Source organism: Enhydra lutris, unplaced genomic scaffold (genome assembly GCF_002288905.1).
Source record: "Enhydra lutris kenyoni isolate GAN:26980312 unplaced genomic scaffold, ASM228890v2 scaffoldscaffold23, whole genome shotgun sequence".
Taxonomy (NCBI): domain Eukaryota; kingdom Metazoa; phylum Chordata; class Mammalia; order Carnivora; family Mustelidae; genus Enhydra; species Enhydra lutris.
In genome coordinates, this window is record NW_019154107.1 from 438,270 (window position 1) to 571,982 (window position 133,713).

Sequence of the window (133,713 nt, forward strand, 5' to 3'; positions counted from 1 at the left end):
GTGAGGAAATTGAGGCTCAGAAGAGTTTTCTGTTTTCAGTTTTTAAGCATCAACAACTTAAAAAATATGTACTTTGCAATGATTCTTAAATATTGGGTTTGAAGCCCAATGAATCCACAGGAATTTGGAACCTTTGCAAGCAAAAACCAGTATGAATTAGTGACGAGTCTGAATTACAGATTTTTTTTCAATTATTTTTGAAACCATTCCAATTAACTGGAATGCCCAGAGCACTCGGTACAATTATAAAGGGGAGATTTCAAGCTGAAAGGTGGCAATGCCAGGCCTTTAAACCCCACACTCTAAAGCTGCTAAGCTGAAAACTTTAACAGCAGGGAAAAAAGCGTTAGAGGTCATTCTGGCCAACTTTACTCCTCATTAAATAAAAAAGGCAATTTTCCAGAACAGCTCACTACCACCAGGTCAAATAACTGACCTCCCACATCAGCGAAACAAAATAGGGTGTATTTGAGGTCCTGAGGGTGCCATTTTAATAAATTGGTATTTATTTTAATTAACGTATTGGTTGATTTTATAGTAAGTAGCATATATGAGTGCGGGAAAGAACTAGTTCCAAACCATTGCAAATAATCCATCTGCAGCTGTTATGAGACCAGGGGATTTCTAAGCAAAGTGAGATTGTAGCAATGCCCTGCCGAAATTGCACGAACAAGGAACAAGTTCAAGTTAAAGGAGATGAGCTCTTGAGGTTTACTGTATTAACCCAACTTGTAGGTTATCTTCTGTCCAGCTAGGTTCTAGATATACACTCAAAAGTGCTCACTCTGCTTGATAAAGATGGCAGGTCACCTGGAAATGGTCCTCCCCCTGCTAAATAATTTTTTTAACTCTAAGGTTTGATAACCCAGTCAATTAGTAAGAATGTGATGAACCCTTTTACATCAGTAGTCCCCATGCTCTCAGTCCCCAGTGGTACTGGGAATTCAGTTTTATATATAATCGTTTCAAATAAGGAATTTGGAGAGTTTCTGTAAATGCAGAAATTTTCATTAGGTCACACTTCAAGCCATATTAAGAAACACTACAATGATCAGACTTAATTCTTTGAAAACAGGGACCGAACCCTATTTCTTGACCTCAAGGTTTCTCCACTTTGGCTGGATGATTCTCTGTTGTAGGGTGCTATCCTGGGCACTGTACAATGTTTAGCAGCACCTCTGGTCTTTCCCATGAGATGCTAGCAGCATCCCTCCCGCCTGCCCCCCATGACCCCGCTGGGACAATAAAAATGTCCACAGGCTTTGCCAAGAGCCCCCTGGGGAGCAAAGTCACCCCTGGTTGAGAACCACTGCTTTATTCCCGGGGGTTGTCTTCCTATACCTGTTCCCCAGCAAGAGCTCAAAAACTCTGAAGAATGAATTAAATCAAGAGACAGGAAGAGAGAGCTGTAGCTGTGGTCTCTGGAACCCCACTCATACTTTCTGGCTTATCACCACGTGCTTGATCTGACCGGGAAACTATCATTTGGAAACTTCATTCATCCGTCCAAAGGGCCATCACTCATCTAGCATGTAACAGGGCCCTCTAGAAACTTCTCCCAAGAAAACCAGGTTCAGCAAACCTAGTCCACCTCACAGAAAGGGCAGGCACTCAGCCAGTTCTGAAGGGATGCCTCATATTTTACCAGCACCATGAAGCTGGAAGGACCCGTTACTCAAACCCTGCCCCCACCCATGATGGCATTCATCAGCCTTATTTGCAAGGGCAGCATAACCCAGGAGTTTACAAATATTGCCAGGAAGTTGGGTGTGGTTTTTCTTCCTTGTGTTTTACCTCAGTCCTTCTTGATGTGCTTGAGCCTAGTTTTTTAGTTGGTCCTTAATGGAAACAAAGGCCAAATCTCCTCCTCCTAGCAGTTCCCTGTTTAAATACCAGATCTTTCCACAGCCTCCTTCCCTTGGACTCAAGAGTCCCATCTCCTCTCGTGCTCTCTGAGCTCCAACTTTGTAGTCCTTTTGTCATCTTGGTTGCTCTTCTCCCAGTTTCTCCATCTACTTTGTAGAGTCAGTAGCTCCAGGTAGGTGATGGAAATATTGTGAAATCGACTGTGGCGGTGATGATTGTCCAACCCTGTGACCATACTTTAAAAAAAAAAAGTAATTACAGTATATGGATTTTATCTCATTTATTGAGCTTTATGCTGTTATCTTTTTTTTAAAAAAATAGTGGAAGAACTCCAGATAGAAATTGGGAACCAACTGTGGGTTCCAGCAAAGCGTCCTAGAACTCAATAGTTCCTTCCCATCTTTGGTCAGTTATATATCTCTGGTAACATATCTCCAATTCCCAATGGGGCCTGAGATCTTTGATTCGTTATTTCCTTTTTATACATCCTCACTTCCCTTTGGACCCGACCTATCTGACTCTCCCAAGTTTTTCTTTACGGTCAGAATTTTCCTTGGAGCCTCATCAACCCATGTCTCATTTCTTTGAATCCGGAATCCCTTCTTCCGAGTGATTTGCCCTGAATAGGCCTCCCCAGGCCTTTGGCTTGGTCCTCACCAATTCTCTCCCAAATTATATTTGGCCACAGCCTCTTAATTCTCACAAAATCAGACAAAGAGGACCAGAGTGTGTGTGTGTGCGCGCGTGTGTGTGTGTGTATAAAATCACACGACAGCAGCCGCTCTGCTCTGGACTCTCACCCTCCTGCCCCCGGCCCTGCACAATTGAGAAAAAGCTGCTCCACGGTGGTGGCGCTGGACTGACCCAAGCACTGTTGCTGTTGCCGCCCGACCACCACCACCACCACCACTGCCAAGTCTTCTCCACCAGATCTCTGAATGACAGGGCAGTGTGCCTTCTACTATCTCATCTTAATCTTCTCCATGAGTAGAGGGGACATTCAGGGCACACGTGGTCCAATGAATGACCTGTGAGCTCAGAATTAGGAGACCAGGTTCCTGATGATGGTTCCCTCCTCCAGGAGTGGGGCAGGGTACCAGTGCCAGAGAAGCAGTCAAGGACCCAACCACTGTCTTCTCAAAGCAAACACTCATCCCCTGATTACAGGTTGTCCTCAGGTATCAGTCCCTGAGGCAGCCATAATGGCAATGAAGACAATGGAAATGCCCTCGGGAATTCAGTCTTCCTTGAGGCGAGGCCAGAGTACAGAGTGCAAAGTTGGTTGTTAACAAGTGATGTTTGTTTGAATGCGGCTCCATGATTTCAAGCACCAGACCAATGCAAACCAGCTAACCAGGCCTTACCTGGCAGAAGTCCTTGGGGGAATCTTGTTAATACTGGGATAGCATTATTGGTAAGAGCGATTTGTAAGTGAATGGGTACTTCTGAGGTCCTTGAGGGTGGATGAGAACAGTGTGTTTTCTTTGTGTGGCTGGGGAATGAGCCTAGGCAGGCAGTGAAATCGAGGGCTCATTCTTTAAGCTCTGAGACCTTTTTACTGCCACTGTTTTCAATGGGAATCTTTTCAAAATGCATCAAGCACCCGGCAGGGGAAACCCCTCCTTGACTCTGTCATTGTTCCAGCCATGGGTGACTGGCCTGAGCTGGAATGACATGATGCCTTGCAGGGTGCCCAAGGTCAAGGGCTGGCTTTGGCTGTCCTGTCCCCAGTACCCACTCCACACTGGTGACTTTCTTCTTCATTTTCTTGAAAATCTCTTCCAGTCATGTCCCTTCTTTTCTTCCATGACAGAAGGTCATGCCTGCACGGCCATTACTGGCCAGCAGCCTCTCGCCCAGAACCTGGCCCACAGCATGAAGTGGTCCCCTCTTCCCCCGCAAGGGCCTTCGGTCCATGGCCCACAGTGCAGAGGAGCTCAGAAAGCTTCAACAGTTGCTTATCAACATGAAACACAGCGTGCTGTCTTTACTTCCTCATTTATCACCTCTTGGCTGTGCTGGGCCCTGCCCTGGATTCGGCCACTGATGGGCCCTACTGCTTTAGGCCGGTTCCAGACCCCAGTCTCAAGTGACCCGTGCAAGCATCAGATGAACCTGACACTGTAGCTTAGAATCTTCATGTGGGGCCCGCCCATCCTATTTAGTTACCCTTTAGACCCCCTGTTGCCACCATGAAGGTTAAAATTCAGCAGAATCCATTTGAACCATTGCAAATTTCCAGAGTAATGAAATTCTAATCGACGTTTTATTGAAGTAAGTTCCTTCCTTCCTCCCTCCCCCCCCCCCCCCCCTCCCCCCCCCCCTCCCTGTCTTTCTTTCTTTTTTTTTCTTTTTTTGTAACATCTAGAAGTTCTGCTACTGTTTCATGTTCCAAGTGACAGTAATTCCCTGGGGAGCCATGACACCTCTCAACCCCATGTTGCTGACCTCGCGGGGTGCTTTTACCCCCCGCCCTTCTCAGCTTTCCTGGCACGCCTCTCGCCGCGTTCTTCCATCTCCTGACTGTGGCATCCTTTGCCCTTCCTGGACAAGGATGCTGATGTTCCACTGCTCACCCACACACCCTAAAACTTCACACAACATCCTCCTTCCTCACCCCGGCCCCAGATCCAACTGTGTCGCACCCTCTCTACAGCTGCCTCCTTCCCCATCGCCCAAGCTAGAAATGTGAGGCTGTTGTCCATGACTCCGCCCCCTCCTTCACCTCCCACATCCCATCTTGTTCATTTCGCCTCCTTGATACTCCCCAAATCCTCCATTCCTTTCCTCCACACTTACTGTTCGTCACCCAAGCCACATCATCCTTTGCCTAGACGTTTAAAATGGGCTCAGAGCTGGCTGGGGACCATGCCTCCCTTTGTAGCCACCCCCTCCATCTCCTTTCTAGTCTTCCACCAGAATAGTTTTGGTAAAAGTCAAGCCTTACCATGTTCTGCTGCTGCACAAAAGCTCCCAGTGTTGGCTATATCCTTATACCCTGAAGAGGCATTCTGTCTCTGGCCTTCTGAGATCAGAGTGTGGACCACCTCTGTGACTGGAGCTGCCCCCTTCACCCCCATATGTAAGCTCCGGGAATAGAGAAGGTTAACAGTTCCCAGCATAAGCTTCTGTGGGTCAACTCTTCAGGGCCCTGACACCCCCTCCCCACCTTCTTACTCTGGCTAATGCTTCAAGATTTAGCTTAAAATAACATTGCCTCCAGAAAGGTTTCTGTGATGAGCCCAACATAAGCTGAAGAGTTCTGCGTCCGGCCCTCCCATGACAGTGTGCACACCTATGTCATTTTGTCAACCTCCTTCGTTTGCAAGTATGTCTCTGTCCATCCTACCATACCATAAATTGCTCTAGGGCCAAGGTTAAGGTCATTGTATCTCTCACATCCAGCATACTGTATGGCATTTAGGGAGCCCTCGGGGTGGCTAGGGACTCTTTAGAGCTTCAGAGTCTGGATTCAGGCAAGTCACTTCCATCTCTCTGCTCCCATTTCCTCACCTGGAAAATGGGAGTAATAAGACATCTGTGAGAACACGACACGACGCGTTTGGGGCACCAAGGATGGAGCACTCAATAAATTTGTTTGTGTTATACTTTGTTTATGGCTAGTGATAGAGACCAAGGCCACCAAAGCTCACTGAAATTCCTGATTTTATAAAGCTTTTCACGGTAGCTGGCATATTTTGGGGTTCTGCTTTGTTCCACAAAGGGAGGTTTCAAGCCAAGACCCATGAGGACCTCCTGCAGACTACTGACTAATAGTTGAAGTGGCTTACGTGTCCTCTCATTCTCCGTCCTAGCCTGAGACAGGATCGATCGCTTGGCCATCAACAGGAAAAGGGACTCGTTAGAAAAGGAGACAAAGAGTCCCAGGTGGGGAGAAAAAAACCTCAAAGGCAAGATTGGCCATGGAATCAGAGCGGTGCACATTCTTAAACTTCACTCTCCCTGAGTTTTCTCATCTGGGGAACCATGACTCAGCTGCCTTGCTGTGGGGATTGATGACATAAGGCATATGCCCAGGGGCCTGCCAGGACGAAGCACGCACAGGCCACCATTCCCTTCCTCTCCTGGGGCAGATAGGCTCCCCCTGTCCAGAGGCCACTGCTCAGCCCCATGGCCCATTGAAGGCAAGGGCCCAGGAGAGGCTCTAGAGTGGCCCTGGGGGCCGTGCAGCCCCAGAAGCCTGTTGTCTGGTGGATAGGGCCATGGGGTCTTCCTCTGAGGTAAACATGTAGAGCCGTTCTCCCGTTTATCAAACCCTTCTCATGTCTTAGAGAAGCTAAACCTTTATTTGAATTAGAAATATAAATTCATGAGGTGCCTGGGTAACTCAGTCAGTTAAGCATCTGCCTTTGGCCCAGGTCACGGTCCCAGGGTCCCGGGATCAAGCCCTGCATGGGGTTCCCTGCTCAACGGGGAGCCTGCTTCTCACTCTCCCTTGGCCTGCCGCTCCCCCTGGCTGTGCTCTCTCTTTCTTGCAAATAAGTAAATAAAATCTTGCAAATAAAATATGTATATATATATATATATATATACATATATATATACATATATTTTTTCGCTGTTCGAGAGATAAAGCAATTTCTTTTTCCAGTAAGAGAGCTTTCTTGGGTACCCTTTAAACCAGCTCTAGAGTGTGGGCGGCCTCCCAGGAACACAGCTACTAGACAAATTGAGGGCAACTGTATTTGAAAGAACTACAGAAGAGGGTTGGTGAGGTTAGTGCTGAAAAGGAATCCCTCGCTCCTCCTGTGTAAGAGCTGCTGACCCCTCCACCACGGAAACTGGAGCCTTTGCAGTTAATGGGTTTTCAAAAAGTCAGAACAGCCAGTGTTTCTCTGCAGTCCCGCTGGAGAGAAAGCACCACATCCCCACGGCCCCACTCTGTCTGCGCCCGGAGGACAGCGCCGCCTGCTGGCAGCCACCGCCACAACCACAGGGCTCGCGCCCGCAGTGGTCCTAACACCCGCACCTGGCTAGTGACGTTGTTCTGGAAGCAGCTACTCTGTGAGCATCCTAGGACATCCGGGGGAAGGATCCACATGGAAAATCCCCAGGACCCCAAGTTCTCAGGAAGGCGCCTCCTCACCCTTTAGTAAGGGATGGAAAACGTCATTTGGGCAAAGTGGGGGAGAGAGGCTGAACTGCAAGCTAGGAGGACCGCACGGGCTCGGAGCGCATGGAGTCCAAGCGACAACCCCACCTTCGAAGGGAGGAGAGAAATCCAGCAGGTGCGGGGCGGTGGGGCTCTCAGAAGGCAACAGGGAAGGGCAGAAGGTGAGGTCTCCAAGAGAGCACAGGCCCCAGACTCGAGCCACTGCGCTCGAGGGAAGGGGACAAGGAAGCCACCCATGTCACAGCTGTCACAGGTCGCTCCTCTGAGTGCCCCTTCATCGCCCTGCCCGCATGCGGATCCACCAGGGGAGCTGTGCAAACGGCTGGGGCCCAGGCCCGGGCCCTGGACGTTTCCCCAGCACTGGTCAGGGGAAGTGGGGTGCTGAGCTCCACAGGGCCGGGGCGTCTCACGGGCATCAGGCCGAGGGGCGCTGCTCTGTACGCTTTGTGGAGCCGGTCCCGGGATCGTGGCACTCGACTCTCGCATCTCCCGGGCAGGCTCACGTCCCAGGCCTGGTTTCTAGGCAGCAGGAGAGGGCAGGCCATGGCCACGGCATAGGAAGAGGGTGTGAAGTGACCGTAAACGTGACCTACGGGACCATGACCCACTCTGCCCGCGAGACAGAAGGGGTGCGACACTCACAGAGCAGCACGGCCCCGCGTGCTACGCAGGACATTCTGCCGGTTTCATTCAGCTCTGGGAAAAGTGCTGCCACGGGTTGGACTCACAAGGCGCGACGGATGACGGGTTGCCACTCCAAGGGGGGTGCGCACGGACGTGTCTGTGTGTGCGAGTGAGGGGGGGGCGAGGTAAAGAATGTGTGAGAGACACAGGGAGACACACAGAGATGGAGGGGGAAGTGGGGCTTTGGTGGCGGCAGAGACTAGGAAAGAGACGTGCCAGGGGTCCGTAAATACAAGGGGACACGACCCCACTGCTGTGGGAGTCTGACCACGGCCAGTCTGCCTTCCAGGCTGAGTCTGGCCCTCAGAGCCCTGGGAGGCTCCCACCAGGGAGCACTGGGGACAGCAGGCTGGCCCCGCTCTGGGGAACACCATGGCCACAACCTCCCCACACCACCCTGCTCCGGGCTGACACCTTGTCCTAACCAGAGGCCACATGGTGGCCACCGGCTGCAGAAGTCAGAACCTCTCCTCCCTTGCCTTTTCTCCGGTGCTGACGCCAGCCCCACGTTGTCGCCTGGCTGTGGTCGCAGACCTCGAGCAACATGAAACGTGATGCCGCCTCCCATTCTAAAGACAGAGGTGGTTGTGCCTGACCGTTCGTGGCTATCACGAACCCAACGACTCTGGCCATCCTCAGAGGGACACCTCCTCCTCTGACAACAGCCCAGGAAAAGGTTACAGTGAAATTGTTGGAATCGCCGCCCAAAAGCATACCTAAGAATGGGATTCCGTCAAGGACACTGGGCACGCTGGAGGATGGATTCTGTTCACTGAGAGCTCGCCCCGACCCCCAGCAGCTGCCAGAACGCTCTGTCCAGAATGCCCACAATGCTGGTCTGCTGTGTGACACCCACCCCCGTTCAGAACTCCTTAACTGCTTCCCTCGGACCTTAAGACGCCATCTGGAGGTGACCCAAGGGCCTTCCTGTCCAGGCCTCGTTCAGCTCTCCAAGTTCGTAATGACTCCCCAGTGTCCAGCCCATGCCGCGGTCTCTCTCAACACTCGTGGTTTACCAGATGCCTCGGGATCACACAGCCTGGCGATGACCCGGGCGGAATAAGGGACTCTGTCCTCCTTCACGTGTGGCCCCAAGTGCCCCTGTGGCCGGCTGAGCAGGGATTGTGGTCCACATGGAGGATGTAACGGGAACCCAGGTGGACAGCGAGAATGAATGCTCACAGGCAGAGCCAAGATTCTTCTTAGAAATGCGGGGTCAGCTGTACCTCCCAGAGGAGTGGAGGGCTGGCCGCGCGAGATCCCACGCTCTGAGACCAAAGGGCTGACATTCTACACTGACAACACGGAGGTCACGTCAGGCCCGCATCATACACATTTCATCTGGCCTGGGTTTTCGTGTACTTAAGCGTCCGTCTTACAATTGGGAGATTTCCCATGAAAATCTGTATTTCTACTTGCTTTGGAAAAACTGGAAGGTCTGTGGCGTGAGACTCAAAAGTTTGCATGTCCACAACTTCCAGGACGACTACTCTCCTTGGGGGCAACAGGCGGGCTCCAGCCAGACTCAGCCCCCCGGTCACCTGTCCACACATCGGCACTGCACCCCTAGCTTCTCAGTGAGGCCGCCAACGCGGCCCAGCTGCAACGCCATCTGCCATCACCCTCTCCTAGAAACACAGGATGCTCAGCCTCGGATAAACGATGCTACGTGTTGTCCAAGCCTTCCGTTTCCCTCTTCTTGGGAAAACCACTCTCTCCCTTGAGCAGGGCCACGTGCTCGTCTTACCAGTGAGCCCCGAGGAGAACTACCACGGGTCACCTCCGGGCTGGGGCGATGAAAAGATCCTTGCAGGGGTGCCTGGGTGGCTCAGTGGGTTAAGCCTCTGCTTTTGGCTCAGGTCATGATCCCAGGGTCCTGGGATCGAGCCCTGCGTTGGGCTCTCTGCTCAGCAGGGAGCCTGCTTCCCCCTCTCTCTCTGCCTGCCTCTCTGCCCACTTGTGATCTCTCGCTCTCAAATAAATAAATAAAAATCTTTAAAAAAAAAAAAAAAAAGATCCTGCAGGCTACGCGTTCCGGGAGCGGCGCCAGAGGAAAGATGCGGCGGCAAGGGAGCATCAGACCTCGCCTGGGAGAAGGGGAGGAAAAGCAAAGGCACGGAGGTGTCGGGGTCTGTTTGTTACTGCAGCGGAGCATGGGGTACTCGGACCAATCCGAGCACAGTGACCAAAACCACATCTGCCTCAGGCAGTTTGCTTAGTATGACGTAATAACACAGCTGACGATCCTCAGCACTGTTGTCATCAGTATGTCCAGTTAGCAGGCAGTCCAGACATCTGGAAGCGTCCACAGTGGAACGCAGGGCTGATTGCCAACCCTCCCCGCCCTGACCAGTGTCTCTCCATAGTCCGCTGACACTTTCAGGAAGGGGGTGCATTGGAGCACTTTCCTGACCAGAATCGTGTCTTGTGTACCTGCACTTTTCCTAACGGCACTATTGCTTTTGCTTTTGCCAGCTTCCATGCTAACTTCTGAAATATATTAGTACATAAATTAATACAGAAAGGTGCAGCGACTCCTGGGTGGCTCATTCGGTTGTGCGTCTGACTTCTCAGGTCGTGATTCCAGGGTCCTGGATCGAGCCCCTTGTCAGGCTCTCTGTTCAGCGAGGAGTCTGCTTCTCCCTCTACCTCAACCCCTGCTCCTGCTCTCTCTCTCTCTCTCTCACTCTCTCAAAGAAATAAATCTTCTTAAAAGACGCTGCAAATTAGAAGCAAGGAATTCTCACTCGGTGACTATTTCCAAATGGCGACAGTCATATGCTGATTATCCGTTCTAAATACATCTCCCATATAGAAATGACATACAGACTCCTTGTTTTTCATGACCCTGCACACCGTCCTCTTCGGAAGGAAGTCTCTGCATGGCCCACACTAGGGTGTGGGCAGCGGGGCTCCACCCCCTGGAGTGAGAATCTGCATGACTTGGGGTTCTTCTGCACAGGTGTGTCTACTGTCCCCCATCTCTTCATTCCTTCCGTCACTTGCTCACAGCAGTATGCTCTCATGGGGGGTTATTTTATGCTTTGGGGTCTGATCCAATACTACTTTACTTACTGTTCAAATTGTTCCAGGCTGAAGCACTGGGAGCCCTTCTGGTCGGCTCCTGTGTCCCTGTGAATTGCCCCATCCTTGTGCTTTTTAGAGCACATCCTTCTGATACGACAAGATGCTCCAGACTCATCTGGAATTTTCCCTGCCCTGGTCCTAGAATGAGACATTTCTCCAAGGAGCCCTGGTTCCTGTCATTAGAGAACAGTGTCAGAGATGAACTATTCGAGCGTGACAGCAGTTCCTTTAAAAAAAAAAGTTTCTTTATCTTTTTGATATGCATACTGACCTATTTAGGTTAAACGATCAGTCGTATTTGCTTCAAAACAACATGGAAATGGGGGGTGTGGGTGCGTGTATGGACGCAACAAGAGTGGCCGTGAGTTCATAATGACTGAAGCTGGGTGATGGGTCCGGGCTTCCTTTCACAAGTCTGTTTTTGCAGGAACAAATGTACTATCACAGAGCTTTTTAAAAAAACATTGTCACCTGTGACCAACAGAGAATAACCAGCCCCTAAAAAGGAAGTAAGTCACTGAAGGTGTTATCAGTAGAGACGTGAAAGGGACTGGTTAGCTTCCTGTAAGAGACCAACCCTAGAGGCCCTCGTTGACAGCCCTGTCGGGACCCCCTCACTCTTGAGACCTTTTTCTGTGTCTTCACTGAATAAACTTCAATCGCTTTACTCAAAAAATAAATAAATAAACGAATTAATTAATTAATCTTACAAAAGAAGGGAACATTTGACAGAGCCAATGGAAACAGGTGTTTTATGGGAAATACGGACAGCAAGAACAACTTTGACCTTCTATGTATTTTTAAATTATTTTTTAAGATTTACTTATTTATTTATTTGAGAGAGAGCGAGAACAAGTCAGAGGAGCAGCAGGCAGAGGGAGAGGAAGAAGCAGGCCCCCCGCTGTGCAGGGAGCCCAGTGCGGGACTCGATCCCATGACACTGAGATCATGACCTGAGCCAAAGGTAGATGCTTAACCGACTGAGCCCCCCAGGTGCCCGTATACTTTTATTTTTAAATACCAATTCCAAAGCATGAAAAATGTACCCTCTAAATTGTGGAGAAAAGTATTAGCCTGACTCAAGAAAAAAACGGCATCAGCCAGCATTTGGTTTGGAGATACAAGATATAAATTGTAGGGTATAGGACAAAAGTTCATTGTTTAGAGGCCATAGTTAGATCTCCAAATCCTAGTTACACACGCACACACACACTTGCGCTCACACATGTGCACCCAAAACACCAAGCCATTTTTTTTAACGCACTTGGTTTGTGTCTTAGACAAATCTTTCCGTACGTGCATACAAGGTCAGGACTTCAGTTCTCCTGCAAGCACTGCCTACCTTTGCCACAAGAATCCCTGGGATCACTCGTCCTTCATCACTATTCAAACACCTATGAGATGTGTCATGGTGGTGGGGGGAACTGCGTGGATTAGTCAGGTACAAACATCCATAAAAATGAGTTTTTTTAAACTGGCAGATGTACTGGAAATGGATATGTTTTTCAGAAGAAAGTCTGCTTTTGTTTATTCAACCAACGTTTATGTATCTCTTACGCAGGCGATACTGAGCTAACCCCAGAGAACCCAAAATAAAATGTCAGCCGTGGAAGTGCTCCTGGGGCAGAAATTTAACTGACATGACCTCTGGCAGTGAGCTCAGGGAATGACAGACCGGGGGACCCAGATGACCAGAGGGCTGTGGGAGGCGGGATGTGCGGGAGCTGGTGACCTCAAGGCTGGTGGACAGTGGCTGCCACCCCATCAGGGGCCTGGCTGCGAGGGCAGGTGACATGTTGTCAAGAATGCAGGACTGCAGAGGGCTAGATTGGCAAAGAGGAGACGGGAAAAGATTTAGGTGTGACGAGTAGGAGATGGGCCTGGGGGCTAGCAGGTGCAGGCACCATGGGCCAAGAGGATACACAGCAGTCCCCCTTATCCACGGCGGATACTTTCCGGGACACCCAACGGGCGCCTGAAACTGCAGAGAAGACCCAACACTACATGCACCATGATTTTCCTGTACATACATGTCCCTGATACCGTTTCATGCATGAATGAGGCACAGTAAGAGATGAACAATGATAACTAACGAGAAAATAGAACAATGACAGCAGAGTACTGTAATGACGGTTCTGTGAACGTGGTCTCTCTCTCGAATATCTTAGTGAACTGTATTGACCTTCTCCTTCCTGTGATGACGTGAGCTGGCCACGTGCTGAGATTAGGGCAGTGAAAGACGTAGGCGTCGTGAAGCAGCATCAGACTACTCTGGATGTGATGATGCGTCAGGAGGATCATCTGCTTCCAGAGCTGGGCTGACCTCAGGGAACCGAAGTTCATGGATGAGGGGAGACGACTAGATAGGCCTAGTACTCAAGGAGAATGTTCAGGAAAGAAGCTGTACCTAGAAAGGTGGGGACGATTATTGTTTTCATTGTTAGTGTTTCGGAACCGTCCCCTTAACCTCTAATTTTATGTCTCAGCCTGTAGCCTCTACTAACTTTGCTTTGTGTAATTCCGAGGGTACTTTGTACCTTAGGATGGACTCGATTTTGTGAAAGTTCCATAGATTCCTGAATTCTCTTTCCAATCTGATGTCTGTCGCTAACACTTTTTTCATTATATCATATCTGCCCTTAATTTTGCTTACTTATGTCAAAGGCTAAAAGATACAGTGAAGTCTTTTTTTTTCTATTGCATTTCTAGTAGATCATCTGTATGGTCTATCAGATGTGGCTTTTTACTTGTTGATTCTGTGTCATTGGTCATCTGTGCCAGTCCACGATCTCTCTCCCCTGTACTCAAACCTCTCACCATATAAGGACTCCTGATGCGTTGACTGCTTTTTGCGTGTAATTCTATGGTGCAGGGATCGATAGATTCACTGGGTCCTACTTTTGGTTCATCTGCAGATCCCTTTCTCTCTAGCCCTTTATTTTTAAAGTTGAAAGCAAGTGACAAGGTAGGTAAAAGCATATAATTGTTTTTAGAATCCATCTTTGAATTTTTGAAAATATGGATGTTTAATCTGTTTTGACATGCCATTACCTTAAGGTGGCCTTCTGACACAGGTTATGCATTTTTCTTACGGTTTGGCTGCTTCTGCCTCCCGCTACGTGGCAATGTGTTATTTCCTTTTATCTTCCACCAGTGATTTGAACATGCTATGGCCTGTGTTTTTGTAATTAAACAATCATTATAAAAGCAATACACTGTAGCAAGATCAGAAAGTAAATACAAGCAAAATGAAATGAAACAGACCCGGAATCCCACCTACCCAGAGACGCCCACTGTAAGCATATTTGTATCTATCTTCCGTAATGTCTTCTAGATATGTAAACACATCTGTGTATAAACACACAATAGAATCTGCCGGGATGTTAGGCTACATGTCTGCTTCCGTGACCTACTTGGATCGACATATAACACATGCCTTCNTCGGATGCATATTTGTATCTATCTTCCGTAATGTCTTCTAGATATGTAACACATCTGTGTATAAACACACAATAGAATCTGCCGGGATGTTAGGCTACATGTCTGCTTCCGTGACCTACTTGGATCGACATATAACACATGCCTTCCCATGTGAATAAATCTCTACTTAATTTTGAAAATCCCCTTGTCGTGGACCCAGTCAGGCTTCTTACAGATATTTTCAAACTGCCCTTTGGATATGTTTGTACCAAATTTGCTTCTCATCAGCATGAATAATTAATTCTGTTTTTCATCTTCGCCGGTTTGATAAAAGGGGAGGAATAACACGCATCCTGTTTTCATTCGGGCTAGTTTCATCCCTAGGCAAGCTGCGCGTTTCCAGGTTTTCTTAGCATTTCTTCATCAGGATTTAATAGAGGGTGAAGGTGATTTTTGGGAACCCATTGGGAAGGGAAGCAGTGTTCAGCAAATGATGTGGGAACCACTGATTTACCATGAGGACAAAAGCTAAAGGTCCTTGATAAAATGCTCACCAGATATATTTATGATGTCTTCAAAAGAGCCACAGATCTCCTAGAAGAGACATGGGTGTGCTTCTAGCAGTTTACCCCTGCTCGCTGTCCCTGGCCTAAAAAGCCCACTGCCCTGCACCCCTCCTCACCACCCCACCCTGCCCCTCCTTCATCCTTCTGGGCTGGGCTACAGCGACCCTTCCTCCGGCAGGGGCTCATCCTCCACCCAGCAGGTAAACATCATCTGGTGCATCTCCTGCCTACTTGAGCTTTGCCACATGTTGTATGTTTCTAAGGGACCCAAGTCTCTGGAGCTTTCTCATGCTCTCTTCCCACATAGGCGGGAAGGTGCCTCAGGTCAGGGATCTCGCCTCTTACCTTCACTCTTGCACGCCCAGGAGCCTGCCTGTCGTTTACCCCCTTTCTGGGGGTGCTTCCTCCCACCTCCGCTTTTTAAAAGACTCATTAGAATTTACCAGAAATTGCCAGGGCTCTTCCTGTTTTGGCTTCCACCTGCAGTGCTTGGCCTATGGGGTTTTCCGCCCCCTCCAAAGAGCGCCGCTCCCCTCCGCCTCCTTCCTGACCACGGTGCACTGGCTGTTTGGGAATGGATGTAAGTGAAGGGAAAAGCAAGGGTAGAGTGTGGTAGAGCTCGAAGGCCCGTGCTCAGTGAGATCTGCAGCTGCCCTGGGTTGTAATGTGCGCCCAGAAGCCAGACATGTGCACGTGTCTGGGCCGGGGGATGAAGGATGTGTGGAAATGGAAGTCACAGGAATTTTCTTACGGACCTTAGAGTGAGTAGGAATACTTCCCAAACCCCAGCAGGTGCAAGCCTACCCATCTTTGTTTTCAGGGCCAGCGTGCGTTTTCCTCATTTTCATTTCCTTACAGATATTTAGTAGGAAGGCAAGCACGAGGGACTCAGGGCTGCTAGAGTAATGCCATGTTAAATTAGATAACTGCTTGGGAATTTCAGTGTTTCACTCTCTTCAGAGACACACTGTTCTCCAATAACTCACTCTTTCTCCCTGGTCTTCCAGTGCTTGGCACTAGGTATGTAGAACCAACCGGAAAATGATTTAAAGGCCAAATGGCAGTTTATAGTACTAACTACCTGGGGAAAAGGCTCGGAGTGAATTTGGTGCCAAGAAAACTCAAGCCAAACTTGATTCTCCAGGGGGAGGAGTCAGTCCACAAACAGCAGGGCCGTACTTCGGGTCAGGGGCCCTTGAGGACGGACACTGCTGGCGCGCGAAACGCAGAGCTCCTTCCGGTGGGGAAGACAGCCAGGGTACAAATAAACAAGATGTCAGCAAGGGCCTTGGCTACATTCAACCCTATTTTTGAGCTGCAATATTGAGTCCCCCAGACCCAGGACACTGTGCACATTGACTTCTTAGGGACACTCTCTACAGGAGGCACGGGATGGCCTGGCCCCACCCCACAGGCCTTCTTGCTCCAGAAGCTGGTCTGAAGACGCAGCCCCTGGGTGGCACACGCTGGGCTTGCAGCTGAGGGGAATGAGAGAGACAGATGACCAAGAAGCCACCGGAGGCTTCTGCTGGGGCTTGATGTGCCTTTGGGCCACTTACGTTTCAGCCAGAGCAAGGTTCAGGGCCAACAGGGGCACAGACAGTAGGTTTTGCCTGTAAGAAGGAACCGTAAGCCCATGCCGATGGAGGCAACGCAAGATCCTCTTACAGGGAAAGGTGGACGCAAGGACTAAGAACGATAATATAACCAACCGCACGTGTAAGGGCTACGGAGAAGTCAGAGGAGCCAGGTGCGTGAGTGGAATGCGGGGAGGGGAGGATCCAGGAAGACCAAGACCAAGGAGTGTCTTAGGTTTTGCCATTAGGATCACGATATATGGTTGAGACTGCTGGCTATTTATCAAAGATCCAACTTTGGGTCTTCATGGGCACAGACATTTCTGGTCACCATCAGTCAGCTGTGACCACATTGTCCTAAAGGAAAAACTCTTTACACTCATCTAATATCCACTGGATACCTGCCTTTCCCGGACTGACTCATACACGCCTTTTTACTGTTGGCTTCTCTTAGGCCGGATCTAAACAGGATCCATGCATGACATATGGATGACATGTCTAAGACTGTGTTAATCTACGATCGTGGCAACTTCCTCTTTCTTTTCTTTGGTGGGTGCAAGGAAATTGTTAAATGACCTGCTAAATGTGACGGCTTCTGTCTGGCATCAGCTGATGCCTAAAGACAAAACAGACGCTCGTGGCAAGAGCTTCTGCTTATGCTGTTGGCTACACTTTCACATTTCGGAGTCTCGAGAATTGCGAATTTCCGGCAGATCTGATTAGGTTGCTCCGTTTTCATTTGTGCTGTGGTTGTTACTGAGCTCAGACCAGGGCTGCCCTTTCCTGCTGGGCACTGGGCTCACGTGATCAGTCTTGAGTTCTCTGCTTCTTTGCTTTATCCTTTTCAAATAACCTGTTCAGCTTTTGAGAGCTAAAGTTTTATGCCTTAACCCACTCACTTCTCCCCACCTCCTAACATCTATGGCATCTGATTGAATAGGCCACCTTCTTCTCACCCATTTGGTCCATTAAATGACGGCGGGTCTTATAGCCAAAGGAGGCTCAGATCTGATTACATAAGGCCCTTCACTGTGGAACTTCTACTCCTCCCTCCCAACAGTGGGCAGCTTCTCTGGGGCAACCCGCTGAAGGAGGTAGACAAGTCCGGGTTTGAGAGGGTATATGCAACGTCCTACGTCTTCAGAACGGAAGTGGTGGGGTACAGAACCAGAAGCTTCTGCAGTCACTGGAGGGCAGGGGGCCAGGGCAATGGACGTGGCTCCCAGAGATCCAGACGGGCAAGGCTTGCCAGGAAGCACCCCCCGTGGTTTCAGCCTCCTGTGTGCCTGACATGGGGAGGTCTCCAGATGACATCTGGTGGCCACTGGCCAAATGCACACCTGCCTTCTGCTGTGCCAAAGGCCTGTCCTGAGCAGCCACCAGAGGAAAACTGCTTCTGTTTACTGTCTGCCTTCTCCCTTGTGGGGGACTCTAACCCCCACTGCTGGCAAGGCGGCCTGGGAAATGCGGCCTCCAGGCCACAAAGGGGAGAACCCAGCAAGGCCGGGGGTGTGGGGCGTGGCAACACCAGCTAGCGCTCCAGAACACTGCATGTTGGTCAGTCCGTACGTTCAACGTGAAGGAGCTTCATTTCTCTCACCTTCTCCAAACATAAAAAAGGTGTAATATATTCTTCCCTCTCTCACTGGACTGACTGCTGTGCCTTACGGAGTCTACAGACCCCAGCCCCTGACATCGGTGAACTTGAGCACCACAGGCCCACCAAAGGCAAGTGCAACAGTGAGGCCAAAGGTGGGGTGGGGCTCCCTAGGACCGTAGCCTACCTTGCCTGCCCCTTGCCCCTGAGGGGTTAGTTCTGCGAACAAACAAGCTTAGGTAAGTGCTTTGGTTCTTTAGCTGAAGAGCAGGACAGAGTCACTGGAGTGTTAGGACACTGAGCCCTCACAGTCGCCAGGAACTGGCTCACGTGCGCTATCATGAGCTTCCTGAGGCTCCTTTCCACGAACGCTGGGTCACCAACGTATGATGGAAGCAGCGTGGGGCGAGGAGTAGGTCTCTTATTCCTTATGGCTCACCCCTCGGGTTGCCAGTGCCCCTGGAGCCGAAGCAGGTGGTCCCGCGTGTCCGAAGTTGCTTCTAGAAGAGTAAGGAGAGTGGGGACGCTCGGGCTGAGGACTCTCCGTGGAGAGCTGCTTTCAAGGTTCAGTTTCATCAACCTTCAGGACAAAACGGGAAACGTCAGGAGGTCGAGGACGGAACCCCGTCTGCCATGCACTCTGAACGTAGGCCCCGGGCCGCACGTCCCCCGTGCCCGAGAGCCCTCCCTGGCTCCCTCCCTCGTTCCCTGGATCAGCCTCAGAGGACTGCGAAATACAAGCGAGTCCCAGCATCTCAGCGAAGCAGCAGCCCCGGAAGGTCAAACGTACTTCACTCGCTCAGCCGACTGTGAACGCGATCCCTTCGCAGCTCGGAAGGCGGGGCTTTTCCTCCCAACTACATCGTTCCTCTTCATGAGGTTCAGTTCTTTTCTAGTCGTATTACAGAAGGGCTTGGGTTTTTCATGCCTACAGTGGGGGCCTGGGTTTAAGTCTGGGAAGTCCCACCCTGGACACACACTCCGGGGCCGCCGCAACGATCAGAAATCACGCAAAGACGGAAGCAAACGCTCCACGCGCGCAGAGGGCCGCCGCGGTCAGCTTGCAGAATTCCGCCCGCTGGTGCTGGAAGGACGGCCTGAGAGGCAGAACCGAGGAAAGATCATTTTAAAAGCCCGGAGAGTTCCCGAGAGCCTAACGCGTTAGACCGTCTCTGGACTACAAGTCAACAAACCGGACGGCCGAGAGCAAGCGGGTCTGAATCACCCAAGTCCCAGACAAGCACAGTGACGCCCCGTTCCCGCCACTAGAGCATCAGCCCTGGAGGCTCGGTGGGGACCGCGTCAACCGGCAGACGTGCTGCCGCAGTGGGAGGAGTTTGTGGGCTTGAAGGCGTGGAGCAGAAGCTCCTGGCGTAGCCGACAGGGGCAAGGAGTCAGGTGCCGAAGGCGACACAGCCCCCGTCCTGAGCCTCTAAGGCTTTTGCACCCTGTAAGCTGGGAGAGCTGAAGGCAGAAAGGAAGTGTGGCTCCTGGCCCCCGGTGACAGAAGAGCAGCCAGAACCGCAGGCAGACGTAGGAGCTCGGGGACGGGGACAAGATTTGTGGGGGCCCTGGCCTCTTCTAGTGCACTCGCATCCTCAGTACCACGGCGAGCGGCAAGTGCTGAGCACAGACACAGCTCATGGATGGAACTTCGTGCTGCTCCCCGGGGGGCTCATTTAAGGTCCTACAGGACATCAGCCCTTCGCTGCTAATGATCTGCTTATCTGTAGAATGAGGGCAAGTGTTAACACTCGACTATCTGGACGTGCACGCAGACAACCACAAGCTTAGTAGTGCTTTTTTAAAAGATTTTATTTATTTGTGAGAGAGGAAGAGAGAGAGAGAACGTGAGCACTCAAGCAGAGGGAGAAACGGGCTTCCCGCTGAGTGGGGGGGCCCGACGTGGGGCTCCGTCCCAGGACCCTAGGATCATGACCTGAGCCCAAGGCTGACACTTAACCGACTGAGCCACCCAGGTGTCCTAGTAGAGCATTTATCAACTCTAATAAATTTGCATATTAATATCATGCAGTGAAAGCAAACAAAATCAAATCTGAGGCTTTGACATTATTGTGGTTTTAAAACTTTATTATATTTTAAAATCTGAAAACTGTAAAACATAGTATTCATACAAACACCTGAGGACTGCTCAACTGGGCACAGCATCTTTACGCAAACAATTTGAAAAACGATTAGGTTTAAATTACGATTTTGTCTCCTAACACAAAAGGAATAACATAGATAAAACCATCCTTTAAATAGTTGCATTCTTATATAAAGTACATTTGGTTTTCTGAAAAAGAAAATGTACATTCATGCCCCTGGTGTATATTTTATTGGCATTTACAACAAATGGCTAAGACTTTTAGCACAGATTCTCATAGCTTATCAACATTACCAAACTTAGACAAAGCAATTACTATAAACATATAGCACCATTTCCCCTTGAAAGTTCTAACTTTAAAAATAAAGCCCCAAATGATAAGTCAGATTTAATGCATCTTCCAAAATTTAGCAGAATAAATGGCTCAGAGCTAAGCAAAGTAAGTAGAAACATTGCATAGGACAGAGAGCTTCCCTGTATGAAAACCAACCTACGGATTGTTTCTTATCCCCTGAAGACAAAGCTGAGAGGTAATAGTAATAGCAAATGATGCACATATTTTTTTACAGAATAAAAACCTCTAACTATATAAATAGTTCACCATTACCTCTGTGGCAGTACAAAGTGCCATATTAAATTCAAAAAGAACAGATTTACTTGTTTATATACCTACAGGTATGGAATATATAAATAGGGTATAGTATCCATGTGAGGAATAAGCACAGACAATAAAATATTTATCTTTTAAAAATTTGGGCACAGGTGTCTTCATATAGAGATGTGAGAAATGACTGCCCAGTTAAATGTTTACACTTAGCGAAAATATGTAATGTTTTAAAATAATAGGTATATTATTGAAAAAATTTAATCGGACTCCATCCAAACCACCCTTGTAGTATAATATCTCCTGCATAAACAACCATTCTATTTATCGTACAATTGTTCAAAAGTTATTAAAAACTGATTAAGAACACTTTATGAAAGTTTATAAGCTTGCTTTTTTTCTTTAAATATGAACAAATATAACATACAGAGAAATAATAACAAAAGGATAATAATTTATATGGCTTTCCCTTTCTAGAAACTGGCAGAACAGAAACAGAACTTGCAGTAACAGACACAAAATATTTGGAGAAAGAGATCGTATCTACAGTTGCATCTTTAAATTTTCTTCTAAAGAAAACTTCTCACAGATTTCATTAGAGAACTTGTCAGTCCCTGATACTTCCCCCTTTGGGATTTAGCTGTTTTGGTTCTATATATATATACATTAACTGAAATCAAAGGTGTTTCTCTGTTTCCAGCATGAAAATACATTTGTAAACTGTATAATAAAATGATAAATTATAAACTGTAAAACAATAGACATAAAGAACTCCCAATTTGAATATGCTAATACTAACATGTAAATGGTTTTTAAAGAAGTAGATTGGACTATCATGTTGTTCTGCAATTCTGGATATAACAAATTTTAGAGGAACTGTCTACCAAACAAAAGCTTCTAAGAGAGTTAAAATATTTTTAAATTAAAAGTCACTAGGACAATTAAGAATTCTGTCCAGTCTAAACTTACACATTTTTTTCAATTGTATTTTCCTTCTTTAAGTTTTTCAATGTAGTAACATAACTTTAATGCCGGCCCCAGCTTCAGCCCCATGTACTTCATCATCACATCACTTTTGAGTAGTAGCAGAGCCTTCCCATCAATTTCCTACAGAGAGAAAGAAATTATAATTAATAATGCATTCATATTTTATCAAATTATATATAAAAACATGTAAAATCGAGAGCAGTTGTACATTCTCGATATATATTCTCTGAATATGTATTTATTTCCTGAAAACTATTAAAAGTATAATTCATACAGTAAGACATCATTTGATAGTTTTTAAATTCACTTCAAATTTTAAGAAAAAGGAAATTTAATCCAGTATCTTTCAAAATTGGCCTAAGCACCAAACTATCTGGTTTTAAATACTGTGTGTTGAATAAAATACTACATTATCTATGACAAAGTTTAGAAAGTTATGAATTGTAGAAACAAATTTCAGACGGTCACTAACTTTATTTAAAAAGGCTGGGAATATGAGGATGTCAGCATCAATGCAAACTGTAAATGTGTTACACAGTGTTGTCTTTATGTCGAAAGCTTATCGGTTAGTTGTCTGAAGCTAAACTAATTAAATGCTAAAACTAATTACTGACTTTCTTTAGAATACTGAAAAGGACAGAAGACATTTGGTCACCGATTTGTTAGAAAAGACTATAAACATTACTTAATAGACACAAGGCATCCTCCTAAAATTTTTTATTTCCTTAATTAACCAATTTATGTCGGAGAAGCATAGTAATTGGTATTCATGAGCTCCTATTTAAAATAAAACTACACTTAATCTTACACAGTTGCTGGATTCATTGGGCATCATTAACAGGGAGGACACCCTGTCACAGCTTGTGGTTACCCCCTCCTACTCACGGTCCTGGGGCCGAGCAGGGAGCAGGTGGGGAGGAGGATCCTTGTGGGAGAAGACATCTGAGAGTGGCCATGCTGAATCATCTTCTCTTGAGAACTTGAAGACTTGTAGTATTTTAGGTACTCGGGTACCAATTTAAAGCACAGATCCAGCCTCTACCATTTAAGAATCTAACTTTGGGTCAAGTAACCTTTCTCACATATGGAAAAATCAGTTGATAGGGTTCCCCCACCATCCACACCAATCAGCATCCATCCAACTGAAGGGCCTGCACAGAGGTCATTGAAAGGCATTACGGCAGGAAAACCGGATCAAAAGATACATTACATGTTGCCTGAAGAGGTCGGCGAGGGGGCCTGATATGTGAGGATCTTTATGTTTCATAAACTGTATCACTTCATCCACAGACCAGGTTGAAGGGTCCTTAGAGAAGCCTTGTTTCAGGACACTGGGGTCAGGTACAGCTATATAACTTGGAGCTTCAATGGGGGGAAAAAAGACAAATCATACTTGACCTGATCATTATCCTGAAAGAAGAGATGTTAGGTAGGGAGAATTGGTCCCATTCCTGGAACCTTCTGTTAAGCACCCCGGCAAGGACTCAGGTCTCCGAGCGAAGAATCCAGTGGAAGCGTAGATTAGGATGACCTGAGGATGGCTACCCAAGAGCACCCCATCTGACCTCCCCCAAACAACAAAAGTAGCTTCAGAGTTTACATTAAAGCTTCAAAAATCATAAGGCAGACTGATCAAATCTGAGGCCTTGTTGGCCACAGGCAAAGACAGCAAAAGATCTGTTGCTTGGGTTAAACTAGGTTAATCTAAGCTAACCTATTACTCTTTAAGTATTTCAGTGAATTTCTCTCTCTCTCTCTTATCTTGGTCTGTTGGATTAGGTTTCTTTTACTAGCTAAATACAATGGAAAGTCTCCAGATTTAGTTTTATAGTTACTTAAATTTATTCACTTTAATCAAGGAATTTCAATAACCCCATTATCGTTGAAAACCAAATTAGTTCTACCGAATCTCTCCCATGTATTCAATATGGATATTTTTAGTACCACTTTACTCTTTAAATTCCTGTCTCTTAAGGCTCAAATGCCTATCTGAATTTTGAAGAAAACAGAATTATTTTCTGCTTGGCTAGGTCAGAAGTAATTTTAACATTATACTGAATACCTCTCTCAAGCTTAATTGCATACTAATAGATATTCTGGTTGAATGTTTATAGGTAAAAAAATAATAATAATTTGAGACATAGAATAAAGTAAGTACTGATACCTCAAAAAGTTTTAGCTGTGCTATTCACCAAGTTGTGCTGTAATTTCTTTGTGTCCAGACAAGTATTTGTTTTACTCAAACAGATTGCTTGTCTCACAAAAGTCAGTATGTAATAAGATTGTAATTGCCAGGAAGATCTGTTTTTTTAAACCAGGACCGTCAACACAAATTTGGTCTTTTCTGGTGTGAATTAACCAAATATATACTTTTTCTTTCCTATCATCTGGGCTCTAGCCATTTTAGGGGCATTTTGAGTATTTACCCAGGTAAAGGGCAAAGAAAAACAAGATAAAGGAACTCAGAATGGTAAGTTTTTTTGTGTGTAGCTCAAAAGTGTACTTATTTTCTCTTTCAATGTCACAACTTTGATGTAAAACAAAAACTCTTTACTAAGACATACCCTTCCTTTCTCTTGTCAGAGATAAAAATGTTGGTCATATCTACTAAGAAATGTTACTGCATTGTTTCAACCCAAATGAAAATGATGATGGTATAGATCATGCCATGCTGAAGGCATTCTAACAATTTAGACAGAAAGTCTTCTCTAGTTCTAAGAAAGACTTAATTTAAGATGAAAAAATTATTGGCAAAGCTAATCAAGCTAATCATACCTCTAATTAACTTTTTTGTGGGATTTCTGGTTTATGTCATCAGAATCTGGTATAGTTATGTCTTAAATAACATGTAGATTTTATAGATTACTACAGATCTATAGATTACTACAGAAAAACTATATGCAAAAATATACTTTATGGTATAAAATTATAATTTTATCTTAAAAATAAAAACTGTAAGACATCTATTTTTAATTCATTATGGAAAAATCATTTAATTGGGCCCATATCTTTAAAACAATCAGAGAAGTTGCAAACATTAGTGTTATTCAAATAATTATATGTGAAAAACAATCAAAGTCCAGTCGTGCTTTTCTCCTGAATGGCTCTGTCTTATATACACTAGAATATCAGTTAAGTGTTTCTGAAATAAAGAAACGTGATTTGATTTTATCCACAACGTTACTGGATTTCTTTCCTATAATAAAAATGAACAGTTTATTTCATTAAAATAATGGGGCAGGACAAGAGGTTGTAAGAGTATCACCAGCAATCAGGGGCGGACTCAGCTTTAAGTCACAGTTCCAATACCTTGTAATGACACCTCGAGACAGTTTCCAAGTGAAATGCTTACCTATTCTCTGGAGATGGAAGCATCCCAGCAGTTAAGCATACAGCCTGGAATCAGAGTGCCTGGATTCAAGGACTGACCCAGCCACTTTCTAGCTGGGGACCTTAGTCAAGTGACTTCTCAGATTTCTCACATGGAAGTGTTTACCAGCATCTACATCTTAAGGAATTACTGTAAAGATGTACTGTATAAGGCTATATAAAATATTACATGCCTGGCACATGTCAGATAGTGATGAGGATGATGCTGATTTCCATTACTAATAAGTAAATTATCAGTAAGTAATATTATTACTATTAGTCTTTCCACTCCTGGAAAGACCAAAATCTTGGCTTCTCAAGCCCAAGTACAGGCTACTTTGGCATAGCAGTGTTAGTCATACATTTGAAAGTGAGACATTCAGTATCAGGGATAACCTTTTATAGCCTTTTACTGAGAAGACCTGTCTTCAGAGCTTATTTTGTGAAAATACCTAAAAATTCTGGACACGCTACCCCTTGATGAGATAAGCATCTACCATCAGACTCCTCGCACACATCACTCTGAAAGTGGAGACGATCTACATGAGGTGGGAGATGGGGGGATGACATTAAATATGTCGGAGCATGTATGCAGCGCAGTTGCCCATAGAAAACATCCATGAAGAAAAGCAATCAAGTTGGATGGTTCCTACTGCCTTCAATACTCACCTTGCCTAGATGCCTACCAGGAAAAAAGGGACAAAACATATTCCCACCCTTACCCCACCTTGCCCCACCCCTACCCCCCCCCTTCATCCTTAAAAGGGTACAGGGTAGCTATTTTTGCACATGGAAAACTAATCTGGCTTTTTCCAGATGGCAACAGGATGCTGCCCTGTGTACACATACTGTGTACTCCTGGTGGGTCGGAGGGAATAACTGAAGGTATGGAGAATGGGGAAACAGCTATAGCAACAGAGTACCAGAGCCAGAGCTGGGAGCCACACGCAAGCTGGAGTCAGGAAAAGTCTCAAAAGAGACAAGGAAGAGAGTACATCAGAGAGGAGAGGAAGTGCATCTTTCCAGGCCTCAGAGTCATAGGAGGTTTCTGAGTCCAGACGGTATCCAGTGAAATGATCAATTACAATGGAACCATTAATCAGAACAACTGATCTACGAAGTCTCTATGAGAGACATGGCTGGTGACCCAGATCCCCAGGGACAGTTCTATGCGGCCATGAGGATCAGAGCATCTATAGTGGCTTGAACCTGACAGCAATGTAAACAGGGAGGACTCAAAACTCCTCAATCTTGGCACTTTCTCCAATGTGATACACTCTCAGAGGATGCTGTTAGGCAAAGAAACCTTAAGGAGAAAGAAACACATTGGTTGAGAATCACTGTTTTTAAATATACCTTCACTTTTCTTCTGCATTTGGAATTTAACTTCATGGTGACTGCTCTTGGTAGATTTGGTCCCCACTAGTGCTGAACTTGAGGTGCTTGGCATGCTCGGAGAAAAACTCCTGGAGACTGCAGCATGAGTGCTTACAGGATTTCTGCTGGTAGGGCTTAAAGCATTTGCTGGATTTGGTGGTGAGTTTTTGGAATCTTCAGAAAGCTTTTCCTCTTTAGGCATGCCACTTCCCTCACAAGACAGTTGTTCTTCTACAAGAAAAAAAGACAAAGACAATGATCTTCAGTAGACTTATAGCTTAAATACTATTAAAAGTTCAAAACATCTCCAAAGCTTCAAGTCAAGCTATACTGAACCACAAACCTCTCACATAAAGTACATGGCCGCCTCCATTTCTTGGCATTTACAGTAATGGATACTGTCTCAAAATCCAAATTGATTCCACTATGTCTCCTGTATTTCTCATGGCAATTGTCCCTTCCCCGTCTTGCTACCTAAGGCTGTAAACACTTCACTAAAGCATTCATTTTTAGGAAGGCAGTTCTTCACAACTATTATAATATGATCATACAGTTGGCTTCTACCATTTGCTTACTACTTGGACACTCAAAAATTCCAGTGGGAAAAGGCACTAGTTTTTCTGTTCACTGTTTTATCAGCTTTTAGTAATACAGAGCTGAATGGAAAATGTTACTGTAACTGTTTCATTTTTATCTAAGGAGAAATGACCATTGTGTACTTCTGAAGGGAATGAAATGCTCAAGAAAACTGATGAAGTAGTAGTAGCCTAAATACTCAACTGATTTGGGCAAATACACACCCCCACCCAAAAGCATATAGTTAAATGGGAGTAGAGAGACTTTTCTTCCCATTCCAGGACCATGTAAATACTATTTACCTTTAGAAGCATACACCTTTGTTTTGGGGAGTTTAGGTGACACAGGAACAACATAAGGTGGAGGTTCCTGAGAAGGCCGTTTGGGGCTTTTTTGTGTTACATCTTCTTTAACTGTTTAAAAAAAAGGTGTTTGTTATAACTAACATTCTTTGAGCATTTTCAGATCATCAGCATATAACAATTCTGTTTCTAACGCATTTGCCTACTGTAACTTCATCAACAATTTATCAATTATTTGATTATTTATGACTAATATTTGTTGATTTCATCCCATTAAATATTCCAGTGACATCACATTCAGGAGCTAAAAGCATTATATCCAGGCATCATTTATTCTAGGGTCATCACATATCTCTATATCTCAGGAAGCAGTGAGGCGATCAATTATAATGTGTCTAAAAAGGCCTGGGAAAACTGTTCCCATGAAAAAAATAAAGTTAAGAATTCAGAGAAGGAGGAGGCAGTGTACAGTGGACATCTCGCTTTATAGGCAATAGTCCTGGCCCAGAGCTAGCTACCCTTACTATAACTAACTCTACAGCTTACTTATTATTAAAGCAAATGCATTTTTACCTAAAGGACCACTCTTTAAGGCATGATCCTGAAAGTAATCACATCTCAAATTACTAATTAGATTCTAAATATCTGTCAGTATCTTGATTTAACCTCCAACTAAAAGGAAAAATTAAGTGTAACAGAAATATAAAAAATCTGATAACAGAACCTGAGTGAGAAGAAAGAGTGCAATGAGAAAGTACCAAAGTCAAACTTCATCTGGTTCAAAATAGCTGGGGGCCAGGCGTAGGTGTGCTTCTTAAGATCCTCTGCTATCTGGTTACTGGCTGATTACTAAAGAGTCTAAGAGAGCTCTTACCACTTGGTTTTATTTTTAATCATGGACTACAAAAACCAATAGGCAAAACATATTTCAGTGAATGGCAAATATTTCTACAATTAGGATATTTAAATTCCTATAAAGAAAAAAATTGACTTTTTTCATACTCATTTAATGGTACAGAAAATTCAAATCCTAATGTATAGTTTTCTATAGATACATGTTACCTCAGAACCTTAGCAAGATCAGAAAATGTTTTCTTTTACTTATAATATTCTAATGCTTTCTTACAAAGTTAATGAAGCTGGTGTATGATCCACTATCTGGGGCTGATAAAACATAAAAATGACTCTTGACTTCTGCTTCTGGGTATTTTAGGAAGCTCAGGCACAAAACTTTTCCTGCAGAGATAACTAGAAAAAAGCCAAATAATTTGCAAAATACTTTAAGAGTCATCATAGAGAGGCACTTCCAGGATGACTGACTAAAGACCTCCAAAAATCCACTTCTTTATAAAAATAACAAAGAGACCAGCAAAATTAATTTTTTCAAAAACTCTGGACATTATGTAAAGGCTTACAACAATCCAAAAGGCATTTGTTCCAGAAAAAAGAGGCAGAACCTCCAAAAGAACAGCAAACTCTGTGGCATTTTATCTTCCCTACCATCATCCCCTTCACTGTTTTTGCAGCAGCTTTGCAAACCAACAGGTTCATAATTACTGTGGCTCTGAAAACCCCCACATCGTAGCAGTCACTGGAGGGAACACAATGGGTTTGGAGCTCTCAAAAGGCCCTATCCCCAAAGAACCATCACAATTTGACCAACCTTGAAGCTCAATAGAAAGCTCTGCTCTCAGGGCTTGTTTTATTGGACCTAAATCAGAGCGTCCTCGGTGTGAACGGTCCTATCTCTAAGGCATTGCTCAAACAAGCAAACAAACTGAATAAAATCCACAGTAGTAATTGTTTAACACTATAGTTGCCCAGTTGGCGCTGACAGGAAACCGACCCAAAAGCTTTAAAAACAAACCTGGAGAATAAAATGTCCATTAGGAGACATTGAAAACCACAGATATACTCCTGGGAATCTAGAAGGCCATATGCATGCATAAGGCTGTATCCATGCCCAGGAAAGACCTAAGACCTTAACTTAGGTCTTTCATTTCTTGCTGACCTTGAGGCTCTGCACAAAGCAGACTCGTAAACTGCCTCCCGGAATGTTCAAGGTAAAGTCCAACATATACATAAACTCTGTGGCAAAGGATGGGAGACATACTGGTTGCACACATTTATGGAAATCCCTGTCCAATCATTTGCTGAACACTAAGCTAAATGAGCAGACTTCAGTGGCCATATACAATAAATGAGCCCAGGAAGTCATTAGGTTTGTCCAGGAAAGTCACTATACCAAAGCACCAGCAAGGGAAGGGGTAAAATCTGATCTTCAGAGTTACTGCTTTACACTCTTATGTCCAGTTTTCAATTAAAAATTAGGAGACATGCAAGAAACATCAAAGTATGGCCCATAAAAAGGGGGGAAAACAGTCAATAGAAACTGCCTCTGAGAAAGTGCAGATACTAGAGTTAGCAGACAAGGTCTTTAAATCAGCCGTTTATGTTCAGAGATCTAGAAAAATAATAATCATGTCTAAGGAACTAAAGGAAAGTATGAGAACAAAGTCTCACCAAATAGAGACTATCGATAAAATGATAAAAATAACAAAAAAGAACAAAATCAAAATTTAGGACTTGAAAAGTAGTATAAATGAAATGAAACATTCACTAGAAGGGCTCCACAGCAGATTTGAACTAGCAGAAGAAAAAAATCAGCAAATTTAAAGAAAGGTCAACTGAGATGATAAAGTCTAAGGAACAGAAAGAAAAAAGAATGAGGGCAAATGAACAGGCCCCCGAGACCTGTGGGGTGCCATCAAGGACACCAAAATACACATAATGTTAGATTTCCAGAAGGAGAGGTGACAGAGAGAAAGGGACAGAAAGAATATTTGAAAAAGTAATGGCTAAATGTTTCCCAGATTTGATGAAAAGCATTAATCTGAACATCCAAAAAATTCAACTATCTCCAACGAGGATAAATTAAAAGATATCCACACCTAGAAAAAACACAGTCAAACTATCAAAAGCAAAAGACAATCTTGAAATTAGCAAGAGAAAAGCAAATCATCATACAAGGGATCTTCAATAAGATTAACAACTGACTTCTCATCAGAAACTACAGAGGCTAACAGGAAGTAGTATGATATATTCAAACTGCTAAAAAAAAAAGACAGTCAAATAAGAATTCTACCTCCAACAAAACTAGAGTTTAAAAAATGAAGGAGAGGGTGCCTGGGTGGCTCAGTGGGTTAAAGCCTCTGCCTTCGGCTCCGATCATCCTGGGGTCCTGTGATCGAGCCTCGCATCAGGTTCTCTGCTCGGCAAGGAGCCTGCTGCCCCCTCTCTCTCTTTACCTGCCTCTCTGCCTACCTGTGATCTCTGTCAAATAAATAAATAAAAATCTTTTTTAAAAAAATGAAGGAGAAATAAATTCTTCACAAATAAAAAGTGAGGGGCCCCTGGATGGCTCAACTGGATAAGCATCTGACTGTTGATTTTGGCTCACATCATGACCTCAGGGTGGTGGGATCAAGCCCCGTGTCAGGCTCTGCCCTGAGGGAAGTCTGCTTGAGATTCTCTCTCCTTCTCTTTCTGCCCCTCCCCCTGTTCTCTCTCTCCCTAAAATACTTTTTTTTTTTAAGTGAGAAAATTTGGGGCACCTGGGTGGCTCAGTCAGTTGACCATCTCCCTTTGGCACAGGTCATGATACTGGGGTACTGGGATTGAGTCCCAAGTAGGGCTCTCTGCTCTGCAGGGAGCCTGCTTGTCCCTTTCCCTCTGCCTGCTGCTCCTCCTGCTTGGCCTTGCTCTCTGTCAAATAAATAAACTCTTCAAAAAAATAATTTTTTTTTAAAAAGTGAGAAAATTCCTCACTTGAACAGCTTACCTACAAGAAATGAAATGACATTCAACAGTGACTCAAATCCACATAAAAAGTTAAAGAATACTGGGGCATCTGGGTGGCTCAGTCATTAAGCATCTGCCTTTGGCTCAGGTCATGATCTCCAGGTCCTGAGACAGAGCCCCATGTTGGGCTCCCAGTTCAGTAGGGAGTCTGCTTCTCCCTCTCCCTCTGCCTCTCCCCCTGCTTGTGCTCTCTTTGTCTCTCAAATGAATAAATTAAATCTTTAAAGAATAATAAAATGTTTAGGGATGAATTTAGCAAAAGAAGTGCCAGATGTGCTTTTTGAAAACTACAAAATAGTACTGAAATAAAGGAAGACCTAAATACATTGACATCCCATATTCATGAACTAGAAGATGTGATATTAATTTTTAAGAGATTTTATTTATTTATTTACTTACTCACTTATTTGAGTTGGGAGGGAGACTAAACACTCAAGCAAGGGAGGAGTACAGGGAGAGGGACAAGCAGACTCCATGCTGAGCATGGAACTGGATGCAAGGCTCAATTCTAAGACCCTGAGATCATAACCTGAGCTGAAATCAAGAGCCACCCAGGCACCCCAAAGACTCAATATTATTAGATGGCAATAATCCCCGAATTGATCCACAGATGGAACATAATTTCTACTAAAATCCCAGCAGAAATTGACAAGTGGAACTTAAAAATCATATGGAAACCCAGAACTGCCAAAACAATCTTGAAAAAAGGAAAACGAAGTTGGAAAACTCACACTTCCCAATTTCAAAACTTACTACAAAAAGCTATAGTGATCAAGATCATGGGGTACGGGGGTGCCTGAGTGGCTCAGTTGGTTAAGTGTCTGCCTTTGGCTCAGGTCATGATCTCAGGGTCCCATACCCCTGCTTGTGCGCTCTCTGTCAAATAAATAAAATCTTTAAAAAAAAAAAAGGGTAGTATGATACTGCCATGAGGATTGACATACAGATCAATGAAAAATAAAATCCAGGAATAAATCCACATATTTACAGCCAACTGATTTTTCACAAGACAAGTCAATAGGGAAAGAGTAGTCTTTGCAACAAATGGTGCTGGGACAATTAGATATTCACATGTGAAAGAATGAAATTAGACCCTATTTCACTGTATATAGAAAAATCAATTCAAAATAGATCAATAACTATATCAGCTAAAACTATAAAATCTTAGGAGTAAACATAGGAGTAATCTTTGTGAAATTGTACTAAGGAATATTTTCTTAGGTATAACACCAAAAGTACAAGAAATAAAAGGAAAAAAATAGATAAATTGGACTTCATGAAATTAAAAATTTTTGTGCTTCAAAGGACACCATCAAGAAAGTGAACAGACAACCTACGGAACAAAGAAAATATATGCAAAGGATATTTCTGATATGGAACTTTATCCAGAATATATACAGAATATAACTATAACAGATATAAGAGGCACAAATATATTTTATTTCTATGTAGTAAAAAGACAAAGAACCCAATTAAAAATAGAGAAAGGGTTTAAATAGACATTTCTGCAAAGAAGATCTACAAATAGCCAATAAGCACATGAAAAGATGCTTAACCTCAGCCATTAGGGAAATGCAAGTCAAACCACAGGATACTTTTCACGTTTTGAGTCTCAACTTCATTATGAATATAAGAAACTATTTGTCCACTTTGAATGAACAAAAACAACTATATATTATACATGTCTAATTAGTTCATGGTGGCTAAAACGTTTACTTTGAGGAGGACACTAAATTATACAAGATTCTCGTATTAATTATAAAATAGAAGCACAGTATAAAATTTTACATTTTCTCTCACCTGATTTTTTATCATGCTCTGCAGGACTACAAGTATTACCTCTGTAAGAGCTAAAAGGCTGGCTACTCAAAAGGTTATCACACTGTAAGCTGTGGCATAAAGTCTCAAGAAAGCGAAGAGCAAATGATGCACTATTCACTGGAGGGAGCTGGACAGAGTGGGTTTCCCCATCAAAGGAAGCTATTGGGGGGAAAAGAGATGTCAGAATTACCTCATAGAAAGATAAAACTACAACATCAAAAAAGCCATCAATTTTGGAAATATATTATTAATCTAACTTGCGGTTTTTGTAATTTGTAAAGGAATATTCTTAAATTACAAAGGCCCTTCTCATTCAAACACAATAGCCTATATTGGTAAAAGCATTCTCATTTAAAAAATATTCGTAAGGCAAACAACATCAAGGGCAGCAGCAGCAACCCAGTGATCTATAGCACTTCCGGCAACTCTAAGCATTCTGTGGGCATAAATGTAGTATCTGATCAATCATGAAAGGCAGTTGTATCTTATCTCACAAGCACTTCTTGAGTCACATTTTCACTTATAGCTTCTTACAGATCAGTCTGTTTTCTAAAAACATTAAAATATATTATCAACCAAGGTATTTTGCCTATAGTGAACTTAATAAAGCATGTAAAAAAAAAATCTTCTACCTCCATTTACAGTATGACTCTGACCATTGTCTACTTTGAACGTAAAGTTAAACTTTCCCAGAGTTAAAAGTCTATCAACAGGCATTTATTATAAATATTCTATTATATCAATGTAAGTATGCCAATATTATAAATAGTTAGTAAACTATAAGTATTATAAGATAATCTATATATTATAAAATCCTTGCCTTTTTAAAACCTAAAATCAATTCATAAGTAAAGCTGAATAAAGGATTAGTTGAGCATACCAGTTATCACTTCTCCTCCACGATGATCTGGCTTAAGAAATCCAAAAACAGTCTTACTTTCAATGGCACAATCGACACAAGCCTGCACGGTCCGCCGGAGCACCACATTCACGGGGCCCGGGCCAAAGTGGTCAGGCAGCTGCTGGATTTTCTTCTGATCCAAAAGAGGACCAGAGTTTCCATGTTTGTTTACATAGACACAGACTTCAGAAAACATGTGTATATAAATACAACAAAGAGATTGGTTAAAAGCAACATAAACACTACATAATTATTTACTATATCCCACTAGCCACACTTCACTCAAAGAGAACCCAAATATAAACTATCAACAATCATTTCTGCTACCTAAAAGTATATATGTAATTAATTTTTACATTTGTATAAAGATATTAAATCTAGAAATAATCCAAACACCTATTCAATTTTCTAGAATTTTGCCTAAAATAATTATAATAAAACCTATCCAACTTTTAGTAGCATCATAAAATAATTTAAGATTTTTTTTAAATTTATTTGAGAGAGAGAAAGAGAGATAGAGAGGGAACACAAGCAGGGAGAGTGGGGGAGGGTTGAGCAGGGAGCTGGATGCAGGACTCAATCCCAGGACCCTGGGATCATGACCTGAGCCTAAGGTAGATGCTTACCAACTGAGCCACCCAGGAGCCCCTCACAAAACAATTCTTCACACATTCCCACATCATGTAAAATGGTATAAAGATAAATACTTTCACCTTTTAACTGTATACACAGTACAAGAATTTTGTCAAAACTGGTCATGTTAATGTACTCTTTGGACTGAATTTATTTTAAATCACCAACATTGCACCTTCAGTGTATTTTCTAAAGTAACCGAATAATTTAAGATACATGTCACACAGTAAGTTCTAATGACCTAGAATAATTTTTTTCATTAACCTAAGGAAAATAAAAATGGCCTTTATATACCTGCCAAGGTTCACTAAAGAAAATTTAAAAATAACGCTTTCCTATGTATAATAAAAGCATATGACTTAGAAGCAAATCGTCTATAATCACACAAATGTCACATTTCCATATTTCTTCACTGAGAATCAATAAATATAAATCAACATACAATGTAACAATATGAGTACATTATTACCAAACATAAAATATACTGTCCCCCTAAATCAGGAAGCATGTGATTTTTATCCATTACCTAATTCATATTGCCAAATTTTACATTTACATGGTCTATATTCAGTACAATAATCTCAATTTCACTATGTTGAAATACATGATAATTTAACCTTGGGGCAATAGCCAAAGGAAGGATGGACTGCGTCACAGAAATGAAAGGGCTATTAAAAACTTAACCAGGGGGTGCCTGGGTGGCATAGTTGGTTGGGCGTCCGACTCTTGGTTTTGGCTCAGGTTGTAATTTTGGGATTGTGGGATCAAGCCTGGAGTTGGGATCCACACTAAGTGCAGAGTCTGCTTGAGAATCTCTCTCTCTCTTCCTCTACCCCTCCAGCTCATGCTCTCTCTCTCTCTCTCTCTTTCTCTCTAAAATAAGTAATAAATCTTTTTTAAAAAAATAAAAACCCATGTGCTGATGGGATGGACAAAGTCCTACTGAACACAAGTGACGCTAAACAAAGATTTCAATGTTTTATCTCCTTTGTGTTATACTTATTTAGCTAGTCTCTCCTGCCAACAGACAAAAAATCAGAAATAATAAACTGACAAAATGAGGTATGTTACAATAATCTGTAAGTGATTTCTATTTCAAAAAAATAATTTCTTTTTAATCAGGAAAGAAAAATTGGGGAGAAGGGTCCAAGGAACAGAAGAGTGTAAGAAAGACAAAGAACTAGGAGAAAAAGCAGTGGTACATGCTTTAAAAAAATAGGAAGGGAACAAGAAAACATAGAAGAGATGACAAATAAAAGGGGGATCTGTTCAGTCTAGGTTAGTGTCATTTCATGCTCTTCACATAACTGAGAATAATTTAAAGTCATCACGCCCCTTGACAGGTATGTCAAAATTTTAAAAGGCATTTTAAAAACATTGGAAGTAGCTTTAAAAGTACATACAAGACAAAAAGACACTGTGAAATAAGACAAAGGGAAAAGAAAAATAGATTTGACAATGCTGTAAATTTTGTAAATCTTACCAAGCTAAATAAAATACTTTAAGAGTAGTGAATTTTCAAGTGACTTGTGTATTTAAACAGTTTTCCTTAACATCAAAATGAACTAGAATATCAAAATACTTTAATACGAAAAATGCTAAGAAAAAACCCAAAAACATATCTTATCATCTTTTTTCCTCTTATTTTATTCCTCAAATTCAAAGACACTAAAATAACACAGAGTAAAAGATTAGTAATTTTATACCTTTTAAAAAATACTAATTTACCTGTTGACATCACTATTTTAGATGTACCAGGAGTGGCATCTTTATCATATGAAACACGACGGTCTCTGGCCAGGGATTTAATAGAAGCCGAAGACGTAGAACACAAAACAGGAAAATATTTTTCCTGTTTAAAAAAAAAGCACAAGCATAGATTATACATTTTTTAAAGATTCTTAGATAAGGAGGTCAGAAAATTATCAGCATCACTGGTCACAAATGATCAGCTGTCAGAAGTCCTTATGGTTGGAAACCCCTGTGTGTGTCACAAATTATAGTACTTTCCAAACTCTGCTCCTCAGAGAGGCCTATGAGCTGGTCAGGCAGGAGAAGAGACCAAGAGTATGGGATTCCCAGCATTACCCCTCCTCCAACTGGTCACACCTTAGCCAAATAGCTCACTCTACAAAACTTGTTATTTTCTGAGGTTCCCTGTTCGGCAAGTTTTTTTCACACTGCTAAAGTAAAGTCTGCAAATCCAATTCGGCAACACACCAAAATGGGGGTGGGGAACCTTAACAAGGCAGAGGACGGACTTTGTCTTTACAAAGCAGTCACTCATCTGGTTTTTACTGCATCTGGCCTGCATTTCTCCATATTATGTATGATAATTTTGACAAAATTACAAATGGTTTCCTAAAGTCCATATAAAATTATGCCTATTGTATATAAGAAACAGATGTCTTCTGGACATTCTTAAATATCATTAGTGTTTTTATTTATTTTATATCAACTTTGGGGTTTTCTTGGAGCTACCTTCAAACACGGCTCTCCAATGTCAGAGAAGGGGGTCTTGTACCTAGAAAAGGTAATAATAGAGGATATTTTAAAAGCAGGGACAAAGGAGGATAAAATAGGATAACATTCAATGTTGTATTTTCCTTGTTTAAATTAATGACTGTCATTTGGGTTCACTGTATTCTAGTAAATCATGTTTTTTTTTAAAGATTTTTATTTGTCAGAGAGAAAGAGAGCACAAGCAGGGGGAGAGGGAGGGTGAGAACCAGGCTCCCTGCTGAGCAGGAAGTCTGCCGCAGGACTCAATCCCAGGACCCTGGGATCATGACCTGAGCTAAAGGTAGATGCTTAACCAACTGAGCCACCCAGGCATCCCAAAATCATGTTATTTTTTAAGAACTGAATTATAATTATAGTGTTGATACATTCTCATCCTTTCAGTATGTTAAAAATCTGAATCTTTTGACTTAAGACATACCAAGACAGTTTGCTTCTATTAACACTGCAAATTGAATAAAGGGGCATTTATTTGAAAAATGTGCTTCTGTACTTCTAGAATCCTTAAAGAGGGGGTGTACGTAGACAGTTGACAAAGAGTCTACTGCAAGAATTATTTGTACTCTAGTTCAAAGACTTCCTAAATAATTAAATTATGGGGACACCTGGGTGGCTCAGTCAGGTAAGCATCTACCTTCAGCTCAGGTCATGACCCCGGGGACCGGGGATCAAGCCCCATGTCAGGCTCCCTGCTTCTCCCTCTCCCTCTTCCTTTTCCCACTCCATGCCTCCTCTGCTCCTGCTCACTCTCTCGCCCTCTCTTTCATATAAATAAATAAAAGTTTTTTAAAAAATCATTAAACTATGGTGTGACAGTACTGAAAAAGGGATATCGATAAATCCATGAGACTCTTCATCTTTTCATGATGAAATAATAAAGCTAAGAAGATGGTGAACTAAAATTCTTCCTTCGAAACAAAAAACAATTATCAAAAAAAATTATAGAGGAAAAAAAACACAAAAAATTATAGAATCTGTCTCGTGCCCCACCCTACCACCTTATAAACAATATTTCTTTAAAAGACTTTATTTATTCATTTGACAGAGAGAGACAACACAAGCAGGGGAAGTGGGAGAGGGAGAAGCAGGCTCCCTGCAGAGCAAGGAGCCCAATGTCAGGCTCAATCCCAGGACGCTGAGATCATGACCTGAGTCGAAGTCAGACACTTAATGACTGAGCCACCCAGGCACCTCTAAACAATATTTTCAAAAACACCTTTTTAAAATTGTCAAATTAAAAAAAAATAAAAATAAAAAAATAATAAAATTGTCAAATTAGCACTGGAATTATTTAAAAATAAAGGAGTGAAAAGAAACTTTATGGACTTAAATCTTCATCATTCTACCAACTAATCACAAAGACCCTTTTCAGCAAAATAAACATTAAAAGTATGCATCAAGGGCACCTGGGTGGCAGAGTCAGTTGAGCCTCTGACTCTTGGCTTCAGCTCAGGTTGTGAGCTCAGGGTCATAAGATCAAGCCCCAAGTCCTGCTCCATGCTCAGGGCAGAGTCTGCTTGGGACTCTCTCTCCCTCTCCCTCTGCCCCTCCCTACTGTGCTCTCTCTCCCTCTCAAATAAACAAACCTTTAAAAAATGCATCAATGACATCCTCAATACATTCCAGTTTTCAAAATGCATTTAAAATAAAGCATTATTTCCTTTTAAGTATCACAACCTTCCTTAATTTTATGCAATTTATTTTGAATTTGAAAACTTTAATCTGCTAATGATTTACATTAGAATAACCTGCTTATTTGATTTTTTAATGCTTATGATTTTATATTTGTAATATATCCACTGTTACTTTTAATTTTTATTTAAAAAATTTTAATGCTTTTTGAAATAAAAATACCAGTATTAATTTAAGCATTTTAAAATCAAGGGCGCCTGGGTGACTCAGTCGGTGAGTGTCTGCCTTCGGCTCGGGTTGTGATCCCGGGGTCCTGGGATTGAGCCCAGCATCAGGCTCCCTGCTCAGGGAGCCTGCTTCTCCTTCTCCCTCTGCTGCTCCCTTTGCCGCTCCCTCTGCCACTTCCCCTGCTTGTGCTTTCTCGCTCTCTTTCTTAAAGAAAAGAATAAATAGAATAAAATAAAATAAAAATGGCATTGTCATTTTGCTCCATACTATAAACATTAGTTGAAACAAAACAGAAATGTCATATATATTGATATCAGATGGCTGAACTCAGAAATGTTTATTACTGCTGAAATTTAATTTAGTTCTAATAAGATCTAGGAAGATTCTGTGTCCTTCTATTAAGAATATATCTCTTGTGGGGCCCCTGGGTGGTGCAGTTGGTTAAGCATCTGACACTTGGTTTCAGCTCAGGTCCTGATCTCAGGGTTGGGCTCCAAGTTCAGTGAGGAGTCTGCTGAAGTTTCTCTCTCTTCCTCTCCCTCTGCCCCTCCCCCTGCTTGCTCACTCATTCTCTGTTTCTTTCTCTGTCTCTAAATAAATAAATCTTAAAATATATATATTATGTAAAAAAAGGAAAAAATACATCTCTTGTAGAACACATATATTTGGGTCTTTTTAAAATCTATTTTTATAATCTCTTATCTTTTAATTGGAAAATTTAGTCCACTAACTTTTGAAGTAATTATTAATATTTTTGGGTTTGGGTATACCCTCATTATTTTCTTTTATCCCTCCCTAACCCCCCTTTATTATTTCCTTTCTATTTGTCTCCTCTGTGTTTTATTTCTCTATTCCTTCTTTCCTTTTTTTTTTAAGTACTTGTTGAATATTCCTTGGAATTCCATTTTAGTTTTCCTACTGGCTTTTTTAACTAGACTTCTTTGCATTTGTGTTTTTACAATATGCCCTGGGGATTACACTGTATAACCCACGTAGTTAATATTCTACTACTTAACATAAAATGTCGAAACCTTCCAATGACAGAAATCCATATCCCTACTCAAAGCCTTTATACTGTTATATGTATTACATCATATTATGTATTGATGTTATGTAATGATGTATTATATCATGCCATATATATTACATTGCCCCACAAGACCATATTATAATTATTGCTTTAGTCACATTAGTATAAAGAAATTAAGAGGAAAAAAAGCAAAAAACAAATCATTCACATTTACCCAGACGTAAACTTCCTTCAGGATTTCTTATAGTGCTTATCTGCCAGTGTGGAATTCTCTAAGTATGCTTTTATCGAAAATATCTTTAGTTTACCCTCACTCTTGAAGAGTATTTTTGCCAGATACAGAATTCTGTGTAACACCCCTACCTCCTGTGCATACTCCCCCCAACCACAGTGTGTCTGCTTCCATTCACTCTCCAGTATCTTCAAGTAGCTGTTTTTTTCTATTATTTCTAGGTTTTAAAGTTGTTTTCTTTGGAGGAGTCAGTTAGGTGGCCAGCACCATTGAATTTATTGCTTTGATTCCCCTTTCTAACCTGCTTTATTGAGGTATAATTTATGTACAGTAAAACTCAATTCAAAGTATACTGACTTTTAAATAGATTGGCCTAAACACAAATATACCCACATAGTATTTCCAATGTGGTTTTGAGAAAGTTGAACACTATTCAAAATTCGAAGATTACCCAAGAAAAGAAATACCAATCTTGATAGCTAGCTATGTGGGCTTTAAAAAGCGTTATATATGCTCTTCGTACAGTACATTGCTCAAGGACCTCATCATACTCTTAGTAAAACCTAAACCCTATGTTATAAAAAAGGCACTGCAGAGACCTATAATACAAATTAGGTGGAGATTAACTCACCTTTTTTGGGCCTTTTTTCCTTGGTGTGAGATTTTTAACAGCACTTCCCTTCTTAGGGACTGAAGTCTGCCCAGGTGGTTTAATGCGACCTGATTTCCTGATCTGCTGTGTTGGTAGTATTACAGCAGTTTTCTGTGGAGACTGCATTGAATGCTGGGTTGCTTTGGAAAGAGAAGACTGTGTTTTTGCTATATTCTTTGTAACGGGCACTGAGAAAAACAAAAAACACAACATAAAAATAAAACTAAAGTAAATGACACATGTATTGCCTTCTTAGGACTCTAAAGAAATTTAACTTAACCTTTAAAAATATTCCAAAGGTTATTCATTAAAAACCACTTAAAAGTACCATTTAAAGTGAAGTTTCAGGGGGCGCCTGAGTGGGTCAGTCAGTTAAGTGTCTGACTCTTGATTTCAGCTCAGATCGTGATCTGAGGGGTCATGAGATCAAGCCCCACATGGAGTTCCACACTCAGCAAGAGTCTGCTTGAGATTCTCTCCCTCTGCCCCTCCTCCCACTCACACATGTGTGCCTTCTCTCTCTCCCACTAAAGAAATAAAATCTAAATAAATAAATACATACATACATAAAATGAAATTTTAGGTATTTAAGATTTCAGATTATCAGCAAGTAGTCAAATTCTCCAGGAAAAAAAAAATGAAGAGGCTTTTATAAGACAAACCAGTAACCTCCAAACTTAGCATAGTGAAAATTTCCAGCAATTTACATTGTCTGCTTCTCCTATTTTTAGTTCTTAGCCAGAAAAGAGTTTTCCCTTCAGAAAATACCATGCCAAAATATCTAACCACAACGTATGCAGGAATCACTCTTCTCATCAATATAGAAAAACAGAGCAACCACTATCAACTTGTAGTTCGTCTTTCAGAGGCCAGAGGAATTCCCTACACTTGATTTTTAATGGCTCAAGCACATTATGTTCCTATATGTATGTCTAGTAATAAAGCTTCATATACCACAATATAGACTCTACATTAACATTGTCATGGAAGGACCACTATCACGAGCAAGTAAGCCCTATCCAGTCTGAGCATGTCAAATTAACATCTGCCAGGTCACTTTTGCCGATGTTCACAGTCAAGTAAAAAGAGATGTTATTAGTATTAATCTCCTAATAATTTTATTATTATAAAAAACATGAATTTTATATAGTAAGAAGTACTAATGTCAAAAATTCTTTACAGGAAGAATGTGTAAGTACAACATTTATACATTTATGCAAAATTCAACTACTTTTATTTTGAGGGCTCCATTTTACAACTTGAAACTAAACAATTCAACTATGTATGAATCTGACCTTCAACGGAGAATACCACATCTTCCCCGTAGCCTTTTTAATAGAGGTTGTTACTTGCCAAACCAAGAGGAGGAACAGTCTTCTCCCAGCTGCCAGGGCAAAGGGAAGAAAACTTAACTGCCACCACTTTCTCCCCTTATTTACAGTAATTCATGTACCTACCCCAGTCTTCTTACCTCTTTACCATCATCCACCTCATACTCCACACTCACTTCTGCTTTCTTCAGTAATCTCAGTGACCTAATTCACACTATTTCTTCTTACACAGTTTCCTTGTCATCATCTTCAGGAATTTAAACATCATAATTCAATGCTTCATCATTCTGACCTCATCACCAACAGTTCAACCCCTCCCTAAAATGGTTATACTTAGCTATTCTGGAACTCTTCTATCTCCAAAACAACCACTGTGCTACCTTTCTTTACCTCCAATTTTCTTACCTGTCATCTTTGCTTCATACCAATTGACCATGCTTTTTTGCTCATTATGAGATCTAGCCATAAACCCTCTCCATTTCCATTCAATCTATTAACTTTCTTCTGGCTTTACTTTACTCCTTATCAACCTCCTATCCACTTCTAGCAATATCCGTCTAACTAGTATCCCTTACTTTATCACCCCTTGGTCTCTGCTCATGTCTAGCACGCCGGCTCCCACCTCTGAGGCACACTGTCATTTGCTTTCCCTGGCCTTGAGCTGTAGAACATGGGTCAGCAATCTTTTTCTATAAGGAGCTAGATAGTAAATATTTCAGGCTTTCAAGGCCACATACAGTCTCCACCACACATTCTTCTTTGTTTCTTTGTTCTCTTAAATCCTTTAGGAATATAGGGGCGCCTGGGTGGCTCAGTGGGTTAAACCGCTGCCTTCGGCTCAGGTCATGATCTCAGGGTCCTGGGATCGAGCCCCAAATCGGGCTCTCTGCTCAGCAGGGAGCCTGCTTCCTCCTCTCTCTCTGCCTGCCTCTCTGCCTGCTTGTGATCTCTCTCTGTCAAATAAATAAATAAAATCTTTAAAAAAAATCCTTTAGGAATATAAAAACCATTCTTAGCTCACAGGCTACATGGGCTGGATGTGGCTTAGCCCTTGGGTTGCAGTTTGCCAACTCTTGCTTTGGAACATAAGAATATTATTGCTATAAAATCCACACTGACCTCAAATGGGGTGTCACTGCTGCAACTCACTAATTTCCAAGGATGCTCCACAACAGAATGCTTTTCCCTGTTAAAGGTTCCATCTCCTTCTCACTCTATTCCATTCAGCAAATGACCCTACCTTCTACTTTATGGGAAGATTAAAGGGTATCTTTGGGAGTGATCATAACCATCTCACTTCTCCATTTTAAAATGCTTTTATTTTCATTCATTCTCACCTCTTCTTCTTGCATCAAATGAAAAGTCTTGTCTCTACTCTTCTAAGTCCAGTCAATCCCCTTTACTTATCACCTAATAATTATCTTATTTGGTTCCCATGGGACATTATGGTTTCTATGTCCTCCTCTTTCTTCACGGTATTTAATCACTTGATCCCCAACTATTCTTACAACACTCATAAATCCTTTATTTTGAAGTTAGTTCTCCTAGTTTCTGGTATACTTTCAAGCCCTTGCATGAATCGCCTTCTAGTCACTACCAAAATACCAAGAAACAGCACCTATACTAAATACTCCAATTTCCTTATTATTCTGAGTCTTCTTAGCCTCCTGCAATTAGCTTTCCTTCTTACAAACATATTTTATTTTATTTATTTTTTTTTTACAAACATATTTTAAAGAAATTCTTTCCCAGGTCATTAATGACACTTCCCTAGTTACTAAATCCAAATAAATCCTTACTGTCTTGACTAATCTGTTCATCTCCACAGTTCTGGTCTCCACCTCTGAATACACGGCATGAAGAAAAGGAAACAGATTGGGCTTTGGACCTAAGTTTAAATTCTTGCACCAGGTTGGTTTAAGACAGAACCTAAGATAATAGAAGGTCCTCAAAAAATACTGAATGAACAAAAACTATTTTCAACCTGCAAGCCAATGTTATTCCTTTAAAACCAGTATATTCTATATATAATATGTAATTAAGTTGTAATGAATAAAACAGTAACTTGTTGGAACATGGCAACTATAATGAAATCATTATTTGATCTAAGAATTTTGGTGTTTTAAAATTTGAAATTTGGCATTTGAAATTAATAAATGTTAGGACACAAATACTTTAGCTACAGCTTCAAATATTCCCCTAAAATGTAATATTCTATATGAGCCCCTTAATTCATGGTATATACACATGTATGAGCAAAATAAGAAAAAAGCATTATAAAAAATTTCGTGTATAAAAAGAAATTTTCATTTTGTTGATTTTTTAAGATTTTATTTATTTATTTGACAGAGAGAGACACAGCGAGAGAAGGAACACAAGCAAGCGGAGTGAGAGAGAGAGAGAAGCAGGCTTCCCGCTGAGCAGGGAGCCCAATGTGGGGCTCGATCCCAGGACCCTGTGATCAGGACCCGAGCTGAAGGCAGATGCCCAATGACTGACATACCCAGGTGCCCCAAGAAATTTTCACTTTAGAAAGCAAGCTTTTCAAAGGCAAATACTCAGTTTCATTTACTGTCATGTCCTCAGCACCTAGAACAAAATACTTTTTCAAATATTTTAACTAAAGAGGAAAGAGTAATCATCCAATATATTAGACATCAAAATTAAACTATACATTATACATGTATTTATCTCCAAAAAGCAATCCTATAACATATACACTATGCTGAAACTCTATTAAGTATTAATTAAATTATTTCCAATACAAAATAAATTTGTTTAAATGATAAGGTTCAAATTATATCTAGCACTATAACCGTGTGTTCATAGTGGCCACAAAGTGAGTAAAAACCTTTTTTGACAAAAGTATGTGAAATATATAGAAGGATATACTAACCATCTTTAATAAAATTTTTATGTGAATACCTAACACAAAACCTACCTGGTTCTTCAGCTTATCTTCAGATAGAACAGAGAATGTTCAGCTAAGAAAAATATCCAGGAGATGAGAAGTTAGTGAATTGTGGAAATGCAAAAGAAATTAAAAGTCAAGAGGAGGCCTGGAAGCCTGGAACAGGGGGAACTCCAGAAAGGAAACAGATGCCAGTATTTTTTGGCTACCCATTACATGCTAGGCATTTCTATATCTGCTATCCCACGTCATCCACCCAAACATCCTATGAGGTAGGTATCGTTTCCCCACTTTCTACATGAGGAGACTTGGGCTCTGTGGGGTTAGATAATGTAGCCAAGATCACTCATTTGGCTAAGAGAGTTTGGTCTCCTAAGTGCATACTTTTTCTTATATGCTGCCTTGCTTTCAGCAAAACAGGCTATTAAATTCACTCCCCTGAGTCACAGTGCACATGTTTACAAAAAGGAGGAGGAGGGACAAAAGACAACCTTGTGAATTCCTACGTGATCCTTCACTAGAGTCCACAGGTACTCTCTGACAGAGGGAGTCTTCGGGTTTTAAAAAAACAGATGTAGAGGCATACAAAGAGAAAACATTAACAAGTACAGAAAAAACAGGCTGGTAAAACTTTTCATGTCTGGGTATTTAACCTTATTTAGTGTTTATTTCCAAATAACACTCATTAAATATACATTTCTGCTAACATATGAAGAAGTTTTATTATTGAAAGACAGTGCTTGCCTTCTTTGAATTGTGAAAAGACACCTGTACATACAATTACCACAGAAAAGGAAATACACTTAGAAATGAACAGCAACTTCCTATTTTCAGCTACTGTTACATATGTGCTGGTTTAGCTTAAACAAGGCTGAGTTGAACCTAAACAAAAATGGATTGGAGATATAAATTAATATGTATCTTGCTTTTGATCTAAAAAGACTTAAGAGGTATGGTTGCTTAGTGTTCTCCAGATTTTTCATCCACTATTTACTCAATACTTAGTGTGTACTTTTTACCAGTCTAGGCAACCTAGGAAATCCGGAAGAAATGAATATGGTCCCAGTCATATAACTCATGTCTCCTGTGAATATATTTGTGGATCCATAAAATTCCTATTTCCTTAAGTAGATAGATGATATATGATTTCCTTTTTCTCAAACAGACTGAATGCTACATATGTAGCCATATGACAAGAAGAGCAGAAATTACTATAAAAATAGATTCCTTGAATTTGAGGCAAGAAATAAACAAAATCAAATTCTGAATAGCCAAAACAGAAAAGTAAGATATGGTCTGGAGAAACCAAAACTCTTTTAAAAAAATCTGTCATTATAAACATTTGATTTTGGAACTTTTTTCGTGTTTAGAAATATTTTGCAAGTCATCTTCCTTGTTCTTAAAACTGTATGTACAATTTAACTATCATTTATACTAAAATCTTCCGTGCTAACTACAAACCCAAAGAAACAATATAAACCTCAACAGTGAAAAATACAGAGATACCAACAGAGATGGTTACACTTACATGATCATTATCCAACATTGAGGCCTGGTATTCACAAAAGCTTGGCTGAAGTGCCCAATACCTTTATCTGGAAATTTGGCCCCCTGACTCACTGAGCTCATAATGCCACAAACTGACTAGTCCTGGGTCACAATAAGAGCAAAGGGGATGTAAGTCAGGTGTAAACCCCTGATCTTCCTTCATTCACTCCTGCTGCCACCCCATGCCATCACACTGGCTTCCTTAACAGGTGTTTTCAAATTCTGTCCCATTTGTTCTCTCTTCTCTCCCAACCTGTATCAGAGGAGCCACCATCCTATCCCAGAAGCCTAACCTTGCTTCAGAAACTAAATGTTCATAATAGCCAGAGTCTGCTTTTCCTCTGAAATTAGCCTTTTAGAATCCCCAAGGACTCTTCTTGTCACATAAGAGTTATTTTCCCTTTCCATAATAAGCAAGCTGATAGTCTTCTATTTTTTTTAAACATTTAACATCAAATGGGTCTTTTGTTGTTTGTTTTTTAAAGATTTTGCTCATTTATTTCGGAGAGAGGGAGAGAACATGAGTAGGGACAGGGGAGAGGGGCAGAGGTGGAGGGAGAGGGACAGGGAGGGAGTCCCAAGTAGACTCCATGCCAAATGCGGAGCCTGACACGGGCTTGATCCCACAACCTGGAGATCATGACCTGAGCAGAAACCAAGAGTCTGATGCTTAACCGACTGAGCCACCCAGGCATCCCTGAGAGTCTTTTAAATGCATGTTTATAAAACAAAGAGGCAACCCACAGAATGGGAGAAGATATTTGCAAATGACAGTAGAGGCAAAAGGTTGATATCCAGGATCTATAAAGAACTTCTCAAACTCAACACACACAAAACTGATAATCATATCAAAAAATGGGCAGAAGATATGAACAGACACTTCTCCAATGAAGACATACAAATGGCTATCAGACACACGAAAAAATGTTCATCATCACTAGCCATTAGGGAGATTCAAATTAAAACCACATTGAGATACCACCTTACACCAGTTAGAATGGCCAAAATTAGCAAGACAGGAAACAACGTGTGTTGGAGAGGATGTAGAGAAAGGGGAACCCTCTTACACTGTTGGTGGGGATGCAAGTTGGTGCAGCCACTTTGGAGAACAGTGTGGAGATTCCTCAAGAAATTAAAAATAGAGCTTCCCTATGACCCTGCAATTGCACTACTGGGTATTTACCCCAAAGATACAGATGTAGTGAAAAGAAGGGCCATCTGTACCCCAATGTTTATAGCAGCAATGGCCATGGTCACCAAACTATGGAAAGAACCAAGATGCCCTTCAACGGACGAATGGATAAGGAAGATGTGGTCCATATACACTATGGAATATTGTGCCTCCATCAGAAAGGATGAATACCCAACTTTTGTAGCAACATGGACCGGACTGGAAGAGATTATGCTGAGTGAAATAAGTCAAGCAGAGAGAGGCAATTATCATATGGTTTCACTTATTTGTGGAGCATAACAAATAACATGGAGGACATGGGAAGATGGAGAGGAGAAGGGAGTTGAGGGAAATTGGAAGGGGAGGAGAACCATGAGAGACTGTGGACACTGAAAAACAACCTGAGGGTTTTGAAGGGGCGGGGGATGGGAGGTTGGGGGAACCAGGTGGTGGGTATTGGGGAGGGCACGTATTGCATGGAACACTGGGTGTGGTGCAAAAACAATGAATACTGTTACACTGAAAAGAAATTTTTAAAAAAAATGCATGTTTATTTCCTGATTTTTAGCGATAAAAAAAATCATTTTAGAAAACCTCAAATAAGCTAAGAAAAAATCTTAAAGGAAACCACAGGGGGGTAGTAACTAGTAGAAAGGCACCACAGCAGGCATGTGGAAGCCAGAAGCCAGCTGAGGACTATGAATTCTCAGAAGAAGCAGGGTAAATATCAGATGGACATGGGACTCTGGTACCAACCACTTGTTATACCTATTCCTTTCTCTGCTTCTCATTATCTAGAGCAGTGACACTGCTTTTAGATTAATTAGGTTGAAGTCCAGATTTACCACATAATAACTATGAGACCTTGGGCAAATTATTTAAATTCAGCATGTGGCACATGGTAGATATATTCAATAAATGTTAACTATTAAGTCACAGCAGCAGCATCGCCACCACCATCAGCCCTGTCGCTATTCTCACTCACCCTTCCCAGGGCATTACCATGCTCCTGGCCCTCTTCTATCAATGGATAGGGTATCAGGGAAATCTTGTTGTCAACCCCTAACAAATGCAAGAAAAAAGCTTTCTCCAAAGAAGGAATTCCTACTTACCTACTTCTCTCCAGCTAATACCTTTACTCCTTCCTTTCACAGCCAAGCTTCTTGAAAGACTAGCCCACATTCACTATTACTGCCATTTTCTTATTTTCAACCATCTGCAATTACACTTCTAGACAACTCTTTTTAGGGAACCTCTGGGTGCTAAGGTAACCCACAACCCCCTAACAGCACTAAGCACTTTTGATAGTGTTTTCTTTTTTAAACTCTTCATTGGATCTCACACAGCCAGCCACGCTCTCCTGGTCTTCCTTCTACTTGTCACTTTTCCTGTGGTGTTCCCCAGGATTAGCCACCTTCTCCCTACCCCCACTTCAGTTTTGAGTGCTTTAAGTTTACTCCCTTGACTTCAGCTACTGCCTACATATAATAATGACTGCCAAACTGCTTGCTCTTATATTCTCCTGCCCACCCCCATCCATCATAAGCCTCTCTCAAGTTCCAGAGCTGTGTTTTCAAGACCCAACTAGATAATCTGAATAAGCATCTCTTGGGGAGCCTGGGTTGTTTAGGCATCTGACTCTTGGTTCTGGCTCAGGTCATGATCTCATGGGTTGGGGGACCGAGCCCTGCGTTGAACTCTGTCTGCACTCATGGGGAGTCTGCTTCAAGATTCTTTCCCTCTGCCCCTCTCCCAACTCATGGGCACATGTTCTCCTTCTCTCAAATATATAAATAAATCTTTTAATAGGCATCTCTCACTCAACATGTCCAAAACCAGAACATACCATGCTTATCCGATATGCTCTATCTTGAATGACATTACCGTTTACACCCAACTATCAAAAGTCAGAAATCTTGAAGACATCTTAGTACTCTTCCTCCATCCACATGTTTAACCAAGCCTACCTAAGTATTTCCTAATTGTATTCTTCTTTATGCCCATGAAATGACTTGGTTCAGATTCTCGTGACTTCTCCCGTAAGCTATAACATTAGCCTCTAAATTGGCATTCCTGGCTGCCCTTTCCAATCCACACTCAATAGCACATTATCATGATCTTTCTGAAATACAAACCATGTGGGGCACCTGGCAGGCTCAGTCTGAAAAGCATGTGACTCTTGATCTCAGGGTTGTGAGTCTGAGCCCCATGTGCTATGTAGTTATTACTTAAATAAATAAAAAACTTAAAAAATAAAATGAAGTCCAAACTGTGATATGTCACTTTTCCTCTTAAAAATCTTCAGGGATGCCTAGGTAGCTCAGTCAGTTAAGCATCCAACCCTTCGTTTTGGTTCAGGTCATGATCTCATGAGTTCTGAGACTGAGCCCCACATCAGGTTTCATGCTCAGTGGGGAGTCTGCTTGAAAATTCTCTCACTCTGCCCCTCCTTCCACTTGCACATGGTTTCTCTCTTCTCTCTCAAATAAATAAATCTTCAGTGATGCCACATTATCCATAGGCTAAAATCTAAACTCCTTGGCCTGGTTCCAAGGCCCTCTACATATCTTCACAGCCTCATCTCCTCTATTCTCCAACTATCATTATGGATTCAGCCATAATCATCATTTCAGGTCCCCAAATAGGTCCCCCTTACTGCCTTTGAAGAAGTTGATCTAAGAAAGGCCTTCCCTCCCCTGTCAATGGCTTACCTATTATACATTCGAAACTCTGCTCAATTATCAGCCCTGCAAAATTCTAGCACTAAATTCCCAGGCACGCCATAGGACCTAATGCTCATAAACCGCATTTACTGCATGCATCTCTGGCAGCACAGATATTACAACATCTTATCTTTACTTACATCTCTGTCTGTCCCACCACACTGAATTCCTTTAGGGTAAGGAACTATGTAAGTTCGAACCATCATTATACCTCTAACATCTGGTCTGAGGCCTGCCACATAATGGGCATCCAATAAATGTTTGTTAAATGAATAAATGTTTAATATCCAAGTTTTGTCTCTGGTCATATATTCCCATAGAAACAATGCAGGTAGTTTACGCATCAAATTGACCACCATGGCTTGATCTCAACATTTTACAATTTTCTTGGAAAAATACACTTCACTTCAACAAAGTAGGTTACAGAGGGAACATACCTCAACTTAATGAAGGCCATATATGAAAAACCCAGAGCTAACATACACAATGATGAAAAACTGAGAGCTTTTCCCCTAAGGTCAGGAATAAGACAAGGATGTCCACTCTCACCACTTTTATTCCACATAGTACTGGTAGTCCTATCCACAGCTTATCAGACAACAACAAAAAATAAATAAAAGGCATCCAAATTGATAAGGAAGTAGTAAAACTTTCACTACTTGCATGTGACATGATAGTATATATAAAAACCCTAACGATTCCACCAAAAAACTACTAGAACTGACAAATGAATGCAGTAAGTATATATAATCAATATACAGTAAATATACAATCAATGTACAGAGATCCATTGCATTTCTACACACTAATAATGAAGTAGCAAAAAGAGAAATTAAGAAAACGATCCCATTTACAATTGCATCAAAAATAATAAATTCCTAGGAATAAACTTAACCAAGGAGGTGAAAAACCTGTACTCTGGAAACTATAAAATACTGATGGAAGAAACTGAAGATGACACAAACAAATGGAAAGATAGTCCATGCTCAGGGACTGGGAGAACCAATATTGTTAAAATATCCATACAACCCAAAGCAATCCACAGGTTTAATACAATCCGAATGAAAATACCAACAGCATTTTTCACAAAACTAAACGAAATAATCCTAAAATTTGTATGGAACCACAAAAGACCCCGAACAGTCAAAACAATTTTGAAAAAGAAGAACAGAACTAACTGGAGGTATGATTTCAAGATATACTACAAAGCCATAGCAATCAAAATAGTATGGTACTGGCAAAAAAAATAAACACGGGGCGCCTGGGTGGCTCAGTGGGTTAGGGCCTCTGCTTTCGGTTCAGGTCATGATCCCAGAGTCCTGGGATCAAGCCCCGCATCTGGCTCTCTGCTCAGCAGGAAGCCTGCTTTCCTTCCTCTCTCTCTGCCTGCCTCTCTGCCTACTTGTGATCTCTGTCTGTCAAATAAATTTTTAAAAAAATTAAAAAAAAAATAAAATAAACACATAAATCAATGGAACAGAATAGGGCACCCAGAAATAAACCCACAATTAATGTGGTCAATTAATCTTCAGCAAAGGAGGCAAAAATATGCAATGGGAGAAAGACAAATGGTGCTGGGGAAACTGGACAGCTACACGCAAAATAATGAAACAAACAAAAAAGAATGAAACTAGACCACTTTCTTATACGATACACAAAAATTAACTCAAAATGGCTTGAAGATCTAAATCTGACATCTAAAACCATAAAAATCCCAGAGGAGAGCACAGGCAGTAATTTCACCGATACTGCCCGTAGCAAATTTTTCTAGATTTGTCTCCTGGGGCAAGGAAAACTAAAGCAAAAATAAACTATTGGGACTACATCAAAATAAAAAGCTCTACACAGCAGAGGAAAGAATCAGCAAAACAAAAGGCAACCTATGGAATGGGAGAAGATACTTGCAAATGACATATCTGACTCCACCCCAGAACCCTGGGATCATGACCTGAGCTGAAAGCAGACGCTTAACCGACAGAGCCACCCAGGCACCCTAAATAAATAAAATCTTTAAAAAATAAAGAAATGGGATTCAAATTCAGGACTGTCTGACCCAAAAGCCCATGCTCTTTGCTGAAACTGAATACTATTTTTAATTAGTGAGGGGAAATAATGAAAAGACATGTCTTCCAATTAAAATATTTTCTTCTCTAAACTTAGCAAAACAAGATACAGAATTAAATAGTTGGTTAAACATTTCTTCAGGTTCAAATTTGAAGGAGCTTATGTGTAAACCACAAATAAAAATTTCTGAAGTAGTACTACAAAGTATCAACATGCCTTTAATAATCCAATGTTTAGGGGCTTTACTTTTTTTTCAATTCTCTTGGCTAAATAAACCCTTAAGAAAAAAAAATCGCATCAAATAATGGAGGAACACCTTCTTTACTCTAAATTTTCTTGTGAGAGGCGCCTGGGTGGCTCAGTGGGTTAAATTTTCTTGTGAATTTTCTCAAAATCAAACATCTAATAACCTGAACACATTTCATGTCTATTAATTACTAGAATAACACAGTAAGAATACTTAAGTAGCTGGGACCAAAGCAATATAATTCTGTATACACGGAACAGAATACAACATATGCATCTGAAGACATCATCAGTTGGTCTCAATGACAACTGGCAATTAACATTTGATTTTTTAATTAAAATATTCTGAGGTTTATATAACAAAATATTAGCAGATGGCAAGAATACAAGCAATTTTTAGATTTTACTCTTATCACTTATCTTTGTTTTCTAAATATTCTACAATATCAATTTTGTCATTAAAAATATAAAAATGCCCCAACAAAGATAAACCTAGCCACTTTTTTGAATAACAGAACAAGTCATGTCCCTAAAGAAAGCAATTATTCAACATAAGCATTATAATATTTTATTTTTATAAAAAGCCATACAACTTGTACAGGCATACATGAATCCACTAAAAATAACAGTAGAGATACCCATGCAGCCTCCCTGCATACTGGCAGTGATCTTTAGAATCTGCACCTGTCTCCAGCAGTTTCAGAATTAAAGAGTAAACCCCCTCAGTAGCACAGGCTGACACAGCAGAATATAACTGTAAAAGCATCTCTATTGCCCAAGCAGTTGACCAGCAGAGACACGTGGTCTGTATTTCTTTTCATAGTAGCAGGGGTACTCTTGGTCTTGGTCAGACACCTCCCACGGGTGTCAGTTTATCACTCTTCCTTTTATCATTACTTAAAGACCTCTAAGATACTTTTCACTTTTCTCACTTTCTATTATGCCTAAAACAAGTGTAAAAGTTCTTTTTGAGACCCTCCCTACCATTTCATTTTCAGAGTTTGTTTTACAACGAATCATTACATGGAAAAAGGATGGCAAACACTGGAAAAGTTACAAAGGAAAAAAAAAGGTCTCTAATTTTTAGTGGTAGCTGTCCCCAGTTTTAACGACAATGGCACTGTCTTTTCATATTTTAACCGCTGTTGGACCTATTCTAACTTGAATGTTCTATCCAGTTCCTTGCTCATTTACCAAAAAGAGATGGTTTAGTTGGCATGGCTGGCATCCAATAGTGTGAACAAGCCCAATCCTGTTGCCTTGGCTCCTCCATTGTCCTTTCTGAGTTTTGGTGGTGACCCAAGTAGGTTTCCCTCTCAAAACCAAGAGCCAGGGGCACCTGAGTGGCTCAGTGGGTTAAAGCCTCTGCCTTCGGCTCAGGTCATGATCCCAGGGTCCTGGGATCGAGCCCCGCATCAGGCTCTCTGCTCAGCAGGGAGCCTGCTTCCTCCTCTCTCTCTGCCTGCCTCTCTGCCTTCTTGTGATCTCTGTCTGTCAAATAAATAAATAAAATCTTAAAAAAAAAAAAAAGACCAAGAGCCACAGTTTTACAGTATTAAAAAATGCTTTAGGGGCACCTTGATGGCTTAGTTGGTTAAGCGTCTGCCTTTGCCTCGGGTCATGATTTCAGGGTCCTAGGATGGAGCCCCACATCCGGCTCCCTGCTCATCAGGGAGTCTGCTTCTCCCTCTCCCTCTGCTCCTCCCCTGCTGCTCATGCTCACGCTCTCTCTCTCTCTAATAAATAAATAAATCTTTTTTAAAAATAAAAATGCTTTAAACATACAATAAAAGGTAATTCCCACATATAAAAAACAAACCACTCACTCACAAAAGTAGAGATCTCATTTAAAAGAGTTTGTTTTGGGGGTCTGACAGAGCATCCCCATTTTGGAAATGCTGCTATGTCTTTTCTAGGAGCTTTTAAAAATTACATCTGGATAACTGAACCAAAACCAATATACCAATATACTGAGAGGCTTTGTAGCTTTGATTTGCTCTTGTCTCCCCCGTTTAAATACAGGGCTTGGAGATCTAAGACAAACAGATTCAAGAAGAGAGAAGAAAAACTTCGTACACCTTACAAAATATATCTTAATCTGCATAGAATACTCAATCTAGAATACTGCATAGAATACTCAATCAAAGGTTATTGAAAACTTATAAAAATGCTATTGGGAAAAATACCCCAAATGCAATTAAAAGGTCAAAGTATAGCTTGCTACCTTAAACAAAATACAAAAGTCCAGTCAAAGTTACTTATCTCCGTACCTAAATGACACTGCCTTTTTTCTTGGCATACATGCTAAATTAAAATAAAATCTAATTTACTGGCATTTATAAGGTTCTCCTAACCTGTTATGTAATTATGTAAGTATTCAGCCTAGAAAGGAAATTTTTAAAAGGCAAGAAGCAGCTAGAAATCACAGTTAAAATTTAGAAGGGTTTTAAGAGTGTTCTTCTAACAATACTTGCTGATCACAGATGCTTTGTGAACTACTCCCTACAGCTTCATGGGGGGTGCTTCCCATGAAGACCATTATATTTCACAATCTCTACTCCTATCTGTTAACTTCAAAAGAAACCAAGGTTTTGGTCACAATGACATTAAAGAAGATGACAATTTCCAAAACCTTTAATAGTTTCAGAAGAAAGTTCACATGAAAAGAAGCAACTTCAGTTGTTTGGGGCCAATTCACAACTCATCTAACAATTCTGAGCTTTTAAAAGCCACTCAATTTTTAAATCATAGCATCTTTTTTCTTACCAAACTACTTCTCTAGAGTGACTTCCATTATACTGTTAAAAAAAAAAATCATAGCAGTCACTGCTATAATTTCCACAAAATATATTAAATGTATTGACACAATATTTAATTAGCAAAATGTTATCTACATTTCTGTATCATAAAAATACTTCTAATAAGTCTCATATAACACTAGTGAAAAATCATGTCATATTCCTCAAGGTTATAGAAAAATACTTGACAATGCTCCTCATCACAAACTGGAGATTTAAATCATCAAGTTTGACTTACAATAGGGTTGTTCCTTTTTATTTTAAACCATTTTTATGCTAGAAATAACCAAAGACTAACTTTTCTCTTGTCCTATATAACAGTTTTTAGAAATGACTGATCAAATAATAGTACTAATAATTTCAAAAATTAATATTTAGAACAAAAAAGAATTTTTTTGAGATAATTTGGAATATTTAGTATACAAAAGCTAACAAAGCAGACAATGAATTTCCTTAACCATACTTTAACTACAATATAAAGAAACTTTTGGGGTAATTCCTACCTTTAGAAATATTCCAGAGGAACGAGCTGTTGCTAGATTTACCATTAAGGTATCTTGGGTTCCGCTTGATAGCCTTTCTCCTTTACCAGAAATAAAACTGCCTTTCTGGAGAAAGCGAGTTAACAACAAAGCCCATGTTGCCAGAGCAAGCCTGGATTTCTAGCAAATGGGGCTGAAGCTATTTGCATTTGTTGGTTTAAGGGGAGGAGGTGTGGGAGGAGGGACTAAGAAGACTGTTAAAGTAATTCCCATATTGTCTGTGGGCTGTATGGACAGTGATCATCAGTCACCTACTCAAACTCCCTTCACTCCTGCCTTCAGAGAAGAACCAAAGGTTACCCTGGGTCAGAGAATCTGGAAAGAAATGAGAAGACATGCAAAATCTAACTGCTAACCCATTGCGTCTGTAGACAAAGTTATCCCCGTTGGACTACATGTCCTAAAAATCAAGACGTTTCAAAAGTCTCAAGAGAATTTGTTAAAATATATCACAGAACAGAAACAAGAAAGAAGCTCCAGGCTCTGCTTGCAATTATTGCAATATAATTTAGCTGAAATACTCGAAACAGAGAAAGGACAATTGCTGGGTTTCTTTTTTCTCCAAGATACTTTTTTGCATCACAATAGCCATCTCATTTGCACAAGCAAAACATTTGTTCCAAGCTGTTAGTACCAAAAAGAAAATATCAGCTGTTTTAAATTTCATGGCTTTTGAGTAAGTAATTTGGGTTGATAGCATTTCTATTTCATTTATACCAAACAAGAAGAATACTAAATAAACTAAGTATATTAGTCTGTATTTTACCATAAGCTACTTTAAGGGCAAAAATCTAAACAAATGCTTAAGTGTTCATTCAGAAGCCAGTGGGATTGACATCCCTTGAACTTTTTACAGCCTTAATTATTTGTATCTCTTGTTACTTTTGGCCCACTATAACATAAAGGAAAAATGCAATTTTATGTGGTTTTTACTAAATATAACAATCCTATAAAAAGAGAGGAAAAGTTGGTAAAGATACGTCTTAAAAACTATAAAATCTTAATTTTAAAACTTAGAGAAAGGTGAAGCCCAAGTTACAGAAACCACATACAACTCTATGCACATCTGCACTAAAAGCAAAAGCAGCCATAATTTCTTTTGTTTCTTAAAAAAAAAATGAGAATGAGGTGGGGGTGGGGAATACAGCACTTGTTTGTTCAATGGAAGCTTTGAAATGCTTCTCAAAAGACTAACTTTAAAACGGTACGATAGGAAAATGCTCCATAGGAAGGACTTTACGAAATACGGCCACCATGTAAAATGACTAGTTTCAATTTTTAAAAAGATCGAAAGAGAAATTTTAGATTTTAAAACCCACACCCCTAAAATTTTAATAAAAAAAACCCTAAGCCATATATATACACCACACACACACACACACACACCACAAAATAAACCCACATTCAAAGCAGCAGCTAACAGTGCCCAAGATTTAAAAATCTGTTTGAAACATCTCACTTGAATCTTCAGAAGAAAGTTCCTATTCACACAAATTTTGTCTCAATTACCAACAAAGAAAATCTAATATGCCAGTTTTATCAAACATCATCTAAAGTGTTTTACAAAGTTGTGAAAGAAATGCCACGTTACCTCTGAGTTCCACCTAGAAATTAAAGCTTTTTCTGTGAGAGATGGGGGGCAGGAAACCCAGTAGTTGAAGGATTTTATCAAGAAATTAGTTAAGATAGTCACTGATGGGCTATAGTACCACTAGACAGGAATGCTTCTTGATTCTAGGTTTTCCCCTCCTCCACAGTTCCCTTTGGACCAGAGGAATTCCTCTAAACCCTTGGGATCCTGCAACTTTATACTCAAAGCATCTGGAAGTTTGCTGCCCTCCTTCCTGGTCTGTGTGGTCACAATTGCTTAAAAAATTAGGCTACAAGATGACACTTCGCACCAATGTAGGTCATTAATTTATAATCAGTGATGCATGAAGCTAAGTTAAATAAAACTAATTCATTAATTTTAGGAATTATGTAACTTCAATTTACATAGTTAACTTTAAAAGTATTTAAGTACCTCTAAAGCCAGGTAGAATGGTTTACAACATAGCAATTTATAAACAAAACTTTTTTTTTTAAGATTTTATTTATTTATTTGGCACAGAGAGATCACAAGTAGGCAGAGAGGCAGAAACAGAGGGGGAAGCTGACTCCCTGCCGAGCAGAGAGCCCCATGTGGGTCTCGATCCCAGGACCCTGAAATCATGACCTGAGCCGAAGGCAGAGGCTTAACCCACTGAGTCACCCAGACGCCCTAAACAACAACTTTGAATATCCCACAATATGAGAAAAAAGTTAATATTAGGGCAAATTTTTCTAAGAATCCTCTGCTTCTGGGAGCACCTCAGTGGCTCGGTCAGTTAAGCATCTGCCTTTGGCTCAGGTCATGATCTCAGAGCTCCAAAGGGGGTTCGAGCTCCACAGGGGGTTTGTAGGGAGCAGGGTTGTCCCTCTCCCTCTGGTTCCCCACCCCCACCCTCACCCCCCATGCTCTCTCTTAAATAAATAAAATCTAAAAAAAAAAAAAAAAAAAGAATCCTCTGCTTCTGAGTATTTCTATTTCTAATTTCTCAAGACTAGAAACCTACATTTCTTGTGTTTATAAATAAAATTAAAGAAACAAAATAGTAATCTATTTGTCTAGAAGCATTCCCAAATAAAGGAAAAATTTAAATATTAAATTTTTTAAAAACCCACACATCACCTTTAAAATAATGGTAATTCCAGTTCTGATTCTAAGTTGCTGGATTCCAGGTATTGCTCTTTCATGTATTTAATATGTGGACTTTAATGAGATGACTGGCTATAAATCCTGTAACTATATGTGCCAGAGACAAAACAAGGGCAATGTGAGAAAAAATCAAGAGCTTAGAGAGCATTCTTAAATTTCTATCATTTTTTCAGAGAGAACAAAGATATAAAATACAAAGGAGGTAGGGAACAAGTTGAAACAGAAAACAGCAAGATCAGATAAATTCTTCAAGAAGAAAAAAATCTACAATGGGCCTTGTTTTAGTTTACTTGACTCAGCCTTCTTTAAGTTGTCAAGGACATAGTAGCACACATACTTCTTTCCTCTTTCTCACCAGATATCCTATACAGGTCTCCAGAATAAATCTGATGAGCAGTGACAGCACCAACCAGAGGTGAAGGGCTTTGAAAGATTGTAGGGTCATAACAAGGGCCAAGAAAGGAAAACCTAAATAAACAGGAGGAAAAAAAGACACATAGCTTGCTGAATTTTCTACCTAAGTTAAGTTTCCCAGTGAATTTTTCTACCAATGATAAGCATAAAAAGAACTTGGCTGTTTCTGATTATAGAAGTGTTAACACAGGGAGAAAAAAAAATCGACAGCCTAAGTTTTAAAGTGTAATAAACTTTACTACTATTCTTGAAAAACAAAAAAGCCAGTCAAGCTTTAATAAGTAGTTTTTTTTTTAATGTAAAGTCAAATCAAGTGGCATTCATGGATGCCTCATTACATTTCTTTAAGAAGCTATGCAAGTGAATTATATTTAGTCATTAAGTATTTGAAAAAGCTTTAAGTGTTATATCCGTAAAAAATGCTGGAAAAGCAGTTATATAAACATTGAACACCAAACATTTCCAGTGTGTTTAAGAAATATTCAAAATGGAAAAAAAAAGAAATATTCAAAATGGACAAAAACAATACAGATTTTTAAAAATTTATTAAATTCAATTCATTAACCATTATTTGTGTGCCTTTTGAAATTATTTAGCTAAGAACCTTATTTTAGACCCTTATACTATATAATATTCAAGTCAATAAAATTAATATTTCTGCACATTTTTAAAGACCATACATAACATTAAAAAGCAAATGACTGAGGGGGGCCTGGGTGGCTCAGTGGGTTAAAGCCTCTGCCTTTGGCTCGGGTCATGGTCCCAGGGTCCTGGGATCGAGCCCCGCATCAGGCTCCTCACTCAGTAGGAAGGCAGTTTGTCCCTCTCCCTCTGCTCCTCCCCCCTCATGTTTTGTTTCTCTCAAACAAATAAAATCTTTAAAATAAAAAAATAAATTAGAAAAGAGTACACCTATCATGATAAGCACTGAATAATGTACAGATTTATTGGATCACTATATTATACACCTAAAACCAATATAACACTTTATGTTAACTATACTGTAATTTGAAAAAAAGCAAATGATTAACTTATTTTTTTTTTACTTTTTGACATTTATTGCTATGTGCAATAAATGAAGCACTCAAAACAAATCAACAAGAAAGGAAACGATAAGAAAAAAGGGGGAAATGTAATTCATAGGAATATTATAAAGAGATATTAAAGGCCAAGGGACACATGGAAAAAAAAAGATCAAACCTAACAATTTAAGAAATGAAAATTTTAAAAACATTTTTTTAAAGATTTTATTTGTCAGAGAGAGAGAAAGAGCACACATAAGCAAGGGGAGCAGCAGGCAGAGAGAAGCAGGTTCCCCAGAGAGCAAAGAGCCCAATGCAGACTCTATCCCAGGACCCTGGGATCATGATCTGAGCCAAAGACAGATGCTTAACTGACTGTGCCACCCAAGCATCCCTTAAACACATTTTTTAAATTAGCAATAATAAGATAATGCCCAAAGATGGCCAGAGAAGGAAAAAAACCACTTTCACACACCTCTAACAGGAATGGAAATGGGTATTTGTCAACCTAACAAACATATCCCCTAACCCAGCAAACTTATTCTATGGAAACAGAGATATGCAAAGATATATTCATCATATCATCTATGTCAAACAAAAAAGAAGTTTGGCTAAGTTATGGTACACCCATATGATGTAATACAACACAGAAATATAATTTTGTAGGGATATATTTTACATGGGAACACAATCACATTGTATCATGAAAAAGTAGGTAAAAAACCAGTATATGCAGAATAACCCATTTTCAAAATAAAAGTAATTTTAAAGTACAAATGTAACCTACAGCACGTTCTTGTTTAAAAAAAAAAAAAAAAGGCCACAGGGATGCCTGGGTGGCTCAGTCATTAAGCATCTGCCTTTGGCTCAAGTCATGATCCCAGAGTCCTGGGATCAACTCCCACATCAGGCTCCTTGCTCATCGAGGAGCCTGCTTCTCCCTCTGCCGGCCACTCCCCTGCTTGTGCTTGCTTTCTCTCTCTCTCTCTCTCTCTCTCTCGCTCTCTGACAAATAAATAATAAAATCTTTAAAAAATAAATTAACTAAAAATTTAAAAACTTTTTTAAAGAAGCCACAGGTAAATAAAAGCAAAAGTTCCCTTTACCACTCAACACCCCTTTCCAGATATAATTGCTACTACCGATTTGATATATAGCCTTTCAGATCTTCTCTATGTAGAATATACATACATCTACAGTTACATATAGAAATACATATTTGTTTTGACTTAATGGTATTACATCGTATGTATTTTGAGGGGTTGCTTTTTTCACTTAACACATCTTGGAAAGCTTTCTTAGTAAACAGGAATCCTCTCATTCTTCTAAATGGTTCTATATTATTCTAAAGAATAACTATACTGGGGGAACCTGGGTGGCTCAGCGGGTTGAGCCTCTGCCTTTGGCTCGGGTCATGATCCCAAGGTCCTGGGATCAAGCCCCGCATCGGGCTCTCTGCTCGGCGGGAAGCCTGCTTCTCCCTCTCTCTGCCTGCCTCTCTGCCTACTTGTGATCTCTCTCTCTGTCAAATAAATAAATAAAATCTTAAAAAAAAAAAAGAATAACTATACCACAACTCATTTCAACATTTCTCTATTGACTTGGCCATGTGTGTTCTAAAGCTATACGTATAAGACAAAAAGAAGAAAAAGAAGTATGAAGCCAAATACAAATCAAACTATTTGTCATAGTTATCTCTGCATGCTTTCCTCAATTCTTCACTTTGAGCATTTATTACTTTTTTTCTATTAGAGAAAAACTGTTATACTAAAATAATGAAAAATAATTTTAAAGTAATATGATTTTAGAATATATCACATTACATCTAAGAAACAATATTTTTATATTATAGCTATCACTTAATGAATGATTATTGACCAAAGTAAATGTTTTCTCTACTCAAAGAGTATTTCACCTCATGTAGTAAGAACAGCAATAACCCTATTAATCTATGTAATGAATGTAATGAATAAGCAATGCTTGGAAAAAAATAAAAATGAATCATTTATGAAATATCTTTGGGTGAGTATCAATTAACAATCTTTAACCATACTTTTCCCAGAATCCCAAGATTCTTCTGAGGACTTCTGTGAATCTTTACAAAACTGAATGTGGCAACAGCAAGCACATCTTTGTTTCTACTCTAACACTTCCAAATTCTACTTACACATAGTTTGTATTATTTGTATTCATAAACAGGCATGAGAAATGCTTTAAAATGTCAAATTATTTGTGCTGTTTGAAATTCTTAATGATGATAAAATAGTTAAAATGTAATATAAAACATTTAAAGTTTTTCATACATAAAAATAAACAAATCATCATTTGTATATATGTGGTTCTGCCAAGATATCAAGATTCAACAAAACCTATACCTAGAAGTATCAGAGTAAAACTGAAAAACACCAAAGATGATGTGAAAATATCAAAGTAGCTAGAGAAAAAAAATAACAGATGAGTCACAGGAAAAATAATTAGACTGACAGTTGAATTTCTCAATAGCAATGGAAACCAAAAGGTAAAAGAACAATATCTGCAATGTACTGAAAGAAAATGTCTGTCAATCTAGAGCTAAACACCCAGAGAAAATGTCTTTCAAGGGAGGAGTGGAAATAATGACATATTCAGATGAATGTAAACTGAGAAGGCATGCCACTAGCAGACCACCCACTAAAGAAAAATCTGAAGGATCTATCCCAGAGAGAAGAGAATTAATCCCAGATGAAAGGGTTGAGATGCTAAGAAGGAATAAACAGGGAAGAATATGTTGAATATGTTGGTAAATCTCAACAAATACTGACTATATGAATAATAATAATAGTTAATAGGTTTCCTATATAATTAATTAAAATATACAACAGTTGAGTGCCTGTGTGGCTTAGATGGTTGGGTGTCCAACTCTTGATTTTGGCTCAGGTCATGATCTCAGGTAAGATCGAGCCCTGCGTTGGGCTCTGCGTTGGGCATGGAGCCTACTTAAGATTCTCTCTCTCCCACTCCCCCTCCCACACTTCAAAATAAATAAATAAAATAAAATATACAACAATAACAACATGAATGTGAAGGGGATAAATAGGTACAGTGTTCTAATTTCCTTTTATTATCTTAGTACAGAATAAAGACATTGATCAATTACAGAATTCCATTAAGTCAAGAAAGCATGTTAAAATTTTTTTTTTGTGGACTTTTTTTTTTTTTTTTAAAGATTTTATTTATTTATTTGACAGAGAGAGATCACAAGTAGACAAAGAGGCAGGCGGAGAGGGAGAGAGGGAAGCAGGCTCCCTGCTGAGCAAAGAGCCCGATGCGGGACTCGATCCCAGGACCCTGAGATCATGACCTGAGCCAAAGGCAGCGGCTTAACCCACTGAGCCACCCAGGCGCCCTGGACTTTTTCTTTTTTAAAAGATTTTATTTATTTGACACAAAGAGAGAGATCGCAAGTAGGCAGAGAGGCAGGCAGAGGGAGAAGGGGAAGCAGGCTCCCCGCTGAGCAGAAAGCTCAATGTGGAGCTTGATCCCAGGACCCTGAGATCATGACCTGAGCCGAAGGCAGAGGCTTAACCCACTGAGCCACCCATGTGCCCCAGCATGTTAAAATTTTTAGAGTATTAAAAGAACAGAAAATATAACGTATAACTTCCAAACAAGAAGAGGAGAAAATGGAATAAGAAAAAATAACCCAAAAAGGATAAGAAAGGAAAATAAAACATAGAAAAGGCAAGACAAATAGAAGCCTCAAAATAAGGTGGCATACTGAAAACCAAATATGTCTGTAATCACAATAAATATAAGTAGTTTAAAAGCTCCAGTTAAAAGACAGACTGGCTGACTAGCCAAAAAATCAAAATCCAACTATTTACAAGAAATGAATCTTTTTAGATAAGACTAGATAAATGTTGAACATTAGAAACAGAGAGACCAAGAACACCAACCAAACATAAGCTGGTATAGCTACATTAATATAAGATAAAGCAGATTCTAAGGTTAAAAAAAAAAGAGTCACCATAAAGAGGGTTACTACAGAAGATTCAACTGACCAGGACACTACAGCAGTTCAAAATTTGTACATACCTGATAACGTAGACACAAAAATAGATAAAGCATAAAGTAAACACCAGAAGAACTAGTGCAAAAACAAACTTATAATCATAATGGAACCTACAGAGGAAAAACAATTCGAGTAACATCAAACCTCTCAGCAGAAACCCCAGAAGCCAGAAGGAAGTTACACTACATTTTTCAACGGCTTAAAGAAAAGAACTTTCAGCTTTTCCGCTAAGGTCAGGAACACGGCAGGGATGTCCATTATCACCAACGCTACTCAACATAGTACTAGAAGTCCTAGTCTCAGCAATCAGACAACAAAAGGAAATTAAAGGCATCCAAATTGGCAAAGAAGAAGTCAAACTATCACTCTTCACAGATGCTATGATACTATATGTGGAAAACCCAAAAGACTCCACTCCAAAACTGCTAGAACTTGTACAGGAATTCAGTAAAGTGTCAGGATATAAAATCAATGCACAGAAATCAGTTGCATTTCTCTACACCAACAACAAGACAGAAGAAATAGAAATTTAGGAGTCAGTCCCATTTACAATTGCACCCAAAACTATAAGATACCTAGGAATAAACCTAACCAAAGAGGCAAACAATCTATACTCAGAAAACTATAAACTACTCATGAAAGAAATTGAGGAAGACACAAAGAAATGGAAAAATGTTCCATGCTCCTGGATTGGAAGAACAAATATTGTGAAAATGTCTATGCTACCTAAAGCAATCTACACATTTAATGCAATTCCTATCAAAGTACCATCCATTTTTTTCAAAGAAATGGAACAAATAATCCTAAAATTTATATGGAACCAGAAAAGACCTCGAATAGCCAAAGCAATATTGAAAAAGAAAGCCAAAGTTGGTGGCATCACAATTCCAGACTTCAAGCTCTATTACAAAGCTGTCATCATCAAGACAGCATGGTACTGGCATAAAAAAAGACACATAGATCAATGGAACAGAATAGAGAGCCCAGAAATAGACCCTCAACTCTATGGTCAACTAATCTTCAACAAAGCAGGAAAGAATGTCCAGTGGAAAAAAGACAGTCTCTTCAATAAATGGTATTGGGAAAATTGGACAGCCACATGCAGAAAAATGAAATTGGACCATTTCCTTACACCACACATGAAAATAGGTTCAAAACGGATGAAGGACCTCAATGTGAGAAAGGAATCCATCAAAATCCTTGAGGAGAACACAGGCAGCAACCTCTTCGACCTCAGCCGCAGCAACATCTTCCTAGGAACATCACCAAAGGCAAGGGAAGCAAGGGCAAAAATGAACTATTGGGATTTCATCAAGATCAAAAGCTTTTGCACAGCAAAGGAAACAGTTAACAAAACCAAAAGACAACTGACAGAATGGGAGAAGATATTTGCAAATGACATATCAGATAAAGGGCTAGTGTCCAAAATCTATAAAGAACTTAGCAAACTCAACACCCAAAGAACAAATAATCCAATCAAGAAATGGGCAGAAGACATGAACATTCTGCAAAGAAGACATCCAGATGGCCAACAGACACATGAAAAAGTGCTCCACATCACTCGGCATCAGGGAAATACAAATCAAAACCACAATGAGATATCACCTCACACCAGTCAGAATGGCTAAAATTAACAAGTCAGGAAATGACAGATGCTGGCGAGGATGCGGAGAGAGGGGAACCCTCCTACACTGTTGGTGGGAATGCAAGCTGGTGCAACCACTCTGGAAAACAGCATGGAGGTTCCTCGAAATGTTGAAAATAGAACTACCCTATGACCCAGCAATTGCACTACTGGGTATATACCCTAAAGATACAAACGTAGTGATCCGAAGGGGCACGTGCACCCAAATGTTTATAGCAGCAATGTCCACAATAGCCAAACTATGGAAAGAACCTAGATGTCCATCAACAGACGAATGGATAAAGAAGATGTGGTATATATACACAATGGAATACTATGCAGCCATCAAAAGAAATGTAATCTTGCCATTTGCAACGACGTGGATGGAACTAGAGGGTATCATGCTTAGCGAAATAAGTCAATCGGAGAAAGACAACTATCATATGATCTCCCTGATATGAGGAAGTGGAGATGCAACATGGGGGGGTTAAGGGGGTAGGAGAAGAATAAATGGGATTGGGAGGGAGACAAACCATAAGTGACTCTTAATCTCACAAAACAAACTGAGGGTTGCTGGGGGGAGCGGGTTTGGGAGAGGGGGGTGGGGGTATGGACATTGGGGAGGGTATGTGCTATGGTGAGTGCTGTGAAGTGTGTAAACCTGGCGATTCACAGACCTGTACCCCTGGGGATAAAAATACATTATATGTTTATAAAAAATAAATTTTAAAAAATGGAAAAAAAAAAAGAAAAGAACTTTCAACACAGAATTCTTCTATATCCAGCAACTATCCTTCAAGAATGAAGGGGAAATAAAGACATTCTTGGATGATGGAAAACTAAGAATTTGTTGCCAGATGACCTACCATAGAAGAATGACTAAAAGTTCTCTGAAACAGAAAGGAAATGATTTAAAAAAAAAAAAAAGGAATCTGAAAATCAGGAAGAAAGAACTGAAATGGCAAAAATGTGGGTAAATATACTACTTTACTTCTCCTGAATTTTCTAATTATGTTTAGCTGTTGAACAAAAATTGTAACACTATCTAATTAATTCATTCTCAACGAATGTAAATAAGAAAATTTTATTATGAATGAGGGAGGGTAAAGGGATATAAACTGAAGTAAAGTTCCTAAATTTCACTTTAACTGGTGAAATGCCTAGTGGGATAAAGGACAGAGGAGGCAGATCTCAGAAAGTATCCACGAAACCACATTTTTTAAAAAGTGCTCTGCATCTATTTACTCAGCTCTCTAAATCTGGCTTTTCAAAAGTAGTCTAGCAACCATGGTTTTACTTAAGGCCTCTAATGAGCTCTCCTCTCCTCTTGACGTTTATGCTGTACTTGACAGTGTTGAATACCTCTTAAAATCTCTCATCCCCTGTTGTTAGGGAAACCAACCTATTAACTCTCCTACATTTATGTATACTTTTTCTCAATGTCCTGAATTGATTTCTATCTTCTAGTCATCCCTTATTTTTGTGTTTCTCAAAGTCTGGGCCTCAAACCATGTGCAGAGGAAACACCCGAGCCCCGGTCCAGACCCACTGATTCCTGGGTATGAGTTCCAAGGCATCAGCCTTTGAGTAAGTTCCCCCTCCCACCCCGCCAAAGTGATTCAAGTGTGAAAATTGTTTTAAATATTCACCCACAGGGTTCTGTCCTTGGTCCTTTTCTATTTCTGTTACACATGCACAATTAAAGCCACACCCAAAACTTCCCCCACTTACTGCTATCAGTTGGATGTGTAAGCTGTCTACCATCGGCCCCTGCCCCAGACAGCACCTATAATCCTACCTGACACAAAGGATATTTATTTGAATGAGCATGATGGCTCTCAAACCTGCTTTGTCAATTAAGACCTATCTCTTTTGGACTCCATACCTGTATGTGCAGCTATCCAACAGATATGTTCACCTGGTGTCCTAAGTTACCCTGAATTTGTTAGGATTAAGTTCAGCCAACAGTAACAGAAAAACCTAAAAGAATAGTGGTTTACTCATAGAACACAGAAGTTTATTTCTCTCAATAACAGTCTGGAACAGGCCAGTATGAAAATTCTGCTCCACAAAAAGTCTCAGGGATTTTGGCTCCTTTCTGCTTTCCACTCCACTATGCCTAGAAGATGGTCCCCATTTCATGGTTCAGGATGGAACTCCACCCAAAACAAGCACATAACTAGCGGCAGGACAGATGCAGAAAGAAGGAAGACAGAAGGGTACATTCATCTCTAATATACTTCCTATAAGTAGAACATACTAGCTCTACTTTTATCCCATTGGCCAGGACTTAGTCTCGAGGCCATATATATGTAACTGCTAGGGAGGCTGTAAAAGTAGTCTTCATGTTAGGCAGCTGAACTGTGTTACTACAAAATAAGGGAGACCAGATAGTAGAAGACAACAGAATTCTTGGCCATGCATTCCAAAGTCACCATGTTCCAAACTGAACCACCTCATTTTCAGAGTAAACTGTGTGATTTTATACCTTTGTGATGTGTCCACCCTACCTGTATCTCTATTCCGCCTGGCAAACTCCTCCTTTCTTAATACTCATATCATGTGTTTTTCTGTTAAGCATTCCTTTACCCAACCACTTTTCCCTCCAGCCTAAAAAAACTGGATGTCTTTGGGCCACTTTCGTATCTAGCACACATCTGTATTTTTGCATTGCTAGTTCTGCATATGTACATATTTTTTTAAAGCCTATTCTTCCATTTATCCTTCTTTGACTAGAAGGTAAACTCCTTGAGGGCAGAGACTGCCTTAGTATCATACATACATAAGATCTGAAACATATTAAATTTTACAAAAATCAGCCATTAATATCTACTTCCTAGAATTATGGCAGCAGGGAACTGGTAAAATAGGTCCCTGAAAAGAAGGACAACATCGTATGTAGTATTGTAATATAATGGGATGTGTTAAAGTCCCAAATCCAAAAAGATTCTAACAGCAGTTACAAGAATATGACTATATGCTTTTATCTAGCCATTGCTCTCATGCTACACACATTACTTACACATTTTCTACACTCACCTTTTTTTCCGGTCTAAATAAATTTTAGTTGGATAAATTTTAAGTATGTTTACATTTGATTCTACTAGTAAGTTTATCTTTAACTTAAGCCAATGATTAGGTTCTATGCTTAGATCCCACTTAAATCTCAGCACTTATTCCATCACAGAAGACCAGGTTAGGCATGTCTAAGCTTTTGGAAGAGTCCCTAAGGAACCTCAATATTTGATGATTTTTTTCGGAAAGAAAGTATCTAGATGATAATAGAATTCAATTTAGGAAGAAGCACAGCATTACAACTGCTAAACAACCGACTATAACAACATGTTAATCTTCCATAGTCTAAAATTTTCGGTGACATAGGCACCTGGGTGGCTCAGTCGGTTAAATGTCTGACTCTTTACTTCAACTCAGGTCATGATCTCGGGGTCATGAGACCGAGTCTCATGCTGGGCTCGGTGCTCAGCAGAGAGTCTCCTTGAGAGTCTCTCCCTCTGCCCCTCCCCCAACTCACTCACACATTTTCTCTCTCTCTCTCAAATAATCTTTTTTCAAAATAAGTAAATAAATAAATAAATAAATAAAATTTTCACATGCAGACAGGTAGATTTTACTTAAGACTATCAAAGTATCAGTTTAACGTGAAAAAACTGACCAAAATTACGCAAAATATGTATATAACAGTTGTTATGCCTTACCCTTTAAAAACTACCATTGAGATATAAACAATGGAATACTATGTGCAATTTTAAATTGAATATCAACTATAAAGATAGCTAAGCACCCCAAAATGCTTACAGTAGCAAGGTGCCAACGGCCCAAGTGTGACTTGTAGCTTGCCCATATTCTCCAATGTGGACTATCAATTCAGATTATGATGCTGAGTTGGCTCTCAAAAATTCTAATCATTTCCCATCTTCTACCTCCAGTTCTCTAGCCTAAGCAGTGCCCTTCCTGTTCTGTCTGCTGCTCCAGCTGAGCAAAAGTCCTAACCTCAATGCCAAAAGCAGTTAGAACTAAATTTAATAAAATAAAAGAGTGTGTAGTCACTTATTATCTTACCATGAGTTCCTGGTGGTTGTAATACATCTCCTGTCAGGCGACACCACCCAACTGGGAAAATATCTCGACAATCGTACTTGCACCAATAATCAAAAGCTCCACTCCAGCCATCAAATGTGATATAAACTTCATCTCCTCTAACATCTCCAATAGTTGCAGGGCAGATCAGATAAGGGTTCTTTTTGTCTATAGCTTCAAGTTTCATTCCCACTTTAAAATTATTTAGAGGTGGCTTTGGTGGTTCCTACCAAAACATTTAAAAAAAAGTTTTTTGTTAAGATGTAATAAGAAGCATTTGCTCAACTGTTATCTCACAACTTTTAGCAATCAAAAATTAAACTCCATGTTTATCAATTAAATACAGAAAGAAAACTTTTCTCAGAGATCTCTCTGAAACTCTGCTCTACATGTCACTTACTCTGGAGCAGAGCCGAGAACCTGGAAGGAAACAAAACCAGACTGATAGTAATTCATTCAGTCATCTAAGAAATATGTGTTATATAGTATATACCAGAAATTGAGGATTCATTAGTGAACAAAAAAATAACAAAGATCCCTGCTCTGGTGGAGCTTACCTTCTAGTGGTGGTGGTGGTAGTGGTTGGGGTGTGGGTAGGGGAAAAAGAGACAAGCAATCAACAAGAAATGTAGAAAGAGGGACTCAAACAAACCTAACAAATGTATAAATTATAGTGTATGTTGAAAGCTGCTAAGTCCAAGGAGAATAAACAGCAACAGATAATATCTTAAAAAAAAAAAAGAAAGAAAAAAAAAACACCTCCAAGTATAAAATGCAGACACAAGAACATGAAAGTCATATAATCTGGGGTCATTTATGATATCCAATCCAGAAACCAATATTTAAAAAGCATACTTTAGTTATAAAAATTTAAAGCATGCAAATGCTAACCCGATTCTTAGAAAACCTAAGTGCTATGTTAAAAGCAACACCTTTTCTTTCAATTTGCTTTTTATTCTAGCAAATAGCACCATCATCGACCCAGTCACCCAAGCCAAAAGACTGGAAATAGTCCTAGACCAGGGGTTGTCAGCCCAACTAAACATCAAAACACTTGAGGCCACACCCCCAGGATACTGATTGAATTGGTCTGGAGTGGGGCCCAGACATCAGCACATTTTAATTACCCAGGTTATCCTAATGTGCATCCAAGGCTGAGAACCACTGTGCTAGACACATCCTATTCCCTTAACAATCACATTCAGAAACCAAGACCTGCCAATTCTATCCCTTAAATCCCTAGGATAACGACATTAAAAGTCAACCTTCGATCATTTAGTATATGCCAGGCACTGTTCTAAATGTTTTTCGTATATATTTAATTCTCACAACAACCCTATAAAGTCAATGCAATTATTATCCCCATTTTATAGATGATAAAACTGATGCACAATTGCCTATGAATATACCAGAAGTATCAGAGCTAGATTTTAAACGAAGGCAGACAACTCCTTGGAACATACTACCACATCACCTGCTTGGACAACTCCAACTGATCCACTTCAAAGCCCAGATCCCCTGGTCTCTTTAAAGCTTCCCTGGCCAGTTCCTGCCTACTCCTACAGCCCCTCAATGGAGGTGCTCTTGCCTTCAATTGCAAAACTACTCTTGAAATGTGTTTACTCCTCTGAGACTAAGGGATTCTCAAAAGAAAATATATCTTATTCATATTATTTCCAACAGAGTACTCAACAGCAAGATCTTTTCTCTAAAAAAATGAATTAACCAAGTAATCACCTGAAAAACAGTAAACAAGCTTTAAACTAATTCTTTCACTAAGATAAAATTTAAAAATATATCTGGTAGGTTGATTCCCTTTTTAAATGTCCCCTTTAAACCCATCTCATCATCCTGTACTTTCCCAGTGATACCCTTTATACCCTTGAAGTCTTAAAGTTCCTCAATTATAAGTCTTCAAAGTCCTTTTAATTACATAATCTTGATTTGATTCTTAAAAAACACCCAAAAGTCAGCTTGATCAAAGATCAAAGTTATTTGATAAATAAGTAGCTGGTAACTAAGAAGCAGAATTACTGCCACTTCATGAAGGGGCTAAAGGTTAACTAACGGTTACTACATAAGGAAGGAAAAAAGGGAGGTGGATTTAACAAAACGTAACTTTGACAGTTGATAAACTTGTGCTGCACGTGCACAGAACGGAGGAAATATCCAAGGCACACATAAGGTTCCTAGGGCCTTACACGATCATATAACCAAATAAGAATAAGACTTTCTGTGGCAAAGCGAACTAAATTCAAATGGCAATATACATTTTCTGCTACAAAACAGAATTAAGACAGGAATGAACAGGAAAGAGAATTTTAAGATTCAAGCTATAATCTAAAAAGAGAACCCAAATGCAACAGTGGGTCATCAATGCCACTATTAGCTGACAGGTTAAAAAAAAAAAAAAAAAGATTATGGACAAAATGCAATTTATTCTCTAAGATTTTCATATTGTTTATTAATTCTTCTACATTTCATGAATACGCTATCAAAGTGACTTACATCAGTATAGCCATACAAACAAATATTAACAGAGCTCTGGAAGAAAACCAATATTGATTTTTAAAAAATCAAAGGAACTGCTCCTTTTTCATAAATAAATGAAAGGGTTTTATCTCAAAAAACAAGCTACCTCCAGATTTAGATAACTGGCAAAATGGTTCCCTCTGCTGTCCACAAAAGGTAATGATATAAAGTTGCTTTTAAAAATGTTTTTAAAGAATATGGTTTGCCATCACCAGTTCTTGAATTACTTCCTAAACACAAAGATATAATTTGTAGGGGTGCCTAGCTTGCTCAGTCAGTAGAGAATGCAAATCCTGGTCTTGGGGCCCTGAGTTCAGCCCAACGTTGAGCAGAGAGCTTACTTAAAAAAAAATTGGGGTGGGGGCGCCTCGGTGGCTCAGTTGGTTAAGCAACTGCCTTATGCTCAGGTTATGATCCTGGAGTCCTGGGATCGAGTCCCACATCCATCCGGCTCCCTGCTCGGCAGGGAGTCTGCTTCTCCTGCTGACCTCTCTCCTCTCTTGTTCTCTCTCAGATAGATAGATAGATAGATAGATAAACTTATATATATATATATATATATATATATATATATATATAAAAGCAAGAGCTTAAAAAAAACAAGGGATCATTCTTTTCACTGTGAGAAAAAAATTATTCTTTCTTAGAAGGTAGTAAAGAATGCTCTTTTAACCCCTCTCCTTGCCTACCTACATACAATACGGTTCTCCTTAAAGGATATTTCTTCTCATATCCCACAGACTCTGAAGCTAGTGTGAGCATCATCTGCATTACCCCTTTGCCGCCATATTGCCGCCATATTCTTACCCCTGTAACCTCATGGTTCCTTCTCTCCCTTTCTTCAGATCTTCATTCCAATGGCATCTTCTCAGCAAGACCTTCCTGGCCACCCATCTAAAATGTCACCCTCCCTTTTCCTTAGCAGGTACAACCATCAAACATAATACAGACTTTATTTACTTTGCATGCTTAATTATGAATTTCCCCAGCTAGAAGGCAAGCTCCATAAGGACAGGAGCTCTTTTACTGTTTTGTTTATGGCTGTATTCCCAGAGTCTACTTCTGACCACAGACTTCTATCCTTAACTTTTACTTCCTTACTTTTTTAATCAACTACTTCTTTGATCTCATCAAAAATTTTAGTCCCTTAAACTTCATTTATTTATTCACAAATATGTACAAAATGCCTACTAATGCCAAACACTACTAAAGGCTCCTAATAAACATTAAGTAGAGAAACAGACAGATATCTCCCCCTTGTGGTATTCACATGCTAGTAAAGAGAAAGATGAGAAACACCGTAACATAAGCATATTTATCTAAGTTAGAAATGACAAGTGCTTATGCAAAAAAACAAAGTAAAGCAGAGTAAGGGAGATCCAGAGAAAAATGTATGGAGGGGCTGTGTTAAACTTAAACCAGGGCGAGGCACCTGGATGGCACAGTCGGTTAAACGGGGCGAACTCTTGGTTTCAACTTAGATGGTGAGATTAAGCCCTGTGATGGACTCCATGCTCATGGCAGGTTCTGCTTAAGGCTCCCTTTGCCAGCCCTTCCCACCCCACTCTACCCTCTGGCACACATTGTCTCTCTAATAAGATCTTTTAAAATAATAATAAATAAACAAATTTTAAAAAGAAAGACTTTTTTTTAGGATTTTATTTATTTGAGAGAGAGAGAAGGTAGGGGGAGCACATGAGTTGAAAGGGTGGAGAGAGGGAGAAGCAGACTCCCTGTTCAGCAGGGAGCCTGATGAGGGACTCCATCCCAGGACCCCGGGATCATGACCTGAGCCAAAGGCAGATGCTTAACCGACGGAGCCACCCAGGCACCCCACAAAGAAATACTTTAAATAGGGTAATCAGAACAAGCCTCATACGGAAGATGACATGTGAGCACAACCCTAAAGGTGACTACTAACCACACAGTTACCTACAGGCAGAGAGAACAACCAGCGCGAAGTCCCTAAAGCAGGAGATGTGTCCACATGTTCAAAGGACAAGGAAGTGAGTGTGGCTACAATTTAGTATGCAAGTGGGAGAGCAGGAGGAAACAAAGTTAGAGAGATAATGAGGTGTCGTATGTAGAACCATGGAGGCCACTATAAGGACTCTGACTTTTATTTTGAGTAAAATGGTGAGCCCCTGTACAATTTTGAGCAAAGAAGTGATATAATTTCATTTATATTTTAAAAGGAATATTCTGGTTACTGTGTTGATTACAAACTGTAAGCTTACAAATAAAGAGGTCAATGAGGAAGCTACTGAAGTAATCTAGGTGAGAGATAAAGGCAACTTGTACAAGCTGATAGCAAGGGAGATGTTAAAAAGTAGTTGGATTTTCAATATATTTTGAAGGTAAAGCCCATAGGATTTCCTTATGGACTAGATGTAGTGTGTGCAAGAAATAATCACCAAGGTTTTTGTCCCCAGCAATTGGAATAACAGTTGCCACTCCTCTAGATGGGAAAGGCTACAGGCAGAAGTTTGAGATGTCTGTTGGACATCCAAGTGGGGTTGTTGAGTGGATATTCAAGTCTGAGTTGGGAGCAAAGCCTGAACTGGAAATATGGATTTGAAAGTCATCTGCACATAAACTGTATTTAAAGCCAGAAATTAGATGAGATCACCAAGAAATTAATACAGATCAGAGTTTTTCAACCTTGGCACTATTGCCATTTGGAGTTAGAACATTCTGTTGTGGCAGCTGCTCTGTGCATTGTAGGATGTTTAGCAATGTCCCTGGTCTCTACCCACTAGATGTAAGGAGCACCCCACATACACTCAGTTGTAATGGACAAAAATGTCCCCAGATATTGCCAAACGTCTCATGGGGGGCAAATCACCCCCTTTCCAGGTTAAGAACCACTGATAGAGATAAAAAAGTGAAGGGGACCAAACACTCTAACATTCTATAATACTTTTCCACATCCAGGTTACAGAACATCATGTCAACCCAAAATCAACTTATCCCACTGTCATTTTATTATCTCTAAACCTTAATTCAAGATCACCATGGGACACCTGGGTGTCTCAGTCAGTTAAGTGTCTGACTCTTGATTTTGGTTCAGGTCATGATTTCAGAGTCATGAGATGAAGACCCGTAACAGGCTCCACACTGAGCATGGAGTCTGCTTGACATTCTCTCTCTCCCTCTGCCCCTCCCCCTGCTCCTGCTCCAAGTAATTAAGTAAGTAAGTAAGTAAGTAAATAAATAAATAAATAAAATCTTTAAACAAAAAAAGATCGCCGACCACTTTACCCATTTATACTTAGTTGCTTGACACTACTGGAGTAAAGTCCCACATGTTTATTACATGTAGTACCATATATTTAGTGTTCATCCCTAGCTGAACCCTCCAAAATATTATCATTTTTTACATTAGGCCAATCCTTTTCTCTAGGCCATTCCTTTTCCCATCTCATATAGCTGCTGTTCCATCTACCATTCACTTTAAGACAAATTTTATGTATCCTCATTATATGTTTATTATTTTATTAACTTTCTTCTCAACCATAGAGTAAGTTCTCTATCACAGTGCTGGAACACAGTAGACATTCAATCTATGTATGAATCCTTCCCTCCAGCCTTCGTCAGTTTTCTATTTCACAAAGTAAACTGAAGCCATCAGGAATGAAGGCTATCGATATTCTGTCCCCACAACTACAGATTTAACTCTACCTGAGGACACTTTTCACCTGGTCTTTAGTTCTTGCTAATGTAACCAATAAACTTTCTATCCACCAAATAGTCAAGAATCAGCTTTCCTCTCAAATGACCTTTAGTAATTACCTCATATAGCTACTCATATATCATAAAGCTGAGTGGGTATTTCTCAAGGTTCTAACCTTGACACTCCCCTCTTCTCCTAGGTATACTCTCTGGACTAGCTTATTCATTCTCAAGGCTTCCATCATTACCATTTAAACTAAAAACTCCCATATCCACGTACACAAGCCAAACCTTGTTTTTAAGTTCTAAACACTTTACTTCCAACAGTCTGCTAGTAGTCATCCCTCCTCAAATTTCCCAGAGGTACGCTGACATGTCCAAAACAAAACCCATTCTCTCCCTCTATGTGTATTCATCTTCCTATATTCTACATCTTTCTTCATTTACCAAACAAGTATGTACCAGGACCTACGAGAGACACTGAGAATACAAAGACAGTTAACTGTTCAAAAGGAACTCACAGTCTAGGAAGAGACAATGAAAATAATAATGTAATCCAATTCCTATAAAGATTGAGATATGCACAAGGTGCTAAAGAAGTATAAGAATACAAAGGGAGAATTAGGGAAGAGACATTGGAGGATTTAATGCCTAACTAGAATCTTAGCCCTAACCAGAGATAACCAGCTCTAAAAAGGAACATCGTATTGACAGGCTATCAGAAGCAATTTAAAACATAAAATATAAAGCAAGGAGTGGCCACCATAATCCAGATCATACAGAACCTTAAAGGTAACAAACTTACACTTCATCCTGAATGCAACTGGTAACTTCAAGAGTTTTAAGCAAGAAATGATGTGGTTAAGGCTCCTATATTAGATATTTCTGGCAGTTGTGTGGAAGGGTGAAGGTTAGAGGCAGTTATAAGGCTAGCTGAACCGTTCAGGCAAGAGGAAAGCCTGCACAAGGGGCAATGGTAGTAAGGTTAGAAAGAGACAGAAGAAAAAAAATAATTAGGAAGCTAAGTGGGTGGGCCTTCCTAATTAAATGGCTTTTCAGAGGCCAGGGTCAAGAAAGAGTGGTGATTTAAGATGGCTCTTGGCAAAGTTTCAAGCTTGGCTGAAAGGGCATCCACAAATCAATGAGTAAGAACAGAAATCCAACAGAAAAACAGGCAAAGGCTATAATCAAGTAATTCACAGAAAAATAAAAGGCCATTAAACACATTTCAAAAGCTCAGTTTCACTGGTAATTGGTTCAGTGTAAATGAGAGCAATGAGATACCATCCCCACCCACCCCAGTTCCCCCCAAAAAAGATACATAAAATTTTTAAAGATGGATGATACTCGATGCTAGTGAAGGTGTGGAAATAGAAACATCTATACAATAATAGTGGAGCATAGCTTGAAACATCCTTTAGGGATGCAATTTAATAGTATATATCAACACTTAAAGCACATATTCCCTTTGAACCAATAATTCTACTTCTAAAAATGTAGCCTTCACACTTACCCAGAAAGCTCTATACTACAGATGACTTAAACAAGAATATGGACACAACCTAAACATCCATCCTTAGGGACAGAGTAAACCAATTATGGTAATCTATACCACAGAATAGTAAAATACAACCTAAACATATACGAAGCAAAATGAAAAGACTTCTAGAATATACATATTTTATGGGTAAGAATAAATCACAGAACACTATTCACAATATATTCAAGTTTATGTTTAAAAAAATAAAAGCCCATATATGTTTGTGAGTGCACAGAAAAAAAGTCTGAGAGAACACAAAGAAAACTTCTATTTGGAGAGAAAAGGTTGGAAAGGAGGAAAAGATGGGATGGATAAAAAGACATGCATTCTTTAGTCTAGCTAAGTATGTATTTTGATATCCCCTCTCCAAACACGAATTACTTTCATAATTTTAAAAATGAAAGATATAATGTGTGTGACATGTGGCATGTAACTAGCTAATAAAGCAATCTGATAATAAGTAAAGTAAGTCTGATGGCTTTTCTAAAGTCACAGCCCAAGCTAGTAGTGTTTAATAAAGACTACTACTAAACATCTCTTTTTTTTGTTACTTTTCTCACATATGCTTTACACACTGCCCAAAGGGCCTGTGTCCCTACTGGGAGGTGGTAGGGCTAACCCACTTTCAGGCACTCTTACTACTCAAAGCAGCACTCAAAGTATTTTTCTTCGCAATGCAAGAATCATATTAATTGATGTTTTACATCCTTATGTCTTTAAGGTTCTCCAAAAACTTTTAAAACCTTAGCCAAAACAATCTTGAAAAAGAAGAACAAAGCTGGAAGTATCACAATCCCAGATTTCAAGATATACTACAAAGTTGTAATAATCAAAATAGTATAGTATGGGCACAAAAATAGACACACAGAACAATGGAACAGAGTCCAGAAATAAACCCACACTTATATGGTCAACTGATTTACAACAATGAGGAAAAGAGAGTCTCTTCAACAAATGGTGCTGGAAAACTTGGACAGCTACATGTGAAACAACAAAACTAGACCACTTTGTTAAACAAAAACAAACTTGAAATGGATTAAAAACCTAAATGTGGGGGTGCCTGGGCAGCTCAGTCGGTGAAGCATCTGCCTTTGGCTCAGGTCATAATCCCGGAGTCCCGGGATCAAGCCCCATGTCTGGCTCCCTGCTCAGCAAGGAGTCTGCTTCTCCCCCTGCCCCTGCCCCTGCCCCTGTTCATGCTCTCTCTCTCAAATAAATAAATAAAATCTTAAAACAAAAACAAAAAACCTAAATGTGAGAACAGAAACCATAAAATTCTTAGAAGAAAACAAAGGCAGTAATTTCTTTGACACTGGCCATAGAAATATTTTTCTATGTGTTTCTGTTTTTCCATCTTTCTACTTTTTTATATGCCTCCTCCGACAAGGGAAACAAAATTAAACTACTGGGACTATACCAAAGTAAAAACTTTTGCACTGCAAAGGAAACCATCAACAAAACAAAAAGGCAACTTACTGAAGGGGAGAAGATATCTGCAAATGATATATCTGATAAGGGGTTAATATTCAAAATATACAAAAAATTTAATAGAACTTGACACCAAAAAAAACAAATAATCTGATTAAAAAATGGGCAGAGGACCTGAACAGACATTTTTCCAAAGAAGACATCCAGATGGCCAAAAAACACATGAAAACATGCTCAACATCTTATCATCAGGGAAATGCAAATCAAAGCCACAGTGAGATACCACTTCACACCTGCTGAAATGGCTAAAATCAAAAAGATAAAAAATAACAAAGGTTGGTGAGGATATGGAGAAAAGGGAACTCTGGTGCACTGTTGGTGGGAATGCAAACTGGTGCAGCCACTGCGGAAAACAGTACAGAGTTTCCTCAAGAAATTAAAAATAGAAGAATTACCCTATGATCCAGTAATTCCACTACTGGGTATTTATGCAAAGGAAATGAAAACACTAATTTGATAAGATAAATGCACTTCTATGTTTACTGCAGTATTATATACAATAGCCAAGATATGCAAGCAATCTAAGTGTCCATCCATAAAGGAATGGATAAAGATGTGGTACATACACATATATATACAACGGAATATGAGCCATGAAAAAGAAAGAGATCTTGCCATTTGCAACAACATAGATGGAGCTAAAGTAAAATGCTAAGTGAAATAAGTCAGAGAAAGATAAATACCATATGATTTCACTCATGGGGAATTTAAGAAACAAAACAAAGAAAAAAGAGACAAAAAACCAGACTCTTAAATAGAGGACAAACTGGTAGTTGCCAGAGGGAGGTGAGCGGGGAGAGGGGTAAAATAGATAAAGGGGATTAAGAGTCCACTTACCTTGAGATAAGCACTGAGAAATGTACAGAATTGTTGAATCCTTTTTAAAGAAAAAACTACAATATTTACCATTCTTGACATGAATAACTGTAATAAAATTTAAGTGACTGAAAAAAGAATCAGGACAGAGGGTGAGAAAGAAATATTTTGACCCATAATTTAACTAAAACTTGGCTATTATTCACTGTTTCTTAACATAGTGTACTCTTTCAACATTTTCTCAAGAGCATAAACTATCTTTGGAATTTTCCCTCTTTGTTATATAACAAATATTTCCCTATAACAAATTCTTTCTGATGACTGTTTTTAACATTCTTTTACTTCTGAAACCAAATCTCTCTAAGTAACTTTCAAGTGGTTTTCTGGCCCATCATCATTTCTCCAGTGTCGAAGGATGACTAATACAGCAAAGTGAGAGGAAGCTTCACTTCTGAAGGTAAATAAATAGCAATGAACATTTGCTTCCAGTAGAGCACTCCTTTCATATCTAAGGTGAAGAAAGTGGATACAAATTCATTTTGACTAGTGGGTGATTCTAATTGAGACTTTTTTATGACTTGCTGTTATGGGCTGAATTGTGTCCCCACCCCTGCCAAAATCATGTTTAAATCCTAACCCCAGTACCTCAGAATGTGATTTCATTGGAGACAGGGTCTTTAAAGAGGTAATTAAGTTAAGATGAGGTCATTAGGGTGGGCCCTAATCCAATGACTGGTATCCTCATAAGAGGAGAAAAGGAGGACACAGACACACAGATCATGTGAAGACAGGAAGAGAAGACAGCCATTTATTTACAAGTCAAGGAGAGAAGCCTCAAAAGAAACCAAGCCCGCTGATACCTTGATCTTGGACTTCTAGCATCCAGAGCTGTAAGAAAATAAATTTCTGTTGTTTAAGTCACTGTAATGAACTGAATGATGTCCTCCCAAATTCATAAATTGAAGCCCTAATCCCCAATGTTACTGTATTCAGAGATAGGGCCTTTAAAGAGATAACAAAGGTTAATTAGTAAGGTCATATGGGTGGAGCCCTAACCCAAAAGGACTGGTGTCCTTATAAGAGGAAGAGAAACCAGAGATACCTCTCCTTCCCCACAGGCACGGAGAAGAGGCCATGTGAGGACACAGCAAAAAGGTGGCCATCTATAAGCTGAGGAAAGAGGCCTCACTAGAAACCAGCCCTGATGGCACTTTGATTTTGGACTTCTAGCTCCCAGAATTGTGAAAAAAATAAATTTCTATTGTTTAAGCCACCCAGTCCATGGTACTTTGTTAGGGCAGCTCTAGCAGATTAACACACGTGTCAATCCAGTAATTTAAAAAGAATTTTTTTTCCATATCCAAGAAGATAAAACGTTTAAGTGCCCCCATTAAAACAATAAAGCTACAGCCCAGGTGATGGAAGATTTTTGTATCTTTCTTACCTTCTTAAAGATTGTTGCAGGTGCCATTTCAGATCCATTCAGTGTTCGTAAGAGGAACATTGGCCAAGACGACGCATTCATCTGATACCCTATTTTATAAAATAAATCAGTATGAAAAAGTCTCTCTGTGATATTAGAGCAAATTGGTATAAAAAAATAGGTTTTGGGGGCGCCTGGGTGGCTCAGTGGGTTAAGCCACTGCCTTCGGCTCAGGTCATGATCTCAGGGTCCTGGGATCGAGTCCCGCATCGGGCTCTCTGCTCAGCGGAGAACCTGCTTCCTCCTCTCTCTCTCTCTCTCTCTGCCTGCCTCTCTGCCTACTTGTGATCTCTCTCTCTGTGAAATAAATAAATAAAATCTTAAAAAAAAAAATGGGTTTTGTTTGCCATTCTTCTCCAGAGAATGACTTTCTTATTGAGAAACTAAGGAAATAGCTAAGAGAAGCAGATGCACCCTCTGATCAGTTCCACTGTCCCCACTGCACTATTTGGCAACAATGCTATAGTTGGGGTAAAGACTCTCATTTGAGAGAAGCCACTAGCTAGAGTTCACCAACATACACATATGTACGTTAGGAATGGGCCCCAATACTAGGGGTGAACCAAGCTAAAACCCACAAGAGCTTCCAGTCCCCACCAAAAGCTACACAAGCACAGCAAAGGCTGCAGACTTCCACCCCTTCTTTTTCCTTAGAGTCCCTGCCTTATTTCTTTTCAGAAAGACAGTTTTCTGTGAAACTCAGCAAATGTACACTTATGATGCATTTCACTGTATAAAAACCTCACCTCAAAAATTAAAAAAAATACACTAAACTCTAGTTAATGACATCCATGCTAAAGTATTTAGGAGAAATGTACCAACATCAATAACTTCAACACGTAAAACTAAGATGAACTGATGAAACAATAGAAGGGCAGATAGGTAAGTGATAAAGCAAGCATGTAAAATAACAGTGGTAGAACCTAGGTAGTGGGTATGTGGATGTTCACTGTAAAATATTTTCACCTTTTCTGTATGTTTGAAATTTTTCATACAATATTGGGAAAAAAGATAGGTCTCACTTTAGCAATCTTTACAGACACTAAACAAGATCTTCTCTTAGAATCTGTATCAGATGAAATCAAAATACACTCATCGGATGTCTTTTTTTCAAGATCTCTTCAATTAATGGTGAATATCACAGCATCTGGCACATGCAACAGGGGGCAGAGTTCTGCTAGTTTCATTGCTTTCTGGGGGCAATCCGTTTCATACACCACTTGCCTGCCCTGATGCCAGAATTAAAGAGAACTTGGCATGCATCCCTGACGGATACATGCATTAAGATAGGGAGGCACAGGAATCACTGGCAATCACTGGCACTGGGTCCAGTAGGATTAAACATGCAAAAAAGTTCAGACAAAAAGTCATCCTATAATAATCCTATACCAAAATCCCCTTAATCTGAGAGAAAAAAAATGGGGGCAGAGGGGATTTATTATATGCTCCCTTATATCAGTATTATCAATGATATCTAATAAATAATCAACCACAACATGGATTTGCCACATTGTGGTTAGAATATTGCATAAAAATAATTCTCTGGTCCTTATGCCATTCTCTTAACCCCCATCTTATCCTATTCCATCATGCAATCATCATCACCGCCATCATCATCATCTTAATTTGACATTTTTCTTAATTCTTTATTGCCTAAAAAAGTCAAACAGAGATGAAAAGGCCAAAAATAGATGAAAGTGCATATAAAAATTCAAACACAGATAAAACTAATCTATCATGTTAGGAAGTCTAGACAGTGGTACCTTTGGGAATGGGAGGTTTATGACTAGGGATCAGCAGGAGTGGGGCTTCTGGGGTGCTGATAATATCCTGTTTCATGATGTGGGTTATGGTTATATGGATGTGTTCATTTATAACCTGTACACTCACAAATTACACATTTTTCTGTTTGCATGCTAAAACTTTAAAAAAAGCTTCTAAATAATAACCTTTAATGTTTAAATAACCTTTGAAAAAAGAAAACCAAGTAAGTGGTGTTATATTAAAATGGAAGATAAACTATTCAAAGCACCTAATGAGCAAATTGGCAAAAACTGTGCATTTTTAGTATGTATTATCAAAATACGTATTAATCATCATGCACTGCTAAGTATTTCATATTTTTAATTAAAAAACTCTAAAAGTAATTTGAAATAAGAATGATCATAAATCCAGCTATTTGTTTGAAATGTTGGCAATCACAACAGTTATACTTCCTTTAAACAAAATTCAAAAACACATTATCATTTGTAAACAGAAATCAAATCCAAACAGGGAAGCACTACGCATCAGGTTTACACTTCTATCTCATACAGAATTCAATATGATTTAAGAGCTATTTAAAATATAAATGATATGAAGAAAGAAAAGAAGGCAAAAGGCAGAAAATACACACACCCCAAACCACCTTCTTGGAATAACACATCTCTAATTAGTTACTTTTAATATGTTAAACCAAATTAGGAATAATTAACAATTAAAGCAAGAAAAGTATAAAAATATATGGCTAAAAGAGTGGTAATTATTAAAATATTAAATTTTGGGATCTCAGGGTATTTTTAACTATAGTAGGAAACAAAAAGAAATCCATTCTCTCATTGTGCTTTACAACAGAGAATGTTCATTTTCAGCATTGTAAAGAAGAAACAAAAACTAATATATACCATTCACTCAAGACTATAGAAGTAATACGGATGCTGGGTGGCTCAGTTGGTTAAGCATCTGCCTTTGGTTCCGGTCACGATCCCGATCCCAGAGTCCCAGAATCAAGCCCTGCATCGCATGCGGCTCCCTGCTCAGCAGGGAGTCTGCTTCTCCTTCTGCCCCTCATCCTGCCCTCGTGCTCTCTCTTTCTCTCTCAAATAAATAAATAAATAAATAAATAAAGTCTTTTTTTTAAAAAAGACTGTAGAAGTAATAAAGGAAATAATTTATTTTCTACAGAATATCAGAAGACATCTAAATATTTGGGGAGACCAGGGGCACCTGGGTGGCTCAGTGGGTTAAGCCGCTGCCTTCGGCTCAGGTCATGATCTCGGGGTCCTGGGATCGAGCCCCGCATCGGGCTCTCTGCTCAGTGGGGAGCCTGCTTCTTCCTCTCTCTCTGCCTGCCTCTCTGCCTACTTGTGATCTCTGGCTGCCAAATAAATAAATAAAATCTTTAAAAAAAAAAAAGATTTTATTTATTTGACAGAGAGAACACAAGCAGGGGGAGCAGCAGGCTGAGGGAGAGGAAGAAGCAGGGAGAGGGAGAAACAGGCAGAGGGAGATGGGCAAGGAGCCTGATGCAGGGCTCAATCCAGGAACCATTCCCCCCCACCCCAACACAATCCTGGCAATCATGACCTGAGTCAAAGGCAGACGCTTAACAGACTGAACCACCCAGGTGCCCCCAGGCTTTTTTTTTTTTTCAGACTTATTTATTTATTTGGGGGGTAGTGCACGTGAGCGCAGCGGGTAGGAGCAGAGGGAGAGGGAGAAAGAGTCTCAAGCAGACTCTGTGCTGGGAACAAAGCCCAACAGTAGGGCTCAATCTCACAACCCTGAGATCATGACCTGAGCCAAAACCAGCAGTTGTATGTTTAACCAACTGTGCCACACAGGCTCCCCTGGAATACATCTAAATAAATATTAAGACAGAACAGGGATGCCTGGATGGTACTGCTGGACTCTTGGTTTCCTCCCAGGTCGTGATCTTGGGGTTGTGGGATCGAGCCCTGCGTCAGGCTCTGCACTGAACATTGAGTCTGCTAAAGTTTTTCTCCCTCTCTATCCCTCCCCACCTTGCACATGCGTGCTTTTTCTTTCTTTAAAATAAATAAATCTTTAAAAAATAAGTAAATATTAAGAGAAAACAATTTTGCCCAAAAATGGAGTCACATACTTTTTAGCTTTCAAAAACTTGGTCAAAATTGAGAGCTTTGTACTTCGAAACCTTTGCTATAACGTTCCATCAATCTCCTCCTTTTCAAAGATCTAAAGGTACTGATCCCTCCTCCTCTTACTATGATTTCTTCTCATAGCAGTTATAATGAAACTGCCAAGTTTGAAACTGGAGTCTGGATGTGGAATCCTACCTTTCCCCTGTTCCCCCACCCATGCTGAAAATGCTGAATGGGTCAAAAGACAATAATGAGGGAGGAAGTGACTCAGTAACAAATGCTATAAACTTCTCCCCCAGAAGGGTTTCTGAATCTGCATGTGTGACCTGGTAGAGCTGCTTTTGACATGTCAAGTTTGAAGATAGCATATGTCTTGCCCTGGAGTGGAGAACCTTCAGCACACATATACCAAATGTGTATTTACATTGAAACTCTGTAACATATGGTACTGAGCTGATCTCTCATACATTCTCCACAATAACCATCTATTTGCAAAAATGCCTAGAAGAGATTTCTAAAAGGCTACTTCAGGACATCCAGCTGGCTTGGTCCATACAGCATGCAAACTGATCCTGGGGTCTTGAGTTCGAGTCCCATGCTAGGTATAAAGATTACTTAAAAATCCAATCTGGGGTGCCTGGGTGGCTCAGTTGGTTAAGCAGCTGACTCTTGATTTCGGCTCAGGTCCTGATTTTGGGTCATGAGATCAAGCCCCACATGGGGTTCGGTGCTCAGTGTAGAGCTTCCTCCCCCTCTGCCCTTCCCCCTGCTCATACACTCTCTCTCTCTCTCAAATAAATAATAGAATCTTAAAAAAAATAAAATCTTCAAAATAAATGAAAGGCCACTTGAAACTTTTTCTACTGAATATTACATTAGTAAGAATATGTTATTTTAAAAACTGTTTATCCTTACCCAGTGGAGGCTGAAGTAAGTCCCCTTCCTTTTCACATGTCCCAATAGGCTGTATGTCTGGAGAATCGACAAGTCTCCAAAAATCATTTCTGTTGTCACTACCGTCCAGTCTTAAACGTAGTCTGGCACCAGTAATTCCAACGACCGTGGCTATACATATTGAAGTCATATTGCGAGGGTCATGGGCTTCCAATTTCATACCAACTTTGAAGTCATTAGCTGGTGGAACCTTGGACTGTATATGTTACAGATATGTGTATGCATGTGTGTATAGACACACACACGCACACACACACAAATAAAGTTTTGTTAAAATGCATCAACTGTAAGAAAAACAAACAGTCAGTTATGTTACCAGAAAACTGTGAAATGTTTTAAGTAACAGTCATAGCAGATGGTGAGCAAAAGAACTATAAAGGTCAAGGAAAAGATCTCCAAACCCTCTCTTTTTATGGGCATAAAAACACTGCCCGTTCTGATCTTATTCCTTTGCCCACTTCCAGGCAACCCAAATACAGCCTATAAAATGTACCTTGAGTAGCTTTCTAAAATAAGAACCTGATTAGGCCATTCCCCTTTGAAAAGACCAACTGGCAGCTCACCACTGCCTAAGTCCAAGTCCTCACTATCACCTCTACCCACTTTGTGCTTCACGCTATCCCTCAACACTCATATTCTTCTACACCTATGTGCCTTTGCTTTGGATGTTCTCTCTGCCTGGAATATCCTTCCCCTCATTCCAGCCATCTCAGATGTCACCTCTTCTGTGAGCACTCCCAGTATAGAGTTATCATACTTTTCATAATTAATTATTTACATGTCTGTCTTTCCCTCCAGATGGACAATCACAAAGGTTAAGTATACCAGACATAGAGTAAATTCTTAATGAATGAATGCAAAGAAACCATCTGGCCCTTAAGTGGCACTACCACAATCCCATTATCTCCTCACACTGCTAGAACCTAACAATCACACAGACATCCCTCAACAAATCAACCGTTCACATTAATATATACAACATCTATAGAATTTTGGCATACCTGTCTGAAACACTCCGAAGGGGCACTCAAAGATCCAGTCTCTTTCAAGTAATTTTCCCAGTGGAAATCATCTGGAAAAAAAAAGAACACATATACAAAATAGGGGGTTTTTTAGTATATATAATATGTATACTAACTATCAGGGGTAAAATGGGGCTTTAGTTCCTTATCTCTTTTAAAAAAAGACTTCCTAGGGGTGCCTGGGTGGCTCAGTGGGTTAAGCCTCTGCCTTAGGCTCAGGTCGTGATCTCAGGGTCCTGGGATTGAGCCCCGCATCGGGCTCTCTGCTCAGCGGGGAGCCTGCTTCTCCCTCTCTGCCTGCCTCTCTGCCTACTTGTGATCTGTCTGTCAAATAAATAAATAAAATCTTTAAAAATAATAATAAATAAATAAATAAAGACTTCCTAAAGAGCGGATTCAAATTTCCTGATCTGCATTTAATTATCAGCATAGAAATTAAAAAATAAGACAACTTTCTGATAATAATGGCTCTGATACAATTATACTCCAGATCTTCTCCCTGTAATGAGGAATTAGCACAATTATTCTAAAAATGCAGACTCTGGGGCACCTGGGTGGCTCAATGGGTTAAGCCTCTGCCTTCGGCTCAGGTCATGATCTCAGGGTCCTGGGATCGAGTCCCGCATTGGGCTCTCTGCTCAGCAGGGAGCCTGCTTCCTCCTCTCTCTCTCTCTCTGCCTGCCTCTATACCTACTTGTGATCTCTGCTGTCAAATAAATAAATAAAATCTTTAAAAAAATATTAAAAATGCAGACTCTAAGAACAGCTAAAGAATTTTTTATCGAGTAATAGCAAATTCTACTTATCTGTCTCTAATATAAATTTACTCAATACATGTGTGGGGCGCCTGGTGGTTCAGCTGTTAAGCATCTGCCTTCAGCTCAGGTCATGATCCCAGGGTCCTGGGATCGAGCCCTGCATCGGGCTCCATCCCAGGGTCCTGGGATCGAGCCCTGCATCGGGCTCCATCCCAGGGTCCTGGGATCGAGCCCTGCATCGGGCTCCCTGCTCAGCGGGAAGCCTGCTTCTTCCTCTGACATTCCCCCTGCTTATGTTCCCTCTCTCGCTGTCTCTCTCTCTCTGTCAAATAAATAAATAAAATCTTAAAAAAAAAAAAAAGACGTGTGTATACTCAAGAACATTTTATCCCATTAATATAAAGACACTTCTTTCTTTTTTCATGGAGAACTAAAGGTGTTTAGGTATGGGGTCTAACAGAATCTTACCTCTGCAATGCTTTATGGAAAGAAAAAAATCTGGGAACCAGAGTTGCCTCTCAATTGACTTTTAGATCTCCATACATGGTATCAAGAATATGGTGGCAGAACAAAGCAGTAAACCAGCCTTCAGTACAGTCACTGATATGAATTATTTTAATGATCTATATGTTCTACCAACACTTGCTGTCCCTTCTCTCACTCAGTCTTCATGATGTATTACAATGGTATTGAAGGTCATAAAGCAGTATACTTTGCCTGGCTTGCACTCTTCAATTGTTGTTCCAGTCAGACTGCTAAGACACTGAGAAAAATACTTGATAGCAGTATCAAAAGTACCATTAATTCAAAGTTTTTTTTGTTTATTTTTTAAAGATTTATTTATTTATTTTAGAGAGGTAGAAAGTGCGTGTGCGCATGCATGCAGGTTTGTGTGCAAGGAGAGGCAGAGGGGAGACAGAAGCAGACTCCCGGCTGAGTGCGGAGCCCACTCGGGGCTCGATCCCAAGACCCCAAGATCATGACCAGAGCCGAAATCAAGAGTCAGACACTTAACCAACTGAGCCACCCAGGCACCCCACAATTCATACGGAGTTGAATTCTCATCAACCACCTATGCTCTTGATTAATTTCCTTACTATAAAAATACTGGGTTTGACAGTTTCCCTTCCTGGGGAATCTGCATAACCAGCATCTTATACACCCTTCAAAGGGTAGAATACTTATACACACATACACACAAATGGAGTGCTATTAAATGTTTAACAGCCAGCTTTCCAGAATATACAAATAAAAAGCCTGACTGGTAGTGTTTACAGATTTCTATGGTATAAATACTACCACCATGGCTCATCAGAAGGTGAAAAAGTAAAGTCGACAACTACAAAGCTGGGAAGAGATGTGCACAAGTAGCTCTCCTGAGCTGGTGTGAGCCGGCTTCAGCAAACCACTGTTATGTGTGTTTATGAATTTATATATGTATGTACACATATTACACATGGTATTAAGCATGTCATACATAATACTATATACCCTGCTTTTTTTTTTTAAAGATTTTATTGATTTATTTTGACAGACAGAGATCACAAGTAGGCAGAGAGGCAGGCAGAGAGAGAGAGAGAGGAGGAAGCAGGCTCCCTGCCGAGGAGAGAGCCCCATGCGGGGCTCGATCCCAGGATCCTGGAATCATGACCTGAGCCAAAGGCAGAGGCTTTAACCCACTGAGCCACCCAGGCGCCCCTATACCCTGCTTTTTTTTAACAATAAATATAATAGATTGTTCCATTTGTTTATTTTTTTAAAGATTTTATTTATTTATTTATTGGACAGAGATCACAAGGAGGCAGAGAGGCAGGCAGAGAGAGAAGCAAGCAGGCTCCCCGCTGAGCAGAAAGCCCAATGCAGGACTCGATCCCAGGACCCTGGGATCATGAATGGAGCCGAAGGCAGAGGCTTTAACCCACTGAGCCACCCAGGCACCCCAAGATTGTTCCATTTTTAAAAAAATACTGGGTTTAATTCTGCTTATAGATGATAAGAAGTGCTGAATGGCATGCAGAAGAATGTCAAGAATATGGGCTCTGAGGTTGAACCTGCCTTTTTCCAGTCTGGCTCTTCTTCTTACAAGCTATGTGACCTAAGAAATTCATTTCAGTTTCTCAGCCTCAGTTCCTTCATCTACAAAATGCGGAAAAGTAATACATACAGTACAAGGTATTTTGAGAATTAACTGATGTAGCATACATATGTCCCTGAGTAAAAGGCGAGCATTATTATTCTAAAACTAAATGTCATAGTTGTGCCTAAATTTATTAATACTGGATAACTTTGTCAAAAGTGAAAACTGGGGTGCCTGGGTGGCTTAGTCGGTTAAGTGTCTTCCTTCAGCTCAGAACATGATCTCAAATCAGGGGTCCCTGATCAGTGAGTGATCTGCTTCTCCCTGTCCCTCTGCTCCTCTCCCCCGGCTTGTGCTCTCTCTCTCACCCGCTTGCTCTCTCTCAAATAAATAAATAAAATCATATTTTATATATATATACATAGGTTGTTTTTTTTTTTAAGGGAAAAATGTGGGGCACCTGGGTGGCTCAGATGGTTAAGCATCCGCCTTTGGCTCAGGTCATAATCCCAGTCCTGGGACTAAGCTCTACATCAGGCTTCCTGCTCAACAGGGAGTCTGCTTCTTTTGCTCCCTTTCCCTCTGTGTGTGCTCTCTCTCTCTCTCTCTAGCTCTCACCCTCTCTCAAATAAATAAATAAAATATTTAAAATAAATAAAATAAAATAGTGAAAATGGAGATCCATGGTTCCAAAATTAACTAACCAGAATATTTCAGTGACATCCTAAGCACTAACCTGACAATCGGAAACCCAAGGTTCTAACTAAAGCTCTACTATCATATGACCTTGGAAAGTATTAAAGAAAGAACAAAACAGGGGCACCTGGATGGCTCAGTTGGTTAAGCATCGGACTCTTGGTTTCGGCTCAGGTTATGACCTCGCGGTCATGGAATCAAGCCCTGCATTGGGCTCCATGCTCAGCACGGAGTCTTGCTTGGGATTCTCTCCCTCTCTCTCTGCCCCTATCCCCGCTCACACTCTCTCTCTCAAACAAAATATATATATATATTTTTTTTAAAACAGGGGTGCCTGGGTGGCTCAGTCAGTTAAGCTCTTGACGCTGGATTTCAGCTCAGGTCATGATCGGAGTTGTGGGATCAAGCCCCACGTTGGGCTCCACACTTAGTGGGGAGTCTGCATAAGGATTCTCTCTCTCCCTCTCCTTCTGCCCCTCCCCCTGCTCATCTTTCTCTCTCTCAAATAAATGAATCTTTAAAAAAAAAAACAAATGGAGGAGGAAATCTATGATATCATTAAAGAGCCAACATTCCAGGAAGAAAGGAGTGTAAGGTAAAGATAATGACAGGGAAACTAAAATTATTTCACAATAATACCTCAAATAAACCAGCTGCATTTGTAAAATTTCTCAATGACACTGGAAAAAAATTCATAACACAATTTCCTAAATATTTTATCACTAATTGTGTCTGAATGGGCTACAGTTTGAGCTAGCAAATCCTTTACACGAGTATTCTGCAATATGACCATTTTCTATCACATTGCTAGCTAATAATCCTATGTAGCCTTTAACTTTTTTCTTTATTCTTAAGGCAGTATTTTCAGTCCCCAAAACTGCTCAGTTTGGCTGCCCATGTGCTGAGGCCCTACCAATAACACAGGGGAAACACACATAGCAACAGGCTTTACTTAGATTTAGGTTCACTGAAATTTAGATTGACATATCTTCCATAATACCACAGCTGGAATTCTTGACCCAGAGCCAAAATCGTCAGAAAGTCTTACCCAAACCTGAGGACCCAGTCTGCCTCTGCATCTTATCCTAATGGACAGACTGGATCAGAGGAACGTTATTCTCCCTCAGAAAAGAGGCCTGGCAACTGACAGGTTTGTTCATGAGACAGGTGTACACGTGTACACTTCCAACTGTCACTGATCTGTAAGATGAGATGTTAGGGTCAGGGCCCTGAGAAATATCCACAGGTATCTGTCAATTTGATTAAGTAATCTCATTTTTTTTCCAATCAAGTTTGAGAATTTTGAAAAGTTTCTAGTTTTAATCTTTAAGAATGTATTTTTTAAACTTTATTTTTATGAAAGGTCCAGAATAGCAAATCTATAGAGATAGAAAGTAGGTAAGCAGTTGCCTTGAGCTAAGAGAAGGAAAAGGTATTGGGGAAAAACAGGGAATGAATACTAACTGGGCACAGGATTTCTTTTTAGGATGATGAAAATGTTCTCAAACTGATTGTGGTGATAACTGCACAAGTCTGTGAAGATACCAAGAATCAATGAATTGTATACTTTAAATGGGTGAATTCTATGGTATGTGAATTATGGCTCAATAAAATTATTTAAAAAAAAAAACAGATGGAGAATCTGTAGGGATAAGGAAGAACATTTTAACTTAATGGCTCCATTTCCTTGGAGGGTTTTGGGGGTTGGAGGGAATTACTGAAGAACAAATAAGGTCAATGGAAAAGGGAGCTAAGGAAGCACTGGGGGTCCAGCCACAGTGAGAAAGAGTGATTCCATGCAGATCACCTCTCCAGGCAACCTTCCTGTAGAAACAGAAGGTGAACTACCCCAAGAGTGGGGCTGGCAGGACAGGTACAACAGAAAAACAAGGGGCAAAGGTTTGCCTGGAAAACTCCAATAAACACAGTAAATTTGTTACAGTTATTTTTTTTATTCAGCTTTTTGTTTGCATATGACTAATTTTTTTTGTTTTCCTTAAGAGCAGGTACAGTGGGATGCCTGGGTGGCTCAGTCATTAAGCATCTGCCTTCATCTCGGGTCATGATCCCAGGGTCCTGGGACTGAGCCCCAAGTTGGGCTCCCTGCTCAGCAGGAAGCCTACTTCTCCCTCTCCCACTCCCCCTGCTTGTATTCCTTCTCTTGCTGTCTCCTTCTTTGTCAAATAAATAAATAAAATCTTTAAAAAAAAAAAAAGAGCAGGTACAATGGGTCAGATCCTACGTTCTGAGTCTCTGATGCAGTGCTATACACTTGCTGTACATGATATGAAATTTAAAACATGAATTAATAACTAAAGGTTAATAAGCATTTACTGAAAATTTACTGTATGCCAGGCATTATATTAGGTGCTTTACATTCATTTTCTTTATTTAATTCCAACAGTCCCATGAAGTAAGTAGCATCATCCCTGTGCTACAGAAAAGGAAAAAGAGACTAAGAACATTGAGTAATTTGCCAAGGTCAAAAGGCCAGTAAAAAATGAGGTCAGGATTCTAAAACAGGTCTCTCAGACCTCCCAATGCCTAAGCTTTTATCCAATGAACTACCTTTTGACCATCAAAAAAAGGATTTTCACACTGATTCTAATACTAGAAGAGCTTCTATTAATAATCAAAGTATCATTTTTAATTGTTAATAAATGGTAATTACTAGCTAGGTATCTTTAATTTGGCAAAAATTATACTGAAATGTATGATTTTTTTTTACTTTAATTCCATACCAATTCATGTCTAAAATAAAGCCAAAGTAAAATTTTCAAAATAAAAATCTTTTACCTTTCCTATTGCTCAGGTTTTATATTTACAGGAGTTTTCTATACATAGACTATACCGAAAGCAAGATGAGTTCATATTAACAGTGAGTGAAAAGAAAAATATATTGTACTGAACTACTTTAAAACCTACCATTTTGTACAGAAGAAGTACCTGAGTGAGGAGGTTTCTCTTGATTTTCCTTCTTGACATCCATTGAATCTAAAAAATGAAAGAAAATAGTGAGCAACATTGGAGGGCCATAGCAAAAGTCTAAAAGAGCTCTCAGGAAACCTATAAATTAGGGTGCCTGGGTGGCTCAGTCGGGTGAGTGTCATACTCTTGGTTTTGGCTCAGGTCATGATCTCACGGGTCATGGAGTCGAACCCTGCATCAGGTTCTGTGCTCAGCAGGGAGTCTGCTTGAGATTCTTTCCCTCTGTCCTATAAAACCTATAAACTAAAACTACTTTCTAACAGGACCCAGTTTTAATTTTATAATTAATATCCTCATTTCTGCATAGGATTTCACTTTCTAACATACTGTGTATCCTACAATTTGATCATTTATTTTGTTTATTTTATGTCTCATTCGACTCAAATGGAAGCTCCAAAAGGGAGCATAACCTCCTCTACCTCATCTCTAAAATTAAAAAAAAAAAAAAGAATTAAGATACCCTAGAAATAAACTGCATGTTTTTAAGAGTTTAAAACATAAGAGGGAAACTTGAATATGATGTAATTCAATAGACTAGGCAGAGATTTTTCTCTGTGCCAAGCTGAGGAGCTCCAACAGCACTAGACCTTGTGACTTTACAAATCTTAAAGGACTAATTTTTTTAAATTAATCATAATACTATTATACTGAAAAAAATTAACCATAATTCCTTAATAACATCAAATAAGCAGTCAGTGTTCATATTTCCTCAAATGTCTTAAGTATGTCTCTTTGAATCGGACCCAAATAAAGTCCATATATAGAACTGGCTAATAAATGTCTTAAGTCTCTTTTGATACTTATAGGCTCCTCTTCCTCCTCTTTTTTCCCCCCTCTTCCTCTGGGAATTTTTTTTGCTCATGGTATCAGTTTAGTTTTACAGTCTGGATTGCGCTGACTAGCTCCTGTAGTGCAGGTTCTTCTGGTCCTTATCTTTTCTCTAAATATAATGTATTAGTGGGGCACCTGGGTGGCTCAGTCAGTTAAGCGTCTACCTTCAGCTCAGGTCATGATTCCAGGCTCCTGGGACTGAGTCCCACATTGGGCTCCTTGCTCTGTGGGGAGCCTGCTTCTCCCCCTACCTCTGCCTACTACTCCCCCTGCTTGTGCTCTCTCTATCTGACAAATAAATAAAATCTTAAACAGAAAGCTAGCTAGATAGACAGTACTAGTATTTTGATTCAGAAGAGCTTAATCAGATTCAGGTTTGGCTTTATTGTGGAGAGAAGAAGGTGACTTCACAGGTGGTGGTGTGTACTTCTCACAAGAGGCTCCTAATATCTAGCTCTCTTTCTTTTTGTGATCTAAACAGCCACAGATGGCTTTTGCCTGGACCCATTAGTTCATTAATGGTTACAAAATGGAGATATTCTAATTTTATTATCCTGTCTTTATTAGCCAGTAAACTTGAATAGAAAGAAACCTCTCCTCTTTAAATATTCAATTACCTGAGGCACATATCACATAGGAAAGTCACAAGCAACACTTCTTTTCTTTCCTTTACTTTCTAATTTTCAAAATAATTAGCTGGATCCCAAGCATTCTCCACAGATGACCAGTGGGTTTTGTTTTGCTCAAACATGAGCTCATGAATTTAACCATACTTAATGTGTTGCCAATCTATCACTGTTTTCTCTTACTGATGCCCAAATTGTCAAACGACAAGCTTCTCAAAGAAGGATCTATGAATGATACCAGGTATACAATTTAAGGTAACAGATCTACTTTCTGGTTATGACTCAGTGCGCCTCTTCAAGATGTATGAACATTTAAGATGGATATATAATGTGCTTTCTATTTAAATGATTTGAATGTACAAAGTTTAAATGTATAAAATTAATGTACAAAAATTAAATGTACAAAGAAAGTACAGAGTTGTATTTACTAAATAGTTCTACAGCAAGACTTTCTAATAGGAGAGAAAGTTAAACTGCAAAGGCATGGTTCCTGCTCTTGAGAAGCTGAGAATCTAGTTAGAGACTACACTAAACTAAACACTTGACAAAACTGGGAATAGCAGAGGACAACATTTAGCAGTCAGCCACAGAAAAGCTGATAAGAGACACAGGACTTGAACTGGGTCTTGAAGGAAGAACAGGATTTAGGATGGCAAAGGTGTGCAGGATGTATTATAGAAAAGAAAATACAGTTGACCCTTGAGTAACATGGAGGTTAGGGGTACCTATTACCTACAGTCGAAAATCCACAAATAACTTTTGATTCCCCAAAATCTTAACTACTAATAATCTAGAAATGGTTCACTTGGGAGTTTTTTCAAAATATCACAAATCTCCAAAAAGTTTCCTAACATATTTATACGAAAAAAACCCACATATTAAGTGGATCCATGCAATTCAAACTCATGTTGTTCAAAGGTCAACTACACGACACAAAAGAGAGAGTGAAAATGAGTGTGGTATATTCAAGGCAGGGTGAGCAGACTTCTCACTAAAGCAAGACAAGACAAAGCATTTTTTAAAAATTTATTTGTTTGTTTGCTTGTTTATTGGGGAGGCACAAAGGCAGGGGGAGAGAGTGAATCTTAAGCAGGTTCCATGCGTGGCACGGAGCCCAAGATGGGGCTCAATCTCATGACCCTGAGATTGTGCCCTGAGCCAAAATCAAGAGTCAGTCGCTTGGGGCACCTGGGTGGCTCAGATAGTTGAGCATCTACCTTTGGCTCAGGTCATGATCTCCAGGTCCTGGGATCGAGCCCCACATCGGGCTCCCTGCTCAGCAAAGAGTCTGCTTCTCCCTCTCTCTCTGACCCTTCCCCAGCTTTTGTTCTCTCTGCCTCTCTCTCTAAAAAAAAAAAAAAAAAAAAAAAAGTCAGTCGCTTAACCAGCTAAGCCACCCAGGCCCCCAGGCCCCCAGGATGAAGCATTTTTTAACCAATCGTATTAAAGTTAGAATATATGGATTCTGATTTTGACTCTGTCACAGATTGTTGTATGACCTGTTCACTTAAAATCCCTGAGTGTAAGTTTTCTCACTTATAAAACTGGGAAGAAGGGGCACCTGGGTGGCTCAGTCGGTTAAGCATCTGCATTCGGCTCAGGTCATGATCCCAGGGTCCTGGGATCAAGCCCCGAATAGGGCTCCCTGCTCAGTGAGGAGCCTGCTTCTCCCTCTCCCTCTGCTGTTCCCCCTGCTGTTCTCTCTCTCTGTGTCTCTGTCTCTCTCTCTGCCAAATGAATAAATAAAATCTTATAAAAAAAAACTAGGAAGGAAAAACAAAATTATCTTTAATAGCTACTCAGTTCTGAAATTCCAATTGTAAGCACCTAACATCTCCTATAACTTTATTTCTTTTTTTTTTTTTCAAGATTTTATTTATTTATTTGACAGAGAGAGATGACAAGTAGGCAGAGAGGCAGGCGGTGGGGGGCAGGCTCCCTACTGAGCAGAGAGCCTGATGGGGAGCTTGATCCCAGCACCCTGGGATCATGACCTGAGTGGAAGGCAGAGGCCTTAACCTACTAAGCCACCCAGGCGCCTCCTATGACTTTATTTCTAAAAGGACTTCTTTTTCAAAAGTTCAGTCTAGCAGAAGGTACTCATCCCAAATGAATAACTAAAAATATCATCATGTTTAGAAAGTAAATCTTACCTTCGTTCACTGTTTGTCCCATGGTATTCTTTTCTGGTACTCTTTCCTACAAGGAGAAAGATCAATTAATGCCTCCTTTTAGCCTATTTCTGAAGGGCATTATTATTAGAAATCAGTTATAGATTTAGATCATTTTAATTTATTTCCCTTGAATAAAAATAAGTTCAATAGATTAGTAGTTGGCAGGGGCTGGGAAAAGAGGGACTAGGGGAGCGACTACTAATGGCTATGAGTTAGGGGGTCTCTTTTTTGTGGTGATGAAAATATTTTGGAATTAAATAGTGGTAATAGTTACACAACCTTGTGAAAACACTAAAAACAAATGAATTATAACATTTCAAAAGGGTGAATTTTATGGTTAAATGAATTAAAAAGAGGAGATGGTAAATTGATAGCATTAGGATTTAATCTGGGGCCTATCCCAAAACCTACTTGAGCCCATATTATGGAGAGGTGGAAGAATCATGACTGTGTTGATAAAACTTTTAAGAACTACAAGAGTCAAGTCTTCTAACAAGATAATTACTTGTTCAAAGACCTATGTAGTGGGGCGCTGGGTGGCTCAGTGGGTTAAGGCCTCTGCCTTCAGCTCAGGTCATGGTCCCCGGGTCCTGGGATCGAGCCCCATGTCGGGCTCTCTGCTCAGCGGAGAGCCTGCTTCCTCCTCTCTCTCTCTGCCTGCCTCTCTGAGGTAGAGATACTTGTGATCTCTGTCAAATAAATAAATAAAATCTTAAAAAAAAAAAAAGACCTTTGTATTGTGAGCCATTAATTCATTCATTAATTCAGACTTTTCCTGCATGTCTTCAATATGCCTGGCAATCTACAACAAAGACAAATAATACACTGTCCTTGCCCTCCAACAGCTCCATCCAGTCAGAAATAGGCTTATGAATAAAACACAATATGAAAGCTATAGAAGAGGTACGTACACAGAAATATTTAATATAGAAATAGGATATCCATCTCCCATTACTCTGTGTGCCTGTGGTCAGAACATGATAATGTGTATAATGGAAGATAATTTGTTATTTAAAGAAGCCCATGAAGAATACATTCATTAAGCCACCCAGAACGCCTTCTGCATCTCTGACTCAACAGACTTAAAAACTCAAGCATCATCTCCTCAAAATATGCTCCTTTTGACATTTTTGTTTCTCCTACCAACACACTACTCTTCCAGGTACTTGGGATTTAAAACCTCAGGTATGACTGAATGTGTGAGGTTCTTTTCTTTCACTCACACATTCAATCAGTAGCCAACATGCACTCTCTCATATCTCTTCCCCCTGGCACTAACTAGTTTATATGCTCATTAGCTCCTGCCTGGTCTAATACCATAGTCACCTAACTTCTTTTCCCATAAGGGTCTTTCCCCACCACGACCTACCCAATACATGTCAGACATGGACTAAGCTGCTTTCTACCCAAATCATCTACCTGCTTCAGTGATTTCACTGCGTATTGAATTGAACAAAAAATCTTCTGCTGGGCCTATTTAAGGTCCCTCACAATTGCAAAGCCACCTGATAATCTACCACCCCTACAGCTATCCTGTGGCCTAGCTCAAAACTCATCATGTTGTTCTATCTGCACGGAATACCCTTTCTTCTGCTGCTTCTTGAAACCCTATCCATCCTTTAAGACCAAACATAAATCCCACCTCTTTCTTAAAGACTTTCTTGGTGCTTTCTATATCACCACCATCTGTTTCCAGGTGTGATATAGTCATTTATTTAACAAATATTTACAGAATTCCTATAAGCTTGGTACTGTGTAGACAGAAGAAACACAATCTACTACAAAAGACCTCGGAAATCTAGTGAGAGAGACATATTAACAAATAATTATTGAACAAAGAATAAAATACAAGCTCTGTTAATAGAGGTAAAATTGGTGCTCTATGCGAAAACAAAAACACAATTAACTGGGAATATAAAAGAAGCCTTTTCAAAAGAAGTGGCACTTGAACTGGTCCTTTAAAGATGAGTATTTCAATGAGCAGAGAAGACAAAGAGAGGAATTTCAGGCTGAAGACACTATGAGTGGACACTAAAGAGGATCCTGCCTCCTCTACTTGATTATGGAATGCTAGAGCTGCTCAGTTTCCTACTGAGCTCTTATTTCCCTCTACAGTCTCTCAGGGCCCATGCCCTCAGAAGCCACCCGTACAGAGATGATCCACAAACCCCTTTTGAGACATCAGCCCTGAAAGTCAGACTGAAATAATCAAATGAATTAAATATTCAATACTACTGTGAGTGAGGATGTTTTCAATTAAAGACCATAGTGGAGTGGCTAAAGAAAAAGACAAAGTGAGGGCGCCTGTGTAGCTCAGATGGTTAAGCCTCTGCCTTTGGCTCAGGTCATGGTCCCAGGGTCCTGGGATCAAGCCTGCATTGGGATCCCTGCTCAGCATCCCTTTCCCTCTGCCCCCCTACCCGACTCGTGCTCTCTCCCTCTTACTCACTCTATCTCAAATAAACAAAAAAAAAAAATCTTTTTTTTTATATATATATTTTATTTGACAGAGATCACAAGTAGGCAGAGAGGCAGGCAGAGAGAAGGGAGGAAGCAGGCTCCCCGCTGAGCAGAGAGCCGGATGCGCGGGGCTGGGATCATGACCTGAGCCAAAGGCAGAGGCTTTAACCCACTGAGCCACCCAGGAGCCCCTAAACAAACAAACAAAAAAATCTTAAAAACAAAATTTGAAAACAAGAGACAAAGCCAAAGTGAAATTTAAAAAAAAGAAAAAAGACAAAGGGGAAAGAAAACAAAAAAAAGACAAAGTGAAAATCCTGCTTGGATTCAGGGTGCTGAATCCAAGCAGAAAGTACAGGGCAATGAGCTATAATCCAGGTAGGGAGTCAGAGAGTAAAAAGTTGTGAATTACATTAAAATAAGTTCTACTACTATACATAGGGGCTTGGTTGAAAAACTGAGGGATGCGTCACACACAGAGGGTATATCCAGGTTCCTATGCCCTTCTCTCAAATCTCTAAACCATAACTGAATTCTTCGGGTTTTTTTTTTTTTTAAGATTTTATTTATTTATTTGACAGAGAGAGACACAGCAAGAGAGGGAACACAAACAGGGGGACTGCTCAGCGGGAAGCCTGCTTCTTCCTCTGACATTCCCCCTGCTTATGTTCCCTCTCTCGCTGTCTCTCTCTCTCTGTCAAATAAATAAATAAAATCTTAAAAAAAAAAAAAAGACGTGTGTATACTCAAGAACATTTTATCCCATTAATATAAAGACACTTCTTTCTTTTTTCATGGAGAACTAAAGGTGTTTAGGTATGGGGTCTAACAGAATCTTACCTCTGCAATGCTTTATGGAAAGAAAAAAATCTGGGAACCAGAGTTGCCTCTCAATTGACTTTTAGATCTCCATACATGGTATCAAGAATATGGTGGCAGAACAAAGCAGTAAACCAGCCTTCAGTACAGTCACTGATATGAATTATTTTAATGATCTATATGTTCTACCAACACTTGCTGTCCCTTCTCTCACTCAGTCTTCATGATGTATTACAATGGTATTGAAGGTCATAAAGCAGTATACTTTGCCTGGCTTGCACTCTTCAATTGTTGTTCCAGTCAGACTGCTAAGACACTGAGAAAAATACTTGATAGCAGTATCAAAAGTACCATTAATTCAAAGTTTTTTTTGTTTATTTTTTAAAGATTTATTTATTTATTTTAGAGAGGTAGAAAGTGCGTGTGCGCATGCATGCAGGTTTGTGTGCAAGGAGAGGCAGAGGGGAGACAGAAGCAGACTCCCGGCTGAGTGCGGAGCCCACTCGGGGCTCGATCCCAAGACCCCAAGATCATGACCAGAGCCGAAATCAAGAGTCAGACACTTAACCAACTGAGCCACCCAGGCACCCCACAATTCATACGGAGTTGAATTCTCATCAACCACCTATGCTCTTGATTAATTTCCTTACTATAAAAATACTGGGTTTGACAGTTTCCCTTCCTGGGGAATCTGCATAACCAGCATCTTATACACCCTTCAAAGGGTAGAATACTTATACACACATACACACAAATGGAGTGCTATTAAATGTTTAACAGCCAGCTTTCCAGAATATACAAATAAAAAGCCTGACTGGTAGTGTTTACAGATTTCTATGGTATAAATACTACCACCATGGCTCATCAGAAGGTGAAAAAGTAAAGTCGACAACTACAAAGCTGGGAAGAGATGTGCACAAGTAGCTCTCCTGAGCTGGTGTGAGCCGGCTTCAGCAAACCACTGTTATGTGTGTTTATGAATTTATATATGTATGTACACATATTACACATGGTATTAAGCATGTCATACATAATACTATATACCCTGCTTTTTTTTTTTAAAGATTTTATTGATTTATTTTGACAGACAGAGATCACAAGTAGGCAGAGAGGCAGGCAGAGAGAGAGAGAGAGGAGGAAGCAGGCTCCCTGCCGAGGAGAGAGCCCCATGCGGGGCTCGATCCCAGGATCCTGGAATCATGACCTGAGCCAAAGGCAGAGGCTTTAACCCACTGAGCCACCCAGGCGCCCCTATACCCTGCTTTTTTTTAACAATAAATATAATAGATTGTTCCATTTGTTTATTTTTTTAAAGATTTTATTTATTTATTTATTGGACAGAGATCACAAGGAGGCAGAGAGGCAGGCAGAGAGAGAAGCAAGCAGGCTCCCCGCTGAGCAGAAAGCCCAATGCAGGACTCGATCCCAGGACCCTGGGATCATGAATGGAGCCGAAGGCAGAGGCTTTAACCCACTGAGCCACCCAGGCACCCCAAGATTGTTCCATTTTTAAAAAAATACTGGGTTTAATTCTGCTTATAGATGATAAGAAGTGCTGAATGGCATGCAGAAGAATGTCAAGAATATGGGCTCTGAGGTTGAACCTGCCTTTTTCCAGTCTGGCTCTTCTTCTTACAAGCTATGTGACCTAAGAAATTCATTTCAGTTTCTCAGCCTCAGTTCCTTCATCTACAAAATGCGGAAAAGTAATACATACAGTACAAGGTATTTTGAGAATTAACTGATGTAGCATACATATGTCCCTGAGTAAAAGGCGAGCATTATTATTCTAAAACTAAATGTCATAGTTGTGCCTAAATTTATTAATACTGGATAACTTTGTCAAAAGTGAAAACTGGGGTGCCTGGGTGGCTTAGTCGGTTAAGTGTCTTCCTTCAGCTCAGAACATGATCTCAAATCAGGGGTCCCTGATCAGTGAGTGATCTGCTTCTCCCTGTCCCTCTGCTCCTCTCCCCCGGCTTGTGCTCTCTCTCTCACCCGCTTGCTCTCTCTCAAATAAATAAATAAAATCATATTTTATATATATATACATAGGTTGTTTTTTTTTTTAAGGGAAAAATGTGGGGCACCTGGGTGGCTCAGATGGTTAAGCATCCGCCTTTGGCTCAGGTCATAATCCCAGTCCTGGGACTAAGCTCTACATCAGGCTTCCTGCTCAACAGGGAGTCTGCTTCTTTTGCTCCCTTTCCCTCTGTGTGTGCTCTCTCTCTCTCTCTCTAGCTCTCACCCTCTCTCAAATAAATAAATAAAATATTTAAAATAAATAAAATAAAATAGTGAAAATGGAGATCCATGGTTCCAAAATTAACTAACCAGAATATTTCAGTGACATCCTAAGCACTAACCTGACAATCGGAAACCCAAGGTTCTAACTAAAGCTCTACTATCATATGACCTTGGAAAGTATTAAAGAAAGAACAAAACAGGGGCACCTGGATGGCTCAGTTGGTTAAGCATCGGACTCTTGGTTTCGGCTCAGGTTATGACCTCGCGGTCATGGAATCAAGCCCTGCATTGGGCTCCATGCTCAGCACGGAGTCTTGCTTGGGATTCTCTCCCTCTCTCTCTGCCCCTATCCCCGCTCACACTCTCTCTCTCAAACAAAATATATATATATATTTTTTTTAAAACAGGGGTGCCTGGGTGGCTCAGTCAGTTAAGCTCTTGACGCTGGATTTCAGCTCAGGTCATGATCGGAGTTGTGGGATCAAGCCCCACGTTGGGCTCCACACTTAGTGGGGAGTCTGCATAAGGATTCTCTCTCTCCCTCTCCTTCTGCCCCTCCCCCTGCTCATCTTTCTCTCTCTCAAATAAATGAATCTTTAAAAAAAAAAACAAATGGAGGAGGAAATCTATGATATCATTAAAGAGCCAACATTCCAGGAAGAAAGGAGTGTAAGGTAAAGATAATGACAGGGAAACTAAAATTATTTCACAATAATACCTCAAATAAACCAGCTGCATTTGTAAAATTTCTCAATGACACTGGAAAAAAATTCATAACACAATTTCCTAAATATTTTATCACTAATTGTGTCTGAATGGGCTACAGTTTGAGCTAGCAAATCCTTTACACGAGTATTCTGCAATATGACCATTTTCTATCACATTGCTAGCTAATAATCCTATGTAGCCTTTAACTTTTTTCTTTATTCTTAAGGCAGTATTTTCAGTCCCCAAAACTGCTCAGTTTGGCTGCCCATGTGCTGAGGCCCTACCAATAACACAGGGGAAACACACATAGCAACAGGCTTTACTTAGATTTAGGTTCACTGAAATTTAGATTGACATATCTTCCATAATACCACAGCTGGAATTCTTGACCCAGAGCCAAAATCGTCAGAAAGTCTTACCCAAACCTGAGGACCCAGTCTGCCTCTGCATCTTATCCTAATGGACAGACTGGATCAGAGGAACGTTATTCTCCCTCAGAAAAGAGGCCTGGCAACTGACAGGTTTGTTCATGAGACAGGTGTACACGTGTACACTTCCAACTGTCACTGATCTGTAAGATGAGATGTTAGGGTCAGGGCCCTGAGAAATATCCACAGGTATCTGTCAATTTGATTAAGTAATCTCATTTTTTTTCCAATCAAGTTTGAGAATTTTGAAAAGTTTCTAGTTTTAATCTTTAAGAATGTATTTTTTAAACTTTATTTTTATGAAAGGTCCAGAATAGCAAATCTATAGAGATAGAAAGTAGGTAAGCAGTTGCCTTGAGCTAAGAGAAGGAAAAGGTATTGGGGAAAAACAGGGAATGAATACTAACTGGGCACAGGATTTCTTTTTAGGATGATGAAAATGTTCTCAAACTGATTGTGGTGATAACTGCACAAGTCTGTGAAGATACCAAGAATCAATGAATTGTATACTTTAAATGGGTGAATTCTATGGTATGTGAATTATGGCTCAATAAAATTATTTAAAAAAAAAAACAGATGGAGAATCTGTAGGGATAAGGAAGAACATTTTAACTTAATGGCTCCATTTCCTTGGAGGGTTTTGGGGGTTGGAGGGAATTACTGAAGAACAAATAAGGTCAATGGAAAAGGGAGCTAAGGAAGCACTGGGGGTCCAGCCACAGTGAGAAAGAGTGATTCCATGCAGATCACCTCTCCAGGCAACCTTCCTGTAGAAACAGAAGGTGAACTACCCCAAGAGTGGGGCTGGCAGGACAGGTACAACAGAAAAACAAGGGGCAAAGGTTTGCCTGGAAAACTCCAATAAACACAGTAAATTTGTTACAGTTATTTTTTTTATTCAGCTTTTTGTTTGCATATGACTAATTTTTTTTGTTTTCCTTAAGAGCAGGTACAGTGGGATGCCTGGGTGGCTCAGTCATTAAGCATCTGCCTTCATCTCGGGTCATGATCCCAGGGTCCTGGGACTGAGCCCCAAGTTGGGCTCCCTGCTCAGCAGGAAGCCTACTTCTCCCTCTCCCACTCCCCCTGCTTGTATTCCTTCTCTTGCTGTCTCCTTCTTTGTCAAATAAATAAATAAAATCTTTAAAAAAAAAAAAAGAGCAGGTACAATGGGTCAGATCCTACGTTCTGAGTCTCTGATGCAGTGCTATACACTTGCTGTACATGATATGAAATTTAAAACATGAATTAATAACTAAAGGTTAATAAGCATTTACTGAAAATTTACTGTATGCCAGGCATTATATTAGGTGCTTTACATTCATTTTCTTTATTTAATTCCAACAGTCCCATGAAGTAAGTAGCATCATCCCTGTGCTACAGAAAAGGAAAAAGAGACTAAGAACATTGAGTAATTTGCCAAGGTCAAAAGGCCAGTAAAAAATGAGGTCAGGATTCTAAAACAGGTCTCTCAGACCTCCCAATGCCTAAGCTTTTATCCAATGAACTACCTTTTGACCATCAAAAAAAGGATTTTCACACTGATTCTAATACTAGAAGAGCTTCTATTAATAATCAAAGTATCATTTTTAATTGTTAATAAATGGTAATTACTAGCTAGGTATCTTTAATTTGGCAAAAATTATACTGAAATGTATGATTTTTTTTTACTTTAATTCCATACCAATTCATGTCTAAAATAAAGCCAAAGTAAAATTTTCAAAATAAAAATCTTTTACCTTTCCTATTGCTCAGGTTTTATATTTACAGGAGTTTTCTATACATAGACTATACCGAAAGCAAGATGAGTTCATATTAACAGTGAGTGAAAAGAAAAATATATTGTACTGAACTACTTTAAAACCTACCATTTTGTACAGAAGAAGTACCTGAGTGAGGAGGTTTCTCTTGATTTTCCTTCTTGACATCCATTGAATCTAAAAAATGAAAGAAAATAGTGAGCAACATTGGAGGGCCATAGCAAAAGTCTAAAAGAGCTCTCAGGAAACCTATAAATTAGGGTGCCTGGGTGGCTCAGTCGGGTGAGTGTCATACTCTTGGTTTTGGCTCAGGTCATGATCTCACGGGTCATGGAGTCGAACCCTGCATCAGGTTCTGTGCTCAGCAGGGAGTCTGCTTGAGATTCTTTCCCTCTGTCCTATAAAACCTATAAACTAAAACTACTTTCTAACAGGACCCAGTTTTAATTTTATAATTAATATCCTCATTTCTGCATAGGATTTCACTTTCTAACATACTGTGTATCCTACAATTTGATCATTTATTTTGTTTATTTTATGTCTCATTCGACTCAAATGGAAGCTCCAAAAGGGAGCATAACCTCCTCTACCTCATCTCTAAAATTAAAAAAAAAAAAAAGAATTAAGATACCCTAGAAATAAACTGCATGTTTTTAAGAGTTTAAAACATAAGAGGGAAACTTGAATATGATGTAATTCAATAGACTAGGCAGAGATTTTTCTCTGTGCCAAGCTGAGGAGCTCCAACAGCACTAGACCTTGTGACTTTACAAATCTTAAAGGACTAATTTTTTTAAATTAATCATAATACTATTATACTGAAAAAAATTAACCATAATTCCTTAATAACATCAAATAAGCAGTCAGTGTTCATATTTCCTCAAATGTCTTAAGTATGTCTCTTTGAATCGGACCCAAATAAAGTCCATATATAGAACTGGCTAATAAATGTCTTAAGTCTCTTTTGATACTTATAGGCTCCTCTTCCTCCTCTTTTTTCCCCCCTCTTCCTCTGGGAATTTTTTTTGCTCATGGTATCAGTTTAGTTTTACAGTCTGGATTGCGCTGACTAGCTCCTGTAGTGCAGGTTCTTCTGGTCCTTATCTTTTCTCTAAATATAATGTATTAGTGGGGCACCTGGGTGGCTCAGTCAGTTAAGCGTCTACCTTCAGCTCAGGTCATGATTCCAGGCTCCTGGGACTGAGTCCCACATTGGGCTCCTTGCTCTGTGGGGAGCCTGCTTCTCCCCCTACCTCTGCCTACTACTCCCCCTGCTTGTGCTCTCTCTATCTGACAAATAAATAAAATCTTAAACAGAAAGCTAGCTAGATAGACAGTACTAGTATTTTGATTCAGAAGAGCTTAATCAGATTCAGGTTTGGCTTTATTGTGGAGAGAAGAAGGTGACTTCACAGGTGGTGGTGTGTACTTCTCACAAGAGGCTCCTAATATCTAGCTCTCTTTCTTTTTGTGATCTAAACAGCCACAGATGGCTTTTGCCTGGACCCATTAGTTCATTAATGGTTACAAAATGGAGATATTCTAATTTTATTATCCTGTCTTTATTAGCCAGTAAACTTGAATAGAAAGAAACCTCTCCTCTTTAAATATTCAATTACCTGAGGCACATATCACATAGGAAAGTCACAAGCAACACTTCTTTTCTTTCCTTTACTTTCTAATTTTCAAAATAATTAGCTGGATCCCAAGCATTCTCCACAGATGACCAGTGGGTTTTGTTTTGCTCAAACATGAGCTCATGAATTTAACCATACTTAATGTGTTGCCAATCTATCACTGTTTTCTCTTACTGATGCCCAAATTGTCAAACGACAAGCTTCTCAAAGAAGGATCTATGAATGATACCAGGTATACAATTTAAGGTAACAGATCTACTTTCTGGTTATGACTCAGTGCGCCTCTTCAAGATGTATGAACATTTAAGATGGATATATAATGTGCTTTCTATTTAAATGATTTGAATGTACAAAGTTTAAATGTATAAAATTAATGTACAAAAATTAAATGTACAAAGAAAGTACAGAGTTGTATTTACTAAATAGTTCTACAGCAAGACTTTCTAATAGGAGAGAAAGTTAAACTGCAAAGGCATGGTTCCTGCTCTTGAGAAGCTGAGAATCTAGTTAGAGACTACACTAAACTAAACACTTGACAAAACTGGGAATAGCAGAGGACAACATTTAGCAGTCAGCCACAGAAAAGCTGATAAGAGACACAGGACTTGAACTGGGTCTTGAAGGAAGAACAGGATTTAGGATGGCAAAGGTGTGCAGGATGTATTATAGAAAAGAAAATACAGTTGACCCTTGAGTAACATGGAGGTTAGGGGTACCTATTACCTACAGTCGAAAATCCACAAATAACTTTTGATTCCCCAAAATCTTAACTACTAATAATCTAGAAATGGTTCACTTGGGAGTTTTTTCAAAATATCACAAATCTCCAAAAAGTTTCCTAACATATTTATACGAAAAAAACCCACATATTAAGTGGATCCATGCAATTCAAACTCATGTTGTTCAAAGGTCAACTACACGACACAAAAGAGAGAGTGAAAATGAGTGTGGTATATTCAAGGCAGGGTGAGCAGACTTCTCACTAAAGCAAGACAAGACAAAGCATTTTTTAAAAATTTATTTGTTTGTTTGCTTGTTTATTGGGGAGGCACAAAGGCAGGGGGAGAGAGTGAATCTTAAGCAGGTTCCATGCGTGGCACGGAGCCCAAGATGGGGCTCAATCTCATGACCCTGAGATTGTGCCCTGAGCCAAAATCAAGAGTCAGTCGCTTGGGGCACCTGGGTGGCTCAGATAGTTGAGCATCTACCTTTGGCTCAGGTCATGATCTCCAGGTCCTGGGATCGAGCCCCACATCGGGCTCCCTGCTCAGCAAAGAGTCTGCTTCTCCCTCTCTCTCTGACCCTTCCCCAGCTTTTGTTCTCTCTGCCTCTCTCTCTAAAAAAAAAAAAAAAAAAAAAAAAGTCAGTCGCTTAACCAGCTAAGCCACCCAGGCCCCCAGGCCCCCAGGATGAAGCATTTTTTAACCAATCGTATTAAAGTTAGAATATATGGATTCTGATTTTGACTCTGTCACAGATTGTTGTATGACCTGTTCACTTAAAATCCCTGAGTGTAAGTTTTCTCACTTATAAAACTGGGAAGAAGGGGCACCTGGGTGGCTCAGTCGGTTAAGCATCTGCATTCGGCTCAGGTCATGATCCCAGGGTCCTGGGATCAAGCCCCGAATAGGGCTCCCTGCTCAGTGAGGAGCCTGCTTCTCCCTCTCCCTCTGCTGTTCCCCCTGCTGTTCTCTCTCTCTGTGTCTCTGTCTCTCTCTCTGCCAAATGAATAAATAAAATCTTATAAAAAAAAACTAGGAAGGAAAAACAAAATTATCTTTAATAGCTACTCAGTTCTGAAATTCCAATTGTAAGCACCTAACATCTCCTATAACTTTATTTCTTTTTTTTTTTTTCAAGATTTTATTTATTTATTTGACAGAGAGAGATGACAAGTAGGCAGAGAGGCAGGCGGTGGGGGGCAGGCTCCCTACTGAGCAGAGAGCCTGATGGGGAGCTTGATCCCAGCACCCTGGGATCATGACCTGAGTGGAAGGCAGAGGCCTTAACCTACTAAGCCACCCAGGCGCCTCCTATGACTTTATTTCTAAAAGGACTTCTTTTTCAAAAGTTCAGTCTAGCAGAAGGTACTCATCCCAAATGAATAACTAAAAATATCATCATGTTTAGAAAGTAAATCTTACCTTCGTTCACTGTTTGTCCCATGGTATTCTTTTCTGGTACTCTTTCCTACAAGGAGAAAGATCAATTAATGCCTCCTTTTAGCCTATTTCTGAAGGGCATTATTATTAGAAATCAGTTATAGATTTAGATCATTTTAATTTATTTCCCTTGAATAAAAATAAGTTCAATAGATTAGTAGTTGGCAGGGGCTGGGAAAAGAGGGACTAGGGGAGCGACTACTAATGGCTATGAGTTAGGGGGTCTCTTTTTTGTGGTGATGAAAATATTTTGGAATTAAATAGTGGTAATAGTTACACAACCTTGTGAAAACACTAAAAACAAATGAATTATAACATTTCAAAAGGGTGAATTTTATGGTTAAATGAATTAAAAAGAGGAGATGGTAAATTGATAGCATTAGGATTTAATCTGGGGCCTATCCCAAAACCTACTTGAGCCCATATTATGGAGAGGTGGAAGAATCATGACTGTGTTGATAAAACTTTTAAGAACTACAAGAGTCAAGTCTTCTAACAAGATAATTACTTGTTCAAAGACCTATGTAGTGGGGCGCTGGGTGGCTCAGTGGGTTAAGGCCTCTGCCTTCAGCTCAGGTCATGGTCCCCGGGTCCTGGGATCGAGCCCCATGTCGGGCTCTCTGCTCAGCGGAGAGCCTGCTTCCTCCTCTCTCTCTCTGCCTGCCTCTCTGAGGTAGAGATACTTGTGATCTCTGTCAAATAAATAAATAAAATCTTAAAAAAAAAAAAAGACCTTTGTATTGTGAGCCATTAATTCATTCATTAATTCAGACTTTTCCTGCATGTCTTCAATATGCCTGGCAATCTACAACAAAGACAAATAATACACTGTCCTTGCCCTCCAACAGCTCCATCCAGTCAGAAATAGGCTTATGAATAAAACACAATATGAAAGCTATAGAAGAGGTACGTACACAGAAATATTTAATATAGAAATAGGATATCCATCTCCCATTACTCTGTGTGCCTGTGGTCAGAACATGATAATGTGTATAATGGAAGATAATTTGTTATTTAAAGAAGCCCATGAAGAATACATTCATTAAGCCACCCAGAACGCCTTCTGCATCTCTGACTCAACAGACTTAAAAACTCAAGCATCATCTCCTCAAAATATGCTCCTTTTGACATTTTTGTTTCTCCTACCAACACACTACTCTTCCAGGTACTTGGGATTTAAAACCTCAGGTATGACTGAATGTGTGAGGTTCTTTTCTTTCACTCACACATTCAATCAGTAGCCAACATGCACTCTCTCATATCTCTTCCCCCTGGCACTAACTAGTTTATATGCTCATTAGCTCCTGCCTGGTCTAATACCATAGTCACCTAACTTCTTTTCCCATAAGGGTCTTTCCCCACCACGACCTACCCAATACATGTCAGACATGGACTAAGCTGCTTTCTACCCAAATCATCTACCTGCTTCAGTGATTTCACTGCGTATTGAATTGAACAAAAAATCTTCTGCTGGGCCTATTTAAGGTCCCTCACAATTGCAAAGCCACCTGATAATCTACCACCCCTACAGCTATCCTGTGGCCTAGCTCAAAACTCATCATGTTGTTCTATCTGCACGGAATACCCTTTCTTCTGCTGCTTCTTGAAACCCTATCCATCCTTTAAGACCAAACATAAATCCCACCTCTTTCTTAAAGACTTTCTTGGTGCTTTCTATATCACCACCATCTGTTTCCAGGTGTGATATAGTCATTTATTTAACAAATATTTACAGAATTCCTATAAGCTTGGTACTGTGTAGACAGAAGAAACACAATCTACTACAAAAGACCTCGGAAATCTAGTGAGAGAGACATATTAACAAATAATTATTGAACAAAGAATAAAATACAAGCTCTGTTAATAGAGGTAAAATTGGTGCTCTATGCGAAAACAAAAACACAATTAACTGGGAATATAAAAGAAGCCTTTTCAAAAGAAGTGGCACTTGAACTGGTCCTTTAAAGATGAGTATTTCAATGAGCAGAGAAGACAAAGAGAGGAATTTCAGGCTGAAGACACTATGAGTGGACACTAAAGAGGATCCTGCCTCCTCTACTTGATTATGGAATGCTAGAGCTGCTCAGTTTCCTACTGAGCTCTTATTTCCCTCTACAGTCTCTCAGGGCCCATGCCCTCAGAAGCCACCCGTACAGAGATGATCCACAAACCCCTTTTGAGACATCAGCCCTGAAAGTCAGACTGAAATAATCAAATGAATTAAATATTCAATACTACTGTGAGTGAGGATGTTTTCAATTAAAGACCATAGTGGAGTGGCTAAAGAAAAAGACAAAGTGAGGGCGCCTGTGTAGCTCAGATGGTTAAGCCTCTGCCTTTGGCTCAGGTCATGGTCCCAGGGTCCTGGGATCAAGCCTGCATTGGGATCCCTGCTCAGCATCCCTTTCCCTCTGCCCCCCTACCCGACTCGTGCTCTCTCCCTCTTACTCACTCTATCTCAAATAAACAAAAAAAAAAAATCTTTTTTTTTATATATATATTTTATTTGACAGAGATCACAAGTAGGCAGAGAGGCAGGCAGAGAGAAGGGAGGAAGCAGGCTCCCCGCTGAGCAGAGAGCCGGATGCGCGGGGCTGGGATCATGACCTGAGCCAAAGGCAGAGGCTTTAACCCACTGAGCCACCCAGGAGCCCCTAAACAAACAAACAAAAAAATCTTAAAAACAAAATTTGAAAACAAGAGACAAAGCCAAAGTGAAATTTAAAAAAAAGAAAAAAGACAAAGGGGAAAGAAAACAAAAAAAAGACAAAGTGAAAATCCTGCTTGGATTCAGGGTGCTGAATCCAAGCAGAAAGTACAGGGCAATGAGCTATAATCCAGGTAGGGAGTCAGAGAGTAAAAAGTTGTGAATTACATTAAAATAAGTTCTACTACTATACATAGGGGCTTGGTTGAAAAACTGAGGGATGCGTCACACACAGAGGGTATATCCAGGTTCCTATGCCCTTCTCTCAAATCTCTAAACCATAACTGAATTCTTCGGGTTTTTTTTTTTTTTAAGATTTTATTTATTTATTTGACAGAGAGAGACACAGCAAGAGAGGGAACACAAACAGGGGGAGTGGGAGAGGGAGAAGCAGGCCTCCCATTGAGCAGGAAGCCTGATGCAGGGCTCCATTCCAGAACACTGGGATAAATGACCTGAGCCGAAGGCAGACACTTCACAACTGAGCCACCCAGGCACCCCCCCATAACAGAATTCTTGATTTCAACTGTTATCACTTGCTCCCATTAGTTGAGTAAGTAATCTTACAATCCTTGAAGGTGAAGATACATGTATAGAAATGATTAAAAGTAAATCTTTGAAGACTTAAATAAATCCACCTACCATGCACACAAGTTGGAAGATTTCTTAAATAGGCATAAAACTGCACTAACCATAAAAGAAAATAATAAACTGTACTTAATAATGTATCCAAAGGCAATATTTAATCAAAACAGAGTGGTATTAGCATAAAGATTGACATATGGACCAATGGAACAGAATAAAGTCCCAAAAGATGCACATATATATGGTGAATAGATTTTTAACACAAGTGCCAAGGTAATTTAATGGAGAAAGGATACTTTTGGGTTTTTTTTCTTTTTTCAACAAATAGTACTGAAACATTTCCATGCACCAAAAAAAAAAAAAAAAAAAACTCTTATCTTAGAAGTGAATACATAAAAATTACCTCAAAAAAGATCATAAATTTAATGTAAAGCCCACAACTATAAAATTTCTAGAAAAAAACAGAGACCTTGTGACTCTAAGTTAAGCTATGACTTCTTAAATATGACACAAAGAAGCACAACACATCAGAGGAAAAATTGATACACTGGTCTTTATCAAAACTAACAACTGCTCTTCAAATGATACTGTTAAGAAAAGGATAGGCCACAAAACAGGAGAAAATACCTGCAAAATATGTATCCAATAAAAGATCTGCATCCAGAATATATAAAGAACTCTTACAATTCAATTATTTTAAAGATTTTATTTATTTATTTGACAGACAGAGATCACAAGTAGGCAGAGAGGCAGGCAGAGAGAGAGGAGGAGGAGGAAGCAGGCTCCCTGCTGAGCAGAGAGCCCGATGTGGGGGTCGATCCCAGGACTCTGAGATCATGACCTGAGCTGAAGGCAGAGGCTTTAACCCACTGAGCCACCCAGGTGCCCCTACAATTCAATTTTTAAAAGGCAAACAGCCCAATAAAAACATAATTGGCAAAAGATTTGGGCGATCACTTTGCTAAAGAAGATACACAAATGGCCTGTGAAGCACGTGAAAGATGGTCAACATCATTACTATTTGGGGAAACACAAATTAAAATCACAATGAGGGGCGCCTGGGTGGCTCAGTGGGTTAAAGCCTCTGCTTTCAGCTCAGGTCATGATTCCAGGGTCCTGGGATCGAGCCCCGCATCGGGCTCTCTGCTCAGCAGGGAGCCTGCTTCCTCCTCTCTCTCTGCCTGCCTCTCTGCCTACTTGTGATCTCTGTCTGTCAAATAAATAAATAAATAAAATTAAAAAAAAAAAATAAATAAAATCACAATGAGATACAACTCATAAAATGGCTAAAATTAAAAAGACTGACAATACCAAACATTGATGAGGATGTGGAACAACTAGAACTCTCATACACTGCTGGTGGGTATAAAATAACTTTTTTAAAGATTTTATTTATTTATTTGAGAGACAGTGAGAGAGTGAGAGAGCACGACTGGGGAGGGGCCGAGGGAGAGGGAGAAGCAAGCTCCCCGCTGAGTGCAGAGTCCAACATGGGGCTCAATCCCAGGACTCCAGGATCATGACCTGAGCCACCCAGGTGCCCATAAAGTAAGTATTTTTTAATAAATTTTTAAAAGATTTTATTTATTTATTTGACAGAGACAGAGACAGCGAGAGAGGGAATACAAACAGAGAGAGTGGGAGCCAGATGCCGGCCTTGATCCCAGGACCCTGGGACCATGACCCGAGCATAAGACAGATGCTTTAACGACTGAGCCACCCAGGTGCCCCAAAAATAAGTACTTCTATAAAAACAGAACTTTCTTGGGAGTTAAATGCAATGCAAATATTCTTAACTTTAAAACCAATGCTCTGGAATCCAAACCACTTATTTTAAAGGTAGAACCACAAACCAAGGAATAAAATAAACACTACTTATCCCCAGATAAAGACTGGAAGAATTCCAGATCCCTTTAGTTTGAGATTAGCCATATTAGATAAGATCAACTCTTTCAGAGTTTGGAACTTTTCCTTTTCAGTTATCGTAGTCACTCAGTACCTGTGAGCAGATATATCTCTTTTGAAGTCCAAAGTCATGCCAGTCCCTGAACCGCTTTTAAATATATACTTTCCAAATTCCATATATCAATAATCTAATAAAATTCTGCCCATACTATAATTCATAAAGCCAATATTTTTAGAAAATAAAAACTGGACAATAATGCCTTTTAAAAGTTCATGCCTTGGGATGCATGGGGGGCTCAGTGAGTTAAGCATCTGCCTTTAGCTCAGGTCATGATCTCAGAGCCCTGGGATCAAGCCCTGCATCCGGCTCCCTGCTCAGCAGGGAGTCTGCTTCTCTCTCTCTCCACTCATGCTCTCTGTCTCTCTGTCTCTCTCAAATAAATAAATAAAATCTTCCCAAAAAAAAAAAAAAAAGTTCATGCCTTAAGGAAAAACTCCACTATTCTCAAGATTACACTCAAAACAGGAGAAAAATTAGTGCTTATTTTGTAATCTAGAAAGTGACAAACACTGGGGCACCTGGGTGGCTCAGTACATTAAGCTTCCAACTCTGAATTTCAGCTCAGGTCATGATCCCTGGGTCATGAGATTAAGCCCTGTAACAGGTTCTGCACTGGGGGTGGAGCCTGCCTAAGTTTCTCTCTCCTTCTCCCTCTGCCCTGCCCCTTAAAAAAAAAAAAAGTGATAAACACCAAGTTATATGAAAATACATTTACTAGGGCATTGGGTTAATTTTTAAGTTTATGACATATTTATCATTTTTAATGTTGTTTGATCACCAAAACCTTTCACCATTTCTATACAATTGTTATATCCTATACCATGCTATTTTTTTTTTTAAAGATCTTATTTATTTACTTGACAGAGAGAGAGCACAAGCAGGGGGAGCAGCAAGCAGAGGGAGAGGGAGAAGCAGGCTCCTTGCCAAGCAGGGAGCCCGATGTGGGGCTTGATCCCAGGACATGGGGATCAGGATCTGAGCCAAAGGCAGACGCTCAACGGAATGAGCCACCCAGGCATCCCTATACCACGCTATTTTTTAAAAAGGATTAGTGGTTCTAACATAAAAACATACTTAGAGAAAGATGGGGTTTTTATTATTAAAAAGAGAAAATAGGGGCGCCTGGGTAGCTCAGTTGGTTAAGTGACCAACTCTTGATTTGGGCTCAGGTCATGATCTCAGAGTCATGAGATCCAGCCCTGTGTTGGGCTCCATGCTGGGCATGGTGCCTGCTTGGGATTCTTTCTCTCTCTGCCCCTCCCCACCCCTTTAAAAAAAAAAAAAAAGATCAAATAAAAAGATACTAGTTGGAAAAAAATCAGTACTCAACCTGAATGGTTAATTTCTCTCTGGTCTATATAAATTTTACTACAAGATAAAATTGCAAATTCAATGAGAAAGATAAACATTTTCCTAGGATTGAGTACTAGGAGGAATATGTAGAGATCTTGATGTAAAGGAATGCTGGTTAATTTAATAGAAACTATTTTTGAGTGTAATTTAAGAAAACATAAAAGTTCTATTATCCCTCTTAAAATGCCCCAGCACTTCACTGTAATTCAACTATGTTTTTTGTCACAATACAAAAGTAGAGATTATAGATAGAAGCCAAAGGAATAGACTGTTTGGTCTACTGGTAAATACTGCTAGCATCAACTCATAGTTGAATCCCCAGTGCCACAAATAAAGATATGCCGTGAAGCTAACAACATATCTATATGACTTACATACCAGATATGCAGATAGCACAGCTGCTGTCTTTCTGGAAAAAATTAAGAGCCTAACATTCTTTTAGAAATACAAACACATCTCACAAAGTCATCGTCTGCACAGGAAACAACAGAAAAGCTTAATTTTGTTCTCAGTATACTTTGAACTGCTTCAGCACTTTTAAGAAAGACTCAAGACTCCCAAAGTAGTTCTCCATGTTATATGAAAGAGAAAATTTGGGCAAGAAAAAGAAATTAAAAGCTTTGTTTTGTTTTTGCCAGCATACAGAGAAGTTGCTTCACTGAATGCATATAAGGAGCAACTCCACTGTGTGAAAAAAAAATATTTTTAAATATAAATCAGCCAAAAGAAAAGTATTGGGTAAGCATTATTTTTTTTTTCAAAGATTTCATTTATTCATTCAGAGAGAGACCACAAGCATGAGCCAGGGAAAGGGGCAGAGGAAGAAACAGACACCCTGCTGAGCAGGGAGCCAATGCAGGGCTCCAACCCAGGACCCTGGGATCATGCCCTGAGCAGAAGGCAGACGCTTAACTCACTGAGCCACCCAGGCACCCCTGGTTAGCACTATTTTATAGTAAGTGTCTGACACGACATCTCCTTTACCAACATACCACAGTTACACTAAATCTAGTTGCTGTATCTAAGCAAACTTTGAACAAGCATTGATATTCTGGGATCTTTTATAAAACCATTTGTTCTGAAGAATGTATCTTGTTATAGAATTAAGAGCTGATAAGAGATCAACAAATGCTTTGAAAATTCCTGCATTGTCTTCAGCCATTTTCTCAGTACAATTAAACAATGAATAATAGTGGATTTATTTATTTATTTATTTATTTATTTTTAATTTGACAGAGAGAAAGAGAGACAGCACACACAAGCAGGCAGAGCAGCAGGCAGAGGGAGAGTGAAAAGCAGGTTCCCCACTGAGCAGGGAGCCCAACATGGGGCTCCATCCCAGGACCCTGGGATCATGACCTAAGAAGGCAGACACAACCAACTGAGCCACCCAGGCGCCCCAACAGTAGAATTATTAAATCTAAGATTCCCATTGATCTTATATTATTCTGGAGAAAGTTCTAGGTGGTTATTTTTCTTTCTTCGAGAAAGACAGTTTTAAAGAACTATTTAGCATATTTAGCAAGTTAATGGGTCTATAATTCTACCATTACAGAGCCTTTCCATTACTTGTTTGTTTCAGATATGTTTTTCTTTTCTTTTTTTTGTTTTGTTTTGTTTCATTTTGAAGATAAGGTAATACACCTTGAGTCTCTAATTAGAGACCACTATGTGAAGAGTCAATAAGGATAAATATTTTGACAGGGATAGGAACTTAACAAGTCTGACAAGGAAAAAATCTCCCAGGGCCCTTTTCAACTTTAAGCCATTGGTCAGATGTTATAAAATGGATGGAATTATATGGAATTTCAACCTGAGAAGGTATAAAAACAAACAAAATACAGTTGAAGAAGAAAGTTTGTTCCTGTACCAACAGCAAAATTTGCTGCATATTTCCCAGACAGAAATCCCATAGGTGGGAATACATAATGTCCAAACTTAAGCATTTATTATTAGACTTGTTCACTGAACCTCCCATCTGGCAGATATTAAAATCCACATTTTCTGAAAGAGTAAAGTTACCTTAAATTGAGACAACATCAAATTTTTATCAATGTAAAAAAGACTTGTCTACTTACTACATTATACATTTACCAGAATAACCGTCTCCTGATAACTAAGATTTTGGTAATAAATATAACAACACTCAAAATACAAAGAGTTGCTGGGATACTTTACTTTTTGCAATCTGGCCACTACCCTCCTTCTTTTCCCACAACTGCTTTCCAAAACCCTATTTACCTCCCAGGTATCAGACTCCATTTCAGTGTTTCAGTCCTTCTTCTCTTGACACTTCAAGAGCGATAGGTCAGCCCTCATTCCAGACACCTCTCATCTCTGAGCCCCAGGTTCTCTGGTTGTCCCACCTCTATTATCCCTCTATGTCTACTTCCTCCTCCTGCCTTAGCCATTGATCCTCTCTAGCATCTTCTTTTAGATGCTAGTAATTTTAGAGTCTAGACTCTCATTCTATTCCATGGTGATGCACCATCCCTATGTGGATGACTTCTACATCAGCATCTCTTTTTTTTTTTTTGAATTCTCAAACATTTGATTTTATTATTATTTCTTTAAAGAAAGGCTCAGAAACAAATGTACATCAGCATCTCTAATCTCAAACTCTCTCCAAAATTTCTAGTCTAGCCAATTGAACATCAGTCTTAATGCCTCACAGCCACTTCAAACATTACATATTTAAGAAATCAAACTCTCTTGCCTTTCAAAATAAGTGACTCTTCCTCTGCTTCCTTTTTTAATAAGCATTACTAATACCCAATCCTTCTGAATTAGAAGTCATCTTTGATTCTCTTCTTCCTTTGTCCAGTATCTTGGCAATTACCAAGTTCTGCTGATCCTTAAAGATCAGAAAGCTGGAAGTGAAAGAAAAATGATTCAAACCTAAGTCTGTTAAGACCCCCAAAAGACAGGGTTTCCATACACTGTCCATGCTTTGAAAGGGAGAAAGAATAAGAAAATAAAAATTATGGTCCCTGGGGTCTAATGATGGTAGTGATGAAAATGGTAAAAATAAATACTATGAGTTGGCACTTACTGAACTCTTGTTAAATGTCTGGTACCCTACTAGGGCCTTTATATACATTTGTCTTATCTAAAGCCTGTAGGGTTGTTACTGTTATTAATGTCCACTTGAAAGTTAAGAATATCAAGGCTCAAAGATCTGCAAGATCACCCAGTTAGATTGGACATAGGTCCCTGAATACCTAACCATTTTGCTAAAATTTCTTCTGTTGCATTTGTGTACATGCTTTATCTCCCCTGGTAGAAACAAGCTTTTAGGGGCAGTATAATGTCTGGTTCATCTTTGTATTCTCTATTGTCTATCTACAGTATCTTTCACACGTAGGGCCCCCCAAATATTTGTTAAATAAGTAAATAGAATCTGCTGTGCTACTGGCTACTTACACCTAAACCATACAGTCCCAAGACATTGTGGTTTTTAAACACTGCAGGGGGGCGGGACAGGGAGCGGTGCTGGCTGTCGTTGTTCTCTGTTCCTTCCTGCAGTGTTTAATCTACTATGGTCTAATTTACACAAGTCTAGGTCAACAGGCCAAGGAGAAAATTCTGTGAGATCTAAGATAGTCCCCTATTCCTCACATCATCTTCCTTCCCCACATCTGATAAACCTTTAATTTTTTACTCTGAATTTGATTTCTAGGATATTTGAGTTCTCAAAAAGTCAGTACTTAGTGTAAATTAGTCACTACTGTAAGTGGTTTTTTAGGGAGAAGAACAGCTAGGAATATATGCTGTACCAGAGTTCAGTTTATAAATTCCAATTACATTACAGTCAGAACTAAACTACATCATTTAAACCAATATTCACACATACAAAAAGGAAAAGAGACTGTCACTACACAAAAAATAACTTGGTTGCATAAATATTTTGTTATATTCCCTTGAGTATATCAATAGTATAAGAAGTTTCAAGGCCAGGAAAGGGTCACAAATATGCTTGCTGGTATCTTTTTTTATATTTTATTTATTTATTTGACAGAGAGAGACACAGCAAAAGAGGGAACACAAGCAGGGGTAGTGGGAGAGGGAGAAGCAGGCTGAACAGGGAGCCTGATGTGGGGCTCGATCCCAGGACCTTGGGATCATGACCTGAGCCAAAGGCAGACACTTAATGACTGAGCCACCCAGGTGCCCTCCCCTTTTTTTAAAGATTTTATTTATTTATTTGACAGAGGCTTGCTGGTAGTTTTAAAGAAAATGTTGGAATAAGTGATAAAGTTACACACATACATAATTCACCAGAAAATACTAATGAAATAGCATAAGTAGAACTTCTTTTTCTTTCTTAATCTATCTTGTTATAAAGACACTGTTTTCAAAATTGAATAACAAACAAAAGAGCTCTTCTTTGCTGCCCAGTCAATATATAAGAGAATGATAGGGAAGTCTGAGTTAACTGCATTAAGATAGCACCTGTAAGCTTTTCATTTTGACTTGAAAATAGTTTATTACTTTGGTTGCAAAAAGTACTTCACATTTCTACCTAAATGCAAAAACTCAGACTGATTAAAGTGAAATACATTAGAGTTGTATATTTTTCTTTGACAAAGAGCAGCTGGCTCTTTTAACTTTTTTTTTGTTTCTGGTAATAATTATTATCCTAATAGAGGATAGGAAAAAAATTATATATCCATCATATAGCTATATATAACTTGTTGGAATTGGACATGATTCATTACTTAAGGATTTCAAAAACACCTACTCAATTCACTCAAGTAAATAATCAAATTTCCCATTCTCTGATATATCTATAAAAGTAATCAGAAAAAAAAAACCTCTGAATTCTAATGGTATAATTACCTTTAACAATAAAATTCAATCTCTGAATTGTGAATAACCAATATTAAGAATGAACATTTTTGGTAGTGAGGATTTATCAAATCTAGCCTCCTAGAGGAAATTAGGGTTTCTAGAGGAGCAATTTTAATTATGCTTTAGTAAAGTGCACCCCAAAAATTAGAAATTAATCTTTTTCTGTTACAAAACAAACCCAAGAAAATAACTATTTTTAAGAATGTTTAATTTATCTCAAAAATTATAGCTTATAGTTGAAATAATTACTTGCAATTTTAAAACAATTTATCTGAAAGTTATGCATTTACTTAAGTATGTTATGTCAGAAAACAGATAAATGAAAGACAAGTCAAGGGTTGCCCAAATCCCAGTTTATAGTTGTAAATTCCTAAGGTTTTAAAGCACAGCCACAGGCTAATGGCCCAAAGACCTGCTGCCCACCAACATGTGCAGAGGACTGAAGTTAATAGCAGGGCATGTCAATTTACTACAGGCAGCTCTCAGTGCGACATTTTGACAAAAGAACTGGGTCAGGTTACAGCCTGTTCCTATTATCACTGCAGTCTAGATTTATGGTTTCTAACACCAGCCCTACAAGAAATAATGGAAATGATGACAACAACAATCCCTGCTAGACAACAGACTACAGAAAAGCATGCAATAAACCACAGTCTGAAGTGACCAGAAAACTAAACATCCTGACAATACTTAAAACGTGAGGCAGGTGTCAGTAAATTATTCATTTAAGTATTTCTAGAACCTCTCAAAATCTCAACCCAAAAAAATCTCAAAACAGATTCTAATCTAAAACAAAACAATATTTAAAGGTACTTACCAGTATCAAGTACTGCATTTTAATACTTTTAATAACTACCAAAGATAATGTGTTTCATTTGAATAGATTTATGAAACTCTACCAAGTCAATAAAAAATAAAGATAATATTGATCATTATTTTTCAAATAACATTAAAGTATATTGAGAATTACTCCAAGTAATACTTTAAACCTTTCAAATGGAAGAAAAAAGACAACAGTTTCACAGCAAAAACCTCACGTTTACAACTGTACAGAGAAGCAAGATAACAGAAAAAACACATGATTCAATCACAGTCAACTTAAAACTAAGAATATAAACACAATCTTAAACTAGCTAAGAATGATGAAAGGTGAGAAAACTGACCAAATGATAAAGAAAATAAGAACTCTCTCACTACAAATAATGAATTTAAAAGACTACATCAAGGTTACAAGGTACATACCCAAGCAAATGAAGCTCTTTATGACTAGAATTCTGCACCTGTTAATTCTTATGAGAAACGGAGGTTGAGAAAAATCATATATGTATTCTGAAGACAAGAAACAGAGAGTCCCACCAACTTTTCCCTGAGAAAAGAAAGTATCCTAAAGGTATGCCCTAGAATTGCAATATATCCCTGTCCCTTCTGAAGTTTACAATGGCGCATTACCACAAAAGGTGGGCACTCTCTTTCCGCTCTTACAACAATTTGCTCCTATAAACTTAGGAAGGGGCAGAACCACAGCCATAAACACAGGTCACAAGTAGTAGGTAGTCAAATGTTATCTTCAAATGTTTCTCAGCTCTTTACTCATAATAAAAGCTTATTCTTTTTTTTTTCTCCTTGGTTAAATAAGGACTTCATCCAGCTTAAGGAAATGAGTACAAAATTAAATTGAACAGCACCATCATATAAACTGCTTAAAGGATTCTCAAATCTTTCACTTTTCAGGCAACAAGATAGCTCTCGTTTTTTATGTCAAAACCTTTCCACCACATGCCCAAAAAATGAAAGTAGGGGAAGGTTAAGGGATCTATGTCTAGTAGAAACCATTTAGCATAAAAATCACTTGTATTATTATTTCCAAGGTAGCCAAGGTTTACTTAGACAACATAAAGACAAAATAAGCAAAAATGCCTTACTCACAAAAAATAAAGACTATATATATGCACATTGTAAATCTCAGATGGTTTTTAGTATTTTTTTCAAGTTATCTGGCTTTAAGAACCATCACTTCTGCTATCTTTTTAAAAATGAGATGTTATCACTGTAATAAAGGCATTTCTCTACTTAGAGTAACCAAAGCCCAAACTAGTTAAAGCCCTAGAACACTTACCACTAAATTATACCAACCCATTCTAATATAAGATAAACAACAGTGGTTTCTTTCAACTATTTCCCTAAGAAAAAAGGATCACAAATATTAAAACCCTAAGCCAGGGAAGGGTGAACTTTTTCTTTTAAAATCATCAACATCAGCCATTTTCAAAATTTCCAGGATTTTGCTTCCTGAAATTAACTATCCCTTCAAATCCTAAGATATTATGTAGTAATTTTCAGACATCAATAATGTTCTTAAAATTCTTAGGGGTACTTGATTTGCTCACTCCAAGCTACAAAACATCTCCTGGCAATGCCAGACCTATATTCACAACCACAGCCTCACAGCTCTAACACTGATGGCTGGCAGAGCTCACGTTGTTCTATCTTGTGTATCCTATAAACCAGGAATATGACTATGAGGAGACAAAGAAACTCCCAGAGAAGTGAACTAAAAGAGAAAAATGACCTCAGATTCCCATTCACAGCTGGAATCAGACTAGAGCTGGCATAAAGGGGAAAAGGGGAAAAGACAGGGTAACCTGGCAAAAAAAAAAAAAAAAAAAAAAGACTAGGGACGACTAATAACTCAAATAGCAAAGGATCCCTTGCATCCTCCAGCGTTCCAGTTACTAAAGTTACACAAGCATTCCATTTAACCCAAAGAGAAGGGCAATAAAATACTCAAGTGAAATCCCCCCACCAAGAGCTCAAACTAAAATTGGGATTTGGATTTTCCTTAAATGCAACAAGAGGCTATGTCATTTTCATTCAAAAGACTTGGTATTTACTCAGCCCTTTCAAGGCACTTTATTATCATCAATTATTTCTCAGGGAGGCAGCGCAGGATTACCCTGATCATTTCACTGATGCGGAAACAGACACCAACAGCAAAGGGAATGGGGGGGGCAGGAAGAGGGGAGATAGGAAGCATCTGGGGGGAACAGTCAGGCAGCTAAAAAGGAACAAACCCAAAATAAAATGAAAGTCACATCTGGCTTATAGCTGGCCATCTTAACCCTTGTTACTTTTTAGCTCAGAGTTTTTTGAAACATTTTGAAAAAAGCAAGTGCTCTAAATTATAAGTCAGTTAATATTTAGTTATAAACTAAACTACTTAGTTGGTCATAGAAGTGAAGTTTAGCATTAAAAAAAAAAAGAACTCAATCCCCTGAGCACATAGATTTCAATGTATACCAATAATTCATTTTTCTTCCCAAGCCTAAACATTGTATTTATGTTTGACCTAGAAAATAATCTCACAAAAATGTATAGCTTTATTTAATCATAAAGACACACAAAGTTAATATCAACCCAAGTAAGAAATAATTCACAGTTACACCCAGAATTTTATTTAGAGAATTATAACCAAAATACCGATTCCCTTTATTTGCCCTTGAAACAAAGTAACTACTTGTTTTACATTCATATTCATTTTCTTAGCTATAACTTTGAAATTTTCAGGAATAAACTGCTGATGGGTAGCCTTAAACACCCAGAAGCCCACATTCACAGCCTCTGAATAAATGCACCTTGAACTAAACTCCATACTACAGACAACACAGGCATTTCAAAAAGATGAATTGATTGAAACAAAAAGACTGACCAGTTGCCTCATGAGAAAAACTGATACCACCTCTTTAAGGCTGACTCCAATGATTTCTGTACATATTATGACATCATTAGCTTTAAGGCAACCTCATATAATGTAGTTCAGTTAATCTTTTTTTCCAATTCCAAAACAAATCAGGTTCTCTAAATGAAACAGGTACACACCCTTAAGTTTATAAGGTGTGATACATGTGATATTCATTTAAAAGTTTCAGAGCTGTTTTAAATGTGTTTACGTTTTTGAAAAGATCTTTCAGACTGTTTTGAAGACTGTGGATAAAACAAATAGCCAAACAAATACAAAGCATCAGGTGAGTGCTCATAAATTCACTCCTTTCTCAAAATCCCAACTGGACTTTTTTCCAAAAGCTTATTTTTGCATTCCTCCCATTAAATATACAAAACCAAAGACTGACAAAAAAAAAAAATTTTCATCCCTGGAAATACGTTATTTAATGAGTAATTTTTAAAAAGAATGGCAAGAAAGGCAAAATTGTGATTGCTGAAGAACATCCCAAGCCCTGCTTTTGAAAAGAATTAGATGAATCTATGAACTATTGTTATAATACAACTGCTTGTCATAGGAAGTTTTATTCCATAAATGATATACATCATATAATACTGTTTCCCCAAAGCAGAAATATGAATAGCTCTGGAAGCATTAAAAATGCAGCAGCATGTGCAGTTGTTTTGGTAAAGGAAACTATCCCTGAAAATTTTGTAAATCATATGATCATAAGTATCCACTTTCCCTGCCTTCCCTTCCCCCTACTCACAGATCCATTCACTTTCCAGAGATATCCTAAAGTCACCTTAACACATCATTCATAAAAGCTAATCTAATTCTTCAAGATAAAGGCTAAATTCAAATTATAATCACACCTTGTAAAGAATAACAAATGCTTTACAATCTTTAAAAACATCAAAAGTCTTAAGGGGGGATGTGTAAATACCGGTGCTGGCCAAACATTGGGGGCCGGGGAAGGGGGCAAATTACAGACCTCAAAGCTCTGTATAACCTCAAGGCGTAAAATCTATTAAATTCGCCTTCTCGCTCTTTCTCTAGCGATTTGGCGATTTACACCAGGATGCAGCACAACCACTAGTCAGGTGGAAAAAGCAAGAACGCTGTGCCTTAAAAGCACCAATGGTCCCTAGACCAGGTCAAGCCGCGAGAGCACAGCGGCTGCCCTGTAGCTCCTCGGAAGAGTTGGAGCCCCCCTTTCTGCCCCACCTCCCCCTCACACACACACACACACACACACACACAAGCAAGGGGGGGCCGCGCCCTCCCGCCCCACTTCTCCCCCGAGGGCTAGCCACAGGAGCCGCCACCCACCCCCCACCCAAGCCTCAGCCGCCCAGAGCCCCGGGGCGCGAGTCCGACGGGCACCTGGCACCGGGACCGAGCCCGCGCTCCGCCACAGGCGCATCCTTCCGGGCTAACGTTTCCCTCCCAAACTCCAAAAGTTATCTCACAACTCCTCAGAAGGCAACCAGGAGGGCTTCAGCCCAGACCACGCAAAGTCTTCGCTGCTCCTCAGCCCCACCGCCCACCCGTGCTGACCCGGGGCCCCAGGCCGGCCCCCCAGCCCAGCTCCTCCAACAGCAAGAGGATGCTCAGGAGCGTGCAGTCCGCGCTCCGGGCCAGGGGCGGCTAGAGAGCGACACGGCAACCAAACGCGGCGCAAGGGATGGGCCCGTGACTGGCGACGGGACCCCGGGGGAATGCGAGGGGCTGCGCAAAAGCAGCTGTGGGGCGTCGTGGAGAGCGCTAGGTGGGGCAGGGGAGCCCTGGCCTCTGGGGTGAGGCTGCCAAAGGTGGGCAACTGGGGTGCTGGGCCGAGCTAAGGCCGGACCCCGCGGGGCGGTAAGGGGGCGTTACTCGCGCGGGACGCGCCGCGGAGGGCGCCCGGCCACCCGCCCGCCCTCGGACAACGACCAGAGACCGGATGCCACGGCTCCGCCTCTCTGCTCCTCACGGGGCCCGGAGTCGCCACGCACCTCGGGTCTCGCCAGCGAAAGGAGCCAAATTGTCACACTGGTTCCGCGAGCCGGTACCGGTCTTCACACCGCCGCCGCCATGTTTGAGAAGCCGCGCGCGGAGGCGCGCATGCCCCGCAACCGCCACCACCGCCCCGCCCCCGCCCCGGCTGGCCCGCGTGCCCTGCGGTTGCCGCAAACACGCCCTATGACCGCTGCCGCGTGCGGGGCCGGACCTGGGGGCTCCGCCGGAAGGCAGCGTGAGCGGCGGCAAGCGACGGGACGCTGCAAGCCCAGGAAAGCCCTGGGTAGTTTTCCTCTATCCTCCCCCCACCATCTGCCCTCCCGCCAAAAAGAAGCCCGTGGCATGCACCCAAGACTATGATGGGCCCCCAGTTGAGACCCCGGGGTCCGCGTCAAGTTCCATCGCAGGAACTCGTTCCCCTTGGCTATCGCCTTTGACTCTTCGGTCACCACCCACACTGGCCGCGCACCGAAAAGCCAGGCTCTTCCCTAGGAACTGAAGCAAGTTCGATGAACAAGGAAAATGCAACTTTAGAGCAGCTTGAGCAAAGCCACTCCTCCGCGGGTTGCCGCATATTCCTTGAAACAGTTTTTACCCCCATGGGTTTTTGCCACGCACTCCCCTCCAGCTCCACAGTCTGAATTTAGTTGTTCCTCTAAACCCAGGCTTGAGCTAACGGGACTAGGTTAACCCGGAGGGGGAAATAATTTGCTCGCTGGTTTGAGAGTGCTTGGGAGCGTCCTCGAGAATGCCTTTTGGGGTCTCCTCTGTAGTATCTTCCTCGCCCAGAGGAGAGCGGTTGTGCAGGTGGTGGAGGTCGCATGGAGGGGAAGGGGCGGTCGTAAAAATAACCCCGAAACTCTCCCCGCACAGAATGTAGCAAACAAAACTGGAGAAAAACATCCCTCGTTGTGAGGTTGGATATAAGCAGATTTAAAACTTTTGTTTGAAAAATAATACAATGTGCTGTGTTAGCAAAAGGTAACCCATTGGCAGGCCTTCTCTCTCCAGCTCTGAAAAGCTGGCTGTGGGTTTTTCATTTGTGATCGCCTTAACTTAGTATATAGGGCATACTGTATTTTTAAAATCATAATTAGGAAACTGAAGCCTAAAACTAAAAAAAAAAAAAAAAAAAAGCAGAATATATTCATTTTTCCACAACACAGAAATTATTTTCATATAGGGCTTTTGCAATATTAAACAAAGGCCAAATTAAGGATTTTTTTTTTAAGATTTTATTTATTTATTTGACAGACAGAGATCACAAGTAGGCAGAAGCGGGGCGGGGACGGAGGGGGCGTGCAGGCTCCCTGCTGAGCAGAGAGCCCAACATGGGGCTTGATCCCAGGACGCTGGGATCATGACCTGAGCTGAAGGCAGAGGCTTTAACCCATTGAGCCACCCAGGCGCCCCAAGGATTTTTTAATTGTATCTAAGGATGGACGAGTGGCACAAAATCAAGGAGCCGAAATAAATGTTAGTGCAAATTTCATAGAAACTTTAAAGCGAAACAGAAAACCTAGGCCACTGTTATGCAAATATTAAAGAAAGATTTGGCCTCAGCGATTGTGTAATATATACCATATAGAAGGGAAAGTTGAAATGGTCCAAAATGAAGGTTCAAAAATGTTTTTAAAAGCCAGAAAGGTATCTTTAAGTGAAAAAAATTAAACAGGTTAAATCTAAGCAGACCCTTAGTATGGGCTAGAGCAGGGCTTGGAGGGATGAGGGGACTTAAATTTTTAATTACTGGCCATTGTCTTTCTAATCCTGATGCAATGGAAATATTTGAAATTCATCTCTACATTCTATATTAGAAAGACTTGGGTCATCACTTACGCATTTCTTACATCTATGGACTCTATCAAGTTGTAGAAATACTACTCTGTGTTCAATCGCCTATCTGACAGGCACCTCATCTATTTCCCATATTCCTGTTTTTAATAAGAAATGACTAAAGCCCTTTCTCTAAAAACGTACTTCACATTGTATCAGAACATCTTATCAGCAACTATGTTCATCAAAGCATGCATAGAAGTGTAACTCTGTTACATTAACTATGAGTTATTGATAATGACAGCTACCATGTGCTGAGAATTCTGCTAGCCTCTTTACATACATAATTGTCAATTTTCATCATATTCTTTCACAATGGTCTTGAGGTAGGTGCCCTTATTCTCAATTTATAGATGAGGAAATTGAGTATTAAATGGCAAGTAAGCGGCAGAATCAGCTTCTGAACATACACATACCTAAACCTTTCCTATCCCTTTTACCCTGTCCTGAATCATATATTTTCATCAAAGACTATGTGTATAAGCATTTAATAATAATTCTTTTATGTACTTATACTCTGCCTTTCCTTTTCCCACTTTGCCAAAATAAACTTTAGACTGCTTTTTAATGCTGTTAGCATGGGTCAGACTATCACTGTTTCTTTTACATTATATGGCAGCACCCTGAACATAATAGGAATTTGGTAAATATTTGTTAAATGACTGAATGGATGAATGAATACTTACTATTAGGACATTCAATTAATTTTGCCATGAAAATATGAGAAGGAGAGTACCTGAACGAAAGAATAAGAACTAAGGCTGATAAAATCCAAATTTTCATGATTAGTTTTCAAGTCTCAGATTTGTTTCTGTCCATTTGCTCCTATAGTTCTGACTCAGCCCAAAACCTGTGACAACCTTAAAAAAGATAGGTCATCCTCGCCCTGCCCAAACCGAAAGCAAAATACCCCTGTATTGAAAGTGTGTTTGATTACTTCCTTTTGTATATTTCTTTAGAATTTAATAGTAGTCCATCAGAATAAAAAGATGGTCTTCTTTCCTAGATAAGCAAAATTGAATCTAGATTTCCATCAGCACACCTGTTTATACTGAAATGATATTGCATAGGTAAAGTTAACGTTTCAGGATGATTAGTGAAGACTCCCTCTAGTTTTCCCACTTCACGCACTGCTTTCTCAAAACACAGAAGCCTAACTAAACCTGGCAGAGGCTAGAGATCTGAAGTATTTCTGGTAAACTCACCAGTCGTATTTTCACTTTAGTGAAAAAAAATCCATATAGTAGGTACTAAATAACAAATTAACATAGTAATTGAGTTGACAAACATCTTCAGATCCTTGTTTCTAATAAATTGCCCTTTTTCCCCTATTTTTTTAAAGATTTTATTTATTTATTTGACAGACAGAGATCACAAGTAGGCAGAGAGGCAGGCAGAGAGAGAAGGGGAAGCAGGCTCCCCGATGAGCAGAGAGCTCGATCCCAGGACTCTGGGATCATGACCTGAGCCTAAGGCAGAGGCTTTAACCCACTGAGCCACCCAGGCGCCCCGCCCTTTTTCCCCTATTAAACCAAGAACACTTTTCAGTAAGATGTAAATTGTTTCTAGTGTTATTGTTGATCATTACATTAAACCTCTTTTCCTAACTTCAAAATAGTAACTTCCTTGGAAAAATATTGAAGTCCGTGATGTGAAGAAAGACTCTAGTCTAACAAGACTGTCTTGTCAAAGGACAAAGCTGTATCAGGAGATCTGAACGCTTGTCTTGAATCCTAAGTCTATCATCCACTAATTAGATTTCCTTAGAATCTTTCCATGCCTCAGCTTTTTTTCATTTTAAAACTAAAGATAATACAATCTGCCACACTTACTTCACGGATGAGAAAGTGCTATTCAAATCCATCAGAAAAAAAAAACAAACAAACATGGTCTTTCCTTAATGGATCCCACTTTTTTTTTAAGATTTTATTTATTTATTTGACAGAGCAAGAGAGAAAGAGAGCACAAGTAGGGGGAGCTGCACAGGGAGAGGGAGAAGCAGGCTCTCCGCTGAGCAAGAACCCCAATGCAGGACTCGATCCCAGTACCCTGAGTTCATGACCTGAGCTAAAGGCAGACGCTTAACCAAATGAGCCATCCAGGCATCCCGATCCCACACTTTTTAAAAAAACATAAATTAGCCTTTTACCAATTAAATATATGAAATTGAAGCTGACTTTGGCTAAGTCAGTTATTTTATATGCCCTGAAAACTGGCATAAACTCAATGAACATTATACACTACACTTGGCCATTATTGCATTCACTCAGTCCTTCATTCAAACATGAAACATTTATTGAATGCTTGTTGTATACGGCTCTGCTACATGTGAGGATACCAAAATCTCTAAGACAAATTCAACACTCCAGGATCTTAACACTCAGTCCAAAGAGGAGAGATAGAGAGAAAGTGCTCACAGAGATTTTAAGATGTTCAAAAGTACGGTCTCTTATCACACCCTTCATTATACCAAACATTTTTTTAAAGATTTATTTATTTGAGAGAGAGAGAGAGAGAGTGCGGCAGAGGGGCAGAGAGAGGGAGAGATTCAGATTCCCCACTGAGCCCGACCCCACCACCCTGAGATCATGACCTGAGCCAAAGCCAAGAGTTGGACACTTAACCAACCGAGCCGCCTCATAGCAAACATTTTTAGATGTCCCATATAATATTGTATAACTAGATGAATGAAATTGCAGCTGGTCAGTTGACAGTCCTTTGCACATTTAATTAAAACATTTATTACTTCTGATTTTATACTTTCTGTCCTGGTTATTCTGCATTGGAGCTGTCCTCCACCCCCATGAATTTTCACCCTTCTTTGCCTTATTCTGTGCACCAGGGGACTTAACCTTCAGTAGTGTATCACACTCCACAGCTGGTTTGGCCAACGGCATGTACCATCAAGAGTAACGGAAGTCATCACGTTATTGGGGAAGGGGGGGGAGGTGCAGAGTTCTTTCCCAAGCACTTCCTGCCTAGGACCTCAGTCTGGCCGTCAGCAGTGGCTCCATGACAGCTCTGAGCAAATGCTCCCCTTTCTAGGGTTGTCCTCACTGGGTCTTCAGGAAGTGGGAGGAACAGGAACAGTTTTTCCTAATCCCTGAGCAACTTCAGCATCCCTTGCTAGTTCCTTAAACCTCCCCACACGTCTGTAAATAATTCATTCAATTCTCTTCAAAATCACATATGACTGTACTTCCTGTTCCTGCTGGGACCATTATTGAAATGCTTCTTTTCATATATCGAGCCAACCGACTGAGATGACACGGTAGGGTCTGCAAACATTTCTGTAAGGCCTTTGAGAATTTATATTCAAGGCACTTGTGCGGGGGGCCTGGGTGGCTCAGTCGCTTAAGCAACTGCCTTTGGCCCAGGTCATGATCCCAGGGTCCTGGGTCCCAGTCCCTGCTCCACAGGGAGCCTGCTTCTCTCTCTTCCCCTCCTCTCACTTGAACTCTCGATCTCTCTCTCTCTCAGATAAAAAATAAATACAATCTTTTTTTTAAGGCACTGTGTATGGCAACTACAGGTTTCACAGCCTGTTATATGGAATCAAGTCACTACAATACTGTAAAATGAGAGTGATAAAATGAACTGGAGAAACGGTCTTAGAGTGAAGGTGAGAGAAGGAAAATGTATGAAAAGCACATAAAAGCTGCTAGTTGATTCACCCCACAATTATTAGTTCCCTACGTGCCTATTTCTTAAGAGGGTAAAAGGTGACATTTGAACTGAAAAGGGGAAAATGAAAAGTGTGCCAAAGAAATGTGGAAGGTCACAGGGGACAGCATGTGTGCAAGGTAATGAAGTTCTTGCCTGGTGTTTGAACAGTAAAAGGTTCATTGTGCCAAACAAAATAAGGAGTCCGTTTCGAGAGGACACTGAGGGCCCGGCTAACGTGTTTGAACCTTATTCAGTGAATGACAGGGCACCTTTAAGAAAAGTGGTAGAGGGGGCACCTGGGTGGCTCAGTGGCTTAAGCCTCTGCCTTCAGCTCAGGTCATGATCTCAGGATCCTGGGATTGAGTCCCGCATCAGGCTCTCTGCTCAGAAGGGAGCCTCCTTTCCCCTCTCACTCTGTCTGCTGCTCTGCCTACTTATGATCTCTCTCTCTCTCTCTGTCAAATGAATAAATAAAATATTTTTTTAAGAAAAGAAAAGTGGTAGAGGGTTGCACATCCTTGCAACTAACTCCGCCAGCTGCTGCGGCAATGTGGGAGCGTTCTGCTCACCTCTCCCAACAGAAGTCTCACCTCTGCAGCCTGAGATCAGCCTGACATGCAGCAAGTGGTAGCGGGCCACCGGTCGTTGACCTGGAGAGCCTGGGCTGCAGTGGGCAGAGGCCAGGAACAGTCAGAGCAGTTAGGGTTTGATGGTCAGAGGGAGGCGGATGAGGACCAGAGCAAGCACTGAGCCAGCTGGACTGACAACCTCCTAAGGGCACTCCAACCAATCCGCTAGCAGGGCGCCTGGGGGGCTCAGTCAGTTAAGCGTCTGCCTTCGGCTCCCATCATGATCCCAGGGCCCTGATATCCAGCCCCATGTCCGGCTCCCTGCTCGGCGGGGAGTCTGCTTCTCCCTTTCCCTCTGCCCCTACCCCCACCTCGACCCCTGCTCATGCTCTCTCGCATGCGCATGCACTCTCTCTCTCTCTCTCTAATAAATAAAATCTTTAAAAAAATTTTTTTTAGTTAAAAAAAAAAGTATTCTCCTGGACTTTTTTTTTTCACCTGAACTTTAACCTACATGCAATAAAGTGCACAAATCATAAATGTACAACTCAATTAAGTTGTACACAGTTACGCACTAATGTACTCACACTGACATCAAGGTATAATTTTCAGCACCCCAGAAAATCTTATGACTCCTCCCAGTCAAGAACAACCCCCGC

At 40.1% G+C, this 133,713-nt stretch overlaps 1 protein-coding gene across 1 annotated transcript; it reads right to left on the minus strand.

Moving 5' to 3' along the window:
- Positions 1 to 21,620: 21,620 nt before the first annotated feature.
- LOC111150512 (Scm polycomb group protein like 2) lies at positions 21,621 to 93,951 on the minus strand. The gene is made up of 13 exons (XM_022508000.1): positions 93,888 to 93,951; positions 87,411 to 87,481; positions 86,371 to 86,605; positions 81,536 to 81,624; positions 70,026 to 70,269; positions 40,743 to 40,951; positions 36,198 to 36,321; positions 33,816 to 34,019; positions 32,915 to 33,094; positions 27,254 to 27,364; positions 26,355 to 26,606; positions 22,840 to 22,991; positions 21,621 to 21,749 (listed from the first exon to the last, which is right to left on the minus strand). The coding sequence occupies exons 1-13, from the start codon at positions 93,949 to 93,951 to the stop codon at positions 21,621 to 21,623; spliced, it is 2,064 nt and encodes a 687-aa protein (XP_022363708.1).
- Between the last annotated feature and the right edge of the window lie 39,762 nt (positions 93,952 to 133,713).

Coding starts and splice junctions, on each gene's coding strand:
- LOC111150512 (XM_022508000.1), bottom strand. CDS start 93,951: ATGGATGTCAAGAAGGAAAATCAAGAGAAACCTCCTCACTCAGGTACT. Junction 87,482..93,887: donor TACTTCTTCTGTACAAAATG/GTAGGTTTTAAA, acceptor TTTTTTTTCCAG/ATGATTTCCACTGGGAAAAT. Junction 81,625..86,370: donor CTTACTTCAGCCTCCACTGG/GTAAGGATAAAC, acceptor TTTATAAAATAG/GGTATCAGATGAATGCGTCG.